This window comes from Chelonia mydas, chromosome 24 (genome assembly GCF_015237465.2).
Source record: "Chelonia mydas isolate rCheMyd1 chromosome 24, rCheMyd1.pri.v2, whole genome shotgun sequence".
Lineage (NCBI taxonomy): Eukaryota > Metazoa > Chordata > Testudines > Cheloniidae > Chelonia > Chelonia mydas.
Window position 1 is genome coordinate 8,483,322 of NC_051264.2, and position 130,222 is coordinate 8,613,543.

The window sequence follows — 130,222 nt, forward strand, 5'->3', positions numbered from 1 at the left end:
CAGGGCAGCAGACACAAAATAATTGAGATGAGGGCCCCGTTGTGCCAGGTGCTGCACAGACACAGAGTAAGAGACAATCCCTGCCTCAAAGAGCTCACAATTTAAATAGACAAAGGTGGCACAGGAAACTGAGGCACAGCAAGGGGAAGGTGACTTGTCCAAGGTCAGCTCAGTGGCAGAGCCCGGAACCAGAAGTCCTGAGCCCCAGGTCACTGCCGCATCTAATTTGCTGTATCTGCACTGCCCACCAGACCATGCCCATTTCATTGAAACACCCACTCTGTTAAACCAAACCCACGTTCCAATAATACAAGACCATCTGCCCACAGCACTGATCAGCTCAAGGCTCCCAGCTACATATCCCAACTCCCCCATGTCTAGAAAGTCACCAGAACAATAAAAGAGCACACAGGCTTCGGGAACCTCAACTGAAGTACCAGTATCCCACCCCCAAGGAGCAATGCTGCCCAAGAACTGGCTGTCACAGAGTGTGGGGGAGTCCAGGCCCTGCACCCCTCTTCCTGGGATTCACTGAGACCCTCAGCCAGCCAGTAAAACAGAAGGTTTATTGGACAACAGGAACACAGTCCAAAACAGGGGTTGTGGGTACAACCAGGACCCCTCAGTCAACTCCTTCTGGGGGAGCAGGGAGCTTAGACCCCAGCCCTGGGGTTCCCTGCGTTCCACCCCCCAGCCTCAAACTGAAACTAAACCCCCCCAGCAGGCTCCCTTCTCCAGCCTCTGAGCACATTCCTGGGCAGAGGTGTCACCTCCCCCTCCCCCTCCCCGCTCAGGTGACAGGCTCTCAGGTCTCCCATCCCCAGGGCACATTCCCAGGTCAACACTCCCCCCTCCCTGCTGCGTCACATCGTCACATTGGCTCTAGGCACAGAGTCTCAGGCAGAAAGCGACACCACCCCCTGCTGCTTGCAACAGCTCCCCAAAAAGCGATACCCTAACAAAACTCACGGTGATGCAGCATTTCTCCTGAGACTAAACACTTGCTCACAAAGAACTTGCAAGACTGTGTGTCACAGCACCACTTGGAGACCCCTTGCTGTAACACTTCAGCTCCAGCCCTGCAGAGCGCATGGCGTGACTACTAGCTGCTGGCGTGGCAATAGCTGGCTGTAGAATGCTCCCACCCAGAGACAGGTGCATTGGATTGCCTGGGGGGCAGGCAGGCTTTGGAAGTGCATGATGCAGGCAGTGCCAGGCTACTGCTGCCTTTGAGTCAGGATTGATGAAGGGCCCCTCCCGCCCCACACCAGCAGCCGCAGAGAGAGCAGCAGCTGGGGGGGCGGAGGGGTGACGGCTCTGAAAACACCCGGGGAGCCCACTCCTCTGGCAGCTGTTTGCTCACAAAGGAACCACGGGCCCTTTCAAATGCTGCGCGTGCTCGGGCCGTGGCGGGGTGGGGCGGGAGGGAGAAAGTGTGTGTTGATGGTTGGCATGCAACCACGGAGGCCAGGAAGCGAAGGCGGCAGTCTTCGGAGGGAGCATCTGATGAGCCCGAAATTAATTGGCAGAGCTGAGATTTGGCCCAGGACAGCTGGCTTCACTCCTGACTTCTGTGCAAAGCGCCCTGAGATCTAGATCAGGGTTATGTCTCATCAGAAAGACAATGCCGCCCTAGTGGCAGGGCATCTCCTGCACCACAGCACCCCCCCCAGTGGTATAGCGCCCCCCCCAGGGGCAGGGCATCTCCTGCAGCACAGCGCCCCCTAGCAGCGCACTGACATTTCCAACAACAACCTGGGCACTTCCTGAGCAGGCTGCAGGGGGCCCTGGCTGTGCCCAAGACCGAGTTGCCATACGATGCACAGGCGTTAAATGAGATGCCTTCGCACAGCACGTACGCCCCCAGATGTTGCCCACCCGCAATACCCGAGGATGCGCCTTCCAAACGTCACCTCAGTGCCAAGGGTGACCGAGCAAGGTACCAAGGGACTCCACTAGGTGGCAGCGCAGGGCAAAGTTTGCGCCACTCTCCCAAGTCTTGCCCGCAAGCGTGGATGCTGGTGGGGTCTCAGGTCGCTTGGTGATGGAGGAGGGGCCAGCAAACACGACAGGGGACCAGGTCCACGACCGGCGCACACGGTTACATGGGGCACAGCCCGGACCATCCACGACCACTGCAGGCCGTCGGATCCTTGCTTTGCGCCGGGCACGCCTGGCGTTAATGCGCCTTGCGGTGACGTTAACGGAGACATGGCAAACCTGCCGCCGCTGTGGGGGCTGTTGCTGGCGTCAGCCGAACACGCTTGTACCAGCCGCCACGAGAACAGGTGCCCCGTTTCCGCCGCTCACAAAATACGGCCTGGAGGAGCCTCGAAGCGGCCGAATGAACGAGATGCTCAGGATGAGACAGCTGAGCTTTTCCCAGCGCGTTTTGAATGCCGGCCATCCACCAGCGCCTGAGGACTGTGCTATGAGGAATCTTGTCCCACCATTCGACCCTGCAGGGATGGCACACGTGGGACCGATCCAGTGTCCTCGGGTGGTGACCCTACGCTGTCCATCTCGCACAGCCAACGAGCAGCCTTGCGTGAGCACGACGGCCCAGCAGACAGTGGGCTCAGTGTCTATTTTGGTGTGACAGCACCCCAGATTCGGCCAAGGCAGGTCTGCGAGAACGTTGTTGATTTTAATAATCAGCGAGACGCACGTAGCCCCCAGCACAGGTGGATACTTCAGGTTTCTTTAGGCTGATTGTAAAACCAAAGCGATGGACTGCCTGCGCAAAGTGTTCACCTATAAACCGGACGTCAACTGAGCGCGCAAACAGTGCGCAGCCGTGAGCAAAGAAAAGCTCCTTGATGGGTGAATCTGCCACTTTCAGGCGAGCACGGCAGCGTTGCAGGTTGAAAAACTCCCCCGCAGTGCGGAACTGGCTCTGGACTCCTCTGTCAATCATCTCATGAAACGTATCCTTAAGCACAGCCCAAAAAAAGGATGCAAAAAGCATGTGCAAGCCAGCGTACAACCATGTTTGGTGCCACTAGTGACCGGGAAGGGGTCCAATGTCATCCCACCATGGAAGGACCAAATGACAGAAATAAACTTCGCAGGGCATCCAAAGATAACAAAAACATTCCCAGAGCCCCTCACAACTTACTCAGACTAGAGCATCAGCTAAGTCGAAAAAACATACAAAGATCACGGTTTTGCTTCCGCCACTTTTCCTGCAGCTGGCGGGCCCGTGAGGGTCACGTCCATAGTGCCTCATCCAGCCCAGAATCCACAGACTCAGGAAGGATCGGTGTTAAGGCTAGTCAACATGACTGTGCAAGGGTTTTCCCAGCGACAGAGAGGAAGGAAAGGCCATGGTTTGCCAGATCACCCTCACGTTTATAGGTTGACAATGTTGGCATGTAAAACCTCACTCTTGCTCCCAGAGAATGCGGAGGTGCCCTGCAGTGTGGTGGCCACCCTGCTTATAGACCTTGGCAGGAATAATATCTGCTCCAGGTGCTGGGCCCGGTTTGATTGCTGTGATGGTCTCGGAGGCGGCGGGAACTCATGGACGTAGCCTGTAACGGACACGCAGGGCAGAGGGCTCGGACCTCAGCAGAACCGACCTCTTCCTCGGGACCTGCTCCGCTCCATCCATCTCCTGGTCACCTCTGTGCGAGGCTAGCCACCGCCCTTGCACACACACACGCCCGGGTAGCCCTAACCCTGCATAACCACCCTATGGAGATTTGAGAGCTTGGGCTTCCCTCTACAGAGCCCTGGCTGCGTCCCACGGCACCTGCTGTGGGCAGAGGAGAAGAGGCTGTTTCTTTAGCACTGATGCAACAGGGATCTGGGGGCTGCTGGCTGGCGCTGAGGGGCATCAGCAGAGCTGTGCGAGTGGGAGCCAGAGCTGGTTGAGCCTCCCAGGGTAGCAGGCGCTCCTTGTGGGGGAGGAGGAGGGGACATTCACCCCAGGTACAGTCCTGCACTGTTCAGGTTTTATTGAAATCCTGCAGGCGTCAAGTCATTGATCTAACAAGCTGTGTCCAAAGCTGAGTGCCACTCCTGTCCCAGCTCCTCTGCCGTGCCCCGGCCATAAGGGTTGGCTGCTGGCAACACCCCCACTCCCAGGAAGGCCAGACACACCTGGCCCCCCTACTCGAAAGGAGGCCTGGCCACGGTGCAGAGGTGGCAGCAGTCAAGTGGCGTCCCCCAGCACCCTAGATTGCTGTCCCGTTGGGGGAGGCGCCATCCCCCTCCATTGCCCACGGGCTCCTCTAGGTGTCACGCTATGATGGGCCTTGTGCTCTGGCGGCCGGTGGGGAGTGGTTCCTCCAGGCCAGAGAAGCCCAGGCAGCCACTGGCAGCTGGGGGGAGGGGGAGCGGGGTCTGCTCACCATCTCCCCCGGCTTCTTCATGCACAGGAGCCAGGCATGCCACAAGAGCATCCCAAGAACCTCCCACGGGTTGGAGCTCGGGGAGGCGGGGTTTGAGATTGAAGGGCGGGGTCTGTCTTCACTGGGAAGATGGGGCGGAGCTTGGGAAGGGGGAGGGGTTGAGACTGGAAGGTGGGGCCTTGTCTTCACTGGGGAAATGGGGCAGGGCCAGGGGGCAAAATGGGGGGCCCTGTCCTCGCCAGGGGCAGGTGTGAGAACGGCACGGACCATAGGGAGATGGGGCTTGACTGGGGGGGTGCGGGGGCAGTGGGGCCTCCAGTCCCCCAGCCAGCAGGATCTAGGCCCATGGCAGATGGGGCAGTTGTACAGGCCCTTGAGGCTGTTTCTCTGCTCGCTGCCCCACAGGCGCCTTGGACCAGATCAGAGCAAGTGCCACAGATGGGCAAGGATCCCCCCAGCCCAGCCACTTCCCCAGGCCTGCCCAGCCCCTCCCCCCTCATAGCCCCTCCCCCACAAGACAGACAAAGGGGGCAGGAGAGGTTTAACTAGTAGTTTCATCAATAAATCAATTTATTTAAAAGAATATGTTACAATTAATTACACTAAGTGACTTTACCAAACAATTTTAGAGTGATTAGCTCTATAGAACAAGGAATGAAACACTGTTAGCAATCGGTTTTTTGTTTTGTTTTCTTCTTCACATTTCTGAATCACAAAAATAAAAAATACAAGATACTGCCGTGAAAATACAATTAGAGTTCTCTCAAATAAATTAAAACGAGCGTGCCCGGGATTGAAACCTGGGTTATTTTACTGGCTCAAAAAAAAAAAAAAAAAAAAAAAAAAAAAGCGGGGGGGGGGGGGGGGACGATATAAAATTTCTGTAAATTTAGTAGCAGGCATCCGTTCAATCCCCCTCCCATCCCCCCAGGAGGGGGAACTCCCCCCCCACCTTACATCAAAAGCTCTGACTGGTGTATTATTGCTGTTATATCTGTTGCTTTCCTTCCACGGACGAACCTTTGTATAACACGCTTCAACCCAGGGTTGGGGTGGAAGAGGGATGACCAGGGAAAGGTATAAAATGCCGAGGAAGGGATCTATTGGGGGCACTGAGATGCGGATTCCCTCCCCCCGAAAGCTCAATGTAACAGCCTACTTATACATACACAATGGTCTGTGGCCTTGGCTATAGGGCAGTTGCTTTGTTACGACTGGCTAAGAGGTGCAAGGTAACAGGTCAGGGAACTTCTAAGCTAGAGCAGCTGGAATCTAAACCAGGAAGAGACGGACGGTGGCTGGAGACGGTCAAGGGATAAAGCAGACACGGCAGCTGGGTGCTTGCTAAGCTGAATTCTGAAGCTGTGGTAACACCTTCTATAAACCTGCATTTCAATACAGTTTCCTCTAGAAAGGGGATAGGATAGCGTCTCTCGCATGCAGACTGGGCTGGGGTGTGGGGACTCTCCAAAGGCTGGGAGCAGTAAGGTTCCAGAGAGTTTCCGCCTCTCTACCTGTCAGCAGGGGGGCGCACAAGGGATGAACAAGAGGAGAGGGCCTGGTGCTGCAGACCAGAAGGGAGAAGGATGTGTCAGGAGCAAGCAAGGGGCCTTCCTGCTAATGGGAAGCTGCTGTATTGTGTCCAAACGACCTGGCTGCTGAACTGGTTTAGTGCAATCTGATGGGCTAGCTGGAAGCAGAAGAGCCTCACGCTGAAGGACAACTACATCTTGAAAAAAGAAAAGGAGTACTTGTGGCACCTTAGAGACTAACCAATTTATTTGAGCATAAGCTTTCGTGAGCTACAGCTCACTTCATCAGATGAAGCTGTAGCTCACAGAAGCTTATGCTCAAATAAATTGGTTAGTCTCTAAGGTGCCACAAGTCCTCCTTTTCTTTTTGCGAATACAGACTAACACGGCTGTTACTCTGAAACTACATCTTGGATACCCTGCTTGGGTGCGAAACGTACCACCTGCCGCTCCCCCAAATATCCAGGCTCGCTCGGTAAGTGCGAGGGCTGTCGAGGCTTTATACAAATTTGTTTAGAAAAATAGAACTGTCTCCATGAGCTAGGCTGCCATCAGCTTTAATAATACATTTCACCTCCAAACCAGAGGCGCGCGTGTGTGTGTGTGTGTGTGTGTGTGTGTGTGTGTGTGTGTATTATAATCTGTAAACCACTTGGTTTTTACAAATGCATCACTCACGAACTTTGGTTTGCAGGGGGTGAAAAGCTTTTGCACAGATAAAAATATAATTTTCCCAGAGCCTTGGCCATCGAAGCCACTCAAATCAGGTTAAGAGCCCATACATCTGGCTTTGAGTTAGCTTCCCAGCCCTGAAGTAGAGCTCTGCGCAAGCTCGAAACCAACAGAAGCTGGTCCAATAAAATATATTCTCTCCCTCATCTGGTCTGTATAAATGTGGAGAAAACAGAGCAAAAAAGAAAAATCTGCAAGACAGCAAAGAAGCAATTACCTTGCTCTGGCCATTACTGCAAACCATCAGGATCAGAGGAGGAAGGGGGGCTGAGAAGTTTATTTCTTGTCTAATTAAGGCTTCCTCATCAGCTGCATCTTCTACCTATTTAATTCAGAGAGCATTTGAGGAAAGCAGTTATTATAGCAAGTGCAGCCTGACCTATTTAACTTGTGCTCGGGCTTATAGATCTGACATCAGAGCTGCCAAAGCCTATCAATTGATTTTTTTAAAAAATCTGAAAAGTAAAGAGTCTGGAAATGGAAGGGCTGGTGCTGCATTTATGCACTGGAGCTCTTTTTAAAAAGTGACCTGCGTTAAGATAGAGAGACAGCCTCATTGTTTATTTCTGATGGCACCAAAAGTAGGACAAATTATATCAGCCAAGGATTTAAAAAAAAAAGAAAAAAGGAAGAGAAATTGACAGAGATTACCCGTTTCTTTCAAAACTTAAACACATACAAAAAAACCCAGCATTTCAGGACCAGTCCTATGGGAATGGAAATTTCAGTTCTTCCCCCTCAGGCCCCCAAATCCAGCACTCTGACGTGAGCAAAGGTGCTTGCTTTCTAGTTCTCTAAACAGACAGAATGAGCAACATACCTAACAATGGTTAAATGTCACAGCACAGAAGTCAACTGGAGGAGGTTACTAGTTCTTAAGTCGACCTACTTCAGTCAGCAGTGAAATTTCATGTTTATGGCTCTCGCTCCATTTTTGTTTTTTACATGGGTCCTGCGGCAGAACTTACTGCTGCAAAGAGATTTCCAGCTTCTTTAGCTATGGAAAATCAAGAGTATTGGCACAAATCCTTCCCTAAATCCAGTGGACTGAGAGAAACCTGGCAACACAATGGCTGATTACAGAGCTACTGCCTGTGTGAAAAGGGTCATAAGAAATATGGGGATCTCCCCCCTCCCAACCCCTGGATTTTAGGGAATAAGCAGAGGCAAGTTAAACCTTCTCAAGGTGCACCCCAACACTGAGGGAAGGGAGACTTGGATCCTGAATAAATTACAGGCAGGGGAGGTGTTTGGGGAATGAAAGAGTTAAGCATTGGGGGGGCTCCCCTTTTGGGGAACCCGTGTAGTGAAAACTGCCCCCTCCTGCCCATGGAAACCAGCTCCTGTCCAACGACACAGCTAGCACATTTCACCCAATAACCCCAATAATTGGTCCCCCAGGCCCAAATGTAGCTCCAGATCTCTGGGGCTCCCTTATTTCCTTCCCAGCAGGAAAATATCTAGACATGCTCACAGCCACACTGGATGCCAAGGGAGCTAATACTAGGAGAATACAAGTTGCACAGAATCTGCATTCCTCACATAACACTGCAGAGCAAGTCTGACCTCCACCGTCCACTCCTGCTGGTCCGGAGGAATAGCCTAGCTTAGCATCCCTCAAAACAGCCTTTTCGGGTTCTCTCCTCAGCCTTAGCCAGGTACTTGGCGGCGTGCAGAGAAGTGTCAGCAAAGCAAAGCTGGCTGTGCATGCAGAGCTCTCTGGGTCCAAGCCTCCCCCCTAACACAGATCTCTGCTGGAACATGGAATCCTCCAGAGGCTCCCAAAAGCAGTGCTTATTCCTGTGACATACAAACCCGTTGAACTCCTCTGACTTGAGTCATGTGAGTAGCCGAGCCCAACGAACAGAGACCGGGGAGGGGCTCTTAACACTGCTGCTGAGATTGTTCCATCTGTTCTGATGAGAACAGAAGGAAAGGTATTGCTGATGAGACTGGGGCTCTGAGACAATCTCGTCTCTACATACACAAGGGAGACATTGCCAGTAGCTTATTCAGTCCTTTGGGTCATTTATGGGCAGAGGCTAATGCTGTGCACTTGGATAGTGCCTCCCAGTCAAGGGTCATAAAGTGCTTTACACAGAGGGGTACGAACACCTCATTCTACTGGTGGGGAAACTGAGGCACAGAGCGGGGAAGTGACTAGCCCGAGGTCACTCAGAAAGTCAGTGGCAGAATCAGAAATAGAACACGGGTCTCCTGACTCCCAGTGCCCTGCTCTAACCACCAGAAGAAGTTGCCTGCCTCACGCACCGAAGGGGACTTCTCCAAGAGCTCTGAAGGGCTCCTGTGCTGGAGAATTCACACTCCAGCAAGACAGCCCATCCGCCCACTACTGAACTGGCAGAGGGGCACACGATCCCTAGCGCCGTGGCGATCTGGCCGTCTGTGCAGGACGAAAATGCTTTCCTGCCATCAGAGTTTGATAGAGCCGCCTGGAAAGGTAACGGCAGGATCCAACAACAACAGCTGTTCAGTGTTCTGATTGGGCAGCGGGAGAGGTCTCCCTCGGGGTGGGGAAATATAGCAGTAGAAGGATTAACCAAGGGAAACGAGGAAGCTAGCTTATCGAAGAATGGCTGGATGGTCCATGGAATTTGATGAAGGGTGGGGATGGTCCTTTTGTGGGTAGCTTTTCTTATAGCCTTCCAATTCTGCTCCCAACACCAATGAGCGGCAGGAAGTTGGGTAGATAGACCCCAAACTCCACACCTCTCTCAGCCTAAACCGCAAACACTGCCCTACAGGAAGATGCTTTAGGAGAGAGTGACTTTGGAAAGGCACAAGCATTCTTAACCCAACAGCACTTGTCCCTCCCCAGCCACACCATTGGAACAGGTTTCAAACACACCCCCAAACTTTGGATTATCTGCCCATGGCCAGTGGTTTGGGCTGCCCTATATTGTAAGTGACTCTCTGCTGCATGGAGTAACAGGTGTTATAGTATACAAAAAGCTTCTTTTAAATAACAAAGAGAAGAATCTTGCGGCCCAAAAGAGCCACTAGCAGTCTGGGACTGCAGGGAAAACCTAATATTGCTCCCCAAACCCACCCTGTTTCTGACCAGCTTAGATCTAAAGTTGGTGTGAAAAATAATTCACTGCACGTTCCAACCAATATTTTGTGTTTTCATCACTACGTAGGTCCTACATCACATGCAATATGTCCCTGTACACAGGGCTGGAAAATAAGAACAGTCACACTGGGTCAGACCAATGGTCCATCTAGCCAGTACCCTGTCTCTGACAGCGGCCAGTGCCAGATGCTTCAGAGGGAATGAACAGGACAATTTTGAGTGATCCATCCCCTGTCATCCAGTCGCAGCTTCTGGCAGTTGGCAGTTTAGGGACACCCAGAGCATGGGGTTGCATCCCTGACCATCTTGGCTAATAGCCATCGATGGACCTATCCTCCAGGAACTTATCTAATTCTTTTTTGAACCCAGTTACACTTTTGGCCTTCACAACATCCCCTGGCAACGAGTTTTGCAGGCTGATTGCACATCATGTGAAGAAATACTTCCTTTTGTTTGTTTCAAACCTGCCGCCTATTAATTTCATTGGGTGACCCCTGGGTTGTGTTAAATTAAATGATTCAGGGATGTGAGGGAATTAAGCCTTGGGGCATCTAGAGGCCACAGAGCAGGAAAGGAGGTGGGAAGTAAGAGGGATATTTGCAAAAACTTTAAGTCCATATATTTAAATGATAATGCTTTCGCAGCTGCCCTGAATGTAGACTTCAGCTGCTTCTAAAAGCACTAACCCCCACAAAGTTTCTTATTTTAATAAGCATCTAGCTTTGAGTGAGCCAGGTGCATTTCAAATCCAGTTCTGACTGAGAAAACTTAGAAGCTGCTTTCCTCACGCCATCTACAGAGCACAAAAGCTGGTTTGCATAACCTGTTGGCCCAGATACTTAAGTTGCATCCAGCAACACCAAATTAAAGGAGGCGGGTTTCTGTGCACCAAGGCGTCCAATGGATTAACGTATTAAAGCCCCTTATACAGCCACCCAGCTTCCTTGGCTCAATTTGTTTTCTTTGCAGAAGGGACACGAAATTGGTTCAAGATCTAAAGCAGAGAGTTCCTACTGCAGCCTTTAATTCTTTGCACTCACTCAGACTAGTGTACCTAAGCTACCTAATTCACACCCAGAAATACAAAGTTTGTAAGCAAAAATTTAGAGGCCAGCAGAACACTGGATTCTAAGTGCAAGGCCAAGGTTTCTCCTAGGCTGATGCTGCTCCCGCTTCGACTTGTGACTGGAAGGATACGGTCTATCTTTAGAGAGCATTTCCTGGCCCGCAGTTTAAAGCAGCCTCCCGGCAGACCACACTGGGTTCATGCCGTGAAATGCAGTGTCAGATCCCACACGTGGCAAGCTGGGTACCACAAGCCTCAAGGGTCATCCTGCTTTATTAAAGAGATTGATTCTTAAAGGTAAGGGTTTATCAAGTTAGAGCAAGCAGGAAGCCCTGCCCATGTTTTAGCTTTGAGTCTTTCTTTGCAGTTTCTCAGATGCACAGGGAACAGACAACCCAGCTTAGGGGAAAGTTGCCAATTGTCCTAGACTTCTTTCTGAAGACGGTAAGCCAATTCCATTGCTCCCGTTTCCCTCTCCTCTTCCCCTCCTGTCTACACTGACTGTTCATTCAGTCCCACGCTCCTTAGCCTCTCGCCTTCAAGGTCCCCAGGCTCCCTCTGAGGTTCTTCCTGAATCAAAGGTGGGCCTGTTTGACCTCTCCCTTTGACCCACCCTGGAGCTGAATGTGCCGTGCTCCGGCCCTGCCTGCCCAGAAGGCAAGACAAGGAGCGGGGCCTCCAATGCCACTGAGTCCCACAACAGGGCAGAGCTCTGTACTGCTGCCATGCCAGCTGGGCCCCACACTCAGCAGATCAGGTCACTGGCAAGGGCACCGTTGCCATTAGCTGGAATGGGCGAGTAAAGAGTTACCACTATGATCCACAGGGACCCCAGCCTAGATCAACACGGGAAGAAGTTGCCAAAACACCCGTCGAGGCAATAAATCAGCCAGAGCGGCGACAAGATGACCTGACCGCTCACTAGCGAACTGACCTCAAATGTCCTCTAGCCTACGGCTGCCTCCTTGGGTCCTTCAACCTGCAGCTGGCTCCCCACATCCAGTCCTAGAACCACACACCTGGGGCCGGGGGGAGGTGAAACAGTAGGAATGCATAACACCTTGGTCTATACAGGGCCAGAGCCCCCTCCCCTTCAGAAAAGTCTTTGCACTGAGAAGCGCTTGGAGAAGCTGGAAAGCGGCACCACACTAAGCTCTGCTCAAGGGCAGACGGAGGGCACATGCAGGAAAGGACAGCAATTACCCAGGCTGTTGCTTGGCTGGCTAGAACAGTTCAAATTTTCACAGAGACAGGGTTGTTTAAAACCCGTCCCTGCTCGGGGACGCCACCCTGCACTGCCAGACCTCGTCTCCCCCACCCTGCCTGGGCCGACTGACTGCTAGTGAAATACGGGCGTCAGCAAGGCACCCAAACAACGCTGCTTCTGTCCTGGAAAGCTGCAAGGAGCAGCCAAAGCCCATCAGGAAGATACCAGATCTTTGGCTGCAACAGCTCTGGGCTCAGTCTCGCCCCGCCCCAAAGAGATCTGATCAAGGAGTGGGGAAAGCCACAGATGGAGCCTCACTTCCCCTCCAAGCTGGATGGAGCTAATTCGGCTTTGGGCTCTCCTTTTCGCACCTCTGCCTGAGGACCAGAGAGCCTGCCCAAGGACTATGCACCATCCCAGCTCCACTTAACCCTTCAAACTATGGCTGCAGTGGGCCTTACACTGAGAATAGGCCTTAATCTGGCTCTTCGGCACAGAGGTAAATTTTGCTCCTTCGGGGTTTGATCCAAAGTCCATTGAGGCCAATGGGAAGACTCCAACTCAAAATCCATCCTACCCACAGTGTTCACAGAGTCCCATCAATTACAGCATCACACCCTTCGTGAACATTTACACCCGTGAGTAGCCCCACTGATTTTAAAAACGCTACCCGAGGTAAGGATGCAGGATCAGACCGTCAGTGAACAAAATCCCCTCTCTCCTTGTCCCACTAGCTCTGAAACCAGCTGCTTTACACACTTCTTAAAAAGGTTCATTGCAAAAAATGAAAAGAAAAAAAAATTAAAAGCCTGTAAACGTGTCAAGGTCCTTTGAGAGGAGAGGTATTTCCCTGTAATGTAACTTTTTTTCTTTTTTTTTTTTCCATTAAAGTTAGTTTTTAAAAAAACACGATGGATTCGGAGGAAAGAGATGCGTGTAAAAACGCAAGCTTAGAAAAGGTACTGCTGCTGATATGAAATTTTAAAAGAAATATATTGATATATATGTATATACGTGGGGTATTCTGTATATATAACTTTTTTTTTTTTTTTTTTTTTTTACATACATACATATATATGTCTGAACAGTGCAAATGGATGGCATTTCTATTTCCAGTTGTAAAAAATATAATATAAGCACAGTCCATCTTCCAATGCAGGACCCAAGTGAAACGAAAAAAGAAAAACAGAATACCCTTGGGTGGATTTTGTCTGTTGTTGAAAAGTTTTCCCCTCTTGTTACTCTGATAAGCCTGCTGGTTTTTTCCTAGTTGCTTAATTCCATAACCATGAAATTCACAAATGGTATTGTTATTAATAATATTTAGTTTAAGGGCTTTTAATACAATAACAGAATTTTTTAAATCTTTTTTTAAGTGTTAATTTCGGGGGGGTTTACGTTCTTCCACGACAGGAGGGGCTAAGTGGCGGCGTCCCTCTGCTGTGATCTGGCCATCTGAAAGATATTCTGAAAGAGAAGAAAGGGAAATTAAAAATAAGATGTTACTTAGTGTAAGCCTCTGGGTTTGCTCTTGCAGCCTCACTAATCATCAACCCTCTCGGGGCAAGTTAGACAGAGGGCAGCCTCCTTTGCAGAGGGGGAAACTGAGGCACAGAGAGGGTGACTTGCCCCAATGTCACTTGAAGAGTCGACGGCAAACCAAAGAACAGACCGCTGAGTCTTAGTTCCAATTCCCAGTCCCCCACTCTAGACCCCTTCCCATTGCTGGGTCTCACCACTAAACTCAAGTCCCTCCCATGAGTGAAGGGCTACCAGGATTAGAAAACCTGCCATATAGCAAGAGACTCAAGGAGCACAGTCTGTGTAGCTTAATAAAAAAAGAACGCTAAGGGGTGACTTGATCACAGTCTGTAAGTACCTGCGTGGGGAACAAATATTTCCTAACGGGCTCTTCCATCTAGCAGAGAAAGGTCGAATATGATCCAATGGCTGGAAGCTGAAGCTAGACACATGCAGACTGGAAATAAGGTGCACGTTTTTAACAGGGAGAGTAACTAACTTTTGGAACAATTTCCCAAGGGTCATGGTGGATTCTCCGGCAGTGACCATGTTTAAATCAAGACTGGCTGTTTTTCTAACAACTCTGCACTAGGAATTTCTCTGGGGCAGTCTCTGGCCTGTGTTCTACAGGGCGTCAGACGAGATGATCACCGTGGTCCCTTCTGGCCTTGCAATCTATGACTATGAAACCTCCTGGGGCTAGTCACTTGAGGCTCCGCTAATGCTCCTCAGTGCTGACCTGCAGCTCCTCCACCTGCTACACTAGTCCTGCCCTCCCTCCTCGTTCACCTCATTCTTCATCTGCTGCCCCCTGGACCATTCCAGCTCTGCCAGCACCTCAAGCCCCACTCGCAACCTCCATTCCCCAGCCCTGTAATCCAATCCTGGGCACAGCCTGGCAGTGAAGCTAGGCCAAATGGAGGCTCTGCAATCGACTGTTCACTTGAGACCCAGACAGGACTGCTGAGGGAAACGACTGGCGCTCTAGCCCACCGCACGAGGCAGCCTCCTCCTCAGCTTCCCAAACCCTCCATCACCCTAGGTTTGTCTGTCTAAGAACACAGCAGCGCGGTGGTTGAGAGCAGGCAGATCTCCAAACACACACACTGATTCCTTGCCAGTGCTGGGTGCAGAACTGATTCAGGTACCCGGATCTCCAATCCCCAGCACCTTGGGATGCGCAGGCTGCAATTCTCTGCTCCCGCTGCACTCCCTGCAGCAGCCGCACAAGCTGGCTTGATGGATGACACCAATAACCATGAGTAATTGCCATCGCTGGCAGCAAGGGTTGGAGGACCAGCCTTGTGGCAGGCAGCAACAGCAAAGATAGACTCCCCCTGGGCGTGCAGCTGTAGATTAACTCCCCCCAGCAAGGATGAGGTTTCCATTCATGGCGGGGGCCTTTGCGGAAGCTGCAGTCGGTCTCATGGCAGTGTGTTATAAAGGGGAGGGGTTTATACTCCCATCTCTCTAGAGGTTTGTCAGCGAGTGGACATGGGAAGCCATGCTCTGGAGGGGAACCAGCATCTGGCCTGAAACAGGTGAACTCCCAAGAAAGGGAAGGAGGGGAATCCAGACAGGTTGCACACACTTTGCTCCTCTTTGAAGCAAATTCATCCAATTGTCGGGTGGTTTGTTGCACTGATTCTTTTGAACAAGGCATTTAAAAACCAAAGTTCCTGGTTGTGCCAAATGGTCATTAAAAATCTCACAAGAGGGTTTTGCCCAGGTGTCCTTTAGTCTCAACTCCTCCCTCCCAATCCCATAACCACTGTGCCCTGGTGCCCAGGCTGTCCACTCACAATCCCCACTCAGAGGTGGCTGCATTTCAATAGTGAATTGATTCCTCTGCGGATTGCTTTGGGAGCCGGCAGAGGGAACGGAAACACACGGCTTCCCTCAGTCAAGGCTGCTTCCCCCCTCTCCAGAGTTCCTCTAATTTAGTGCTTATCACCACAGCGTTTAAGTGCTGGTTACCCTTGTGACTGAATTAAACCACTGATCTACTCTTCCATATGGTCACAAGGGGGCATCTAACAGCCTGAACACCACATGACACTGCCAAGACAAACCCTGGCACCAAGTCTCAGAGCCCAGGTCGGCTGACTCAGGCTCATGGTGCTTGGGCTGTGGAGCTAAAAACAGCAGTAGAGAGGCTGGGGCTGGAGCCCGGGCTCTGGGACCCTCCCCCAGATTTCAGACCCCAGGCTCGAGCCAGAGCTGGAACGTCTACTCAGCTATTTTTAGCCCCATAGCCTGAGCCAATCAGCAGAGGCTCAGAGATGTTTATTGCAGTGGAGACGGACCCTAAGCCCTGAGTAATTGTGAATCGCAATCTCCTCTCTAGCCATATTACTGACCACATTTTACAGACAACAACTGACTACTCCAGCTGTCCAGTGGTCACCACGGCAAACCTGACATTTAATGCTGGCTGAGATTCACATTCCCACGTTCTTAGCACAGGGAATACGGCGCGTACCATTTGAGCTAACCACAGTGACATTAAATGGCAGCCACTGGCATTGCTTAAATGCTAAATAAAAAGGGGAAGCTGCCGTTTTTGTGTTGCTTTGGAGGTCTAAGTGACTTAATGCCTTAATTTAGGACCTACGAGCAATTAAGTGGAAGGCATCGTATACAAATGCAAGAACATCTGGAAGCTTAGCAAGGGGAATTATCTAGATCTGAGTTCTCCAGAGCCAGAAGGGGCATTGCGGGCAAAGACAAACGTCATAAGCAATTTTTACAGGCCAATAAATCAAGTATGGAAATTCCATGCTGCTCATTGTGTCCCCCCCTACCCCTGCACATATGGAATAGGCCACAGCAGTCTGCAGAGGCTTCACTTGGCAAGATTTCTGGCACAGAGATGCAGGTCAACAGCACAGACCTATGCAGAACCAGACGCTGCATCCAAATACAGCTGGAGGGGAGGGACAGAGTCAAGTGCATTCAGAGCTACTGCAAGTGGCCTTTACTTCAGCAGTAGAAATGGCAGGGCTCTCACTCGGAAGGAGGAGTGCAAGGCAACTAGACAGGAACTGGCGCTCACTGGAGAGCCTCAACTGAACTCATCCACCCTCCTGTAGAATGCGGACTAATGAATCCTCGAGTGCATTTAGGGCAGCAACGGTGAGATGAGGAGTCAAAGATTACCCTGCAGGAGGCTTTGGCACAGCGAAAAGGCTGGAGACCGCACCACAGCCAGAGGTTAAAGCAGAGCAGAAAATGGGTGAGGGGAGGGCCTCAGGACTCCGGCAGTAAACAAAAGGCCTAGGCTCTCGCAACACGATGAGATGAGTGTCGGGTTTGGCTGTGAGATGTGTGTCACGTACACTTGGACTGTATATTAAGGTGTGGGCAGCAGAATAAAACCCTGAAACTACGTCTACTCTACAGCGCCAGCATAGCCCCTAGCAGAGACACAGCACACGCCGACAAATGGATGGGATCACCTCCTCAAATGACATTAGCTACGTTGACAGGAGCACTTTTCTGTTGGTGTAGTTGTGTCTACACTGGGGGTTTGGTCAGCACAGCTACGTCGCATGGGGGTGTGGCTTTTCACATCCCAGACTGACCCAGCTCCGCCAGTCTAAATTTTAAGCATAGATTAGGCTTAAGATAGAAAACCCCAGTCAGGCAATGGAAACTTCTTGGGGGCATCTGAGGGCAAAATTTGAGGCTAAAATCTGTAGAATCAGTGAGAAACGCTTCAGCGTAACTGCTTAGCAGACAACAGCAGGGCGGCTTTACTTAAAAGATTCAGCTACACAAGATGTTTTCCCACCCCACTATTCAATTAACCCCTTGATTACTGAGATGGAAAAGAGATCAGGACCTGCCAATCAAGTGGTACCAGAACGCCCCTCCAGCACTACCATGGTAAAAGTTGGCATGCAGCTGCCGGGATTAGTCTTTGGTCCTTTAAAGAAACTGAAAAATGTGTGTTCCCTTTACTGCTCCTTTCTGACCCCCTTTCCTTCTCATCTGGGAGTAGAGACAGCTTCACAGGTAAAGTCTCATTCCAGGTCCTCCAAAGATTGCCAGTGTCCAGGACCCATCAGGACTAAATATTTCCAATGTAAGGAAACAAAGAACATTTCTTAAAGCGGCATGGCAGTCTCTCCCCAGCATACAGCAGCAGGAAATGTTTTGCTTTGCAAGGTTTCTTTAAGGACGAGCTGACACTATTATGAATGCTATTCTACACTAGCAGGAATTGGAATGGAGAAACAGGAAGTAAATAGTAAGTCCGCAGTACGGCAATCAGACTGGCTCAGAGAGCCCAGATGCTGTTTGCTTTCACCCCAGTTACCTTGCTGCACATATTGTCTTTACTGAAGTTCTTGTTATGCTTGTCTGTCGCTTCCTCCTCCACCTTTACAAGAAAAAAAAAATATAAAGGATATAAATAAAAACTGATGGGGTGGGAGGGGACTAAATCTATTTCTACGGTAGTGGTGCATTTAGGGTGAATTTAGGGATGGGATTTGGGAGGTTCCAATAAGCACCCCAGAGCACCAGGCAATGAATTTCAACTGCCTACTATTCTTTCTGTTAGGAACTGACGACCTACGCTCACCACACACGCTCAGACATGGCTGCTGCTAGCCCTGCTCAGACACAAGTGCAGAAAGAGATGCGAGATGTGAACGTTTGGACTTAGCCCCTGGAGCAGATCAATATTTCCCAAGCAGAAGACAGTAACATGAGGTCCCGACGGAACGCTGCCCAGTGCCAACCCAAAGAACATGGATGGAGTTAGAAGTCTGTATACACTGACCAAAGAGCCTCTTCTCCCCCTCGCTGCGTACCCATAGTGCCCAGCTGTTGCATGTGATTAAGAGCCAAAAATCCTGCCAGCCACCGCAGTGAATGCTGCCCCTGAGGAAATCCAGCAGTGCACGTGGCAAAGGCATGGTTATGTACAGATGAGAGCTATCCAGACTGCCAGAGCATATTCACATACCAGCCACAGATGTCTGAGGTATAGGAGCCCACACAAATATCAGCACGTCAGTCCTTACAGAAATACACATCTGCTCCAGGCAGCTTGTGTTCAGAGATGGCACCCAACAGTGTTCTAATAAGCAAAGCTAGTCACTTCTAAAGGCTGCCTGCTTCAGGATCAAGAGACGATAGAAGTGACAGATTTCAGAGTAACAGCCGTGTTAGTCTGTATTCGCAAAAAGAAGAGGAGTACTTGTGGCACCTTAGAGACTAACCAATTTATTTGAGCATGACCTTTCGTGAGCTACAGCTCACTTCAGTTGATCCTCAGAGGTAATGGGTTAAGCAGCGGAGCTTAGCAGCACAGAACAGACTAATGGCCCATTTAGTGCAGTATCCTGCCTCCAGCAGTTGCTTATATCCAAGGCTCCAAAAGGAAGACACCATCTCCCTTTATGTACTGGGATGACTGAGAATCACCAAGACAATAGAGCAGCACAAGTTTTCCAACAGGCACCTTGTGGCGATTCAAGACACTACACATGATGATGCCCAGCACATTGCTAATATCAGACTTCGGCATCCTAAGCAGAGGAGCTCTGCATCATCTCCTCTGAGCCAACTGCCTGGAGGGCAGGTTGCCAGCTACCTTCTTCTGCCATCTCCCTGCTACACTGCAGTTAGCTGTAGCAGGAAGCTGTACCATGGGGACACAGAGCCAGGCAGCAGTCACATGGGGATAGGGAGACTCTGACAGGTGGATGAGGGGTGGCCAAACATCTCCTCTAAGGACCAGGAGAGGATGGACAGGTGCATGCAGCAGAAATAGAAAACACTGAATACAAACAAGTGAACAAGCAACAGGTGGGGTGGGCTTATTTGCTAAGGTCTCCTTGGCTTGGAAAGAAACCCCAACACCAGCCAGAGTCCCACCTAAAAATTTAATAATTTACCAAGAGGACATCTTGACTGACAGATTCTGAGCATGGGATTCTTGGTATAATTAAAAAAAAAAGATACTTTGCACTTCTACAGAGCCTTCCCCTGCAGGATCTCAAAGCTCTTGATGAACAATTAAGCAGTCCTCATAACCCTCCTGGGAGAGGGAGGCTTTGCTCTCTCCTTTTAACAGATCAGGAGACTCAGGCTAGGGAGTAATTTGCCCAAGGTATGTCAGGCAGTGACTTGCAGAGGTGGGTGTTTGATTACCCCATGCCACACACGCCCAGTACCACCTCTTCAAAAGGAGTTACGCGACGCAAAGGACGAGACGATCAGGCCCCAGGAGTCCTGACACCCAGCTCCCTGTTCTAGTCACTCCCATCCAACACTCCCATCCAACAGCTGCAGATAAAACCCAGGAGCGACTCCCATGTGCCCGCTCCCAGAGCTGGGAATAGAACCCAGGAGTCCCTGCTATCAGCCCTCCACATTACACAACACTCCCCTCCTTGTTTGGGCGGTAAGCCGATATTGCGAACGAGTATGAAAGCTTGCCAGGAAAAGGTTACTGCCAACTCACAAATGTACTAAGCAATTTCTGTGCAGTTACAGGATCTTACCTCCTTCCTCCACTTGAGCTCACAGAACACCCGCTCGAAGCACTCGTGCATGTAGTTGAACTGAAAAGATAAAGCAGCCCTCTCTCAGGTTGACATAAAGCCAAGCACAGCAGCAATGGGGCTGTGCAGCTCCGAAATGACAGCTGCCCATCAGAGAGCGGGACGGGAGTCAGAAGCTGTACACCCAGCTTCCGTTTACAGCAGGGGAAGACAAAGGTACCAGCTCTAGCCAGCAAGAACTTACTGTATCTCTGGCTCCTCCTAGTGGCTGTCTGGTTACGCAGCGCAAGGAAAAGTTGAGTGTCAAATCTTCTCTCACACCAAGAGATCAGAGCAAAGAGAATTTTACACCAGTTTCTAAAAACTGGGCGAGTCCCTCTCCTTAGTGCATTTGCAGTTAACAAGGTCACTTACATATGGGGTGAAGATTTTAACCCATCGAGGTTTCTTCTCTCCTCGTGCGTATTCAAAACAGAATGCCATTCCCTCTTCGTCCGTGTCCCACCGCTGCATCTCGTCCCACTCAAATGCTATTACCTGGTTCTAAACAGAAGAAGAGATCAGGGTCCAGAGCGGGCTATGCTCCAGTTGGGAGGGTCTTGGCCAAGGGCGAGTCAGGAGGCAAGTTAGCTCCTGAAATGCTACAGGGCAGATCTGAACCGGGGCCGGGGGTGGGGCAGAGTGCAGGGGAAGAGATGAAAAAACAAGGGAGTCCCAGGAATGCTGCAGAATGGCACGCAGGGGAAGTGGGGATACAGAGTCCTAACGCTGCAGAGCTTGCTGTGGGAATCCAACATAGCAGCCATCCCTGTAATCACACAGCAGCAGCCGTCCCTGTAATCACACAGCAGTGCATTTACCACCCTGTTTTAAAAGCCACCTCATCCTGCTCTCAACTTTACTCTTAGAGCAGCTGCAGTATCCCAGGAATGGGGAACCAGTGTTCTGCCTCTTCCTACAGCAAAGTTGAACTTCCTCAGACCCAGGAAGCCCTGCCATGTCCTTGAGTTGCTTACCTCTAGCTGACCCTCCTCTGTGCAGGCATGGAGTTTAAAGTGCTTGACGCTGATGGCTGTAATCACATGACCCTTTCTACGGGAGTCACAGGAGCAGTGGGGGAAGATGATCTCATTGTAACCCTCACATGTCCGCAGCATGTTTAAATACTGGAGAAAAGCAAGAAAGTGATGTGTTGGCTCTTTTAACAAATGAAAGGCCTCCCATCACCCCAACCCTCTGCAATCCCCTCAGTGCCCCGCAGCCCCTTACTGCAATCCCGTACTCCAAATATGAACCTTAATTTCTCCCTCTAGCTTTATGATTTGAAGTGTTTTATGTAAGGTTTTGGGGACAAGAGCCATGTCTTCCAGTGAGTTTGAACAGCTCCTTGCACAAGAGGAATCCAATCATAACTGGGACCTGTAGACTCTATTGCAATAGGAACAGTTATTAATTAGCACAGGTGAAGTGTTCCAATTATATTACCTTGACATTGGCCCTTTAACTCTATTTATGAGGTTTGCAGTAGTTGAAAAGCCAGTGATGGAACAGCCCATAAAGGAAGGTAGGGGCTCAAAGCTTACTGGAGTGTCTCAGCAGTGAAGCAGGCAGGGGGAGGGGGATATTTAGTATTCACTGTGGTAAGCAAATACATGGATTAGGGAGTGATTAGAATGCCTCGCAGGTGACCTGGAGCTCCCCACAGAGGCATTTCAAGCTCCTAGAGCAAAGATCTGTCACAGCTTTCACCGTCAAAAAGGGTCAACAGGGCTCCCACTAGTACCAGCATGGGCGGCAGGCGGAGCCGCCTCTGGGAAGGCTAGCCGCCAACTCCGCCCCTTCCGCCTGCGCCCTCCCCACAGCCGGAGCTGCAAGCCCCTCCACCCCCCAGCTACAGGAGCCCCAAGCCTCCCCAGGCCTGGGCAGAGGAGCTCCGGGCTGGCCAAAGCCTCGAGCGCCCCCAGCCCCCTTCACCTGCCTGGAGGAGCCCCGGGCCAGCCCTCTGGGCTAGAGGAGCCCTGGGCCAGCCATGTACAAGCCCGGAGTGCTCCCGCGCCGCCTGGAGGAGCCCCAGCCGGGCTGGCCGAAGCCCCAAGTGGAGGAGCCCTGCAGGACTGGCCAAGGCCCAGAGTCCCTCCCTCCCCGCTCCACCTGCCCGGAAGAGCCCCGGGCCAGGTGCAGCCTGGAAACCCCTCCCACGAGCATAGGAGCCCCGGCCAGGGTGGCCAAACGTCGAGCCTCCCCGCACCTAGAGAAGCCCGGGGCTGGCCACAGCCCTGCCATGCCTCCCCTCCCCAGACCCAGCCCGCCCACCGGAAAAGCGTCTGTAGAAGATGCTTTTGATATGCTCCATGCAGGTTCCGGGGTGGCTGAGGAGGCACATACAGTACCACCTCCTCAGCCACCCCGGAACCTGCATGGGGCATAATAAAACAAAAACTTCGCCGCCAAACGCCACAACCGGGGGTCCGGTGCCCGCAGCAGCCCTGGGGGAGGCAGCGCCTCCCTGCCCTATTATACCTGCTGCCCACGAGTACAAGGCGCAGTAAGAGCTGGCAAAGACTAACCGGGGAGAGGATTTCAAATTGGGAGGTCATTGGCACCAGAGACCAGCAATCTACAGGCGGGAACAATGCTAGAGGCTGTGAGCATCCACCAAAGGTGGTCAGGGAAATAAAACCTGACAGGATGGAGCTCCCAGTCATAAAGGACAGCGGAAGGCCCCATGTTTATTCAGTCTCAGTGATCCCAGAGCAATTCAGTAAGTTATTCCACGTACAAGCCCAGTGATTCTTCTGACCTTGAAGCTACCTTTTCTGCCTCTGACAGCCCCAGCAGCAACAGGGAGGCTAGGACCAGAGCTCAGCTCACTGTGTGGTGATGTGCAAGGCAGGGTAACACCCAGCTTGCTCGTGCGCAGCCTCGTTGGCACAGTCCAGAAGCCAGAGGTGTGTAAATAAAGTTACACTAGTGCCATAAGCACTAGCTATGCAGAGTGCTTGGCAATGGGTTTTAGAACCTTCCCCTGAAACGTCTGGTACTGGCCACAAAGAGAGAGAGAGGAGATACGGGATGAGACGCACCACTGGTCAGACCATTCTTGTTCTTAGAACAGATCCGGATGGAAACAGCCCTTTGATGATCAAATACTAAACAGGCAGAAGAGCTGCCATAAAAGGACCCCAACTGAGTGATTTATAAAAAGTCGTTAAGTGCTGTAGATTTACCAGCTCAATGTTTTTTAAACAAGAATTGAGCCTTGCCCCAGCGGCACATACCACACAAGTAAGGGAGTTTGACTCAACGCAACGCACGATCTGGTATATGGACATTAGCTCCATACAAACTAACTCACCGAGTGTTTTGGGAGTCTCGCTTACCAGTCAGCACCATGATAACCTTACATTCCCTTGTGTATTCAACCAACGCAAGTCAAAATACACCCACAGTGCTCTTCCAAACACAGCTTCCCTTGGAAAGTGGTATTTTTATAGCTTCACTGCAGACTGGAAAGGCACAATCCAGGGCCAATGCACCTGGCTTCATTTGCCAGAGGAAACAGCCATTTCCAAGTAATGAGAAAATAAACATACCATAACCATCTTTTTCTGCTCAGACAGCTTCTGCAACTGGTAGGACTTTTCCTCGGCTTTGATGCAACCCTTCTTTACATCATCCACAGCCTAAATGAAAAAAGGGGGAAGGAAACTGAGCAAAGTTGAGTCTTCAACAGACTATTAAGGGATTTCTTCACTGGTCTGAAATGCAGTACTTTTACCTGGCACGTCTACAGGATAGTCGTGTGCTTTACAAATATGCATTCAGTGCACAGCACCCTTGGGCAGTAGGGGACACACTGGTTTTTACAGAGGAGTAAATGAAGGAAAACAGGTGAAGTGACTTGCCAAACAACACAATGAGTCAGTGAGAGCAGAGACAAGAACTCAGGGGTCCTAGCGTATCTAGTGGCTAAAGCAGGAGACGGAGTCTGAACGCCTGAGCTCTTCTGTTTGCTCTTTGAGGGCCTGAGCCAGTGATGAGTAGCAGCAGGATCCTGTACTCTGTTTATGAACCTGCCACGGAGTCGCTGGGCGACAGTGGGCAAATCACTCAACCATCAATTTCCATTTCTTACACAACTGTGATGTACATAGGACGGGGCCTTCCCCACCCCCAGCTCTTCATGGCGCTGAGGCATTCAATGTCTTGGAATTCAAAATCGCTACAGCAACACGAGCGGGAGCTGGTTTAAATGGCCTGTGGTAAAGTTAGTTCAGCATTCCAAGGCAAGGAATTCACATGCACCTACCTGGTGGAAGAAGTAGGTAACTGCGAGGTCATTGTCATTCAGAAGGGCTTCCTCTTCTGTAGTGAAGAGCCATTTCCTGATAGTCAGACAAGTCCCCGGCACCGCCGAAGTGTAGTTCTGTACGTAGAGCTTGTGTGGGAATTCATTGGGCGCCAGTTTACGCACTGCAAGATGTATGGGAAGAGTAGGCTGAGCTCTTTGGGGCAAGAACCATCCTTTTGATCCGTGTCTGTACAGCACCTAGCACAATGAGTTGCGGGCCCATGACTGGGGCGCCTAGGCGCTACCGCAACACACATGAATAGCTGTACCTCAAGGAAGTTACACTGCCTCGGCTAACACAATGCAAAGCCGAGTGAGTGAGCAGGTCCCCATGGAGCAGACGGGGTCAAGACCCCAGCTCTGCTTTTTCCAAGATCCTTCCCCCATCTGACTTTTGCCTTCACAATGTCAGAGCTTTACTAGGCTAGTCATTTGCAGGATCAGGTCAACACACAGGCACCCCAGAAATCAGTAATTTGTATGAAACCAGAATCCACTCGCTTGACCTGCTGTCTGGGGAACGCTGCTGTCCAGGGGCTGTACCTCAAGTGTGTGTGGAAAGCAGCTGTGTAATGCAGGACTTCAGCTGAAAGCAGCCACGCTTGGCGAAGAAAGACCACATTTGTCAGACCGTCACAGTTTGTTTTCACTCTTCGTGAAGAGTGCAGGGATGTATCCTGCTCAAGCCTTAGATTTTGGTTCTCTGGCCTGGGCATTGGGGCATTCAAACCACAGGAGAAAACAATGCAGGGAAGAGTCTTGCTTTGGCCTATGGGAGTGGATAACATGGAATCCAGTGGGGCTACAATTCTTATGATCTATCATCGAGCGCTTCAGAACAGTACAATACATTTTCTCGCATACACTGAAGCTGCTTTAAGATTCTACCAAGCAACAGGAGGATCTCACACTATCTGGGCAGTCTGCCACCAGAACCAGAACAAAGACTCGTAGAGCAGTCAGTGACAAAGGAGCTGCCTTCCAGCTATTCAATACCAGCTCGGGATGATTGGTACCATAGGCAGCATGCCTTTGTTGTGAGTTTACTGTATTGAAAAAAACACCTTGCTAAACAACGAGGGAGAAAAACACAGTGTGAGCCAGCATAACCCACCTGAGTGACTTTTCAGCCCACATTCAGGTAGGAACACTGGCCTTGCACTATCACAGATGGAGCTCAGTTGTTTGCAGAGAAACTAAATGGAGTGTGTACAGTATATACAGAACTGTGGATATTCAGAATGAGTTTTACCAGTGCACTCGCCATGAAGGTTAACTAGAGCGTTTAACTTTTCAATAGTTTGAAAAGCATGGCACTCATAAAAATAAGGAATAATTATTATTAATACCCAGCTCTTATATAGCACTGGTTAGAATCACGCAGTGTGAAAGCTTCCTGTGTGAAGCTCTGCCAATACACCCCAATTCTGAACTCCAGTATGCCTGACATTCCTATCTGGGCTCCCTACACAGCTCTGCCAATACATTTCAATCCTGTCCTGCAGCATGCTCTTCTAGGCAGCAGTTCTGCAGAAAAGGACCGAGGGGTTACAGTGGACGAGAAGCTGGATATGAGTCAACAGTATGCCCTCGTTGCCAAAAAGGCCAATGGCATTTTGAGATGTATACGTAGGGGCATTGCCAGCAGATCGAGGGACGGGATCGTTCCCCTCTATTCGACATTGGTGAGGCCTCACCTGGAGTACCGTGTCCAGTTTTGGGCCCCACACTACAAGAAGGATGTGGAAAAATTGGAAAGCGTCCAGCCGAGGGCAACAAAAATGATTAGGGGACTGGAACACATGACTTATGAGGAGAGGCTGAGGGAACTGGGATTGTTTAGTCTGCGGAAGAGAAGAATGAGGGGGGATTTGAAAGCTGCTTTCAACTACCTGAAAGGGGGTTCCAAAGAGATGGATCTAGACTGTTCTGTCAAGTTGCAGTGGGGGAGGTTTAGGTTGGATATTAGGAAAAACTTTTTCACTAGGAGGGTGGTGAAACACTGGAATACGTTATCTAGGGAGGTGGTGGAATCTCCTTCCTTAGAGGTTTTTAATGTCAGGCTTGACAAAGCCCTGGCTGGGATGATTTAGTTGGGGATTGGTCCTGCTTTGAGCAGGGGGTTGGACTAGATGACCTCCTGAGGTCCCTTCCAACCCTGATATTCTATGATTCTATGATTGCAGTCCCGGGCTCCCCACACACAGATCTGCCAATGCCCTGGGATCCTGCCCTGTCATCTCAGCGCCAGGTATCTCTGGTAAAGCAACTGTCAACTTGGTTGCATCAAGTGGTAATTTTGTGATTGAGGCTGCTGCACAGGACACAGGAATGAACCACAAAACGTTGATGATCCAGGATCAAGATCTGCATGCCAATCTAGTCTGCTGTGTCAGAGATATTTTAGAAGTGCTTTCTTTAAAAATCTAAAATGCTCCTGCAATCCAAGCCAGCGGGAACAGTTTGTACTATCTCAGCCTATATTGCACAATTAGCAACATAACACAAGGCACAAGGATTTAGGGCACGCCTGCAGCTATATAAGAAAGTTGTTAACATACAGATTGTGGGAACAGGGCTAGGAATCAGGACCCCTTGGCTCAAAGCCTAGCACATAAAACCGAATACATTCACATTTAAGTTACCGGACTTCCTTCTGCTTCAGCAAATTCAGTTTGAAACTGGGTGAAAAACAGAAGCACTACTGCTGATGATTTAAAAAACCACAGATAAAATCAGTATGCTTTACTTCTCTTTAGCTGGCAGGGTGGTTTCATCATCAAAACCTCCCCCAGACTCCCACAATCAAGGCTCAAATGCCATCAGAGTTCTCAGCCCTTCATCCTCCCAGGCACTATAAGAGCATCTTAAGCACACTGGAATCCTTAAAACTAAAACAGGTTTTCGTTTCTCACAGTTTAGTCTCCTTGAACTGTTTAAAAAAGGGAAAGTCAAGCATTAGCAGAAGCAAAAACTATCAAACTTCGAGGGCTCCTCATTATCAGAGTCTCCAAGGCCTGGCAGATTTCCCCTGGGGGCTCTGGATTTTGAGAGGAGGTCAGAGCTAAATGAGAACGCCAGCAGGCTCTGCTGCTGCAGAACTTTTGCGTGGTTGGGTTGGGAGGGTTGAGACTTACCAAAGGAGTGATTGATCACTTCAAACAAGGCAAAGTAGTTTGCTGTAGTGCTGTCCATTCCTACTTTAGCAGCCACAGCCTAAAGTGCAACCAAAAAGAAAAATCGGGTCAGCAAAATAGTGTTCAGCCCTCATCCGACCTTCTTCGAGGACAGGGCCGGCCTAGTTTCACATATGTTATTTACAAGTCACCGATCCCAGGTATTAGTCACCAAGGAAAGCTTTAACACTATTCCTGTTCAATCGCAGTTTTTATTTAACTAGGGCTCAGAGTCTCTCGCTCTTTCCTTCTGTAAACTGCTCCAGATTTCAAGCACTGCCACAGCTGACAATTAGGTCATCTTTTCTTCTGGCGCCTCAAGTTTCAGTTCCTAGTACACCAGCACAGACACCCTCCCCCGCTTCCCTTAGGAGTTTTTCCAGCAATACTTCAGTCCTATATGCTAACAGAGCCATGCTTAAGTAGGAGCTCGATACAAGCATGCAATTCAATAGACGGTGTCCTAAATGCATTAATATACAGAATCTGATCAGACAAGCACAGATTTTCACTGCATAAATCTAGAACCCATGAGATTTTACTGTCAGGCATGTCCTTTGGCTCTGTTACTTATAGCAACACTTGCATTTGTTCAGGTTTCTGAACCTGTATCCCCCATTAATTCTCTACGAGCTACCATCCTCAGTTACAGCAGCATTGGCTACATTTTGTTAACCTACTTTAAATGGATCCCTTGACGGGAGCACCACACTCTAGGCATACTCACGAAGCTGTAAACCAGTTAAGATCACTATGGTGTGGGATGTTGCAGTGACTTCGATGGGAGTTGAGAGGGGTCAGGACCTCCCCGGGGTCAGGCCTTAAACCTGCTAGTCCAACTCTACAAGGCAGCTAAATACTAACCCCACGCTCACGATTTCCCCAACGCAGACAGCTCCTATTAAGACTCAAGTCGCTGCCCTACTAGACAGCCACACAAGAATCGTATGTTGGGTTTGCAAGCTCTCATTGCCTGCAGACAGCTAACTCTCTGCAGCAGCAAGATAAAATTTGTCTAGTAATTAGAGAAATCCTGCTGCAGCTTTTAAGATATTATCAGTGAAAATTAACAGAGCGACGACTCTGCCCTTGCAGGAGAAAATGCCAAAGGAAACACCATTTCACCAAGATGTAAGGTTGGATTTCTCCAGCTCTCTCTTCCCTGTTGTGTTATTGCAGGAACACACCCACCACGGAAAACACCAATGGGAAAGGTCTCTCTGTGCATCTAGGGTCTTGCTTCAAGTTTGAACTACATTAATCTATTTCAGATATTTAGAAAGCTTCATGCAAATATGCACCTTACCTGATACACCTGGTCTGTAGTGCTGTTCTTTTTGACCCTGACTGTCACTGTTGTTGTGTCTGGTAGTGCTACTCTTAGTTCCACATCTGACACACCATTGTAATTCTGGAAAAGAGAAAATCCATCACAGTCCTTTCTTCCCATCATGCCACAGAGCATCCAACCAGGAATCACTAGATTTGTATCTCCTGCAGTACCTATATTACTACGGTCCTAAATAATGACAGGTTTCAGAGTAACAGCCGTGTTAGTCTGTATTCGTAAAAAGAAAAGGAGTACTTGTGGCACCTTAGAGACTAACCAGTTTATTTGAGCATGAGCTTTCGTGAGCTACAGCTCACTTCATCGGATGCATAGCATAGCATAGGTCTTCTGCAGTTTCCACGATATGCTATGCATCCGATGAAGTGAGCTGTAGCTCACGAAAGCTCATGCTCAAATAAACTGGTTAGTCTCTAAGGTGCCACAAGTACTCCTTTTCTTTTTACGGTCCTAAAGAGGAGCTATTTTACTCCAGAGAAGTGATCTAGAAGTGGCATGGCACATATGCACTCCATGAGTTCAAATTAAATTGGCTACGTTTACAAGAAGATTTATTTTTCTAACGGCCAGCCCTGCAAACTCACACTGGGATCTGAGAATTAAAACAGGCTCTTTCTGGTTCACCCATCGCTATCGGTATCTATTTTATCTGACCCCCATTATAATAGGATCTGAGTCCCACACAAATAGTAACGCATTATCCTCACAACACCCATGTGAGGCGGGGCAGGACTATTATCTCTCTTGTAGAGGGAGAACCGAGGCCCAGAGACATTAAGTAATTTGCCCAAGATCTCACACAGGAAGTCTGTTGTGGAGCAGGGAATTGAACCAGGGTCTCTTAAACCCTGGCCTAGTGCTCAAACCACGGGACCATCATCATCTCTTTCTAATGGTTCTGTAGCCCAATTTTGGCCGGTGTTCATAGATGTAAGTGACAAGAAAATTTGTTCCTACAAACAGAACTTGGTTAACCGTTCTGGTTGAGGCTGCGTGAGCCAGAACAGACTCCAGCTCCCATTCACTGGAGTCAAAGGTGTCAAGCATCACTATATATAAAAACACAGGAACCCATGAACAGGAAGGGGTCATTTTTACATAGTCAATTTTCAGAATATAACCACACTTCAAAATGAATCTTTTACAAGCCTCAGAAACTGATTTCTGATTGCAACAGAGGCAACTTTTGAAAAAAAGGAAGATGTGAATGCAGTTACTTCACAGGACAGGAACTTGAAAGAACCATTTCAGGTCACGATTGGAAAGGATTTTCCACTTGCCTGAATCAGTGCATTCTAAGTTTGCCAGTGAAGGAAGAAAAGCTCTTGGATACAGCAGCTCTACATACCACAAGAAGTTTTAGAGGAAAAGCAATAGCTGGTGGTAAAATAACTCCCAGTTGCTGCTTTGCAATCACAACTAAATCATTCCAAGATAAAATATTAACGTTTATAACACCTATTGCCTTGGCTTCCAAAGGCTGCACCATAAAACATGAGTAACATGCAAATGCAAAGCTACTCAAGCTACCAGAGGCTACACAGAAGCCAGCAGTGCTGCAAGATGCAACATTAACACAAGCAGCCAGCAACAAACCCCCATCAGTGGATCTTATATTGGGCCTGCCAAGGGGACATGGTACGAAAGGCAAGAGTCCACTACTTAAGAGAGTTTGGTTGCTTGTTTGTAGAAATCTGAACTCCAGGAACTGAAAAGAACGGCATCAGAGCTGTTCTTCATTGCAGCAATCCCCTGTATCAACAGCAGGCGGATATAACAGAGGCACATGGCAAACTCTGACAAGTCTTTTGCCCCCATTATGATGGTAGCTAGTGGCCAGTAACGCAGCTTTCTGCAGGAAGGTAACAGTTATGAAAGAGAAAACACAGCATCGGATTAGCACTCCGGCGTAGTCTCCAGCACGCTCACTTACCTCGTCCGATTCCGATAAGAACTCCTGCATGATGTCGCTCTCCCCAATAACTCGTATGGAACACACTACAGGACAAAGAGAATGCTGCGTTAGTGGATCACACCTGGAAATGGGCAGAAACCAAACCAGTGGGTTGGTTTGAACAGAGCCTGGGGGAAGGAAAGATAACTTTCAGTCACTGGTAGGTGGCCTGAGTGAAATGAAGTGGTACCTAAGCCCAGTCCACTAAGGGCAGGGTCCACAACGCTAACAGACACTGCTGATTTATTCCTTTCTTGAAAGACTTAACAGGGAGGCTGAGGACTCAATGGGCCATGGAAGGCAGGGCTGAGATATATTAACAATGTGCGAGAGAAGCTTGCTGTGCTAATACCCATGCTGTACCCACTCTACGCAGAGAATCCTCAGGCTGTCAAACTCGCACCTCGCATAAGCATTTGCACGCACACACTCGGTCCATCTCACCCAGCAATAGCCAATCCCTGCTGCTTCAAGGCAAGCCAAGCACAGGGCCATACCATGGGGTGAAAATTCCTCTCTGATCCCCATTTACAATGCATATGTGGGGCATGGTCTCTTACTAAGAACACTTACAAGGGCCACAGATAAAGCAGGGGATCTGGATGCAGCATTGCTACCCAGACAGCATAAGCAACTGAAGCCATAGAAGACTCCAGACTCTAAGCCACCAAAGCTTAAACAGAGACGCACTACCACCCTTTAAAAACATACAGCAGTGGCAAGGCCATGTTACTGCAGTCTGGCTGGGATTCCCTAAGAAAAAGATCTTAAGAACGATTCTCTCCACAATATCAAGTTTTCCTTATCTCCCTCTTATCCCCACTCTATCCATCATGTGTGTGTTTACTGGCAAACGATACAACACTATAAATAACGGCCCACCATGCATTAAACACTAACTATGTTTTGTTGTTGAAAGTGCTCAGCAAGCTAACCCCAGCGCCATTACGTCAAGTGAAGTTTGGTTTTTCTTGCAGCGTTTCACTTGGAAAATTGAGCCTGGTTTTAAATGAGCCTCTTTTCCTTGCTGGTAGGCTTTACCACCATCACCGTAAGACTACCTTTCACTTGCTTGGAAGCTGACAGCTTCAATGTAGCACTGGGCTTCTGGCTCAGCTGGCCCTTTACCTTTCTCTAGATACTCCTCGAGCCCTCGGCGCCTGGCATCCAACTGCTGCTCTGATAAAGAGAAAGGCCATTTCCCCGGCAAGCGTGGGAAGGTGAAATTGGCAAACTCCCGCTTCAGGTTCTGGTGGAGGATGGCAAACTCCCGGTACCGCTTCGAACACAGCTGCCTCCCTGCCATGTAAACATTGTAAACCTATCAGGATGCAGAGGGAAGAGAAGGACAGGAAAGTTGTCTAGTGCAATAAAAAGCTTCCCAAATGTAAATAGATGCAGTGCTGCCTTCCTGAGTCTGCAGACAGCCTGAAATTAGCTGAGAGTTGTGAACTGCCTCAGTCATCTCAATGAGGTGTTGACTTTGAAGCTTAATGATAGGTTAGAAAATTGCTAGTAATTTAAATAATTTACTATGTCATAACCGAACGTTTGGTCAGAGAAACACACCAACTAATAATTCCAGGTATCACTATTTGACACAGCAATAGACTGGGGTGGGGGCAGTGAAACAGCTGGCATAAGAAAAAGGGTTGCTGGAGTTCAAGCTGCCTTTCACCTACAAAAAACATGCAACCTAACCCTCTTTCCAAATGCCCCAACTGTGCACTATCCAGGTGCCACAGTGTCCAGCTTCCACCCTGACAACTTCTACAATGAAGAAAGTTTGAAGGTATCACAAACTGATCAAACAAGAAATACTGCACTGATTAGATCAATTGTTTCCATAGCCAATAACGCCACACACACACACACACACCACCATACATATGTGTACACACACACACACACACACAATATACACTTAAAGGGACAGCTGAATTTCCAGTCTGCTGCAGAATTCAGCATCAGAGGGCCACAGAAATCCAGGGCTTTTGCTGCAATGTTTAGGTTCAGAAAACACGAGGCCTTAGTTAAAACACAGACATTCCTCCAGAGCCGAAAGACAGCCTCTGATCAAGGATCAGGCTTAGACTCCATGGCTGAATAGAGCCTCTTACTGCTATCAGGCACTGCCAACTGTGCAAGAGACAACGGGGCAGGGGAGAGGGGTTCAAATCTTTTGGAAAAATCCTGTCATCCAACTAGCTTCCGTGCTGCGCAAACAGCTCTGATTTCATACCAAGGTCATTCAGGAAATGGAATTTGGCCTCTGTACCCTGATGGGAATTTGACATCGGAAAGGAAAGGAAAACTATCTAGAGCAAAGAGGGGGTTTGGGCAACTTTCAAAGATCTAACATATCTACAGATCATGCCTTCACCATTCAGCCAGGCTCCAACTTTAAGGTCTATTAGTCCTACATACTACATGTGGCAAGGTCTTTTACAAAGAATACTGTTAAGGGGTCCAGAAATGAGTGAGGGATTCAGAATCAGCGTTACCACCTGGACAGCATAATGCAGTGGTTCTCAACCAGGGGTCCAGGACCCCCAGCGGGCCACAAGCAGGTTTCAGGGGGTCCGCCAAGCAGGGCCAGTGTCAGTCTTGCTGGAGCCCAGGGAAGAAAGCCGAAGCCCTGCTGTGCGGGGCTGAAGCCCAGGGCCCCGAGCCCTGTCACCTGGGGCTGAAGCCGAAGCCTGAGCAACTTCGCTTTGCGGGGATCCCTGTTGCGTGGGGCCCCAGGCAATTGCCCTGCTTCCTATCCCCTAACACCGGCCCTGACTTTTATATGTAGAAATCGTTGTTGTGGCAAAGGTGGGCCGTGGACTTTTTATAGCATGCTGTGGGGTGGGGGGAAGAAAGGCTCAGAAAGAAAAAGGGTGAGAACCCCTGGCATAAAGAACTGAAGGCACGCACTAGGCTCTTATCCATTTTGCAGATGTCTTGGCATTGCTAATATGCCCACAGTGATAAAGAGGCCCCGAATGATGGGACACTGCCTTAACTAGCTTAATAGGAGGAAAGGAATGTGCTAAAGATATAAAACATGCTTACACCTTTTTGTCGACGTGTAAGAGAAATTTGCGCAACAGCAACCATCTCTCCAAAGTCACACATCAACCCTCCTTTGCATCTGCAACACTGAAAGCACTGGCAAGTCAGAGAAGTAGAGTATTTCAAAAGGCACCAAACTAGACACAAAAGAGAACCTTCCACAGCTCTTGGAAACCCAAAGAATTCTGAGCCCCACTTCGCTTCCAAGATCTGTACAGGGCGTGGTCTCGGAATCTGAATCAATTTGTTTTCAGCATTAGCTATATGAATAGCTGATCTGTGACCTTCCAAAAAAAGATATTTTTTCAAAGCACAACTCTTGCGTTGCTTAAAAGCGTATATTCATTCTTCTGGCATTGCATGACGTGATGCTGGAGAACGCCAGAGGAGGGGGGAAACAAGGAGGCGAGGCCAGTATCAGCTGACCTCTGTCCAGCTGAGAACATACACTGCATTTGTCTAGTCCTTTTAAGACTGCATTTCATCCCAGCCACATTACAGACTTCCTATAGCATTGATACAGCTGCTATAGCTTCCCTGCAAGATTTCTTCTCTTTACACTAAGACTCATGTTTCTATCACCCTTTCCCACGTGGTGCTACAGGATAGAACTGTGAAATGGGAAACTTGCACACTCCCTGTTCACACTATGTCTGGCCACAGCTCTGAATCCTTTATTTCCATGAGGATCAAATTTGCTCCATTTAAACGCACATGGTACATGTCCTAGGCTACAAGCCTCACACTAGATTCTGCTTCTTGGTGATGAACCAAGTTCTAGTCCTCGCCTCTCCACAAACACACATGCTTCTGTGCGTCTGCCCGGTTCCTGGAACAGTAACACTGTGTCAAGTTCTCCATGGGAAAATGCCTCCATTTTCTATGCTGTAAGGGGAAAAAGTAGCAAACTGGGAACCAATTCATCATTTGTCAGCTCCTTACGCTCCAAACTGTAACTGCAATGCACACAGACGGGACTGCTCTGGTTCAGCCAAGCTTTCAATCTGGGCAGAGCAATTCAAAAACCAAAAACCAAATTCAAAAATTCAAAAACCAGCTGAGTTCACTTTAAAAATCCCTTCACCAGTGCACAACTGCCTTGCATGCCCCTCCACCCTACCCAAAAAGCAGCACCACATCTGACCCTAACATCTCATCTCAAGGCCCTCGGCAACTGTAGGTCCAGTTCTCTGTGACTGAAACAGCAGCTCTCTAGCCACTAGGAGGTGAAGGGAAGGTTCTGGGTAAGGTGATAAGATATGGGCAAAACGGAGAAAGAAAACCACAATCTGGGCAGTGAATTGGCCAATGCAGTTTTTATACTATTTCTCCCCCACCCCAGGCAATGTATTAATAACCAACTTTTAAAGCACCCTAGCTGCCTGAGTGTTTAAGTATTGGGAACCAGTGTTGTGAGAATTTTCACTTTAACACTGATCTATGGGCCAATCCCAGGAGCTGATGACTGGTAACTGTCCCCTTGACAATAAGTGCCTATTTGAGAGGGGAAGAATACCACACTTGTGGTTGGCTTCTGTCTCTGACAGTCACTTATTGAAAACCAAAGGCCAGATGGAATTTCTTCTTTTTTGCTTTAAGACTCTTTGCTGATTTTTTTCATGGTTCAAACCCAACAGGTATGTTCTCAAAGCACCATTTAGCTACGCAAATCACCACTAAGGCTAATGGTGCTGGAGGGCTCTGGCCCCAACGGATGGAGTATAGGACACACCTCAACAAGTTTACTACAGAGGCATTTAGGGAACATAAAACGCAACCAAAGGAGCCAAGTAAAATGGCCTAGATGAGGCCTGGCCAATTAATATCACTGGAACATGCCCAGAATTCCACTTTGGGACCTGTAAGCCATTAAAATGAGATTCTCAGTGTAAATTTGCCCTAATCCAGTCAACAGTTTTAGGTCATTCTCTGTGTTGCTTCCCAGCCATTATTCTGCTTGTAATAGATGCCTCATTTTTAATTCTGGCAGGTTGAAGCCCTCTCAGCCATGCTCTAGGAGCATGTTACAGGAGCGGTGCCCAAGAACATTCATGTCTCCATTTGCTCTTGGTAAAATTACTATGACCACGGGTCTCTGCAACATGGCAGGTCCAACCTCTCACGCGTGATCTGACAGGGTGGCTCAAAAGTGAGAACGAGTTTGATCTCACATCATGAAAGCATCAGACTCACTCTCACAATTCAGGAGCAATTGGACGAGTATTCAAAAACAGCCTGGAACTGGAATGGCAGGTGGGACTGAGGACCAGGATTGAAGTCCATCAGCAGAGCTTGTAGGGATCCCAGAGCTGCAAAAACAGGGATGCTGCAGACCAAGATTGAGGTGATAGTTGTAGGGGTGAACAGGCAAAGCTTCTGGGTGTGTTACTAGAATTGCAGGGGTGCTGAGGAAAGGATTGAGGTGCATTGGCAAAGATGCACGGGCCCCAGAGTGGGAACAGCAGCAGATGCTGCAGATGTGCATTGGCAAAGCTCTATGGGCTCTGAAGTGCTAACAGGAGTGAAAATGTGTGTTAGTCACGTCTATAGACATGACTCAGACACATAAGGAGCTGAGTCTGGTAAGATGGTGCCATTTTTACACCGTCGCCGTTCTGACTACAAGCAATCTTTAACCGATTCTACTCCCTTCCCCAGCTTTTACTGCTCTGGGAGTCAGTGGTATGTTCTCAATTCGAAGCACAGCAAATGCCAGCAACACAAGCTACATGGAAATACGTGCAGCCTAGCTGCAAGCAACAGCCAGCACCAGTCTTTGGGAGGAAAGATGACTAACAGATTTCTCCCAATTGATTCAAACTAACAACAACAATCAGTAAGTAAACTTTAACTGCCACCAAGAGAAAAAATAAAAGTTTATTTGGTGATCTGCAGCAATTAGATTCTTTTTCAAAATTTAACACTGAAGGGGAAGTGCGTACTTTAATCATCCACAACTCAAATTAGGTTTTCCCCTCTCTACATCTCTGGGAGAAGGGAACCAGAAAGGAAACATGCAAAATAGCTAGTGCATTCCAGTCCAAGCTGCAGCCAGGCACCCATGATAAGCCAGAGTCAATAGCAAGCCTCAGAGGATGCATCTGCTTAGGCGGCAGTTTCAAGACAGACCATGTTATTTGAAAGAATGAGGGCCAGCTCCCACAGTGAATGCAGCCAGGCAGGGTCTTCCACCCGGGAAGAAAGTGGTACTTTCTACAGCTGATCCCTAACTAATGAGAACAGAAAGGGAAAGAAATACACAATCTTAACATTTGTTACAGCACAGAGGTTACACACTTAGCCTGCTTATCAGGAGTGTTGAACATGTAAACAGCTCCCACTGAATTAAGTGGGAGTGGCAGATGCTCAGCAACTGTGAAAATCAGGCCACCTTAAACACCTGTATGTGAAATCTTTGACCCCATCCCTGAACAGTAGTAAAGGATCACTCATACACACAGCACATTCTCAGGAAAGGCAGCAGAGTGAAACCAATACAATCACTCTGCTGCGTGGGAAGCTGTAGGGACACAAGCATGAGAGGAGAGTTTTTCTTAAATGATCATACTCCTTAGGTATTGATTACAGATGTTCCAGGCACTTAATATAAAACAGGATATAGATGCATATATGAGCTAACTGATGGTACTGAATAGAAAGTGTCAACCAAAGGCCATTTGTCAAGGTCTCCCTCTGGGACCCACTGCTCAGAACTACCGCACTTGTATGAACTGGTTAGAAACTGACAGATAACCCAGTTCAGAAAAAGAGTAAGCTTGGGGCCAGTGTAAGTAACATACCTTTGAAAATAACGAGCACCACGAATGAGCTGGTCCCAGTCCTGATCCCAACAGGAACATGTTGGCATCAGAAAAACACCATTATAACAGGCACTAATTGGCTTCCTTGCTGGCAGATTCCGCAGAGAAGCCAAGGGACTGAATAAACCATGGAGGCCACGGTCATCTCAGCCCCAGAAGAGGCTCCTCTGTTATGATGGGTCCTTCTCAGCCTCTCAAAATCACATACAGAGGAAAGCTCACACTACTGCTGCTCTATGAATCAGAGGCCTTCATACGTGGGACTGTTAATCACCTTTTACATGCACTAAAATTAAAGAAAATAATGGGAGTTGGAGTTCCAAGATATGGTCAGTATTACAGCCTCTTTGGGGTTCAGGGAGAGGGTCTGGCAACCAGAATCCAGGGACCAGATTAAAAATTAGGCCTCTCTGAAAACTCTGACAGCTTAGAACCTGATCAGCAGGAAAACAAACCAATCCTGGACTCCACAAGGCATGCTCAAGCCAATACTAACCACAAACTTCTCGCCGTTCTGCTCCACATGTTTGTATGTGGGGATGGAGATGGGAACAGCTTGCTTTTCGGTGTAGTCGTAGAACGACTGCCCCAAAGAGTCGTCGCTGGGGTCGAGGTTATCAGCCTCATGGGGCGGAACGGATAACACTGTCAGTATTAACTCCTTCTCTCCCGCTCGAATCAGGTCCACCACCTGCTTGTGCGTTGCCCCTTCTACATTCACGCCATTCCTGGGAAGGGAAAAAACAATAAGGCTATAAACAAGGCAGATGTCCCTAAGAAGCCGCAAAACCAAGCCAGGTTTCAGAGTAGCAGCCATGTTAGTCTGTATTCGCAAAAAGAAAAGGAGTACTTGTGGCACCTTAGAGACTAACCAATTTATTTGAGCATAAGCATGAGCATAAGCTTTTGTGAGCTACAGCGTCCGACGAAGTGAGCTGTAGCTCACGAAAGCTTATGCTCAAATAAATTAGTTAATCTCTAAGGTGCCACAAGTACTCTTTTTCTTAAAACCAAGCCAGGATCAGCCTAAAAAAGTGTGAAAACAACGTGGCTCTTCTTATTTACTCCCTTTACAACATTATTAGCTGAAGCTGCCTAATATCATGCAGTTTGACATCCCATATCCCTTCAGTGACTTCCACCAGTCATGAATTTGAGCCAATATCTATTTAGCTCCCAAATTGTAGGTTTTGCAAAAAATAAAGTAAATAAAAAGGGGGGTTAAGAACCCTCCTGATGAATGGAACTGGTTTCAGTTTTATGGCAGCGGAAATAGGATTTGCAATTTAACACTTCACTTGCAGTGCTGGGAAGCCAAACACTACCTTGAGGTATGCCAGTGCAAGAGAAGTGAATAGATCTGATCAGTAGAGATGGATGAAATTTTCTCAGCAAATAGTAAATTTGCCAAAAAGTCCATTTTTCAGGGCACCCAAAACTATTGGCAAATTCAGCTAACAGATTCAGCTGGAATTTTTTTTTTTTTTTTTTTTTTAAAAAGAAGTATCTTTCCAAAAATCAAAAGTTGTATTTCATTTAGAAATTTTTCTAATTTTTTTTTTCTAAAAAACAAAAGAAAAGGGGGAACCTCAACCCTCCCAAATGACCCAAAAAGCAAAAAATACCAAAAACATTTTGTTTTGGGTTGAAATAAATGTTTTAATTTTTTTCATTTCGGTGCAAAAAAAAATCAGTTACGGGTTGAACCGATCCAATTTTCCCTACACACACACTTTTCAGTTTGGCCCCTGGATAGAAAAATATCAGCTCTATTGACCAGTTTAGTTTCACTCTCCAACCTATGTGAAGTCCAAAAAGTAAAAGATTTATTGATAGTGAAACGCCCATTTGATTTTAAATCAATGATCAGTTTTTGATAATTTTTTTTTAATACTAATACGCCTGCTGTAATTTTCAAAATAGGCTTTACTATTTACTACAATTCTTCACCCTCCCAAAATGTGCATTGCTAGATAGGTCCCTGGAAGATGAACTTTGTCGCTTTCAATTTAAAGCACAAATCTAAGGAGGTCCAAGGTTAGGGAAGCAAAGCTTTATAATGAGTATTGTGCATTGTTCCAATCAGGCAGCAAACAGAAAGCAGCTTTAATAGATTTTAAGGCCTCAAGGGACTACTATGATCACCTTGTTGACCTTCTGCACAACACTGGCCAGAGAATTTAATCCAATAATTTCTGTATCTAGTCCCATAACTAACAGTTGAGTTAGAGCAAATATTTAAATTAGGAAATAAACCCAATGTAAAAAAACGGAAGGTTTGAAACTCGACACTAAGTGGTCTCTAAGAACTGCAAATGTTATTGCTCTCTCAACAACACACACTGGACAGTAAAGCTCTGCTAAGTTCTGTTCCAAGGATAGCCCAAGAGACAACAGACCACACCTGGTTACCAGTTTTTAAAGGCATTTGTTTTGTAGTCAAATAAAATCCAAACATAGCTGTTTTGCTTTTTCTTCCAGTTCTGGGGAGGGGGGGGAAAGCTGTTTTTCTCCCAGATAAGAATTAAATTTAGCAGCAAGCCTCCATAGATGGTGTCAACGGAATAGTCTCTGTCAGGGTTTGGTATCTGAAACATCCAGTTGTATAAACAAGAACAGTCCAAGCTGCATCCCCGCTAATCAGCCCAGATGCACTGGAACTGGGTTGCAGGCTCCAGACAGAGCACGTCTCATCTGAAGGGACCGGTCCCCCTTCTCTTCATTAACTGCACAGGCTGCTCAAAAACACATACTTGGAATGGCATGAACACAGAATTAGCTCAGGGATAGGGCAATGAGAAACTCCTTTAATCTTGGGGTCGCTGGTTCCAATCCAACTAAAGTCAGAGTGACCAAAACTAGGCCCCCCGATTTGTTTTCTTGCCACAAAGGAACTGCTCTGTCCTATCAAGCTAATTGTCCATCATGTCCCATATACTGTGCCTCTGGCCATGAACACCTGATGCTTCAGAGGAATGCAAAAGAAAAGCTGTGCGCACTTAGTTATGAAACGCTGCCCATGCGAGCGGAGGAAGAGAATTTTTTCTTAAACACCCCCCTCAGGCAATTCCATATCTCCCTCCTTGAGCGTGAGAATGGATTTTCATCATCTAATTGCGGAAAGCCACAACCACCACTCTCAGAATTATCCAAGCCTGCTTGAAATGCAGCCACCGTATTTAGCTTTCTGTCCTTCCAAATTCTCCCTAACACTGAAATAAAAAAAAAAAGGCAGCTCTTACTGCTTAATATCCAGTACCTTTTACTGAATTTTTACTTATAGGAACATCCCTGAAAAGATTGTCTAAACTTACAAATCCGATTCAAGGTTCTGAACCAAGCCGAAAAAACTGCTTAAGAGGGTACTCATAGAAATGGACAGGATCAAACTGTCACAGCCAGGTTCAAGTTACTCTCTGAACCAGGGTCTTAAGCGTGGTCATTAAAATTCTGTTCAAAGCTCTATGCAGCCAGGGTTTCCGTATCGTTTTAAAAGACGAAAGTGAACCTTCCCCACACACTGCCTTCAGGTTCTTCTGGGCTTAGAGGAGTTTGCAGAACAATGAAAGCTCAAACGCTTTGAGCACCTGAGGAAGGTGGCATTACTTTGTGTACAACGGTGCGGGTACTAGCCTGGGACATGGGCTCAATTCCCTGCTCTACCACAGATGTCCTGTGTGATCTCGGGCCAGGTACTTAGGGCTTGTACACACTACCACTGATGTCACTCAGGAGTGTGAATAAGCAATATGTTTCACTGACCTAAGTGCCAGTGCAGACAGGCCTCTCTCTCCCCCATCAACACAGCTACTGCCTCTTGCAGAGGTGGTTTTATTATGCCAACAGGAGAGCTCTCTCCCATCGGCATAGAGCATCTTCACCAGACGCATTACAGTGGTGCAGCTGCACCGCTGTAGTGCTTCTAGTGTAGACTAGCCCTTAGTCTCACTGTGACTCAGTTCCCCGACTGTAAAATGGGGATGAGAGCAGGGTTCTACCTCACAGAGGTGGCTGTGTGGATAAAAACATGAAAGCAGTGGTTCTCAATCGGCGACCCAATCAGCACACAGCTGCGGCTCATGTGACCTCCTCAGGGCCATACAGGTACAGTAACTCCTCACTTAATGTTGTCATTATGTTCCTGAAAAAATGCTACTTTAAGCGAAACAATATTAAGCGAATCCAATTCCCCATAAGAATTAATGTAAATAGGGAGGGAGTTAGGTTCGGGGGGGGGGGGATATATACACACACAGTATAAAAAGTTTTAAACAAACAATTGAATACTGAACACAGCAATGAAGACCGTGAAGCTTGGTTGAGATGGTGGAGTCAGAGGGTGGAATATTTCCCAGGGAATGCCTTACTGCTAAATGACGAACTAGCACTTGGCTAAGCCCCCAAGGGTTAACACATTGTTGTAAATGTTGTACAAGGCAACATGAATGGAGGGAGGAGACACAACGGACGCATGGCAGTGGCTGCAAACATTCCCTGCAGAAACTGAACGTGATGAACCACCCATGCTATCCCATTAAAGCACACCACTCCCTCCACTTTCCAAAGTACCGGGGGTGGGGAGGGTCCATGAGACAGGCACACACACCATGTGTGTGTCTGTGAGAGAGAGAGAGAGAGAGAGAGAGACAGACAGACATACGGAGAGAGAGAGACAGACAGACACGCACCATGTGTGAGTGAGAGAGACAGACACACATTGCCCCTTTAAGTATGCTGGCCACACTCTAAGTACACTGCCTTTTTAAGAAGATCAGCAAGCTGAGACAGCAGGTGCTGCCAGCAAGCTCCCTCTGTCCTGAGCCCTGTCATATCCCCTCCTGCTCCGTGGAGATGGGGTACAGAAGTGGGGGCATGGATACCCTGACATCAACACCCCTTCCCCCACCCCCCGCACAGCAAGGAGGAGGCGCCCAGGAGCAGCTCCAAGGCAGAGGGCAGGAACAGCACACAGCAGAAGGGGGAGGGACATCTGAACTGCCGGCAATTGATAGCCTGCTGGGCTGTGCACAGGGAACTTAAGGGAGGTAGTAGGAGGCTGCCGGCCCACCCTTGTTCCATGCCCCCACCAGCTCGCTCCAACAGGCTGCTTTTCCTGCAAGCAGTGGACAAAGCAGGTGGCTGCCAAACAATGTTATGAGGGAGTATTGTGCAACTTTAAATGAGCACATTCTCTAATGGATCAGCAAACAACATTAACCAGGACAGTGAGGAGTTACTGTAGGATACATATTGTGTGGATGCAGCCCACATAACACATTCAGAGCTGCATATGTGGCCCACAATAGTAAATAGTGTGAGAACCACTGCATTAAAGAATGGGAGGCACTGTGCTCCTAGCAATGAGGGCCGGGTAAGTACCTAAGATAGATAGCTATCTAAGACGTGTCCTACAGTCCCTCATCACGGATCACCTCCTGCCACAGGATTAGAGTGTGTATGGCTCCCTTTAAATTTGCATTCTGGATATTATAATGCAGCCATAACTGTCAACTGAACCAAGCTGTCCGTCACTGAAATTTAGTACCACATTAAAAATGAGAAAAGGAGTACTTGTGGCACCTTAGGGGCTAACAAATTTATTTGAGCATAAGCTTTTGGGAGGTACAGCTCACTTCATCAGATGCATTCAGTGGAAAATACAGTGGAGAGATTTATATACACAAAGAACATGAAACAATGGGTGTTACCACACACACTGTAACGAGAGTGATCAGGTAAGGTGAGCTATTGCCAGCAGGAGAGGAAAAAAACCTTTTGTAGTGATAATCAAGCCATTTCCAGCAGTTGACAAGAATGTGTGAGGAACAGTAGAGGGGGAATGTAATGACACATCCACTCCCAGTCTTTATTCAAGCCTAATTTAATGGTGTCCAGTTTGCAAATTAATTCCAATTCAGCAGTCTCTCGTTGGAGTCTGTTTTTGAAGTTTTTTTGTCGAAGAATTGCGACTTTTAGGTCTGTAATCGAATGACCAGAGAGACTGAAGTGTTCTCCGACTGGTTTTTGAGTATCATTCTTGACGTCTCTCATTTGTTCCATTCAACTGAAGTTCACGTGCTTCAAGTTTACCCTGCATGGGAATTGTACAGAATTACACTGGGTCTGTGAAACCCCAAGATACTTATTTCATGAGTAGGACCCCACCAAATTTACGGCCGTGAAAAATGCATCACAGACCACGAAATCTGGACTCCCCTGTGAAACCTGGTCTTTTGTGTACTTTTACCCTATACTATACAAATTTCACAGGGGAGACCAGCATTTCTCAAACTGGGGGTCCCAACTGGTTGTGAGGGGGTGGGGGGGATGTCACGGTATTGCACCTCTGTGCTGCCTTCAGAGCTGGGCAGCTGGAGAGCAGATGCTGGCCAGCCTCCCAGCTCTGAAGGCAGCGCTGCTGCCAGCAACAGCACAGCAGCAAAGGTGGCAACACGGCGGCCCCCCACACACAATAGCCCCCATGATCCCCTTTTGGGTTGGGGCTCCCACGGTTACAACTCTGAAATTTCAGGTTTAAATATCTGAAACCATAAAATTTATGATTTTTAAAATCCTATGACTGTGAAATTGACCAAAATCTACCATGAATTTGGTAGGGCCCTATTCATGAGACAGCAATCATAGAATATCAGGGTTGGAAGGGACCTCAGGAGGTCATCTAGTCCAACCCCCTCCTCAAAGCAGGACCAGTCCCCAACTAAATCATCCCAGCCAGGGCTTTGTCAAGCCTGACCTTAAAAATATCTAAGGAAGGAGATTCCACCACCTCCCTAGGTAACGCATTCCAGTGTTTCACCACCCTCCTTGTGAAAGTTTTTCCTAATATCCAACCTAAACCTCCCCCACTGCAACTTGAGACCATTACTCCTTGTTCTGTGATCAGCTACCGCTGAGAACAGTCTAGATCCATCCTCTTTAGAACCCCCTTTCAGGTAGTTGAAAGCAGCTATCAAATCCCCCCTCATTCTTCTCTTCCGTAGACTAAACAATCCCAGTTCCCTCAGCCTCTCCTCATAACTCCTGTGTTCCAGTCCCCTAATCATTTTTGATGCCCTCCGCTGGACGCTTTCCAATTTTTTCCACATCCTTCTTGTAGTGTGGGGCCCAAAACTGGACACAGTACTCCAGATGAGGCCTCACCAATGTCGAATAGAGGGGAACGATCACGTCCCTCAATCTGCTGGCAATGCCCCTACCTATACATCCCAAAATGCCATTGGCCTTCTTGGCAACAAGGGCACATTGTTGACTCATATCTAGCTTCTCGTCCACTGTAACCCCTAGGTCCTTTTCTGCAGAACTGCTGCCAAGCCATTCGGTCCCTAGTCTGTAGCGGTGCATGGGATTCTTCCGTATTACGTGCACTCTGCACTTGTCCTTGTTGAACCTCATCAGATTTCTTTTGGCCCAATCCTCTAATTTGTCTAGGTCCCTCTCTATCTTATCCCTACCCTCCAGCGTATCTACCTCTCCTCCCAGTTTAGTGTCATCTGCAAATCTTGCTATCCAAGAATTGTTTCCTGCAGTGTGAAGTTAGTGTTGTTAAACAGTGCAGCAATGGACAGCCCGAGAGACTGACGCCATCTGTTTGTCCATAGACCAGGTTCAGCACAAGGGGCCGCAGGTCATGTTTTCCTCACACTGTCTGCCGCCTCTGTGCTTCAATCCAGACCTGAAATGGGGAGCGGGAGTTGGGCGGAGGAGAGAATTCAGTTACTGTGGCCCATTCAGTCCCGGGTTTCCCGGAGAGACTGCCACGGATTGCCAGTTGTGATGGTGGTTTTGGTAATATGGACGACTATGCAATAGGAACTGGACTGAGATCCACCAGATTCATTTCACAAGGGCTACAAGATGGAAACAGTTTTTAGTCACTCACAACCTGAGCTGGATACGATCTAGGACCCTAGAAGAAAAAAACTCAATACTCATTCCCAGTCACCAGAGCCACCTTCGTCTCTCTCCTGACAGAGGTCATGCCAGCAAGAAACATAATCAACTGCCCTCCTCTCCTCACTCACAATTTCTAGAGCTTGCTTAACCATGCCTGCTTCCAGGCTGATCTGAAAATGGCTGCTTCCTTGTGCAACTGGATACATACAGCCCCAGTTCCCTTCTAGAGCCACACTTCCTCCCAGAGCTGGGAACGGAACCCAGGGGCCTCAACTCCAAGGCCTGTCGCTAACTACTGCAATGTATCATTTCATTTGCACAAAAGTAACTGTCTGTGAAGCCCCCCCCGCCACTCAGTCACTTAAAATATCAACCCAACAGGCTTCTTTATAAGCCCAGAGACGATTTCAGGGGCAGTCCTGCTGCTGCTCCACTGCACTAGGCCCCAGCTCGGCAGTACAAAGGCGCTGAAGGAAGCTGTGCAATATCACAGGGGCCAGAGGACTAGCACCTGCGCAATAAAGTCACCATAGCAACTCAGCCAGGAGTAATCACCTCCAAGCCAAAGAATGGGAACAGTACTTCATAACCAGGGATCCTAGTTTTCTGTGATATAAAAACCAAAATTCTCCGATTTCAAAAAAAAAAAAAAAAAAAAAAAAACCAGCATTTTGCCGTGATTACAATGAAACGCGGAACTTTAGTTTCCCTAGCCACAATATATACAGGTATCAGTTGAACACGACGTTTTACTGATGTACAGTAGAACCCTGTTTATCCGAGCCTCCATTATCCCGCTCTCTGTATTAACCGAACCACCAGCTGGCCAGGGCTGACAGCAGCGGGGCTACGGCTGACGACTAACGCCCCGGGCTGGCGGTTCTGTTAATACAGAGAAGCGGATAATGGAGCGCAGATAAACAGGGTTCTACTCTATATTTTTTCACAAAAAGTAAAAACTAAAGATTCTCTGTAAAAACGCAAATTCCACAATTTTCTGTGGCAAATGGATTTCTAGGATCCCTGATAATATGGCACGGACAAATCAGAAGCCTCCAGAAGGGCGAGATAAGCTAAGCCAAACTACATAATATTTACTCAGTGATAGAACTGTTTGGTTTTCCAGAATTTAAACACACTGGTTCCTAAGACAATTGGACACTAGAGGATTTTTTGGACATGAGTGCATTTTGTTTTGTTTTTACTTCCGCCCTTGTCTGGACGTTGTAAAAATGATACTAAGTTCCCCTTGTCCTTCCAGCAGACTCGCCCTGTCCCAGAGGAGAACTAGTCGGCTCCTATCCAATCTGAGATGTCTCACTGCAAGACGCAAAGTTGTACGGAGCCGCAAGGTGGAACCCTTAACGAGGAAGCATTGGTAGCATTCACTACCAATGAGCTGGAGAACCAAAATGATCTGCCATGACAAGGCTCGCCAGCCCCTGGGCAAGGCATCCTGCTAGAGGGAGCCATTTGCGGTACTTGGTTTTCCTAGTGTAAATGGGCCTTGGGGGACACTGACCTAGGCGCTGACTCCATGGCTGGAGCACCCACGGATCAACTCCTCCTCCTGCCCCCCCCGCATCCCTCCTGCCCACTGGGGCATCGAGAAGCTCCTCCCCCCTCCCTCCAAGTGCCTCCCACAATCAGCTGTTCAGCGGCATGCAGGAGGCACTGGGAGGGAAGAGGAGGGGTGGGGGCAGGAAGAGGTGGGGAAGGGAGTGGGAAGAGGCAGGACTGGGGCGGGAGTCGAGCAGCTCCCGGGAACTGGTGAAGTCAGTGCCTCTGGACATAGATATTTTTGATAAGGTAGGATTTCCCCACATCGCTATGCTTAAAAAGGGATATTTCCAAGGTTTACAGTATTTCTGGTTTTAAAAGTTTTTACATTTATAAATGTCTCTAGAAAACGTTTGAGGATTTCACTCTCCTAAACCATCTCAAGAGAAATGCTAAAACTATCCCAGAACAAGGACACTTAAACAGGGTGGATAAAAATCAGTGATTTTGGGGGAGGGGGATCAGTTTTTATTTAAATCAGATTTTTTGATTTGGTTATTTAAATTATAAATTTTTCATTAAAAACTGTTTAAAACGAAATCTGAATTGAATACAAAATATGTTGAGGACTAAGCTTGTTATAATCTCCTAAAACATTTAAATAAAAAAAATAAATATGCTGAATCCATGAGCCTCTATCAAAAACTCAGTTAAAGGCTGCTTTTCTATATAAAGAAAGAAACGGGGGGCGAGGGGAAATCTAACTTTTACGGTCAAGCTTTATAAATAGGGTACAATGGTAGTAAATAAGCAATACAGCATTCATTTTCTAACATACTAAATATGCACAATTAAGAAGCTGAAAATATTAAGCTACATAATTGCTTAAATAAATGCATATCATTATAGTGTACCCATCTAGCAAAAGATGTACCAAATCTAGTGTGAAGGCTCTGTTTAGCAGTAATCAACATGTTTCAAATGTGAGTGTACCTTTCTTTAGAAAATAACTCAGATACAAATGTGAAAGTTGATTAAAATTGAAGATTTTAAATGGCAGCTTTCCACATGGTGATTTAAAATCAATCCAGCCTGAGGGAAAAAGTTTGAAATCAACTTTGTCCTCCCCTAGTGGAGAGCAAAATGTCAACAAAAGACTAACTCTAAAAGCTGCCTTCTCACCCGTGTGCACCTTTCACCCAACAAGTCCCAACCATCCCACTATTGGAGGAGAATGTTCCAGGGACCAAAATATGTGTAGGTTTTAAAAGTGACCTCTTTCTAAGGAGCCGAACCAGCAGAACTGTTACTCTCACCACGATTTCATGCATCATCCACCTGTTAACAGAGGACTCTTCCCCAGCCCACTCCCTCACCTCTTTCTGTTCTTGACACCTGACTTGGAGCATGTATGATTCTGGCTCTATCCGAGATTCAGAATTCTTCCAAGTAGGTCTGTCTGTCAAGAAGTATTAAGAGTCCCATAAAATTCAGTGAATCACTAGCAAGCCATTCACACTCACTACCTGCCCCTTAACACCAGTCCTTCTCATTAAAATCTCTCCCCGCTAATAGATTTGCTTTTAAGTGCAGAGTCAGGAGTCCAGTCACACAACATTCTTTTATTACAATAATGGGAGCAGGTTGCTAACTGTGGGGTGGAAAGAGTAATACTCTTGACACTATAGATAACAAAGATCCCATGACAAGGACAGTAACCATATAGATCAGCAGCCTCCGCAGGAGAGGCCTCTGCTGGACATGAAGATGAATCACCCCGTAGCAATGTAACAGGCCTTTCCCCACAACTGCTGCATCAGCCTCTGAAACAGAAACTCAATCATTTGCACCTCTCTCCTCCTACACCCCTCACACTATTACCCAAGCTGGAGTCCTGACTTTCCCCTTCCAAAGGCCACTGTGAAGTTGAGAAACAACTGACTAAACATTCACTGAGCACCCTCCTTCACTAACTGATCTGTTCTACCAATAAAGATCTCAACAGTCTGCTGTGGACTGTACCAGTTCCTATCCTCAAACATCTAGCACTGTGAGGTAAGGACTTCAATTGTATGGCACAATTCACCTACTAGACAGCGCAATACAGGCTTACAGCAACAGATTTTAGTAGTAGCACCTAGAGGTGCCAATACTGGGGCCCCAGGATGCAGGGCGCTGCATGAGCAGTGACAGCCCTGCCTCTAAGAGCTGACGCAACCCAAACAGATGAGAGAAAGGAAGTAACTTTCAAAATTTCAAGTAGGTTGGGGGAAGAGGATGTAGCGAAAATTCAAGTCTTCACCTCTATTGAATCCTACAGATTCAACTTCATAACTGATCTCTGCCCTTCAAAGAATTTCAAACAATAAACAGCTCTAAAGAAGCACCATTGAGAAGTAAAAGCACAGATCCTTTTCAAAAACGTTATTTTGACCTGATGAAGGCCTAGTGGCAAGTGGTCCACCAGGAACTAGGCACTTCACAAAGGGTTGTGCAGGGTAAGCCAACCTGGATCTCGTAAGCAGATTGCCATCTCAGATGAATTTTTATTAGGGCTGTCAAGCAATTAAAAAAAATTATTCGTGATTAATCGCACTGTTAAATAATAATAGAACACCATTTATTTAAATATTTTTGGATGTTTTCTACATTTTCAAATATATTGATTTCATTTACAACACAGAATACAAAGTGTACAGTGCTCACTTTATATTTATTTTTGATTACAAGTATTTGCACTGTAAAAAACAGAAATAGTATTTTTTCATTTCACCTAATACAAGTACTGTAGTGAAATCTCTTTATCATGAAAGTTGAACTTACAAATGTAGAATTATGTACAAAAAAAATCCATTCAAAAATAAAACAATATACAACTTTAGAGCCTGCAAGTCCTCTCAGTCCTACTTCTTGTTAAGCAAATTGCTCAAACAAGTTTGTTTACATTTGCAGGAGATAATGCTGCCTGGTTCTTGTTTACAATGTCACCTGAAAGTGAGAACAGGTGTTCTCATGGCACTGTTGTAGCCAGAATCGCAAGATATTTACGTGCCAGATGCACTAAAGATTCCTGTGTCCCTTCCTGCTTCAACCACCATTCCAGGGCACATACATCCACGCTGATGACGGGTTCTGCTCAACAAGAATCCAAAGCAGTGTAGACTGACACATGTTCATTTTCATTATCTAAGTCAGATGCCACCACCAAAGGTTGATTTTCTTTTTTGATGGTTCGGGTTCCATAGTTTCCACATTGGAGTGTTGCTCTTTTAAGACTTCAGAAAGCATGCTCTACACCTTGTCCCTCTCAGATTTTGGAAGGCACTTCAGATTTGTAAACCTTGGGTCGAGTGCTGTAGCTATCTTTAGAAATCTCACATTGGTACCTTCTTTGCATTTTGTGAAATCTGCAGTGAAAAAGTGTTCTTAAAATGAACAATATGTGCTGGGTCATCATCCGATAACATGAAGTATATGTCAGAATGCGGGTAAAACAGAGTCCCAAGGAGTTCAGTCACAAATTTAATTAACGCATTATTTTTTTAACAAGCGTCATCAGCATGGAAGCGTGTCCTCTGGAATGATGGGCAAAACATGAAGGGGCTTACAAATGTTTAGCATATCTAGCACGTAAATACCTTGCAATGCCAGCCTCAAAAGTGCCATGCAAATGCCTGTTCTCACTTTCTGGTGACACTGTAAGTAAGAAGAGGACAGAATTATCTCCTGTAAACATAAACAAACTTAGTTTGTCTTAGCGATTGGCTGAACAAGAAATAGGACTGAGTGGACCTGCAGGCCATGAAGTTTTACATTATTTTGGTTTTGAGTACAGTTATGTAACAACAAAATCTACATTTGTAAGTTGCACTTTCATGACAAAGAGATTGCACTACAGTACTCGTATGAGGTGAACTGAGAAAGACTATTTCTTTTGTTGACCATTTTTACAATGCAAATATTTGTAATAAAAAATAATATACACTTTGATTTCAATTACAACACAGAATACAATATATATGAAAATGTAGAAAAACATCCAAAATATTTAATAAATTTCAGTTGGTATTCTATTGTTTAACAGTGCGATTAAAGCTGCGATTAATTTTTTTGGAGTTAATTGTGCGAGTTAACTGCAATTAATCGACAGCCCTAACTTTTATCCCTGGGTATTGTTATATTAGCAAGTCCTTCCTCACCATAGGAATTAGGGCTGGAAGAGACTTGTTCAACCATCCAGTCTGCCTCCAGCTCAATCCTAGGATAAAGATGATACATCCTATGAAGTGAGCTGTAGCTCACGAAAGCTTATGCTCAAATAAATTTGTTTGTCTCTAAGGTGCCACAAGTCCTCCTTTTCTTTTTGATGATACTTCTGCAATTTCATCTTTGACAACAAGGCATAAAATCCTGACATTCCTGGGGAAATGGAGAGAGAGTCTCTCTTATCGGCTTGACTATTTTCCCTGTGTAAAGCCTCACACCAGTAACACATACATGGCTCTACCCCAAAGAGCTTACCATCTAAACAGTAATGTTTCAGACAGTGGAACAGTCTCTAAGGCTATGTCTACACTACAGCCTATGTTGGCATAATTTATGTCGCTCAGCATGAACAAACCACCCCCCGAGTGACATAAGTTACACCGACATAAGCATTGGTGTGCACAGCGCTACCTCTGCAGGAGAGCTTCTCACGCCAACGTAGCTTCTGCCGTTCGCGGAGGTGGGTTTTTTATGCCGACTGGAGTGCTACAGCGGCATTGTACATGTAGACGTGGCCTTAGGCTATGTCTTCACTAGGAACACCACAGTACAACAGCTGCTCCACTGTAGCTCTTCAGTATAAAGCAGTGGTTCTTGACCCGTGGGCCGCTTGCGGCCCAATCAGCACACAGCTGCGGCCCACGTGACATCCTCAGGGCCATACAGGTGTATATATATTGTGTGGTCACGGCCCACATAACCCAGATAGAGCTGCCCACAATGGTAAACAAGTTGAGAACCACTGGTGTAGACACTCAATACAGCAATGGGAAGAGTGCTCCGACCACTGTAGTTAATCCACCTCCCCGAGAGGTAGTAGCTAGGTCAACAGAAGAATTCTTCCATCGCCCCAGCATTGTCTACACCCAGGATTAGGTTGGTTTAACTACAATGCTCAGGGGCGTAGATTTTTTTTTGAGCAACACAGCTCAGTCGACCTAACTTTTTAGTGTAGACCTGGCCTAAGTGGAAACCTCATGACTTGAGACGGTTAGAACGAGGCTGGAGAGAGCACTGGAGAACAAAAACAGAACATATCCCTGCCCTGGCAATTCAGTTAGAACCTAATCAGTATTTCCCATCTCTAATATGCTCCTAACAAAGGGAAACACTTGTATGCTGACCTTTCTCTTTTCCAGCTCAAAATCAAGTCCTAGTTTTAACATTCTTTGAGTACGATAAATACCCATTAAGTAGAGACAGCATAAGCAAACTGAAGTCCACTGACTTTACCACTGCTGATATCTTCCTCACACTGAGAAAAGAGCCTGGATCATTTAGTAACTGTTTTCACACAAGCTTGTCATGCCATTTTAAGGAAGTTCTAACAGCTCCATGTGTATTAACAGGCTCAACACTAGTGTACGATATAGTTCCCATTCTTCTGTTTAGGAAGCAATAAAAAGACTTTAAAGTAATGCTAGTGAGAAAGGTTTTGAAGTACACACAAAAACTCGTGCTAACATTTCCAAAGGCTTTAAAAAACAAATGTTGCTATAAAATGAGCAAGAATTAACTAGGCAAAGGAAGAATACCTTGTCTTACTAAAGGGGGCAAGTATTTTTGGCCACTTCAGAAATAAAGCTTGATATCAATTCTGGAAACTGAACAGCAATTACTTTCTTTCAGCTTATACAAGCAAACAAAGAATCGCACCAATAAGGACAGAATATCGTTTAGTCCAGGTCTACACTACAGAATTTGTCAGCATAGCTATATGAGTCAGGGTGTGAAATAAACCACACCCCCAGCCAACACAGTTATGCTGGCAAAATCCTCAGTGTAGACACAGTTATGCCAACAGAAATCTGCCTCTGTCAGCATAAATAATGTCATTTGGGGAAGTGGTATTATTATGCTGACAGAAGAACTCCTTCCATCAGCAGAAGCTGTGTCTACACTATGGCAGGATACCTATACCAGCATAACATTTGTAGTGTAGATAAAATCTTAGGGCAGGGCTACAGCAGAGCGTTTACAGCAGCGCATCCACCAATGCAGCTGCGCCACTCGAAGCTCTCTCATGTTGCCACTCTAAGCCAATGGGAAAGAGCTCTGCTGTCGCCTTAACGACTCCAGCCCCCGCAAGTGGCAGGAGCTATGTCGGCAGGAGAAGTTTAACTTATGTCACTCAGAGTGGTGATTTATTCACACCCCTGAGTGACATTAGTTATACTGACATGTAGACACAGCCTTTAGGCTCAGTGCCTTTCATATAGTATTCTCCTCACTTGGTCAGAAAGCGAAAATTGGGTTCTGAGAAGGACTCCAAAGAGAGTACAAACCGGAGAACAAGACTTCAATCATCTTGCCGATTGCTGCTGATCTTTCTGATAGCACTGTATCTCATCGCCACTTTCAGTTCCATCACAACTCTCCCAACAAATCTTGTAACACTTATGGCTCTTGCCACGTGTGACAAAGAGGGTATTTTCTGTAATATTTTTATGAATCCTTGGCACGCCTCAGTTTCCCTCTGTACATTGCATTGCTCCCCAGTGGGTGCAAAAGGGTTAACCCTGCTCCTGGGACAGTGCAGGAGGGGTGTGCATCACCTCACTGTCTGGGAGAATGAATGGAGTCGGAAAAGAACTGGCTCAAACCAATCCAAATCAACAGAGGGTCCAGCAAGACAAAGATGCCCTAACACAGTGATCCCTGAACATTTTACCTTGCATCCCCCCCTTACCCCATCCACGCCCCTTCCTGAGCTATGGTTGGCAGCCAGGGCTGCGGACGGGGCCAGAGCCATGGTTGGGGGCTGAAGCTAGGGCCAGAGCCGCAGCTGGGCACGAGGGCTGTGGCAGGGACAGTGGCCGGGGGAGCCGGGGCAGGGCTGGGTACAGCTCTCTCCCAGCTCGCCCGTGGGGGCTGACCAGGGCCCTGCCGCGACTCCTGAACATTCCTCTGTGCCACTGCCCCAAGGACTCAACACTAACAGCAGGAACCCCAAGAAAGACAAGGAGACGCCCTCAAGACTGAACATCTAACAGCCGGAAACAACTCCCACCCCCGACCCCGCAGGCTGGACCGGGGACTGAGCTGGAGAACAAGATGTCAGGTGACTGGAGGAAGGGCGACCCTTTTGGAGGGACTCGGGAGCCCGGAGCTGGGCAGATAAAGGGGGAACACAGGACGAGAGCCAGAGGTGGAGTCCATCTCAGCTTGGCTGGCTCATCAGGGCACTGGTTTAACTGGAGTGGACTATGGCATAACTTCTGCCTCTCTGTGCTACCCCAAGGACGTTCAGATTCTGTAGCCAAGTGACTCATCAATGGCTCCCTTGTTCTGAAAAAGGCTGCCTGTGTCACTGTAAATACTCCCGGTGAGCACAGTGCGGGCCCAGTACAAGCCTCCCGCTGGAGTTTGGCTTGGCTGGATTCACTCGAGGGAGCCACAGAGATAGACAGGGAATGCTGGGGTCAAAGACCCAGTCTTGGAGTCCACAGGCCTGACTCTGTAGATCTGTGTGGGTCCTTGGGACCCAGCACAGTAAAGGGGTCACTCCAAGGAGACCACTTACAGGCTGGGGCACAGCCCAGACCCCGTGACACCACACAAATACCCAAAGAGACACATCCCACCAGCTTCTTCATTTATTACTACCGTAAGGCATTACAGTGAGATAGCAAAGTACTAGAATATTGCTAGTTTCAACAAGACACAATTAGCGTTCAGCCTAGGGTTCAGGCTTTGTAAATAAACATTTCAATCCTAGTATGAAATATGTTTTTCCAAGAGCTTTTATGTTTTCAAAATAAACATTTCCTCCTTGCAGTGTCCGAAGCCCCAACACAGCACTGTCCTACTATACCAGAACCAGAGAGCGAAACTGACTCAACACAAGGGAAACTGACCAGCTTACATTTTCATTTTTTCAACCTGCAGGAAATGCAAAATGCTGAACAAGTGGTGAAAAGTAGCTATAAATTATTTCAGCTTCAGTAGTCTCAGGTGCTATCAGTCACACACATGGATTTTGTTTAAATATACTATGGAAATTTTATATCAGCTTAGATGGATACATGCAAGAGCTTTTCAATTGTATGCTTGATGAAAAGCCCATAACACAAGAACCCTTCATTAGAGTGGATTTATAAACACTACTAGAAAGACAAAAACAAACTGTCACAGCAATATACAAACAGTGAATTATGTTGAGGAAGAAAGTCAATCAGCTAGTGTTGAGAAGGATTTTGGTTTTGTATCCTTACAGGAAACAAAGAAGGTAAAACAATAAGACCTAATGCACTGTGCAAGTAGTTATGCATACAGACTTACAAGTGGAGGAGTCTTTCAAGCGATACAGGACTAACAGCAACCAATGAGCGGAAAATGGTGAATCAATTTGGTAAAACGCAAAACCATGCATCCCTCTTACTCGTTTTATACATTCAAAGGCCTGGAATTGAGCACTATCACTGTAAAGCACTAGTATGTTCTTCAGCTTCTCATCAGCTAAAATTACAGGAAGACTTTTTAAAAGTTTCCAAGACTGAATTGCAAAATTGCAAGGAGAAAGTGAGGTATATTCAGGGAACGTTAATTCAAGTACTTGATGAGCTATAATATAACACTCGCTACCAAAGTATTGAGCACTAAAGCTGAGCCCTGCAGGTCTCAGAAAAGTCACTCAGTTAAAGGGAGTTCGGCCTAGCTCAGCCTGCTGACCATTTCGTAAGGTGATTTTCTGGCAATTTGCCCTCTGGGCAAGCAGTAAAACACTGAAAAAGCAGCACACACAGCTGCCTCCTTGTTTTTCTAGAGACAGTGTCTGTACTTTTCCAAAGCAGAATCAGCTGTTTGTGCCTCAAGTCCATGCACAAAGTTAGACTTCAGAGCAAAGAGATGAGTTTAATCTCATTCGAACTAGGAGCTAGTCTTTTTATGTGACAGCACTGAGAAAACAGAAGCGTGCGCGCACCCACATATATAGGTCCAGCCAAGCCCAGAGGGTGTTGGTACAGTCCCCAATGTATTACTCAGGTCTTTAAATAACCTGCAGACATGGCTAATTTCTCACCTATTATGAATAATTTATTTGGCTGTTGACATCCCAGAGGCATAACTGGAAAAGTCAATTAGTAGAACACCCAAAATATTTTCTCTAGATGCTCATCTAGCCCCAAATTACCACAGTATCTGAGCACCTCCAACATTAACAGATTCATCCATACAACACACCATGAGGCAGGAAAGTATTATCCCCATATTATGGTCAGGGAACTGAGAAAGAGATTAAATTATTCTTAACGCTTGTGTGTCAGGGCATAAACCAAACTCCAAGGGAAATTTTTCAAAAAATGCGCACTTCAAGCTATTTTGCATATTTCTTTGACGTACTGTTGGAGACAGGACACCAGCACAGATGGACCACCTGTTGGATCTGGTAAGCCAGTTGCTAGCGTTCCTGTCTGTGGCAGAGCTATGAACTGAATTTAGCTTTGGCCAATGACTTAATCACCAGGCAATTCTTCTACACATGGCTCACTGATACTTAAAACTTGACTCCTTCTATAACTATTAGATCATCTCAAGCAAGCTTTGCTGTAACCAGTGATTTGCACACCTGTGAGAGACATTTTTTTAAAAAGATTAGTAATGACTGTCATTCAAGGTGATAATCAAGGAACTAAATTTGCTTTCTTTATCTGCCTTCAGTGCCCTCAACTCCCACAAACAGACAACATGCTAAGAAGATTAGAGAAGCACTTCACAGTCATTATGCTGGAATGTCAGCTTTCAAAACCAAGCATTTTGAGCTAGTAGTTACAAGGGGGAGATTCATATCAGGGTATCATGCAGTTAAGTGCTTTATAACAAGCATAGAAAACACAATTAGACACTGTTGAGAAACGTCAGACATGCATAATGCTTACCCACAGATTGCAAAGTAGTTTACAGATGTTAACCCTCACAGCCCCACAGAGATGCCATACAAAATATTTTTATTGTGATAGCACCTAGGAGCCAATTGCACTAGTTGCTCTACAAAGACAGAACAAAATGATGGTCCTGACTCCGAAAAGCTTACAACCTAAGAATGGATGACTACTACACCCCAGTATTTCTCTTTACTATGGAATTCCCTATGCCTTTAATGAGGAACACTGCAGAAAATTAATGACCCAGCGTGCTAGATATCCTGTTTTAAATGGCACCCACTGTATTTACATTTTATATCCATTTTACAGATAGATAAGGCAAGGCACAAAAAAGTTAAATGACGTGATCAAGAACATGTATGCCGTGCCGTTGTAGCTGTGTCAGTCCCCGGATATTAGAGACTGCCCAAGGTGGGTGAAGCAATAATTTTTTTTACTGGACCAACTTCTGTTTTATTGGACAGAAGTTGGTCCAATAAAAGATATTACGTCACCCACCTTGTCTCTCTTGATCGAGACCACACAGCAAGAAAGTGGAAGAGCTGGGAACAGGACCCAAGAGACCTCATCCCAGTTTCATGCTCTAAAAGAATGTTACTTTGCTTTGTTATAGCAAAATCGCACGGAATTTGCCTCAGCTTATGTGAGTTCCAAACAAGGCCCATCTCGGAAGCACACAGTTTTAGTGCTTTTGAAGATGCGAAACACTATATAAGCATTTGCAAACACGGATGCATTTAGGCACCTAAAAGAATGGCCTGATTTTCAGGGATGATCAGCACTCAACAATTCCTATTCAGTCTCAGGATCCCTATTTATTTGCCTAATCACAGGCCGTGGAGCTTGGGAAGGAGGGCAGGGGGGCCACCCGGACCATGGCTCAACCACTTTTTGGCTGGGCCAAACTGTGTGGCACTGCAACCCTGCACACCAAGTCACAATACCACTTTGTCAAATTTGGAAGGGGTGGGTATAGGGATCCATGGGCAGAGAAGTCAGGCTGATGCAGGGTGCAGATCTATTGTTCCTCACACACACACTTTAAATGGCATTCCAGAGCCCCTGTGCTTACGTATGAGTTAGCTTCGACACGCAAGTCTGAAAACAGTCCATCTCTACCAGTGCTATCTCTGCAGCATCAGAGGATCCTCTGCAGAACTTAACTTTAAGAGCCGGTTACACTATTCAGAGTCAACCAACTAGAAAGCACTGGATTAAGTGTGCCCCAAAATCAGCAAACGACAGCACACCTAGTACATATGTGTGCCTCCCGAGCTCCAGGGAACCCCACTCCCATCATTGCGCTTCTGTGGAGAGGAAGGGAAATCAATGCTATTTCTGGAGTCAGTTTTACTGTTTTCTCCTCCAACGTGCTGCAATACTAGAATTACTTCCAGGGGTTGGATCCAGCAATAACACAGCTAAGTGTGAAAGACACAGGATCCTCTGCTCCATGCTGACAAAATGCAATCAGGAACAATTAACTTTTTAGGGTGCCAATTTACGCACTTAAGTTAACAAAAGTAAGATCTGATATTTGCTTTCTCGCACTGGGGACCCTCCTATTTCCCTATTTCACCAGCGCTACAACAGAGACACTGGGAGAGATTAAAGTGTTTTGTCCAAAGAACACACACTATGTCAGTGGCAGAGCCAGACATGGGAATCCCAAGTCCCAGTTCTCTGCTCTGCCTACTATTCTATATTCCCTCCAATAGATGGGAATAGAACCCAGGAGTCCTGACTGAGTCCTCTGCTCTAGCAATTAGACAACATGGCCTTTCAAGAGCTGGAGCAGAGCTCACTAGAAGTCCCGATTCACAAGCCTCTGCTCTAACCACTAAACCACATATTGCCATGTGAAAGAAACTAGGGGTCAGATCCTGAACTGGTGTTAATTGTCCCCAAGTAACCTGGACAATGAGCAAATCCTTGGCTCCCAGGGTCAAACCCCAAAGCCAACCCATAGCCTCAAAACCTATTTCAATAATTTTAAACATTCAATTCTCTTTAGTGCTTTCCACAGGGAGCACAAGGTGGAGGATTTTAGACTCAGGGTCCTGTAACGCATACAAATATTCCTTCAGTCAATAAATACTGTTTTCCAAATACATCCTCTAGCTGCAGAATTCACCCAGTGAATTAATGTGTTCTCGGCGAAGGAAAGTCAAAACACAAATATTCGGGTCACACAGCAGAAAGCCCATTGTGGATACAAGGCTCCCCCGGCACAGGTTATGAATACTCACATAACCAAGGGTCTGTAAGAACATTTCCCATTCAGTGGGACAAAACATAAACCACTTCTCCCTCACACACTTAAATCCTCAAAGACTGGAAACCAAGGCATTTTTATTGCTATGAAACACTCATATTTAATAAGTATTTCAAGATAACTGACTCTGCAGACATATTGATCTTTACGTATTTTTAATTTATCTTACAGCAGAACACAATTAGGGAAAATATCACAAACAGCCAGAGGCACCGCAGAAACCACCTGAAGAATTACAATGTGCCAGGGGAAATTCAGTTCAAAATCTCAACAGGTCAAGGACAAGCTATAAAGGAGGCTCAATTAACACTGGAGACACGACCTAGCAGTTTACGGCCAAATTTTAAGTTGTGACCAAAAAAAAAAAAAAAAAAAATCAGACAATATAATAAAGATTTAAATGTTTTTATTCAGAGACTTTGTTGGAGGTTATATTTAAAATTTCCTCTGCAGGATTTAAATACTTCTCTGCATAGGACCAGTGCAAGTGACCAGAAACCAATGACAGTCCAGTACCACTGTCCAAGTGATGTGAAATGAGAATAAAATCAGCCCCACCTCCAGAAAGTGGCTCCCTCTGCACTCACTCCTCCATGTAGGGGCTGGGGGGGAGGGGATTGAAACCCTATTCTGGAAACATACAGGTGGGGAGAATATCCTAGGTTATCTCCAGAGAGAGCTTTCCCTTCTCCACAAGGAGTATGTGCTGGGGTGGGGAGAAGAGATCCTTCTCTCTGCCGAGGGTGCAATTCCCCTTATGCACCTAGACCTATGTTCCCTCCAGTCCCAGAGAGTGGGGGTGGGGGAGATCCTTTTCTCTGCCAAGGATGTAATTCCCCTTATACACCTTGACCTATATCCCCTCCAGTCCCAGAGGAGTAGGATCCCCCTGTGTGGACAGGGATCACCTCCCCTCTCCCCACAGAGAGACTTGATTCTCCCAGAGAGGGGTCTCTGTCCTGGTTGAGGCATATTCCCATTCCCAAGGGAAAGCATTAACCCTCTTCCCTACAGCATATGCTCAAGCGCTCCAGGATGCAGGTCCCCCTCCCCTGCTGGTCTCCCATAGAAGAGTTTCTCAGAAAGATCACCTCTCCCGTCTGCCATCAGGCAGTCCCCCCATGCTCCCGACTTGTACACTCCAGCCTATATGGCTAGAGATCTCAGGGCCCCAAATGCCCCCCAAGATGGCATCTTTCCCTTGCCAAGGCTCCACTCCTACAAGAAATAAGGGATTTTGAGGGAGGAGGTCATCTTCTACCAGGTCCCCCACAGTCCCAGCTCCAGTATGTAATCTCCCCACCCCCCACCCCAAAACATCTCTCTGAGCTCAGCTCCACTGGGGCTGGTTCTCCTTCAGGGGTTCCACCCGGGTCCTCCATGAGAGGTCCCCTCCCCCTCAGCTCTCCCTTCCCCCTTCAGGGACCCAGTCCATAGGTGCTGGGGGCACTGCTGCATGCCTCAGCTTGAAGTGGTTTCCATCAGACACAAGTTCAATGGTTCTCAGCACCACCACAATACAAACTGTTCCAGTCGTCCCCCCCGCCCCAAGTACTTGCATCCCCCATATGCGGTCACTCTGTGTGGTGGGGAGGGGTCCACCTCCTCCCCCCCTCCCCATCACTCTGGGCAGGGGGAGAGGTCCCCCTCCATCACTCTCTGCGGTGGGGAGGGATCCCCGTCCACCCCCCGAATCTCTCTAGGCAAGGGGCCCTTCGCCCCCCCATCACTCTGGGCAGGGGGAGGGGTCCCCCTCCATCCTTCCCCTCCATCCCTCTCTGCGGTGCGGAGGGGTCCCCCTCCACCCCCCGAATCACTCTAGGCAAGGGGAGGGTCCCCCCTCCATCCCTCTCTGCGGTGGGGAGGGGTCCCCCTCCTCCCCCCGGATCACTCTGGGCTAGGGGCCCTTCGCCCCCCCCATCACTCTGGGCAAGGGGAGGGGTCCCCCTCCATCCCTCTCTGCGGTGGGGAGGGGTCCCCCTTCTCCCCCCGGATCACTCTGGGCTAGGGGCCCTTCGCCCCCCCCATCACTCGGGGCAGGGGGAGGGGTCCCCCTCCATCCCTTCCCCCCGTCACTCTGGGCGGGAGGGGCGCCCCTCCCACTGCCCCGCCCCCCCAGGGTCACTCTGAGGGGTCCCCCTCCCGCCCCCTCTCTCTCTCCGCCCGGCCCCCCCGTACTCACACCTCCAGGATGCGGTCCCCCTTGCGCACCCCGGCGCGGTCGGCCGCCCCCCCGCCCAGCACGGCGCTGACATGCTGCAGCGGCGCGTACAGCTCCCCGTTGATGCTCCGCAGCTGGCCGCCCTCGCTCACTTGGCCCCGCACGTTGAAGCCGTAGCCGGACTCCGACTTGACGATGCGGACGACGCGGGGCCCCCCCGGCCCGGGCCCGCCCCCCCCGTTACGGTGCGGAGCCGGCGCCGAGCGCTGCAGCCCTTCGCCCTCCTCGTCCGCCATCTTGCCGAGCAGTTCGCGGCCGTCGCCGTCACGCGATCCCCTGACCGACCACCGTAGCCAGGCTGCCGAAGTGCTAAGGGAGATGTAGTTCAGGGCGCCTGATGGGGCGCATGGCACCACGGGAAATGTAGTTCAGGGTGCGTATGGGGCGCACGGCACCACGGGAAATGTAGTTCAGGGAGCCTAGGGGCGCACAGCGCCATGGGAAATGTAGTTCAGGGAGCTTAGGGGGCGCACGGCGCCATAGGAAATGTAGTTCAGGGTTTCTGAGGGGCGCAGAGCACTATCGGAAATGTAGTTCAGGAAGCCGGGGGGAGGGGTGCATGGCACCACGGGAAATGTAGTCTGGAGAATTTGAGGAGCACAGGATGCCATGGGAAATAGAGTCGGGGGGGGGGGAGCCTGGTGATGCATGGCACTGTGGGAAATGTAGTCCAGGAATACTGAGGGCACCAGGAGAAACGTAGTCAGTGGAGCCCAGCCTGGTGGGCCTTGTGGGAAATGTAGCCCCGGGATCCTGAGGGGTGCATAGCCCTGTGGGACATTTATTCTGGGGAACTGAGGGGCACACGGCCCCATGGAAAATGTAGTCTGGAGAGTTTGGGGACAGATGGCGCTATGGGAAACGGAGTCTGGGATGCCTGGGGAGCATGGCACCCTGGGAAATGTAGTCTGGGGTCACCTCAACCCCCCCAAGCCTCATGGGTGACACAGGTGCTGTCGCCCCCACAGCTCCATGGGAAAGGTAGTTCAGCCATCTCCCGGATGCAGAGGCTCATGGGAATTGTAGTTCCACAAGCCCTAGCACTGCCTCATGGGAGATGTAGTTCATAAGGAGAGCCCCAGCCACCGTGTGTGGGAAGAGGTGGGCGCTCTGGGTTGTAGTTTTGCCTGGGGCCTGTGAGCCCTGACCTGAGCCCTCCCTGGGGTGGGGCATCATCTCTGACCCCACCCTCTCACCACAGGTGGCAGCTGTCACTCATTGCCATAGCAACTGCGAAGGCACCGAGCCGCACTGAGATGTCATCGGACTGTGATGTCATCACGTTTACTCTCATGACAGCCCATTGCATTGGAATCCCATCATGTCAAAAAACCACCGTCACATCACATGAGGTGGCAACACATTATGATGTCATGGCCGCTGTGACAAAGTGCCACGGTGGCACATGTCTAGGCTGACAACACATTGTGGTGTGACATCACCCGCATCACTCTGCAATGCCGTTGCTTTTTGAAATGTCATCACGCCCCCACAGCCAGGCCGACATGGTGGGCGCACATCCAGCCTTCACCCTACACCATGTTGTGTCAGAAGTTACGTGTTACACCACGTTCCAGCTCCCACAAGTTCCATCACAGGCCATTATTATGATGTATCTGTATTGCAGTAGCACCTAGGAGCCCCAGTCACGGACCAGGACCCTAAGGTGCTAGGCGCTGTACAGACACACAACACAAAGATGATCCCTGTCCCAAAGAGCTTACAAACTACGTATGAGGCAACAGATCCTCCTAGCTGGCGTGGCACCGTAATCCTCCTAGGCTAGCCCTTTGGAAAGGCCCCCTCCACAGTGAAATGAGGCATATGAGAAAGCTTCCAAAATGTCTGCTGCTGCTTGGGCTCCATTTACTGGAACGTACCCCCTTCCAGCACGCCCATCATCCAGAAGGTGGAGGTGCTGTGCTGTTATAACATTGGCTGGGGAGAGTAGGAGACATTGCAACACTAGTCAATTCCTTTCACTCTGATATAGTCTCCCTCTACCAAGCAGGGCAGGGAACCCCACGCTTACCCCACCCCGACAAAAGCTGGTTGCAGCTGAGCCCAAAGCGTTTAGCTCAGAAGGTCTGTTCCAGCCGGAGAAGCAGCAAGTTCTCAACAAGACAGAGAGAGAGAAACCCAAGGATACAGAAAAGTGGGTGTTGGCAACTGCTGTATTTACTGTCAACACATATGCACTAATATGGCTGAATCTCACTAATGTTTGCAAATGATGCCAGCTGCACCAGCTGGGGGAGAGCTTCCGAGGCTGCACTGTGTGGTGCATCTAGCAGGGGTCGCATGAGATGTGCAGCTCTGAAACCAGGTAGCAATCCTGAACATGGCAAATAATCAGAAGCATCCTGGAGCTGCCCTGTTGACACTATGCTGCAAGCAACGACCACTTGGAAACTCTAAATAGCAGCAAGGCTAAACTCAAAATCTTCCTGCTCCAAAAGACCAGCCCCACTGCATGTGAGTGAACAGAGAATTTCCTGGTTTGTCATAGTCTCATCCCAACTCCGGCAGGGAACTGGGAGCCAGGACCCCTGGGTTCTGCTAACAGTCCAGGGAAGGAAAATGGTCTAGCAGTTAAGCGTAAGGGAACTGGGAGCTGAGACTCCTAGGTTGTATTCCTGGCACTGCCACAAATGTCCAAGCTTAGGTGAGTCTCCTCATCTCCCTGTGCCTCAGTCTCCCTGCTGGGGTACGTAAGGGTTAAGTAAAGACCTGGGAGCCACTATCATGGTAATAGGGAGTAAAGGCATAGGCAGGCACTGTCTTTTTGCCTGACAGATAAAGTTGCCACCCCTTTCCCTTCCCTTCTGCTTGTTAAGGAGAGATAAGTGTTGCAGCTGCATGAGAAATGTGCTATCTCCCCCCTTCCTCCTTCTTTCCCAGCTACTTAAACGAGCTCAGGGTCATGGCCCCTTCCTCCCTCCCATGTGAACTGCTGCTTAAAGGGAACTTGTGGCTACAGTTACTGCAAATTATTGCAAAAGTTACTACACATTGTGAAGAGAGAGTGGTCACTTTGGATGGGCTATTACCAGCAAGAGAGTGAGTTGGGGGTGGGGGGGGCAGAGGGTGAGAAAACCTGGATTTGTGCTGGAAATGGCCCAACTTGATGATCACTTTAGATAAGCTATTACCAGCAGGAGAGTGGGGTGGGAGGAGGTATTGTTTCATGGTGTCTGTGTATATAATGTCTTCTGCAGTTTCCACAGCATGCATCCCATGAAGCGAGCTGTAGCTCACGAAAGCTCATGCTCAAATAAATTGGTTAGTCTCTAAGGTGCCACAAGTACTCCTTTTCTTTTTGCGAATACAGACTAACATGGCTGTTACTCTGAAACCTGCAAAGAAATGCGTCTTCAAGATAAAAATGTCTGTATAATATGCTTAATGCTGTAAACAGGGGCAGGTATAATTATATTCAGTATATAGCTATTAATATTCATTATATGGGCATTCATATTATCAAATAAGGGTTTGGGGGGTGTTGTAGTAAATGTGGGTATTTACATATTAACAGATAAAAAGAGTGTGATGTGACTAATTCGGGGCTTACTCAACAATTGGGTAGAAGGGAACAAGTACCGCCATAAAGAAGCCCGTTTACTCAATCCGCACCTAGGTCCTCCTGCTCATTCTTTCTATCTCTAATACTCCCCAGCTGTATAAATGGGGCTAACCACTTTGGCCAGGATACTAGAGCAAGCCCCAGTTTTTACAGAAACCCCCACATCCTGCAGAGCAGACAAGGCCTTGGGTCTCTACGGTCTTGTCTGAATCATGCTGAAAGAGCAAGCAGGGTAGAACTTCGATGCATCTGCCTTGGGAGAATGAAGGGCCGAGTCAACCCTGAACCAGAAATCGAATCTCAGGCTCCAGGGCATCAGGGCTAGAAATTCAGACAATTTATTCTTGGTCATTAGGGTGACCAGATGTCCCAATTTTGGGGTCTTTTTCTTATATAGGCTCCTATTATCCCCCAGCCCGTCCTGATTTTTCACATTTGCTGTCTGGTCACCCTAACCTCTTTGTAACAGCGGGGGGAAGGGGGAGAACACAGGGAAGGGAGAGGAGCACAGAAAGTGACCCCTTCTGCAGCATCTCCAGCCCTCCCCTTCAAGTTCCCATCACATTCTTCCTATTCCCCATCTGGGACGATGCAGGGGCTGATGCCGGAGAATCCCTGCTACAAATGCCTTCCTGCCATAGAGTCCTTTCATTGCATTAACCTATTCCCAGACCCAGGTGACTTGGTCCCTTCTTTTCCCTGCTCTCCCTGACCTGTGGGCCAGTCCAGCTGGTTGGCCCCCAATTTTAGGGTCCTTGCAGAGAATGAGCTGGCGGGTGCAGGTTGAAGGGAAAGAAGAGATCCTGAGAAATTGCCAGCTGACCTCAGCCTCTGTCTGTGGAATCGGCCTTGCCAAATGCACTAGAGAGTCAGAAACTGCTTCCCTCACTTGGCTGTCAGCAGAATTCCTCCCCATCCTTCCCCCCATTTAGTCAGCTCTGTGCAGACACCCAGGCCAAATCCTAAGACTTGCTATAGGACCCCTCCGTCAACACCTCCAGGTTGCATTCTCCTTCCCCTCCCTAGTCATCTTATTTCCAGCCATTTCAGAGGCAAGCTGGGCTCTAGTCAAACTTTGGTCTCCGCTACAACTGGGAGACCGCCACCAGCTGTCATGTCTGATCAATCATCAAAGCGACAGCATCGGTGCTGCAGTTTGATTGCAAGACCTGTGATAGTTGGTGGGTTTTCTTAACGTCTCCGCTCCCGCAGCCAGGTGACTACATGAGAGTCTCAGCATTCTTAAAAAAAAATACATATTCTAGCTCCGGTGACTGTGGAGAAAACTAGAAGTTGTGGCCCCTCGAGGTGCCATAATCAGAAGGCGACTAAAGAGCTCCACCTTCCATTGTGCTCGTCTGAAAGCTCAGTAGTTGTGGGGAGCTCAACTTCTGATTTTTTAAACTCTTGAGGTTGGTCCCTTCGTCCCCTCAGGAACAAACCAAGAACCGCCAGCTTTATTTGATTGCCAGTTGGTCCTTCAACAAGCCCTGGCATGCTGGCTGTGAGGACAGAATCCAGTGATTTAGGGTACATCTACACTTAAAAATACAACGTAGCTGTGGCAGCCAGGATACGTTCACCCCGGGCGTACCTTGTATTGCAAGCACATGCAGGTGAGGTAATCCTATGGGGAGCTGCCTGTCCATGGGCTGCAAACTCCGAGGAGAAGACTTGCACCAACAGCACGGAGATGATGTCAAGGCACGGTGAGGCAGCCAGTGTCGGGGTGGGAAAGAGGTGGAAGTAAATGAAGGGGAGGACAAGGACCAGTCTGGACTCAAAGGGGAGCCAGGGGAGGTTGCCAGAGATGAGGGTGGCTACATCCCATGAGTCTGGCGAGCCAGGAGTAGGAAGGAAGAGGGAAACCGGGAGAGGCGGACAACACAATTTACACTCCCAGCCTGTGACACGATTTAACCCTCTCCCTCCCTGCCCCTCAAAAACCATCTGAAAACACTGTCCGCCCACACACAGCTGCCAGGAGCCATCCTGCATTTTCACCCTAGTGTAGACAGGCTCCTGGAAGGAAAGTGTGGGGTCAGGAGGAGAGCAGGGTGGTGGAAAGGGAATGGATAGCTCCAGGGGGTGAGCAATGGTGAGGAAATGGTCCACTATGCAGATCTCCTGTGGATCCTTCACTTCCCCTCTGGCCTCAGACTCACTCATTCCAGCTGCCTCATCATGTCACAGCAGCCACAATGGAGCTAACGTCCCTAGGAATTGTCACCCCAGTGGGCGGACAGGGGTCAGCCTCCTGCCATCTGAGAAACCAGGGCCTACAGGATGGTGAGGCAGAGCAGACAGCACCGCCCAGTCCTTCAGCCTAGGTGAGCGGAGAGCAAGACTCTTGGAAAGGGAGAGGAAAGGAGGCCCCGATTCCTGCAAGCTCTGTCCCATTCCTCAGCCCTGTGCCTTCGCCCCAGGGGCCCATGAGTGAATTGAGCCTGACAGCAAAAAGCCCCCATCACAAGTCCACCTCCTCCCTCTTGTACAGAGGAGGAAAGCTGGGGCAGAGGAAAGCAATTTGCATCAAGATCACAATCTGAAGCTGTGGCAGAGCCAGGGATTGAAACCCAGGAGTCCTGCCCAGGGCCTTAGGCCCATGGCAAACCCCAGCAGAAGGCAAAGGAAGGAGGTCTGAATGGAGCACCATGGAGACACTTGGATAAAGCTGGAACGGCTGAGGTTTAGGCAGGGACAGAAGATTTATCAGGAGGGAGAGGGAGGCTGAGAGATAGACCCCCCACGGAGCAAGGCCCAGCTCTGGCAGCAACATACGCCAAGAGCACAGCCTCTCAGCCTCCCCAGATACTGTCTCTGGGCACACCTAAAGCAAGCAGCATCCCTCCTAGCTGCCCAAGGACGCCATAGCAGGCTCAGGCAGCTGTGTGCAGTATTCACTCCTCTGCGGTTTAAGGTTAGTTACTCCATAGTTGCAGCCCAAAGAAAGGTGAATGAGGGGTTAAAGGTCAGGGAATTAAAAAAAAGAGACTTAAAACTGGGGGTTCTTAGAGAGCTCTGGACAGCGCAAAGGAGATAAGGAATTAGGCCCAAAGTCTCAGCCTTTGGGGTTTAATTCTCCAAGCACTTTCTGATGCAGACAGTATCATCCCTCACCTCCTCCGCTAAATCAAGCTGCCACGCTCCACCCCATTACTAGCAGCATCTGTGTGGTGGGATGAACAGATCCTTAGATGTAGATAATACAGCAGCTTCAGTGTGCTCTGGTAGCCTTCAAGCAGGCAAGTGAGACGGCTTAGAAGATGGCCAACAAAATCCCCTTCGCTGGAGAGATGTCAGCCTTCGAGAGAGCCACATCGAGGTGAACCACACCCCCGCCACTCACCCCAGTTGCACGTTCGTGACTCCAGCCTCCGGCTGCCTCAGATTAAAAAAAATCAAGAGAAAGAACTACAGACAATTAGATCCCTTGGTGACCACAGATCCCTTTAAGAGATTCTGCTGAACTGCCTGGCCTCTCAAGGAGTGGGGAGGGAGGGACCCGCAACCCTGGCACAGCAGGAGGGTTGGCTCCTCCGAGACAATGCACAGGGTACATCTAACACAGCAATTGTGTGCACGACTCCCAGCACAGGTAGACAGGCATTAGCTCTGCTCAAGCTGGTGCGCTAAAAACAGTAGGGGGTTACAAGGTTGAGAACCCCTGAGTTTGGCAAAGCACAGTACGTAGCACCCCCCTCCCCCCCATACACAGCGCCATTGCCTCTGAGCACATCACCAACATGGATGCCTCTCTCCTCACCACACCTGTGGGTAAGGGAGTATCATCATTTCAGAGCTGGGAAACTCAGGTGTTGCACTGGGAAGCTGTCAAGAGCTGCAAGTTGAATCCATGGGTCTGCCAAGCCTTAGTGCACAACCCTCCCCTACTGCATTTAGTCTCCTACCATGAGGCACGTCCGGACAGCTCCAGAACTCTCAGCAGCCCAAGGAAAGCGACACGCTACCGGATTCTCTGTCAGACAATCCGGATCTCACTTAATACAGAGATTAAGGATTCAACCACCATCATCCTGGTAAACCACGCAGTAGTTTATCACAATAGAAGTCCATGAAGTTGTTTCCCCAACCCTGCAAAATGAAATGCTCCACTGCCCTCAGCAGCTACAAGATTAAAGACGTTCTAGGTACTGTAGGTGGTGTATCAAACTTCCCATGGTTTTGTACTTAGGTCCACTGAAGCAGTTTTATTTCACAAGCAACAGCAGAACAGGATCAATAGCTGCGCCGGTGAGTGCATCTTCAAGGTAGCTTCAGTTAACAGTACATACTACCCAAGCAAATACAAGAAGAAAGGTGCAGGTGTCCCTGATCTGCTGAAATGAGTAAGAACTTGGACTATCACAATGGAGCAAACCCTTAAACAGAAACCATATAGACAAACATGGCTGAAATCAACAGGATGCTCTAAAAGTTACCCTCGAGAATCAGATCCTTTCTAGAAGATTTTTAAGCCAACATCTAGAAATCAAAGAACTGTATCATTGTTAGAGAACCGTATAAGTTGGCTCATAAGGGCTCTCCCTAAAACAAGCCTGATATTCAGTGACATTCCTGATGTTCAGTATTCGTTATCGGTCTTTTGCTGGAAGGGAGAAGAAAACTCACTTTTATTTCAGAAGAGGCTTTGATCAGGAAATCTGATAATCTGTGCAGAAAGCCAGCATCGCCCCATCCAGCTACGATGTGGTTAGATGTTGATAGATGTTTGGCTGCATGTGCGTTCCCTCTGTGTAATGCCCCAGCCCTGCGCAGACAGCTGGCACAGCGAGCGAACCGCCCAATGACCACAAGATCTGTTAAGGGACGAAGGCACCCAGCCAGGTTTATTGTTGACGAAGCACGGTACTAGTATCCCGCAGACTCTACTGGACTGCTAATACATGCATGGACCGTAACAATGGACCAGCTCAGTGAACAGTGGGACATTCTGCTCCTCCCTAAGCCAGACAAAGATATTCCCTCTGAGATACATCTTTTTACCCTAATACAAACAAGTTAGTACTGCCCCTCTGACATAGTTACTTCCCCCAAATGTGGCTAGTTATCACTCATCCTTGTACACATTGGTTCAATTAAAACATCTCTATTACGTACGGTCATCCTGACCGTATCTCCTAGGAGGGGTCAGTGTGTTCCTGTTATCCTAGGGAAATGTTTTCGTACCATCCTTAATATCGGGATGTGTTTGCATGAGTACTCTGACTAGCACTCCTTAGGAATGTGTATTTCTGCAATATTAGCTCTGTTCTTGCCAAATTATGTGAGCAGGTCCTGCCTCATACCACGCCTCTGATACAAGGGCTTATGTCTCAGGCTCTCTTCCTACTACAGCAGGATTATTTGGAGTCAATATCTGCTTCAGCCAGTGACTTGTACTAATTGTGTGATACCGAGTTTCCATTTTCCTACTCGCTGTTCTAGGCCAATACAGAAAGACTGTCTGCCTCCATCCCCACCAACTGTCGATATTCAAGCCAATAAGGGTGTAAGCACCTGACAGGCTTCCCTTCTTCCTTTACAGCTGAGCACTATATCTGCCTGGGACATGCCATACTGTGCTGGGCCCTTCCATACCTATGCATGCTTTCCTTCATGGCACTGTATCGGTGTTCCCTGGGACGAGAGCCCTTGGAAATCTGAAGAGTTGGTCGGGGGGGAAAAAAAATATTTCTGACACAGGGCAGCCAGTGCTCCCCCAACAGCCTCCCCCTCCACCCCCGTACGAGGCTGAGTGGCTCTCCTCTGGGAAGAACTGGATGTAGGCTAGTCAAGAGTTATGCAGTCCATGGCTATTGGTCTAAAACCTTTAAACATGCATCAGTGCAGGCTGCAGCACATGACTGAATAGCTCAGGGACGTGGAGCCATTCGCTTCCAGGATGCTGGTGTTAATAGTGTCTGAAAACTGTTCCCACTGGCTGCTGATCAGTGACCCGCATCAAATGTTGACATCCAGCCTGAGTCCAAATTCCCATAATTAATGTATAAAGACACAAATTCCACATACATCCCAGCACATATGCACTATTTACATAAATTTATTCAATCCACTACAGATTATTTGGACGGCTATGTAAGGCATATGGTTTTCTGCACTAAAGAGGTTATTTGATAGGTACCTTTCACAGGACTGGCTCTGCCTTTGTCTACACTAGTTTATAGAGATACAGGTGTCATATGCTGACATCTTTCCTCTGCCAGAGATGTAGAAAAAAAAAAGAGAAGACTGCTTCTTTTCAAATCACATACAAGTTATATAATAACTTTCAAGCCCGGAAGAAAAACCAGATGGTATCTTCCACTGAAATTAGAAAAACAAGCACGCACTAAATATGCTACATAAAACTATGGCATTAGCACTTGTGCCCGTTTCCAAGCTAATCTGAAGACACTAATAATTTACTGAAATAAATACAAGTAGGAACTGGATAACCTCTTCATTTATACCTACACAGATCTGTGTAAGGTTCATCTCTATGCTCCAGAGGAACGGACTATTGAAAAGCCTTGTGTTGGATGCGTCCCAATGAACAGCCACACGCGGCACTCGCTGTGAACACAGAAGGGAAGAGCCAGACCTTAAGAGGACATCAGTTGGAGTCAGCTGGCTTGGTGCGGATTGGGAGAGAAACATGGGAATCTTTGTGATTTCAAGAGGATGATTTTGGGTGCTGATCTTTTTTAAAAAAGATTAAAAACTTAAGTCCACCATGGTTAGTTGCAATTTAAAAAAGCAGGATTCCACTGAGGCATAAAGAAGGCCTATAGTATCGTAAGTTGCTCACAGAGCAATACCAGGCTTAAGCAAAGGAAGAAATAGTAAAAAGAACTGTATCAGGGAAAGTCAGCCTAACTCTTGGGCTGAGTGCAAGTGGGTCTGTCTGTTATATACACACATGGGTTGGATGTTCCCCAGACACCACGTCAGATACCATGCTCAACAAATTTGCTTCCGATGGACTCTGGAAGCCCCTAGGGACAGCAGTATGGAAAGGTCAGTTCAGTAGGCCTTGCTGCTCTGCCAGTCCCCTCCAGGAGACAGCTTAGCCCTTAAAGCACTACAGTTCTCTGGAGGCATTGCCCTCCATTTGTCCAGCGAGCACAGGGGGTGGCAGTAGCAAATGGTGAGTTTCTTCAGTTCAGAATCCGTGCCCAGGAGAGCTCATGTTTCCAGCACTCTGATGAGAGGGAGGGGCTTGGGTCCAAGGGGCTTCGCCGACCTTTTACTACAAAGCAAAAAAAGGAAAGCACTGAGGCACGGAATCAACTATATGCATTGGAGCTATAACTCAAATTATAATGCATGCCTATCAAATCTGGGTTCTTTACGTGCCCCCCCCGGATCTATCTGGGTTATTATATGCCTCCCCGCATCAATCTCTGATCATCTTCCAAATATCTATGCACTAAAGTTGACAAGTCTTGTACCCCCTTTACAGACAGGGAAACCGAGGCAGAAGGATACAATTGCTTTGCCCCTTGCCAGTGCCTTCCATCAGGGGTCTTGGTGCTTAACAGTGAATCAAGCTTCACAAGCACTCCCACAAAAAGGTATCTCCCCATTTTACAAATGGGAACATTGAGGCAGAGTGAAAAAAATGACTTGGTTCAAGGCAAACACTGAGGCAGTGACAGGATTAGAACCCAAACCTCCTGCCTCCCAGGCCAGTGCTTAGCTCACACGTCCCTGTAGAAGCAGCAGCTTGGAGTTGACCACCACAAAACCTGGCCTCGGTCTTCCTCCACAGGTCAATGCGGCTCCCTGCTTACCTGCTCACATACTCAGATTTTGAGCGAGTTCTGGTGCTATGGCTGCCAGGGTTGGTTTGCTTCTCGATCAGGTGCTCAATACGATCGTGCATCTCCAGATTCTGAAACACAGACCAGACCAAGAGTTTCAGGTCAGTCTGGAGAGAAAGGCCAAAGCGGTGGCGTGGAGTTGATTAAGCCACCACCCAGTGAACAGAGTGCTAGGTCAGCAATTCCCATGCGTTATCGGTTTGCCATCTTCCTAAAAAATAGTTGTGAATAGTGCTGGGGGAACATCAAGATCACCAGTGGTACGTGAAATGTGCACCACAATTTGGGAACCCCTGTGCTACATTAACCCATTGCATCGGAAGAGTACATGACACAATGCTAGATAAACAATAGACAAGTTTTACTCCTTGCACTAAGGGCCTGAGGTCAACCCATCTTTGAGCAGACTGCACGTTAATTAGGGGCCCAAAGAGGAGTCGGGGCAGATTAATTTCTTGGGGCTTTCGTCTAATTCACCTTCCTATGTGCAAACTGCAGCCAACATTGTGCTTTGACACTTATGATCCAAACAGAGCTCATGCCCCTGTGCCGCCCCCCAATCAAGGTTTCATTAGCTTGGCCGTTCTACAAGAACATATGGGATTAAATAGGACTTTAACTTGGATTTTAGATTAAAGCGAAGTATCAAATAGACAGCTGGCTGCAGTCGCACCATTTCAGTTTTCTGCCTTCAGGTTCAGGAAAAGGGGTGACATGCACTCACTGCCCCATCCCCCCCCTGCCGATTAGCAAAATGCCAAGGCACCATGAACGGAAGAGAATGGTTAAAAGCTGCCAGCACAGGCTCAATTTTAGCCAAAAAAGGAGATGCATTTGCATTCCAGTATCACGGACCCTGAAGCACCGCTTTGCAATTTGCAATGTTCCTATCTGGCCCATACATGCCACCAAAATAAAAGCTTCATGGCTACGGAAGCACGTTTTATGAGATCATGGACTAGACGAGTTGTGTCTGCTGCAGTAACCCAGCTTCACTAAGAGAGAGACAATATAGTGTAAGAAAGTGGCTCAGCGGAAACCATCTAAACCTACAGACTTCAACCCAAGCATGACCTGTCCTTGCTTGTGCAGCGGGCACACTGCATGCTAAGGCTTTGCTAGCTTCTCTATCACCCCGACTGGGTGGCCTTCAGTGCTTTCGAAGAAAAAGCATAGTTCATTCCATACATTCCAGTTAGTTGTTCCAAACTTCAAAGTGACTTGCAAAATAATCACACGTGACATTTCACTGGCATTTAAAGTTTGAGAGGTTAGCTCGTATCAGTTAAACGGGAAAGCTCTGATCAGTTAAAGTAGGCTTTATCACCCCTCAACGTGCACTTTGAAAAAACAACTCCTAGAAAGGCAGCTCAGCCAATCTAAGGAAACTAACAAACATACCTCAGCTTCCAAGTAGGCAACTCTCTCTTTGAGCTCCTGAATAATCACATCCTTCGCATGAATCACTGTTTTGGAATTCTGAAGCTGTAAAGGAAAAAGTTAATCAAGATGACTAAAGAAATCTCAGACATGCCTACACTAGACAAGGTATCTGGAAAGCATAATAAACGAAGAGCCTTTTGAGGCTAACACCAAAAAATAACATTCCGTACAGGTTTTCTGTAACTTTGGATCAGGGAAAAGGAACTCTACGTTCTGGGCAAGAGTTCAGAACTTGTGGACAGTCTAGAATTAACTATTTCACTCCCAGAGATTCATTGATGGGCCCCACTGCAGACAATGGGCCATTGCTGGTATACAGGAGAGCAACTCATTTTATTCCCAAGTAACTAGTCTTGCTGGGCACTATGGTCCGATTCCCATCGTTGCAACCATTCCTTCAGAAGATCAGACCTTTCACACCTGGGTCCCTCGGGGACCGTCATCACTTTGGAGGGCACCGGGGTGGAAAGTGCATTGTGATATTTTCAAACAACTCCCTCTAGCAGATGATCAGAGCCAGGCTAAAAGGCTCCGTGTGGCATTCGGCTCATGCTAACTCAGCCAGGAGAGACTTGGCACACTTTGCAATGCCTTGGTCCCGTTTCCTCCTCACACCCAAAAGGAAACATTGCCTTCTTCCCTTAAAGAGGGTCTAAAAATAGCTTTACGCCCCTCAGCGCAGATTCTGCAAACTCAGCATCTTTTGTATTATTTGCATTCCTGTAGCTCCAGGAGCCCTAATCATGGACCAGAGCCGCACTGTGCTCAGCACTGAACACACACAGGTGGGGGGAAGACACTGCCTGCCAGCACCAATGTGTTTCCTAGCCCCAGCAAGGCGCACCCACCTGCTCAATCATCTGCCGGACTTTGCGCTGCTGACTCTTCAGCATGTCATCGAGATGGTGTATCTTCTCCCGCAAGGTGGCAACTTCTTTCTCCAGTTTGGCCGACCTAGGAAAGAGACATACGAGTCAGTCAGAAAGAGCCATTTAGCCTCCCCCGATTAGCAGAGGAATACGAGACTGAACGTTTCACCACAGACATCTCACCACCTCCCCAGAGCGGTGTTTATTCTGCCATGGACGGTCAGTTGTGGGTAGTGTCTTCTTACACATGCATGAACCCCAGCCACTTGGCAGAAAAGGAGCAGTAATAGGTAGAGAAAGTAAGGGAGATGGGGTTTTATCAGATGATGAATCATGGAGCTAGACAGCTGCTCTGGACTGCAGATGCACCAACAGTAGCGAAGACTGAGTGGAGCAGAGAAGACAAGGTCTCAGTTTACCACTTGGATCCCGGAGCAAACAGGAAGCTAGTGGAGGTATCTGAGAATGGACTGATGTGGTCAGGTTTTGGATATGGGAGATCTTTTTTCTAACAAGGCCACATGAGGACAGTGCTCAAATTATAGGGAAGGTTTTTGGGGCACAGCAGGCTGCAGTAGGAACAGGCGGATTACTCATCTTCTTGAAAAAACCCTGACATTCGACAAGCAGCTACACCCGCCCTTCACAAGAATGCAAAGTCATGCCCCAGCGAGCTGACAGCCTCCTAGGCTCTCTCCCAAATTGGTGACTGCCTAGAAGGAGTCTCAGCATCCCTGCCCAAGGTTGAGCCTCACCTATCCTGTTCGGCGAGCTTGTCATTTTGCAGGCTTCTCAGTTTCTCCAGCTCTGCTTCACCTTCTTTCATCTTCAGCAGCAAACTCTGATGTTCCTGCAACAGATCAGAGGACAAGTTACAACAGATGCTCTGGCCTCTATTTCAGGGCAGAGGCAAAGCATCAGGCTATGTGGATCTGTAGCACTGGGCAGTCCTAGGAGGCAGCCTTGGTTATCAGCAGAGATGGTGACCCTAAAGTCTGTACCTCATGGAAATTTAATGTTTGTGAAAGGAGACAAGAAGAAAGAAATTCTCCATTCCCTTTACAGGACGGGGCAGCAGCAGTGCAAGTCTCCCCCACACTGAGCTCTACCACCATGCTTCACCCCTGCCCTAGACAAAGCCCCCAGTAGGAGAGCTCAGTCTCCAGGGCTTGCTGACACCTTAGCCCCTCTCCTGAGGATGCCAATACAGGTGCCAGCTGTGCAGGTAGTTATTACATGGACACCCATCCCCTGGAACATGTTACCCAGAAGCCACCAAGAAATGGCAAGCGGCAGACAGCTGGCACGCTTTCTGCTGTAGGGGAGACACTTGTGCTACAGCAGCATTGCTCTGGAACTGATCAACATCCCGCACCTTACACGTTGCAAGCACTAAACCCATCACCCTTTGCAGCGAGCATCTGACAGAGTGATCCAGCCACTAGACCATTAAGCAGGTCCCATGCTGATCTCTAAGCAGTACCTTCTCCATCCCTGACATGAGCCTCTGCACTTCCTCCAGCTTCACTTCCTTCTCCATCATGCCCTCCTCAGCCTTCTTCAGAGCTGCACTGGTTTGCTCTATTTCTTTCTGGTATTGAGAGGTTGTCATCTGCAACAGGACACAAAAGAAAGATGTTTCTGATCCTCAAACAGTCAACAAAGACGATGAGAAGGCCCCACTCAGTGACTGCATTTTAAAGACATGATGGCATTTTTAGTCTCAGCAGGTGTATTTTGCTGAAGGAAGCCAAACAGCCCAAAGTGCTGGAGAGAAGGAACCATTACAACGCTTTGTCTTCAAAGCACTTCAGGCTAACTGATGCATAAATCCTAGGGCAATGAAGACAAAAGTGCATCATAAATGCCAGAAAACTCATCATTCAGGCATGCGAGTTACGGACGTTTTCCATCTTGTTTCAGATGAACACGCTCAGGGTATGTCTACACTTGAACCACTACAACAGCACAGCTGTTCTGCAGTAGGGCTTCTGTGTAGACACCATCTACAACCAGAGCGGTTCTTCTGTCAGCACAGACACTCCACCTCCCGGAGAGGTGGCAGCTAGGGCAACGGTAGAGTTCTTCTGTCAACCTACCTCGGTCTACATTGGTTGGCTTAACTACATCACGCAGGGGTATGAATTTTTCACACCCTCAAAGAGGTAGTTTTGTCAATGTAAGATCCCAGCGTAGACCAGCCCTCAGCTTGCATGAGATCCAGTTCTGTTGCTGACTCCTGGGCTAGGGGAACTAGAACTCAGGAGTTCCTGGCTCCCAGACTTGTGGGCTGACCATTAGGTGCTTCTGTTGCTCTGTAGAGAAGGATTCTCTCTTCTCACACCCACCAACCTCCCAGGCTTGTCCAGAAGGTATAGCCGCCAAACCAACTGATTAGCATCTATACAACATCCATTTAAACAGGAAAATTATTTGTCAGATAACTAGTACAGCAGATCTCTGGAATCATGCACAGATTTCCAATCCCTGGGGTATGTGTCAGGAGTGCCCCAAACTCAATACATTTCTGCAACTCCCACCACCCCCAAACTCTCTACAGGAAGCAGCAGAGCCCTAGTCTGCACTTAAAATTTAGATCGACCTAGGTATTCCACCTGTGCTTCCCCACCAGTTAGTTACTTTAGCTCTTAGTCACCCAAACGCACATCCCTGCTTTGGAGAGGAGGGGAACAAGCAGATCTCTGCGGGGCCTCCCTCTAGGAGCACACATGCAGGGTAATAGCATTGCCTTTTCCAGCCATTTTAGGGCTAAAGGGATTTCTCTTAGACAACAATTCACTCAAGATCCAAGAAAGGAAATGGAGCCTGGAACCATTGACACAATGGAACTAAAACCTGAGGTATCCCCAAACATGGACTCCCCTCCGCCCCAGGAGCTCATTACATTTAATGGAGTCTCCATATACGCTATGCCAACATGACAAAGCCACAGTTTTTCCCTAAAAAAAAAGGGGACCATTAATCCCCAGTGCTGAGGAAAGAAGCAAGAGAGAGATCCTGCTGCGTCCGCACCACCTAGCACACAGGAGCTGTCATTTGAAATTACTTGCACTGCAAAACCTGCTTATATCTCTAAAGCAGCGTGTAAATTGTCACAGCTGAGTGAGTATGAATTCAGCTGCCACCTCAGAAACCCAAGTTTCCATTTAATAAGTTACTTGATATGAAAACATGGTGGGGTCCCAGCTGCCCAGTTTGTGCCACATCCCTTCACCACCAAGACATCTTGTGATCTTGATGTAACAAGCTAAACATCTCTCAGAGGAAGGATTGTGTTGTGGAGAAGGCATTGGACAATTCAGCAGATCTGGCCGGGCTCAATGCTTGGCTCTGCTTCAGACTCCCTATGTGACTCTGTTCAAGACACTCCGTCTCTGTACCCCACCTTTCCCCATCCATAAAATGGAGATAATACTTCCCTCATTCACAGTTTGTTCTAAGGCCAGAAGGGACTAGTGTGATCATCTAGTCTGACCTCTTGCATAACACAAGCATCCTACCACCAGAACAAGGACTTGAACCCTGTGCCCTCAGATTAAAAATCTGATGCTTCACCACCCGAGCTATCTAGGCAATTCACTGCTGTACGCAAGATACTCCTATGCTTGTCATGAGCACTAGGATGTCCTACACGTAATTAACAGGATAAATAGAAATTGGAGGAGACTAAGGAAAATGGCCAAAATGTCACTTGTCTTAGCAAGTGCTTTGCCACCACCCACTAAAGTTATTATGATTTTACCTTTTAACTAACATTACCTGGAAACAGTCATTGTATAAATCAAAACCAGTTTGTGAAAATTTCAATGCAATGTGTTTACTTACAGTTTACAGATTGTACATATTTAGTTAAGACTAATGGCAACCCCCGTGCTCAACTTGACCTTTCAACCTCACATGGGGAAGAGGCTGGTTGTGCTGGCTGGTGTGAACTAGCCAGAATTTTTTTTTAATCAATCATTGTTAAAAGCTACTTAAGTCCATTTACTCTCTGGGTTTCAAAACTGCCTGAACAGCAGCTCTTCAGAAGTGTCCCCCAACCACGCAGGCCAGCACAACCCCAAACTGGTTTCAATTATGATGTATTTTTTGTATTGTGCTTTCAGCCAGGAGCCCAAGTCAGGGATCAGGGCCTTATTGTGCTAGGTGCTGTACAAACCCAAAACAAGTTTGGGTGTTGCTATCAGGAAAGAGCACTGTAGCTCTGATTGTCTGGGGAAAAAAAATGGGAATTGATAGTTGACAGATTCATGATTTATAACAGGGGTCGGCAACCTTTCAGAAGTGGTGTGCCAAGTCTTCATTTATTCACTCTAATTTAAGGTTTTGCGTGCCACTAATACATTTTAACGTTTTTAGAAGGTCTCTTTCCATAAGTCTAACATATAACTAAACTATTATTGTATGTAAAGTAAGATTTTTTTAAATGTTTAAGAAACTTCATTTAAAATTAAATTAAAATGCAGAGCCCCCCGGACCAGTGGCCAGGACCGGGCAGTGGGAGTGCCACTGAAAATCAGCTCACATGCCGCCTTCGGCATGTGTGCTATAGGTTGCCTACCCCTGATTTATAACCTTTAATCCATATCACATCCTCCCATTCTGCTTTCCAACACAGCTTGTATCAGCTCCAGAAGGACGGGGCTGGACAGTTTCAGAGAGCTCTGAAAGCTACGTAGCAGCATGCACTTGAAGCTAGCCCTTCATTCAGACAAAGGTCAAGCTCTTTCAGCAGTTCAACACTGCTGTGTATTCACCTCAAACGCGGTCTTGTCGGACTGATGCCGCTTCTCAGCCTCCTGCAGTTTCGTGAACAATCTCTTTGCTGTCTCACGAATTTTTTCTATGTCTTCTCCTGAATCATCATCCTCCTGCAAACACAGCACGGAAGCTTTATTGGTCTCAAGCTGGACACTACCAGAACAGACACATTCTTTTTCTCTGCATGTGGAGGAGCCAATACTTTTGACCAATAGGTTACAAAAGTAACTACATAAAAGGCTGCAGAAGTTGCGGTAAAGTTTGATTTAGGCAAGTAAGAGAACAAGTTCTCAAATTCTACACTGAGTCAGGTGCCTCGGGGCCCATAAAATAAAAAAATTTCATGTGACTTTCTTAGGTCTCCTTTCAGCCCCCCACATGGTGTTTCTAGGATGCTGTCATGAGCCACCCTTAGGTATCTCAAAACCATCAAGTGAACCAAGTCATGACAGCTTAAACACTGACCGATTACTGAATCCTGCCCTCCTCAGTTATGGCTTTTAAACTATTGGCAAAAGGGCTGCAGCATTGCATGGTGCCGCTCTGTAGCATGGAATGCCCTTACTGCAGAGACAGGATGAGATGCTGTATATTGCTCAATTTTCTGCAAACTGCACTCACTTTCAGATAAGATGGATTCCTTAATTATCCCTGCATCCAAAAGGCTTGTGTGAAAAGGAGCCTTGTGCTTGCAGAGATTTAAAAAGAAGGTGAGCTCGTTACTAGAGCAGCTGGTTTAAATGCATGTGAAAATCAGACCTGACTTCTAACCAAACCCAGATACGGCCAGAACAGCACCAGTGAGCTTTGGAATGCAAGGAAGATCTTAGAGCAGTTATAGGTTTGAAGTGACCCCTGAAGTGAAGATTTAAAAAGAAATCAAATCTAACTGCTCAAAATACAGTTTCCCTTTTTTGGTTCCATACCTGATCCTCCAAGGAGTTCCTATGCAAGCCATCAGCGTATCGCCATATTCCATTCTGGTTTTCGAACATTACCTATTAAAAAAATTTAAAAATCAAGAACTGTGATCCTCCCTCAAAACTAGGCTTAGATGTTACAGACAGAACACTTCCATCAGCTTTAAATCTTTGTATTGCTGTAACAGCTTTAAAAAAAAGGAATGTATTCTTTGTAATAAGTTTACAAAGAAAAAGTGCACTAGTGCATTTGAACAGCCAATGCATTTAGCTTGCTGAATCCTTCTCGTTTGCTTCTGCATATTTCTCAGTTCTTCCTCCAAAGAAGGTCTTCGAACAGGCTTTTAATCACCCAAGGGGATTTTATTTCTAGGCCACATTTTGATGTTATTTTTAATCCAAACGTGGCACATCTTTCCTCAGGAAAGGAAGTGCCACTGCAAGTTGACTGAAGAAATGTTCCTGTTACCTTTGCACATTGCAGGTTAGTCTTAGCTCCTTGTCTGCTCTCAAGTTTATTACTTATATCTTCCCGCAGCATCTTCAAAGAACTTCTAGCCTGGTAAATGCAAGTCAATTTAGCTTTGTCTGTGTGGACAACAGTGTCAATTATTCTTTTCAATATACATCAAATGCACATGTAATAGGTCCCCAAAACAGGGTGTAAATTCATTACATGCCAGTGTTTGAGGCCAAACAAGCAAGCAGAGGTCTTTGTCTTTTACCAACGTGCCACAAAAGTCCCTGATTTTACTGGATATTCGCCAGCAAGCAGCACTGACTACAAGTGTCTTACTGTCCTTGTTAAAGCGTAAAGGACAGAAGAGGGACGTCCCAATATGTATGCTGATTTTTCATTATTGTTTAATTTTCTTTGCAAGAGTACTTTGAAAACTACAACAAATAGAAGTACCGAACAGATTCTTGTTATTCCATACATCTGAGCCCATGTGTCTTCAGCCATATGGGAGTTTACTGACAAGTACAGTCTTGACTTGCACCTGTGATACAGAATTAGTCACTAGAGAAAATGAATCCGGTAATTTTTACAGGGTCACTCCTCCAGCAATAGCGACACCAAGGCTGAAATGCTGATATTTCAGCATGTACTTTCTGCATCTATAAGCACTTTTCATACAAGGATCATCAGACACTTTTCTAGCTTTAAAGCTCTCAACCTCCTCTGTGAGGTATGTAGTGACTCACTTTAGAGGAGAAATCTGAGACACAGAAGAGCCAAGATCATACAGCAGGTCTGACTATGCTACGTGGCACATTCTCTCTCAATGACGCCAGCCACAGATCCAAGGTTCTTATAAAGCACAAGAGCTGCTTCAACTGGTTTGAGGTAAAAGGCCTCTTCTGTACAGTTTCGGTATGGGTGTAACAACAACGTCTGTTAGGGATGCATTTATTTATTGATCTACTTATATCAGGACAACCCCTAGTGCAAACACAGTTCTGTGCTTATTTCTCCTATAGCCGTTTTCATCAGCAGATCTCAAAATGCTTCAGTCTTTTAATGTATTTATCTTCAACTCCCCTATTAGGTAGGGCAGCATTATCAGCCCCATTTAACAGATGGGGAACTGAGGCACCGATTGGCAAAAGGATTAAGATCACACAGGAAGTCCATGAAAGAGTAGGGAATTAAATGCAGGTGCTCCCACATCTTAGGCAAGTACCCTTAGATCCTTCCTCATTCTGCTGGTATAGCTTATTCCCCTTCCCATACAGATAAAGTTAAAGCACTACACCATGCGTGTTGAATAAGGCCTAAGTCACACCATTACCATGACTGGCACTTACACCAAGTATACATCCAACTGGAAGTGAGGGACACCCTGACCAATACACACCCAATGAGAACTCACTGTAACAAGTGAAGAGTGGTTAATAAAATGGAAATCCCAGAGACTTAGTACATGCATATAAAGATTAAAGCATCTTGATGGCTTAGAGATAAATTTCAGTGGCTCTAACACAGCGGTGTCCAAACTTTTCCTCTCGCGCCCACCCTTACCAGTAATGGAATGTGCCGCCCCCCTCCACACACACGAGCCAGGAGTGGAGCCATGACTGAGAGCGGGGGCATGGCCATGGATGGAGCCGCAGTCAGGGTGGAGCTGGGGGGGAGCAGGGCTGGCGGTGGCACTTCCTCCCTACGCCCCCAAGGGGGCTGGCCTGGGCTCTGCCACACCTCCCGGACATCCCTCCATGCCCCCTAGGGGGGGCACACCCCAAAAATTGGGGCCCACTGCCCTAACAGCAGGAATTGTTAAAGGCTTTGTGCTTTTCAACTAGTTTTCAATTAGTCCGACCAGGTCTGTAGTGCGATTACTGCAGTGAGGAGACAGAATGAACTATTTTTATTTTTTAGGGGAAATGCATTTTGACTCAGAAGCTGGAGGCCAGGATTCAGAAGGATAATATAGAATGGAGGCATACAAACTGTCCTAGTCACTCAGATGTTGGGCTCTCTAACCCAGTATCCCATCTCCCACAGAGGAAGGTGCAAGAAGCCCCCACAATAGAAAATTATGGACACATTTAAGTTTATTTAAAAGCCAAGCCAGAGACAGACCAGCCTAGACCCCACTATTGCAAAATATGGAAATGGTTTAAATAGCAACCATCTATTTCCCACCCCCAACCCCACAAAGGTCCAGTCCCATCACTGCTGCCAACTGGACAGGGAAACGTTAACCCTTGAAGTGTCAGACATCAGATTTCCTTAGGCAGGTGAAGCCTTGCCTACAAAACTGCCTTTTAAGACGCAGCTCTGGTGCCACGCCTCGGTGTGGCTGGGGAAAGCCTAGGCAAAAATCATGCAGTTCTCACACTGATGACTTGCACTTTTCCCAATGCAGCACTGCAAAATGCCTCGGCACTGTGGCAGTGTCAGGCCATGTCTACACTTACAAACTTACAGCGGCACAGCCGTGCCGCTGTAAGAGCTCCTGTGCAGCCATGTTATGTCGACAGGAGAGATCTCTCTGGTCAACGTAATAAAACCAACTCAGCAAGCAGCGTAGCTGTGTTGGCAGGAGAGCGTCTCTCCCCCCCCACACACAGAGCCCTGTGCACACGAGCTCTTATGCTGGCAAAATTTATGTCGCCCAGGTGTGTGGGGCTTTTTTCACACCCCTGGGCAACAAAAGTTTTGCTGACATAAGTACTAGTGAAGACATGGCCTTAGTCTTTGGAAAAACAGCTACACAGGTTTCTACTCTGGCATGGGGGGAATGGGCAGATTTCTGTATGCAAAGAGAACACCTCTGCCATGACACAGATTCTTCAAACATTGCCACTGGAAGTTGAGGGCACCAAAGCTTTGAGACAAGCCTCCAACAGGCAGCTGTGAGAATTCAGACTTTGGTTGGGTAAGTCAACAACATATTGTACGTTAATTCTGAAACCAAAAAGCTACCTCTTGAATGTAACGAACTTCGCTTTTCAGCTGACTGACATTCTGTTCATGCTTCACCTTGTCCTCAGCTCTTGCTTTCAAGTAAACCTGCATCAGAAAGAAATACCCCAATGAAACAGCTGTTCAGTTGCAGCAGATACAACCAGAATGGTTACAGTCACAGAGTCAGGTACAATGAGGCATTGAGCTCTCAAAGCCTTCTAAGATCTTCCAGATTCCTTTTCTACCTCTAGTCCTCCTTTCATCAGGACATTGTAGCTGGGATTTGGACACCCAATTCCCATTAATTTTAACTGGCTTTGAAAACTTCAGCCTCTAGCTTGACCTTTTCAATAAAAGTAGTTAATGATGGTTACTGCCATCAGTTTTTCCTCCTCTTTCTAACTAATTTTTATTCACTGCCTGGTTTTACAGCATTTGTTTATTTCTCTAAGCTCTCCCTTAGGATTCCCAGGGTGTGGAGACTAAACATTCCTCAGATGCCATTTTTGTTTCGAGTTTTTAAGAGTTCCAGTTTAAACAAGTTAATTCCATTAAACCTGGGAAAGTTACTCAGCAACTCTGCTGAAGTTAATTTACTGAAAGAATGCAAGGTTTCTATATTTCAAAATGGCCGCTCCTGAAAGAAAACCCACTCTGCAAGCATTGCCACAGGCTCTCCTCCCCAAGTAAGGATACCACTAACCACACTTGCTAAGATTTCTTGTTTGCACAGCCCAAATCAAAATTTTTAGTTTACATCTAAAATTAAACAAGATTAATTTAGTCTTAATGCATATTAGGTACCTCTAAATTAACTGTGCAAATTAATTATTCAGATCAGCTGGGAACCATGATTAACACTAACCTTGATGATCTCCTCGTGACCATCGCTGGATTTGATGCATTCTGAAGCCAGTGAATGGCCATTACTTGATCTGTTGGCCACCATAGCAAAGGCCCTTCCAACAGGCTGCAAGAGACAATGTAGCAAGACATTTAGATATTGAGATGATTTGTTTGCATAGCTTGTCTGGACCTGGCACAGACAGCTTTCTAGTCAGATCAGCATCAAGCACTTTATTAGGGGAATGCTGTGTAAAATGCAGTCTGGACCCTGTGGGACAGGGACTGTTTTTTAGTTCTGTGTTTATACAGCCCCTGCACAATGGGACCCTTCTACATGACAGGGGCCCCTAGGAGCTACAGTAATTAAAGGATGCTCCTTTAAGCGATTTCCAATGAGAAAATGCTTATGCAGCTCAGGAAATGAAGTTCTCTCTAGCATATCAAGCATAGCACAGTTTGACTACGATCCTTTACAAAGTTCTCTCCCCTCCAAAAAGTTATTGTGAACAACAGCTTTTACATATAAGCCGGAACAGAAGAAATTTCTACTCGTTTTAAAATCACTGGTTTTTAACAGCACTTAGCGTGGAGTCCGCTGATAAAATTCAAAACATGGTACATAAAAGTAGCAGTTCCTACATACAGCAGTATGTTCATGCCTGGAACACACACCTTTTGTTTCACCTGATCATGTCTCTCGCCTGGAAGGTCATTCTGCAACGTCAGCCGTAGCACTTTCACACTGTCCTGTAAAGAGGACGACAGACTAATTAAAAATGGTTTATGTTGCTCCATGGTTAGGTTTTAAAATGTTCTTTTGTATCCACATCAAACATTTGACACAGTTAAATACAAATCTCAAATACCCATTTACATTTTTTCCAAAGATCAGAGAATTGTCTGCACAGACACGAGGGAAGTCCTGCCTCTTCATCTCTTTGATTTTGACTACAGTTGATGTAGTAAAGTAGTTAGGATTAAAAAGGGGAAGACTTGAAGTGAAAAGGAGATTGGATAGCACCTCATCCAAGCCTCAGATAGACCCGAGGAAGCACTGGTGTGGTGGGAAAGCCGTCAGAGGACCTGGCAATGATTATACTAGCCCCCAGGCCGGAAGACCTACCCCTGGCCATATGTGATACAGGCTGATCATTCAGGGGTTGCCATAGATCCAAAGCTGCTACTGGAAGTATCCAAGTCACTGTTCTGCAGTAGTACCTTCCCTCAGATGGGAAAAATCCAGTGACACATTTATCCCTTCCTTTAGTTCTTTGAGACTAGCTAACTTCATTGCACTCTGCCTGGAAGTGGAGAACACCCAGAAACTGAAGATGGTGCAGAATGCATTTGTCCATTTAAGCCATACTTCATGCCAACTGTGCACACCCCCAGGGCTCCGCGAGCTATTATTTCCAAGTGGCACGTAAAGGGATTGGCTTTAATCTATGACACAGGTCTGGGACCTGGCCACTGTAGAGACCACTCTGCTATCCCATAGCTGTGATCAGTATAGTCAGAGCACTCATTTTAAAAGGACGCTGGTTGCAGCTGAGGCACTCTCCGAAGGCCTCAGAGAGGCTGGAAGAATGTGTGCGCCAAACTGAGAACACCATCTTGCTTTGTGAGGGCCATTTCATATCAGGATCCCCACAACCCAGGAAAGGGGTGTAGATGCAGGATTTGCTCATGGGAGTGCGCCCAAGAGACCCAGAGCTCAGAACAGTGACCAGATGACACTACCCAGAGCCAGGGGGCTTAGAAACACGTGGGATCCAGCAGTTGGGTCTGCTCAAAACCAACTGGGTATGCTGCAAAGCCCATCTCTTCTCTGGAGTTTAGGGAGAGGTGGCTGGGGGATCTAGAGTACACAAACAGCCCCTTGTTGATTGCTGGTGGGGAGTGGGTAGTTATCTATTAGATCTGACAACTGGGGTTAGACCAGAAGATCAATCATTTCGAAAATCTAGATCAACAGATGAGCACTTAATAAATCAATTTGCACAGTTAAGGTTGCTCAGCTCTCCTTCAATATTTTCCTCATGCACTAGGAATCAAACAATTAAAGTCAACAGCAACACTTCTGTTTCTCTTCCTATCCCAGTATAAAATTTAGCAACTCTTAATTTACTATTCTCCTTCCACAAACACCCAAGCCTTCATAGGCTACCATGCAGCCTTAAAGACACAAGGAAATAAGTTAAAAGTAGAATTCACTCTTTTAAGGTATGGTTTTCTTTTTGTTTTCTTAAAAATAGAACTTTTAACACAGGTCTCCTGAAAACAAATGTCAGAGATGGTCTCAGTATTCTTGGTCCTGCGCAGGGGACTGGACTAGATGACCTCTCGAGGTCCCTTCCAGCCTGCCATTTCTATAATTTTATGGCTCCAGGTCAGAAACCCAATATTGATATTTGTGTAAATAGAGCTGCTGTAATTGGACAAACCCACTGCCACGAAGACAGGTAAATTGCTGGATATCAAAAGCTATGATATGGTTAATGAGATGCCCTCAGATTGGCACAGTACAAGTCAGTTCTGAAATACAATCTTTACTCAAATTCCAAAACAGGAAGTTATACAAAGCTCCTTAACAGATATATTGTAATTTACACCTGAAATACCGTATAGAATTTCCATGTATATTCTTTACAAAGGGTTCTGAAATAAGCCATTCAGTAGGGTCCAATTTCAAAAGCCATCTCTATTTCCAAAATATCTGAGTATGTTCCTCACACAAATTTTAACTATGCTATTTTGTAAGTTTTGTTTTTTCCTGATGTTAAGCATTAACATATTTCCATTCTTTTCTCCTGTTAAACCCAATTCTCTGATACAACCTTAAGCTATGGTTTCATTACCACTGCATCAAATATTTAGTAATGTCAACACATGTATTTGTTTGGAACTTATATTCCAGCAGATGTTTACATAAACATGATTAAGTAATTATCTGAAAAGCCAATTATACAACGAGACAAAAAACGGTGGCAGTTAACTTTAATACAGAGTTCAGAGTAGCAGCCGTTTTAGCCTGTATTCACAAAAAGAAAAGGAGTACTTGTGGTACCTTAGAGACTAACAAAAGCTTATGCTCAAATAAATTTGTTAGCCTCTAAGGTGCCACAAGTACTCCTTTTCTTTTTATAATACAGAGGTGTGCTTTCAAAACAGTTCAAGTTTTAGTATGATTTAAGGTCAATGGCGGTCAGAGTTTTACAATGGTGAAAGCAATTCTGTAGAAATATATAATCAGTTTTATGGAGTATTTCACCAGAAGCTTCCTCATGCATATGTGTGTGAAGCAAATGAGGTAGTTGCATTGTAAAGCAATTGGGCTAATAGCAATACAGTCCACGTCACAATAAGACAATCTCATCTGGAACCACTTTCTTATCACAGAGAAACAAGTATATCAGAAAACTGGACAATCTATAACCTTCATGCTGACTAATTTAATGATTTAGTATATCACATGAACTAGCATTTGAATCTACAACACTCTGCAATTAGCTACCTAGAGAACAGGCAGGCTTCAAAAAGTGCAGCTAAACCCACTTGCAATAAGACATATGTCTAAGAATTCAGGTATTATGGAATGCACCCCAGATTGCCTGTGCAAGCATGTAGGATGCAATTTTCAAAAGCACCTAAACGACCTAAGAGTACAAATCCCACTGACTTTCATTGGGACTTATGCTCCTCAATCTTCAGAGGACTTTGAAAGTCCCCCCCTTAATACATTGACTTCTACTTATTACAGTTGATCTGTTTCTTTTAATTCATATGCAATCACTTGACATATCTGACAGAGCACGAAGTTCTTTAATATTCGACACTGGTGAGGCCTCATTTGAAGTACTGTGTCCAGTTTTGGGCCCCACACTACAAGAAGGATGTGGAAAAATTAGAAAGCGTCCAGCTGAGGGCAACAAAAATGATTAGGGGACTGGAACACATGACTTATGAGGAGAGGCTGAGGGAACTGGGATTGTTTAGTCTGCAGAAGAGAAGAATGAGGGGGGATTTGATAGCTGCTTTCAACTACCTGAAAGAGGGTTCCAAAGAGGAGGGATCTAGACTGTTCTCAGTGGTAGCAGATGACAGAACGAGGAGTAATGGTCTCAAGTTGCAGTGGGGGAGGTTTAGGTTGGATATTAGGAAAAACTTTTTCACTAGGAGGGTGGTGAAGTGCTGGAATGGGTTACCTAGGGAGGTGGTGGAATCTCTTTCTTTTTAAGATTTTTAAGGTCAGGCTTGACAAAGCCGTGGCTGGGATGATTTAGTTGGGGATTGGTCCTGCTTTGAGCAGGGGGTTGGACTAGGTGACCTCCTGAGGTCCCTTCCAACCCTGATATTCTATGATATAAAGTTTATAAACCCATTACACTTATCAGTAAAAGTAGGTTAATCTTTAATTCATATGCAACAGTATTTGTCTCATTTAATAGGTTTTACAGTTCAACATGGCAGAAACAGGCTATCCCATTCAGATCCTGTAAGTAAGAAAAAGTTTCTTGAAACAACATACTCATTTCCCTGTCTCATTTGGAGCCTTGTTTACAAGTGCAAGATTCTTGTCCATAGAAACAACAGAGTGAAAGGCACCTGGATGGGTTTTAAGGTGTCGCACAGTGTAAAGAGTCATCTATACTGCATGCCTAACAGTTTGGATTCCTTAAACAATCTTTTAACAGCCTCTCTCTGCAGCTGGCAAGTGTTAAAAAAAAACCAGACTTGCTAATGCTACAAATTATGCATGTGCGCTACAATGCATGGCTGCTATGTCTGCACACCAAGAAAACTGCGTCAGCGCTATATAAATTTGCTGCAAAAAAGGACAAGGAGTGAATATTCCTACGACTTGCAGTCCATGGGCTATTCATTATCTACAGAGCTACATTCACCAGTCTTTAGTAATCCTCCTGGCTACCTGAAACTCGTTCCAGAATTTTTGGGTTGCCAGAAATTTTCTAATCAGCTAACCTCACAAGCACCTCACAGGACCCTACGCAACTCTTCCACATCTGCCTTTGTGGGCTACCTCTCACGTAAATTCAACAGTAATTAAATTTGCAGACAAAATCAAAAATCAGAGGGACTAGGACTAGAGATGGATTGAACCAAACCGCAGAGCAACCAGGTGCTACTGGAGCAACTGAGGCCATGAGCAACAAAGGGGACCGAGTCAGTCCTAATAAATGTGAAGCTGAACATCCAAGAAACGAACAGCACAGATACAGAACGGGAGAGATCTAATCAACCAGACCTACTCATTGCACTGGAGCCTGGTTATTTCCATCATTCCTTTAATAGCATCCTCTTACTTTTCCCAACATAAACAGGTGCCTCTAGTTGCCATAGGGAAGATACAAAATTAAGATGGAGATGCTTGAAGAGAGACTAAGAATTGTCATCTTCAGTAGCGGGGCACAAGATGGAAGTTTGGGAGCCACTACCCTAGACCAAAGCTACCACAAACACACAAAAACTTGTATGCTGCTTTTGGGGATGGCAGGGCCTAAAGAAAATCATGTAGACATAGGAAAGAGACAAGAACTCGCTGAATTTTTCCCCACAGCCTTCCCATTTACTGCTTGTATTCTACAATAGTGACATGATTACAGCAAATAAGCATCTGCTCCAGAATAGCTGGTGGGGGAGCAAAGAAAAAAAAATCTCTATGGAAAAATGTTGAGACTGACCGCAAGCTGTGATGTAACCAGGGAGAGCAGGTACCGTCTCAAAAACATCATTCCTGGAGTGGGGCTGGCACTTTAGCCAATCATCCCAGCTATAAGATTCCATGCATGCTTTAAAGTCTTGTCACACTAATCTTTCCCAAGTCAATCATTTGAGAAGTTTGGAGCAGACACATCACTGATAGTATGCAAGTTTAACAAAGAAGCTAGATAGACCAGCTCCAAGCATATCCATGCTTGCCCAAAGTTCGCATAAGCATGGATCCTTCATAGCTTGGGTCAACCTCTAAATAAAAGTGCCTCACATTCTTAAGAAGAGCTTCCTAAACATAATTCAAATAAATGTCCTGAAAACTTTTAGACTAGAGTGTGATCTCATCACTCATTCTTTCTCTGATCTTACAGAAAAGCAAAGACCTCTCCAAGTACACACAGCAGAATGTTTTAATTTCCATTGCTATTTGTACTAAATGAGGATTAATCTATGAAACTGCACAAATTTACTCGATCGCTAACATTCATTTTGCATTAAGTTTCTGGTAGATTTCCTTGTGCTTAAAATCAAGGCGTCATGAGCATAAAGAAACCCTTTCTGATTAACTTAATTTTCTGGGAGAATTAAATCCATTAAAAAAAGGAGTTGGAAGAGAATGCTAAGATGAACTCTCGTAGCATGGCCAAACCTCGCTGCTGTAGTACACGTAAATTCAGGCACCTATTTATCTTGTAAGAATCCTAAGTGAAAAGGAGACCACGCACAGAAGTCTGCACTAATCTCTCCCCTACACAGACAGTCAAATTCAACTCCTCCGGAGATGCATTTGGCCCACGTAATTCCACTGATTGCAATGAAGTTAAAGCAGGAATGAATCCCACTTGTCTTCCTTCCAGCTACATTTAAAACCATGACTATGCTGGTTTCCCCCTCCTGCTCTTTTAGAAAAAAAATTAATAACCACTAACAATTAGAAATTAAGGAAATATATATTACTGCCCCCAGTTATTTTCTTCAAGAGGCAGAAGGTGTTCTTTGTAGCATGACAGGTGTGTCTGTGAGTTAGTAAGTGCTACGTACTACCTATTAAAAAACACATATTTGGAACAAACCTCACATGGCAACACCTTAGTAAATATCATATTAACCTTGAGCTATTTGCTGCATAAAGATTATGCAACTTGCTCAATTTTCTTTGCTTCCAACACACCTTGAATTGCACATGTTTAAAGCATTTACTACAGGGGTCATGAATTAAGGAAGAGCCAAAGGAAACCTGACAATTTTTGAACCATTTTCTACTTGCGCTTCTGTGAAGATCTATCTACAGCTAAGGGAGATTTATGTGGTTTTTTTTTTTTTAATAAAATAAAATAAAAAATGGCTTTTCTGATGTCAAGAGTTTATTCTGAGCGGGGAGTGGTATCTGATTTAACACTGACATTCTCAGATTTTTTTCAATGCGTAAGATTGAAAATAATCCAAACGTAGATATTTCCGCCACAGTATAAGGTAACTGATGTTGAAGGAAATGAAATAGGGTCAGTAGCTGAATTAGGATTCACATATTTTGAAAAGTCCAATTTTAGATCTCATTTGTGATCGTGGCACATTCTTTGCTGTGAAACCCATCAAGAATGAAAATAAGCAGGAACACAAGGGATGCAGATTAGTTAAATAATTAAAGGAAGAGACACTGAGCATTGCTCAGCAAAGTATGTTTCAGCTATCTATTCTCAAGAGCATCCAGAAGCGAGAAAATTAGTCTAGGAAAAAGAGAAGGTTAGTGGAGTACTAAAGACCTGGCTTAAAAACAGAAGATTATGTTGACCTGACTAAAGAAGTGACTGGAGAGCTACATAAGAAGAGGATTCAGAGTAGCAGCTGTGTTAGTCTGTATTCGCAAAAAGAAAAAGACTACTAGTGGCACCTTAGAGACTAACCAATTTATTTGAGCATGAGCTTTCATGAGCTACAGCTCACTTCATCGGATGCATTCAGTGGAAAATACAGTGAGGAGATTTATATACACACAGAACATGAAAAAATGGGTGTTATCATACACATTGTAAGGAGAGTGATCACTTAAGATGAGCTATTACCAGCGGAAAAGAAGAGGATTATCTTTTTTGAGACCAGGGAAGAATGCCTGAGACTGAAAGCCAGGAACCCAATACCAGCATTGAATCACTTGGTCACAAGTCACTTCATCTGTGTCAGTTTGTCGAATGGGAACAGGACTGACCAGAACGGTATTGTGAAGAGTAATTAGGCAATGTTTGCCAAGTGTTGAAGACACAAGGTGTGCTAGTGTTGCTTATTACTACAGTACCACACATAACATGTATGCAATACATGCTTAACACCGCAACTGTTCCATATATGGTAGGGAAGGGCTGCAGGGAGTTAGGATTCTCTCATTAGAAGATTCAAAGATGAGTCACCTTTGATACATACAAAGGCCCGTGGACTGATACTGGCAAGGATAATGAGAAACCGAAGATGAAACAATTAAACTTCTGTTGAACAACTGCAAGGGAGAAATCCAGTGTACATTTATGGCAGCCATGTTTTTCCAGGCTGGATTTCCCCCCAAGACATTAAAAATCTAGCTTCTTTTTCTTGTCTAATATTTATATAGTAGAAAGAAAATTGGATCAATTGACTGACACACAGGACTGACTGCAGGACCCAAATGGATAATTTGATGTGCCTGGAACTGTAGCTCGAAAACTTGGGGTTCTGGAAAACCCAATTTATCAGATCCAGTATTTCTCTGCTTCATCATTAACCCAAAGAACAAACAATCTATGTCAAGAACTGTAAGCCACACCAAAATCTGGCATTCCTATCAATGAGATCTGCTGAAAGCAATTTAGAAGGACTTTGAACAAAACAAAAACACACATGAAACAGAACTACTTGTAAAGTGACACAACTAAAACCAGTCCCTCTTCAGCTTTGCAAAACCTTGAAAGCATGTCTCTCTCACCAATCGAAGCTGGTCCAATAAAAGATATTAGCTCATTCACCTGGTCTTTCTAACAACCAAAACACATTTACTACCAGCAACTGCCAATGCCTAGATTACTCAAATCTCATTATTAAAATCTCCAATGTAATTATCATCTTGACTACAGGCACATTAAGCTCCACATAAAGCACACAATTCCATTAGCACAATCTGGATATAGTTATTTGACATCTGTATTATATCAAAACCATTTGCTGCCTGCATGACTTTTCCCACAAATGTAGTAAACATTACATGAGCCATGTCCGTGGGCATCACATCAAGCAGTGCTATATAAATTGTGTATTTATACATATTTTAAATAGATAAATAGATAAAGGTGTAGCAGGCAATGATTCTTGTGGTGTTACTGTCTACATTTCTCTCTAGGTCCTCATCATAGATCTAGAGCACCTAAAATTTTTTCAAACAAAAAATATAAAACAGAGTACAACACGAGTGAGGGTGGCTAAAGGTTTCTGATTAGCCTGGACAATATTCTGATCTATAAACTCTCCTGACAGCATATAACACTTGAAGCACACACTTGTGCCACAGGGAAAAATTGCTACTCTGAAAGAAAATAAGCCTACAGTATGTTAATACAAGATTACACAACAAACACTTTAAGGATAACGTATTTTGATAAGCATTCAACAAGGCTTCTAGTATTTTTACAAGCCAAAATAAATTAGTAGAAGGGGAGGGGGAAAAACCTTATGACAGAACTGCAATTGTAAGAGACTGAAACAAAGCCCTGTCTGTTCTGCATTATGGTCTGATAACCTTCCCTGTTTTCAAGCAGCTCAGGAGCCACCTGCTGTCTATGGCAGCTTTCAACAACCAAGGAAAGTTTCAGAAAGGCTTTCTGGTTACTGGAGTCTCAATAACCCTCTCTTAACCTCAGGTCCCTCCTGCTTCTCCTTTGCAAAGGGCTGCCTCCCCCCACCCCCCGGAGCTGGAACCAGAGGTGCCACAGATCCTTCACCCCCTGCGTGCCACCCCTGCACCCTAACCCAAGCCACTTCCATCGCGAGATGGTGGACAGCCCTGGGGACAAGAGCCCGGAAGTCACAGGGGAACCCACAGCCATGTCAGGAATCGAGGGGCCACAAGGAGCTAGATCCAGCTTTGAGACCCCCCAACACACACACAGGGGAGAGGGTGCCCCCCACTAGGGGTACAGATCAGTCCTGAACTAGGGAACTGAGGGGGACCCCCTGGAGCCAGGAGGGGGTAAGACCAGCTCGCAGAGCCCCCCGCCAGGAATTGAGGGGTCCCCCACAGAGCCCCAGGGGGTGAGAGCAGTTGAGGGAGCCCCCCGGGATTATGGGGGTCCCCCCTGGACCAATGAGGAGATGTGACCAGGGGGAGGAGCCCCCAGGGACTGAGTGGGGTCCCCCATAAAGCCACAAGGGGGGAGACCAGGTCACGGAGCCCCCCAGGAACTGAGGGGGGCCCTGCAGCACCACAGAGACCTCGGCCCAGCCCTGCACCCTCAGCCTGGGGGGAGGCCACTGAGCCCCGCGGCCAGCCCTGGTCACCCCCATGCGGGGGGCTGGGGGCGCCTGGCCCGTTGGGGGGATGCCCTGCCCCCCACAGGCCCGGGAGCGGCGGGGGGGGGGGGAGACTTACCGGATTGTCGCCGCCCGGCCGCACCTCGGCCAGCGTGCACACGCTCCGCACCTCGCTCATGCCGCCAGTCCGGCTCCGACCCGACTAGGCGGCGGGGGGGGCCCGCCCGCGCGAGAAATACCGGCCAGGCCCCCCGGCCACGCCCCTCCGCGCCTGCAGGCCCCGCCCCTTGCTGCCGGGCGCTGGCCTCCCGCTGGGCCGGCGCCGCGCTCCACGCCTCGCGCGCCGCCTGCTCGTGAGCCCGGGGCTCGCGCTGGTCGGGGGAGGTGCTGCCGCGCGCGCGGCGCCCCAAGGAGCAGGGAGGATGAAAGCAGGCAGGTCAGGGTCTTGCGTGTAAATTAGTGCACCGCGATCGGGGGAGTCTTGCATGAAAATGAATGCAAAGTAGGGCGGGGTCTTGCGTGTTAATTAATGCAAAGTAGGGCAGGGTCTTGCGTGTTAATGAATACAAAAGCAAGACAGGGTCTTGCATGTAAATGAAGTCATGGTGGGTCGGGGTCTCGCATATAAATTAATATGCGGCAGGGCGGAGTCGTGCATGTTAATGCAAAGCAATGCAACGTCTTGCATGTACATTAATGCAAAGCAAGGTGGGGTCTTGCATGTAAATAAACTCACGGCCGGTCAGGGTCTTCCTCCGTTGTAAACTAATGTACAACGGGGTGGGAATCTTGCATATGCAAAGAACCGCACCGTGGGGCGGGGGTCTTGTATATAAATTAATGCCCCACAGGTAGGATCTGTAAATTAGTGTGGAGGGGGGCGGGCTCTTTTGTTCAAATCACGTACTATGGAGCCACGTATATCAAGTACATTGTAGCCACCTCAATGTATGGGCGGGCCAGCATTATGTTTGCACTCTATACCAGTTTATGGTTCTGTTATCAGTTGTTTGCTCCCATCTATTTGCATTGGCAAATTAAGGTATGGGCTTTTAAGCATTATTCCCCCACCTCCCAAAATTGCATGGGGGATAATATATGGAAATTAATCCAGGTCATTTAATTGTCTAATTATTGAACTCTTCTAAATGTTTATGTAATTATTCGCATTGGAGGATATTACATGGAAAAAATGCATGACTATTATTTATGTTTTCTAAGATAGTTATCCATATGATAACTAATTCACATGTATACATGACATGGTTTTTAATATTTACAGTTATTTGATGCAAGGGGGATGCTGCATTTATAGTTTACAATTGCTTTCCACTTACTTTAATTGGAATGCAAAAAAAAAAATTCACAATTTGAGATGTTTTCAATTTGTCAAGAAATTATATGAAAATCAATGCAGGATTTTTAATTGTGGTTTCCAGCCATTTGTACTGGAAGGTATATTACATGCAAATTAATTCACAATTTTTATTATTTTTGAATTAAATATATGGATTTACATGCAATGCATAACTTAATTTCATTGCTATTATTTGCATAATCGAGGCTGCATGTATTGTTTCTACATTAATTCTGCAATCATTTGTATCCAGAACCTTACATGTTGGTGGTCCATGAACTTGAAGAATCTTGCATTTGTTTGCAGTGGGGCAATATATACATAACATGACTTTGAATTGTTTTCTAGTCATTTGCTTTGGGGGGATATTTAAGTAGTTTAAGGTGCTGCAGCCCCTAACAAGAAGGAAGGGGGTGAAGATTGTGTCCTGCAGGAGAAGTATGTCAAAGAGAAGTTTAATGACATAGCTGGTTAAAGAAGATCTAGAAGTCAGCTATATTTTCTTCTGGGTGGTACATTCCATTGGAGTTGCTGCCTAATTAGCCTATTCACAGAGATTATTCTGGAGTTTTGCTTAAGTGTCTTCAGAGAAGGCTAACCATCATTTTTGATCTCCTGCCATGTATTAACATCATGCTTCTCTAGCACCTTTTCAGCCAAGGATATTGGTTAATTAAGCCTCACAGCACTCCCTTGAGGTGGTGTCATTGCCATTTTACAGAAGGGAAACTGAGGTATGCAGGTTTCAGAGTAACAGCCGTGTTAGTCTGTATTCGCAAAAAGAAAGGAGTACTTGTGGCACCTTAGAGACTAACCAATTTATTTGAGCATAAGCTTTTCGATGAAGTGAGCTGTAGCTCACGAAAGCTTATGCTCAAATAAATTGGTTAGTCTCTAAGGTGCCGCAAGTACTCCTTTTCTTTTTGAGGTATGCAGGTCGTGACTGATTAAATACCCCATGTCACCCAGCAAGGTTATGGCAGGGTCAAGAACAGAATCGATAATGCCTCTGTTTTAATTTTTAGGGTCACATTCCCCATCCAGCATCAGCAAAAGAACCTAGGTGTCCAGCCTTCTAGGCCCCTGCTCTCACAACCAGACCATGCTCCCCCCAAGAACCCAAGAGAAGTAGAACCCAGGAGTCCTGACACCCGCTCCTTTGTTTTAGCCACTGGGCCAGACTTACACTGAGACGCAGCAACAGAACCCAGGAGTGCTGACACATACACTGTTGCTCTAACACTCAACCACATTCCCTCTCCTGATTTCTCTGCAGTTACTCCCGAGGGCCTAGAGTTCTCCCTAAAGCCAGGTTTGCTGCAAAGGAGAATGAGTTAATTGTTGCACTGGATCTGTCCCGTTCACCCTGCTTTGTTGTGGCGCTTTTCTTTGCAGGTGCTGGATGAGTAACCAGCCATCTCTCTCTCCTCTGTTTGTGGTTCAGCAGGCAAGGACTTGGAAAGAGATCTAGCATGCTGAGGGATTGTTTGGGGTGCGGCAAGGAAGTTTCCAGGAGCCGCTGTGAGAAGCAGACTGTCCCTTTCTCAGAGCTGAGCAGAAGAAAGAAGGTGCTTGGGGTTTTATGTTCGTGCCAGCTCACTTCTCAGCGTGTGAGAACAGAACCGGGGAAGAGAGGGCCACAGCTTGTCCACGTGAGAGAGCCTCACAAAGCAACGGGAGGAGCGGGGCGAATGCTCCACGGCCCTGTTTGCTTTTTGATAACAAAGCCTGTGGCCCCCACGTGCAGAGACGCTCACCCCTCCATGCTGTGTCTTTCTGAGCGTGGGCATGTGAATTCTTCCATCCGTCTAGATAGCTGGCCCCTGTGACCATCATACCTGAGCAGGTCAAAGTCTTCCATGTATGATCCTCACAAATCCCTTGGGGGTGGGGCCATGCTGTTGTCCCCCTTGTACAGCTGTGGATCTGAGACCACAGAAAGACTTCAGGGGACATTATCGCGAATTCCGAAGTGCCTTAGAGTCTGTCTACGCTGCAAACCCCCACTCCTGCAGCAGTGAGTCTCATAGCCTGGGTCAGCTGGCGCGGGCTCGCAGGGCTAAAAACAGCAGCGCAGATGTATGGGCTCGGAGCCGGGCCTCCAGCCTGAGCGGGAACATCTCCATTGCTCTTTAGACCCGTAGCACAAGCCCTGGGTGCCTGAGTCGGCTGCCGTGGGCTCTGAGATTCCGCTAGGGGGTTGTTTTTGTTTTGCAGTGCAGACGTCCCCTTAGAAGCGTTAAAAGTCCCATTTACAAAAGGGACGGAGGCACTTCGGGGCAGATTTTGAAAGGAGCGTAGGTGCACAGGGTGATTTACAAAAGCTACATGCCTTTGGGACTCCCACTAGCACCTAGATGCGTCTTAGTCACCTTTCAAAATCTGGTCCTTGGTGACTTGTCCACAGCCCCATAAGGGACCTATAGCACAGCAGGGACTTGAACGTAGGTCTGCCCCATCCCAGGCAAGCACCCTAACCACTGGACCATCCTTCCTCTCAGCCTACTGCTGCCTTGTTGTGGTGTTGGCCTGCCAGCCCCAGAGACTGGTACCCTCCATCCCCACAGAGATGGAATAGCCTGGCAAGCCAAGCTTCCCCATTACTGTCCTGCCAGTGAAGCTTAGCGTTGACCCCTGGCAGGGCTCTCCACTAGGGGCATCCGTTGCCTACGGCCTCTCTGCTGAACCTGGCTATTGAGCTGCGGGATCTGGAGCGAGACCCGGTGACCAAACCCAATTCACACCAGCCTCCCGGTAGGGATCAGAGGAGAAGGATTCCCAGGCACCTGTCCAGAGGCAGAATCCCAGTCCTCTGAGCCAGCCAGCTACACAGAAGACCAAGCAATAGGTCCCTCACCATCTCTTCCTGCAAAGAACCATTGACCCTTCAGCCTCAGCATGAGCTCAGTGCCCCGCTCCACGCTGCCTGTGGCTGGGAAAAGTTTAAATCGCATTCCCTCCCTTCCCCCGGAGACACCATCACAGGATAGAGCCTACCTGGCAAAAAATCCCCTCTTTCTCTTCACCCCCGGCGTCAGGGCAAGGCGCCTCTTGGCCCCCCTCCGCTTCAGGGATCAGTGCCAGCTGGGTCTGCAACCTCCAGAAGGCCATTTCTTCCCTTCTACAAGAAGCATCTGCAGCAAAGCCACCTCCTCGCATCCCAACTTGCAGGGAGCCAGTCTGTCCTCCTCCTCTGCCAAAAGGGCGTGCCGTTTCCCCTCCTCCAATTGCTGCATTCCACAGGGATGAGCTCAGGGGGACCTGATCCTGCAGCTGGCGGAAGAGAGGCACTGAGCCGGAGCAAATGCCTGTCTTGCCCTGTGTTCACACCAAGCAAGTTGCCCCTTAGAGGGGGGTAGATTCGAGAAGGGAGCCTGGCTCTAACCATGGAGGCAGCAAACCTGAGAGGCTGATCTCTCTTGAGGCTGTAGAATGACCTTCTCCAGAAACCCAGGCCCATCCCAAACCTCCCCACCTTCCGCTCCAAGGCCGAAGCGCGCTTCTTTGATCTGTCTTCTCTAACATAAATACAGAACAACGTGCGTGTCTTAAAATAAAACAACCCCCCCTACAACTTTACCAAACAAGACACTCCACTGTCCACACTTCTCCCCTTGGGGAGAGGATGAGAGACCAAATGACACATAACCGATGTGACGTCACGGTGCTTCATGCATGACGGACAGGCCCAGTCGAAGTTAGGGGGTTCAATACCTTTGAGAATCTGGGCCTCAGTCCAGTGATAAGCGCAGCGTAAGAAAGAAGAACTGACCCAATTCTTCATCTCCTTCCCCCCCACCTTTGCACTGACTCCACAGAAACACGGGACTCCTTATTTCTCATGTTCACATAGTGTCTGCTGCATCCGGGCAGAACCGCCCGTGCCCCCAAGAGAGACCTGGTTCTCAGGAGATGTCTAGCCTAGCTGGGGAGACCCAAGATGTTCCAACTAGCAGCTACATATTTTGGTGTGTCTGTGTTTGGGGGAAATTGTCCATTAGGAGCTGCAGCTGAGGAATTCTGACTAACACCACAGTGGGTCACAGAAACCAGCTGAGAATTCTCCTGTCATGTTTGCAGATTGCATAAAGAACCACTGGAGACAAAAACTATGTGCAGGGCATTTGCTCAAGTAGAGGTTGTGAGGCATACTGATCAGAGCAAGGGGACTGAGAGTCAGGGCTCCTGGGGCCTATTCCCAGGGGTGGGGTGTATGGGTTACAGCAGGAGCGTGGGAGTCAGGACTCCCAGGGTTCTACTCCCAGGTCTTGCATTTCCTCATTAAGGGCCAGTTTTTCAAAGGCTCAGCACCCATAATTGGAGCCGGATTTTCAAAAGAGCTGGGAGCTCAGCACCGAGCTGCTCCCTTTGCAGCACCCAAGGTGCGGAGGTCTTTTGAAACTCCAGCTCCCAGTGTGGCTGCTGGCATCTTTGGGGAAAATGGCTCTATGGGGAAAATCCCTCCCCGTGCCTCAGTTTCCCCATCAGTAAAATGGGGATAATTCACAGGTGGGGGCCCAGTATGTTTGAGACCCACCCCCCACTGCATGAGGTCACTTTGAAGCAGACTCACCTTTTCCGAGAAGCCCAGGGCTGGCTCTACGGGGTGTTGGCTCAGTGCTCCTCTGATGGCACGCGCCACTCAGCGTTTCCATAGCTCCCTGCGAACACAAGCATTGCTAGGGAACGAGGTGGAGACGTTCCGCAGGGACCGAGCAGGGTAGGGGCGTGAGAGCAGGGAGCTGAGCCAGGCTGTAAAACATGAACTTTGCCCCGTGTTAGCTGGGTAAACAGCGGCCACAGAGGCCCAGTGGGCCGCGCCCATTCTGCCCTACGTCACAGGCCCAACATAGCATCTGGGGAGCCACCCACCCATCCGAGTGCAACTGCTGGTGGTTTTTTGACCACAACGGGATGTTCCAAGCCAGTGTAAACACGCGCAGCTCCTGGCACAGCCTCTGGGACAAAGGGTCTGACTGGTAAAGCAGTGCCACATGCACCCACCGGGCGGTGGGCGAGTACGCCAGATAAGTCATTTACCTGCCAGAAGAGGGTTGTGGCAGGGAAAGCAACCAACGGGGGAGGTGGGCCATAAGCTAAGGCACAACTCCCCCACTCCTTCTGGCATCCCCCGTTAAACCCTTCCTAGTCGCCAGCACCTCCATTCAGGGTCCCAGGGCCAGATTCTGATCTCAGCCGCATTGGCGTAAAGCCAGAGGAATTCCACTGATGCAATCTCTCTGGGTGCCACTGTTACCAGAGTGGATGAGCCCCTCAAAATCCTTCAACACCTGTCCGAGACAGGGGCATGTCACACCCATTGTACGCATGGGGAACTGAGGCCCACAGGGATTAAGTGACTTGCCCAAAGTCCATGGCCCGAGTGACCCTCTCCCCTCCTCTGGCCTGGCTCCGTGTCCTGTGCTGAGGTCACCCAAGGAGTCTATGGCAGAAGAGGGCATCCCCGTATCACAAGTCAGCGCCCTAACCACTTTTCCTTCCTCCCTCCTCTGGATTGAGACCAGTACAAATGCCAAACTCCTCCTGACCTTGTAAGGGTAGGAGGCCTGGGCTGCTCATTCAGCTGCAGCCGTGATGCCCTCCGATGCCCATTTTGCTAGCAACTGGCCTGTCCCAGGCTCACATCTGTGGTCTCTCTTTTTTGGTATTGTTCTTGGGTCTTCAGCCCAGCCCCCACATTAAGCTTTGATCCTTCACTTGCCCCTGGGACCCAGACTTTGCTAACACAGATAAGGTCCAAGGTCCAACCAGCAACTCTTAAAGGGAAACCTCCACTCACGGGTCTTTCCAAGTTCCTCTGAATTCATATTAACGCAAAACAAACGTACGTACAGTCGTAAATGTCAGGGCGTCTCCAGGTGGGTGTGTCCTAGAGACAAGCCAAACTCCACCTCTCCCTGCAAAAATTGTTATACCAATAAATTAAAAACCAGCAGGATCTTATTAAAGGGAAAAAGGCAAAATACCACATTTATTGTGAATACAGAAAGAATCATAGTAAGCAGTTAGTTATAGCTATAACATTCCATTCAATCTCATATTTATTCACACATTCATTCATACAAACACACACACACAGGTTCTGCAAGGTTGTTATCATAGTTACCAGCCTTAGAGTTGCTCATGCCAAGCCACTGGCCAGGTGGCCTGGACATGAGGAGGGAGCAGGGCCTTGTCAGATGCTCATCTGATGCTCCTGGAAGTTGGTTTGCAGAATCAGACCCCAAAGTTCTCACTTTTTAGAGTCTATTTTTATAGGAATTTCTTCCTATGCCAGTCTATGGGAATTGCTTCATCATGCTGTTGCTGAATCAATCAGCAGATAGCACATTCCTGACGGCTCTCTGCTGCTAGATGTTATCTTGTTCTTTGGTTCTCCCATTCTTGAGGCTGTTGGGTGGATTCCAGTCTGCCCTCCGGGGGTCCTCTGGTTATTTCCACTTGATGCCTTCTTCAGCCGATGGACACTGGATTCTTAGGCTGGCACCTCCCTGATCATTCAGTTATTATCCACACCAAGCATCCATCCACATACATCCTCTATCTCTATTTTAATCACAATTGTTAATACAACAAAAGGGCGGGGAGTCTCTGAGTGCTGTTTCTGTTGTTAGAGTATTGCTTTGGGTCTCTCTCTCTGTGAATTGCTTTGAGAACAGACTCTGTCTTAGAATGTACTAACACAATTAGCAGCTTGCAAGTTTCACACACAGAGGGAGAGAAACAGTACCAAAAACCAAGAGACCTCTTAATTAGTAATACCCTGGAATTTAAACTATGGGGAATCAAACTCATTTGTGATTTTAATACAGAACTTCTTTAATATGATCCAACATAATAATAATCTCCGCCCCCCTCCTTTCCCACTCCACCTCCCACCCCATAGTTAAAACCAGGCTCGCCAACCCCCTTCCTGCTCTGCAGTAAATCAGGCCCTGATGACGGGTTTGCATCACACAGGATCTGCCCCATTACATTAATTGCTACATCGGTTGCAGTCTGGCTCAGGTGATTCAGCTCTGATGTCCATGACCCAGCCATAGACATCTCAGTCCACAGCTCATTAGCCAATAAACACCTACATTGTTTAAAGATGGATGAATCCTTCAGAAGTCCTAGAGAACCAAACTGAAATCTCCATGGAGATAGTGAAGGCCTGCTGGTCAGAGCAGGGGCCTAGGAGCCATGACTCCCAGCTCAGGGGCAGGTGAACACAGTATATCTATCTTGGTACTTATATGGTCACCATAGTACCTGAGAGTCTCATAATCGTTACAGCGTTTTGTCTTCACAGCCCCCCTGCGTGAGGGATGTGAGGATGGGGCTGTGAGGCACAGACATGTTAAATGACTGGCCCAAGGTCACAGAGGACACCTGTGGCAGAGCAGGCCTTGAAGCCAGGTCTCCTGCAGCTGGCTAATGGTTCAGGACGCCTGGGTTCTATTCCCACTGCTGCAACAGACTCACTCTCTGAACTTGGGAAGTCACTTCCCCCAGCTCTGTGGTTCCATTTGTAAAGTGGGGATTATGATGGTGGGTGGGGATTGGTTTGAAGAATGATCGTAAAGTGCGTTGAGATCCTTTGTTGACAGGAAAGAGCAAAGAGCTAATGCTGTCTGAGCTGCTGGAAGCCCGGACTTTGCAAGGTCGCTTTTAAATCTTTCGGCTTCAATCCTCAGGTTGCTTAGTGCTAGAAAGTAGCAGCTGTTTGCAGAAGCAGTGTTATCATCAGAGAAGTAACCTCATGTGATGAAGTGACCTTGGACTGCCTGCCCAGCATTCGGTGGTTCAGAATGAGTGTGTTTCTGAGATCCCTGTAGCACTCGAATGGAGCAGCCTTATCCAAAGGTTCCTTTATTTATAACTTTATAGAGGTCTATAAAATCAAGAGCGGTGTGGAGAAAGTGAATAGGGAAGTGTTATTTACCCTTTTCACATAACACACGAACCAGAGGTCATCTGATGAAATTAATAGGCAGCAGGTTTAAAACAAACCTAAGGAAGTACTTCACACAAGGCACAGTCCATGGACACCCAGAGCATGGGGCTGCATCCCTGACCTCCTTGGCTAATAGCCATTGATGGACCTATCCTCTAGGAACGCATCTAATTCTTTTTTGAACCCCATTATCCTTTTGGCTTTCACAACATCCCACTAGGTGCCTGTCTGCACTTCCAACTGCGTAAATCCCTTTAAAAATCCAGCTCTAGACACATAGATCTGGAGTAATTCCACTGAAATCACAGGTCCAGATTGTCCTCTCCCACTGACTCGGCCCTGGTCACTCCATTTCACGTCAGCTGAGTTGCTCCAACATAAGCAAGAGCAGAATCTGTCCTCCAGAGTTGGCCATGTTCATGGAGTAGGGAATGGAACCCAGGAGTCTGGACTCCCACCGTCTTCTGAACTCACCTCTCTATAGTCACACTTGGCAATTTTAACCTCTGGACTTGGATAACATTGGGTTTCCTCTTCTCTTTGTGAGCTATTTTCATCTCATTGTTCCCTGCTAGGCAAATCTTTCTCTAGTGGGTGTCACCAAAGGAGTTGTTCTTCCCGATAACTTGGGCCTAACTAAAGTAGGTTACATCCAACACCCTGCACTTGGGGTATAATGGAGAAGGCATTTCTATGTTTATCTCTGAATGGTGAAATATGCCCTAGGTAGGCCTGCGTGAGGTCACCTCTCTGTGTGATGAATACACATGTCTGAGGGCAAGGTCTGCAATTATACTGGCCAAAATAGCCCCTACTCAAGTATTTGTTTGTATTTTCCATGCTATGAATCACCCCAATTGTGGTTTATAGTAAATATATCCAGTTGCTATTGTAGCTGTCCTAGGCCTTTCATAATTGAGGGCAGATGCCTCACAGCAGTCATATGGACTAAACAGAGCATGTGTTTATTAGAACACATGTTCACGGCTAGTTCTTCAGTGGGTGTAAATCCATACTGCTCAACTGAAGTCAATGAAGTGATGCTGACTTATACCAGCAGAGGATCTGGTTCATTTGCTCCAGTGGAGCAGGGCTCATTCACACCAGCTGGGGATCTAGCCCCATTGACTCCAATGGAGCTCTGGCCAATTCACACCACCTGGAGTCTGGCCCCATGTGGTTCCAGCTGTAGAAAATTGTTATGGTGTTATTTATTGGACGACAAAGACATTGTCTCATTGTTAGAAACCAGAATTAAGCAACCTGGGCTGCCAGCCATATGGTAACACCAAAATGGGGCAGCAAAGGTGACGGGTCCTGTGGTTAAGGCCGACTGGACTGGAACTCTGGAGAGATGGATTCAAGTCCGGACTCTGCCACAGACTCCGCCACAGACTCCCTGTATGATCTTAATCAAATTGTTTAATCTCCCTGGGCCTCAATTCCCCCACCTGTAAAAAGGGGATAATAATCTTTCTGGTCTGTTCAGACTGAGCTCTTCGGGCAGGGACTCTCTCACTGTGTGTCTGTGCAGCACCTGATGCGATGGGGACCTGATCCCGGCTGGGGTTTCTAGGTGCTACAGTGAAATAAATAAATTTCTGTATGCACCTTCTGCGTGAGGATCTCAAAGCACTTCAGAAACATTCATTGACTAATCCTCAGAGCTCTGATCTGAAGTGACATCCAAAAGTATCTAGGAACATAAGAACATTACATAAGAATGACTGTGTTGGGTCAGACCAATGGGCCATCTAGCCTCGTTGTCTTTCAGCAGTGGCCAGTGCCAGATGCTTCAGGGTGAATGAACAAAACAAGCCAATTATCAAATGACCCATCCCCTGTTGTCCACTCCCAGTTTCTGGCAGTCATAGAATCATAGGGCTAGAAGGGACCACAAGGGTCATCTAGTCTAACCCTCTGCCAAGATGCAGGATTTGTTGGGAATAAACCATCCAAGACAGATGGCCATCCAGCCTCTTGAAAAACCTCCAACAAAAGAGTTTTGACACCTCCCTAGGCGGTTCCCTAGTCTGTTCCATTGTCCTACTGTGCTTACAGTTAGGAAGCTGTTCCAGAGATTTAATATAAATCAGAGTATAGTCAGAGGTTATGGGACACCCAGAGGATGGGGTTGCATTTACCTGACCGTCTTGGTAAATAACCACTGATGAACCTATCCTCCAGGAACTTATCTAATTTTTTTGAACCCAGTTATACTTTTGGGCTTCACAACATCCCCTGGCATGGAGTTCCACGGGTTGACTATGCATTGTGTGAAGAAGTACTCCCTTATGTTAGTTTTAAACTGCTGCCTATTAATTTCATTGGGTGACCCCTGGCTCTTGTGTTATGTGAAGGAGTAAACAACACTTCCCTATTCACTTTCTCTCACCCCTCATGATTTTATGGACCTCTATCATATCCCCCCTTAGTCATCTCTTTTCCAGCATGAGCTATCCTGGGCTTTTTAATCTCTCCTCATACAGAAGCTGTTCCATACCCTTACTGATTTTTGTTGCCCTTCTCTATACCTTTCCCAATTCAAATATATCTTTTTTTTTTTTTGAGATGGGGCAACCAGAACTGAACGCAGTATTCAAGATGTGGGCGTACCATGGATTTATAGAGAGGCAACATGATATTTTCTGTCTTGTTATCGATCCCTTTCTTAATGATTCCCAACATTCTGTTCACTTTTTGGACTGTTGCTGCACACTGACCGGATGTTTTCAGAGAACTATCCACAAGGACTCCAAGATCTCTTTCTTCTGTGGTAAACAGCTAATTCAGACCCCATCATTGTGTGTGTAGAGTTGGGATGATGTTTTCCAATGGGCCTTACTTCTCACTTATCAACACTGAATTTCATCTGTCATTTTGTTGCTCAGTTGCCCCAGTTTTGTGAGATTCCCCTTGTAGCTCTTGGCAATCAGCTTTGGGCTTAACTATTTTGAGTAGTTTTGTATCATCTGCACATTTTGCCATCTCACTCCTAAATGATCTGGAAAAGGGAATGAAGTAAGTTGAATAGCACACAGGTCCCAGTACAGATCCTTAGAAGGCCCACTATTTACCTCTTTCCACTGTGAAAACTGACCATTTACTCCTACCTTTTAACCACTTACTGATCCATGAGAGGACAGAGTTTGATTGCTTACTTTGCTTTAAGAGCCTTTGTTGAGGTACTTTGTTAAAGGTTTTCTGAAAGTCCAAGTACACTATATCAACTGGATCCCCCTTGTCCACATGCTTATTGACACCCTCAAAGAATTCTAATAGATTGGTGAGGCATGATTTCCCTTTACAAAAGCCATGTTAACTCTTCCCCACCATACCTTCTCAATATGGCTGATAATTCTGTTCTCTACTACAGTTTCAGCCAGTTTGCCTGGTACTGAACTTACGTTTACCAACCTGTAATTGCCAGGATCACGTCTGAAAGCTTTTTTAAAAATCGGTGACACATTAACTACCCTCCAGTCATCTGGTACAGAGAGTGATTTAAGCAATAGGTTACATACCACAGTTGGGAGTTCTGCAATTTCATATCTGAGTTTTCAAAACTCTTGGATGAATACCATCTGGTCCTGGTGACTTACTACTGTTTAATTTATCAATTTATTCCAAAACTTCCTCTATTTACACCTCAATCTGGGACAACAGTTCCTCAGATTTATCACCTAAAAAGACTGGTTCAGATGTGGGAATCTCCCTCATATCCTCTGAAGTGATGACCGATGAAAGGATTTGTTTACCTTCTCTGCAACAGCCTTGTCTTCCTTGAGTGCTCCCATGGCCCCAGTAATTGTTATCAGGCTTCCTGCTTCTGATGTACTTTAAAAAAAAAAAATCAAAAAAAAAATCGCTGTTTAGTTTTTTTTGTCTTTAGCTAGTTGCTCTTCAGATTCTTTTTTTGGCCTGCCTAATTATACTTTTACACTTGACGTGCCAGAAATTACAGTCCTGTCTATTTTCCTTAGTAGGCTCTGACTTCCAGTTTTTAAAGGATGCCTTTTTGCCTCCGTCTACCTCTTATACTCAGTTCATGGTGCATTTTTTGGTCCTCTTACTCTTTTATCTATTTATTTATTTCAAGCATATATTTAGTTTGAACCTCTTTTATGGTCTTTTTAAATAGTTTCCATGTGGCTTGCAAGCATTTCACTCTTGTGACTGTTCCTCTTAATTTCCATTTAACTTAGCTTCCTCGTTTTTGTGCAGTTCCCCTTTTTGAAGTTAAATGCTACTGTGGTGGGCTTCTTAGTATTTTCCCCCCTACAAGGATGTTAAATTTAATTACATTGTGGTTGCTATCACCACCTTTTGTCACCATCATCAGTCACCTTTTGCACCAGAACCTACATGCCATTTAGGACTAAATCAAGAATTGCCTCTCCTTTTATGGGTTCCAGAACTAACTGCTCCAAGAAGCAGTCATTTATAGTCTCTAGAAACTTGATCTCCGCATCCCTTCCTGCGATGACATGTACCCAGTCAATATGGGGATAGTTGAAATCCCCCATTATTATTGGGTTGTCTGTTTTTGTAGCCTGTCTAATCTCCGTGAGCATTTCACAGTCACTGGCACCATCCTGGTCAGGAGGTCAGTAGTATATTCCTACTGCTATTCTTTTATTATTCAAGCACAGAATTTCTATCCAGAGAGATTCTGTGGTACAGTTTGATTCATTTAAGATTTTTACTATATTTGACTCTTTTTTTTCCCCCCACATCTAATGCTACACCCCACCAGCACGACCCACTCTGTCATTCCTATATATTTTATACCCTGGTATTATGATGTCCCATTGATTATCATAATTCCACCAAGTTTCTGTGCTGCCTGTTATATCAATATCCTCATTTAACACAAGGCACTCAAGTTCACCCAACTTAGTATTTAGACTTCTAGCATTTGTATGCAAACACTTATCAAATTTGTCAATATTTAGTTGTCTAAATTGAATGTGGTTTAGTTGAATTGGGCTCTTTTTTTGTTTGACTGTTTCTCTTCAGTTCCTACACGTACGTTGTCGATTTCTATCCTATCCTCTTTACTAGGATATAGAGAATCCCCTTGGATAAATCCTCCCTTAAGGGATGTCTCTGTCTGAGCCACGTTCTCCTCTCACCTGTCAGCTTTCCCCAGCCCTTAGTTTAAAAACTCCTCTATGATCTTTTTAATTTGACATGCCAGCCATCTGGTTCCATTGTGGTTTAGGTGGAGCCTTCTTGGATAGGCTCCTTCCCCAAAAGGTCTCCCAGTTCCTAATAAACCTGAATCCCTCCTCTGTACATCATCATCTCATCCACGCATTGAGACCCTGCAGTTCTGCCTGTCTAATTGGCCCTACATGTGGAACTGGAAGCATTTCAGAGAATGCTACCCTGGAGGTCTTGGACTTTAATCTCTTCCCTAGCAGCCTGAATTTGGCTTCCAGTATGGGTGGTGGGTGAAGCTTCCCCTGGGAGAGGCTAGCTCCCTGTCCTGCCTCTTCTGCCTGGGGTCCCGCCTCTTCCACCTGAAGCCCCGCCCACACTCCACCCCTTCTCCGCCCCAGGCCCCACCCCCTACTCTGCCCCAGGCCCCACCCCTGCTCAGCCTCCCTGCCGCCTCGTTCCTTCTCTCCTCCCCTGCAAGGCCCCCACCGCCCACTGCTCTCCCGTCCCTCCTCTCCTCCACCCCACTCCCCCACCGCCCACTGCTCCCCCCGTCCCTCCTCTCCTCCACCCCACTCCCCCACCGCTCACTGCTCCCCCCGTCCCTCCTCTCCTCCACCCCACTCCCCCACCGCCCACTGCTCCCCCCGTCCCTCCTCTCCTCCACCCCACTCCCCCACGAGGCCCCCACCACCCGCAGGGACAGAGCGACGGGGGGCCTCGTGCGGGAGGGGAAGTGGAGGAGAGGAGGGATGCAGGGAGCAGCGTGGACCTCCGGAGGGGGGTGGTGGAGATGCGGGACTCAGCCATGCTGTGGCCGGGCAGCGAAGGCCTTGGGGAAGAGGCAGAGCAGGGACGGGAAAAGGCAGGGCCACCACGGCGGGCCCAGGCATCTGGCTGCATATCTGCGGCGGCTGCGCCAGGGGAGGCTTATACCTGCCGCCTATAGCTTCCAGGACCTCTCTTCCACCTTTCCCAATGTCACTGGTACTTCCCTTTCACTGGCTCCTCCCCACCACGACACGTAGGTCTGTTTAGATGTCTCAAACCCAGCTGAATAGTCAAATCCCCCATTACTATTACCTGTCTCTTCCTAATCACTGGGGTCCCCTCCCCTGGAGGGTTATCCTCAGGGCGAGAGGATACCATGACATCATCATGGCAGCCTGTGGCCGAGCCAGGAATAGAACCCAGGAGTCCTGACACTTGTATGCTCTGATCACTAGACCCTGGGCGACTGCCGATGGCATTTATTCACATGCAGATAGCCATGGCCTCAGCACAGGGCGGTTCCTGCCACCATTAATAGTCCGAAGATCAGGTTACGTTTATCTGCGCTGTTTTTGCCAAAGTGCAGCCCTCAAAGGGCTCCCAACGCTCCACCTAGCCAAACACAGACAATCAAAGAAGAGGGGCTGAAAGCGTATTGAGGGTGGAGAGAAATCACGCCCCTCCCGGAGCTTCCAACTGACCAGGGCTATGAGAGGCTAAGAGAATAACACAGCTATCACCGCCCCTTTCATCTGAGCATCTCAAAGCAGGTCACACACAACATCACAGCCCCCTAGGGAAATGTAAGCAAATATTATTACCTATTTATCCTGGGTGGGAAACAGCATCACATTGTTGGCTCATGTTCAATTTGTGATTCACTGTGACTCCCGGAGCCTTTTCAGCAGGATGATTGCCTGGCCAGTGATGCCCCGTTTTGCAGTGGTGCCTTTGATTTTTTTCTTCCTAAGTAAAGTGCATGGCACTTTTCTCCGTTGAATTTCATCTTGCTGATTTCAGACCAGCTCCGCCAGTGCCAGTCCCAAGCCCGGATCAGAAAGGAGGAGGGTTGGTCGAGGGGGCAGCTTCCTGTCTCCGTAAAAAAAAAATAATAATAAATAATAAATAAAATAATAATAATAATAATAAGTTCTAGCACCAGAAACTACTCACATAAACCAAAAATCACGGCCTGAGGAGGATGGAAAGCATTCACATGCACATATGAAAGTGGATGATCAAATCCATCGGGAAGTCATCCATTCGATGGTCCAAATTCTCACGGCCAAAAAGAGTACATTCATAGCTACCTGGAACGTATGAACTACGAATGAAGAAGTCAGAAAACTTACCGGACAAGGTACCATCTCACAAATAATCTACAAAAGGAGACATCAACGGCTGGGACATGTGCTGAGAATGGAAAAAGAACGCTTACCAAATACCGCCCTTGAATGGAAGCCAGAAAACGCAAGAAAAAAAAAAGAGGAAGAGCACGAATAACATGGAAATGAACAGTTCTGAACGACATCAAGCACCTCAACATGAAATGGGAAGATTTGGAGTGAAGGGCAGTTGACAGGCAAGGAAGGCAAATGTCGGTAGCCCAATGTGCAGCAAAGCACGGGTGGACTAAGGTCTAAGGATTCCAGACCAGTTCTCTAATTTGTCAAGGTCATTTTGAATTCTAAGCCTGGCCTCTACAGTGCTTGCAACCCCTCCAAGCCTGGTGTCATTCACAAATTTTGTGAGCATCGTCTTCTCTCCATTATCCATGTCATTAATGACAATATGGAGAGTACCAGACCCAGGACTGACCCCTGCAGGGCCTCACTAGCTCCACTCTCCCAGTTTGACAGTGGGCCGTTGCTAACTACTCTCTGAGCACTGTCTGTCAACCAGTTGTGCGCCCATCTTGTCGTAATTTCACCTAGAGCACGTCCCTGGCTTGAATATCCCATGGGACGGTGTCAAAAGCCTGACTAAAATCAAGATATATCACGTCTATTGCTTCTCCACATCTGCTAAGCCAGTGGGTTGTTGGCTGGGCATGATTTGTTCTTGACCAATCCATGCTGGCTTGGAAATCTGTTACCCTGTGGGTGCTTACAAATGGATTATTTAATAACTTGTTCCAATAGCTTTCCAGCTATCAAAGTTAACCTGCCTGGTCTATAATTACCTGCATCATCTTTGTTACCATTTTTAGAACCCAGGAATCCTGAGTCTTAGCCCGTTGCGCTAATCTACCAGCCTACACTCCACTGTCAGAGCCCCTCCCCGTGCCTCAGTTTCCCTGTCCATCCGGTGTCGATGATGATACCTTCACCTCCGTAAAGCTCTGTGTATTATTGGTAATAAAGCCATCAGGCCAATAGTTAGCAGGACTCTGAAGGAACTGAATGCTAACTGAGGGGAAAAATTCAGCTGACTGGCCCTGGCTTTTGCTCAGTGGTAGACTACATTGGGCTAAGCCCAGCACATACATTTGGGCAAGTGCAGTAGCCTGGCCAAAGCGGCCTCAAACCAGTTCTGCTGGCCAGTCACCGCCTTCCAGCCCCGGCTGCTGTTAATAACTCAGGTGCAGGCTGGCAGGATGCAGCGCCAGGTTTTTAGTGTTTCCTAGCAGCCTGGAATGTGGTGACGACAGCCTCCAGGAGACAGTGGTGTTAGAGGGCGGGTTAATTTCCCTGAACCATTGCTCCTCCCAGGTGAGAGGAACTTGAGACATATCCTAAAAAGGAAGCACCATCTGGCTGTCACACGAGAGGCCCCAGCCCCGTTGGCACCAGTGGTTGGCTTCCTAAGCTGGTTTCTTGATGAGGGCAGGACATGCAGAGAAGAAAGGGAAAGTGTCGTGTCTCCGAATTGGGTAGTATCCCTTTAAACTGTTTGTGAGCCCTTTAATGGCGCTCACTGGGTTCTAGGCTTCCAAAGCCACCAGAATCTGCCAGAGCAGCAGCATGGCTGGGCCCTGTGTGTTACATACACGGGTGTTTGGACTCCACCCTGTCAGGCCTTCATATTACACATACTGTGTAAAGAGCAAAAGACACTACAGAAATCCCAGGGCATTAGAAGCATCCCAGCCCCAAGACGAGGATGGGACGCCCCCAGTACCAAGTGGCCGCTATTCTGTTGTCACTTACGCCAGTGTAAATCAGAAGAGACCTCACCAAAGCCAGGTGCACTCGCCAAAGGGCAGCTGTACACCAGCATTGTGGGCAAGTGGCGAGAGCACTAGATTGGGATTTGGGAGATGTGGATTCTATTCCTGGCTCTGCTGGTGACCTTGGGCCAGTCTTTACTTTCTGCCTCAGTTTCCCCCCATCTGTAAAATGAGCATAATGATACTGCCCTCCTTCGTAAAGTGCTTAGGGATCTGGGGATGATGAGAGCCAGTTAATGCTGCGCTAGGAGTTCTCCACTAGGAGTTCTCCACTGGGAGCTGCCATACAAACTACCTCCAGGATCCCTGCACCCACCTACTGCGCAAAACCGGGCTAGATTGGCAGCTACTTAGCAATCCTTCCTGGCTGTAGTTTTCCACGTGCAGTGAATTTGATAGGTCTCAGCCTAGCTCTTAACAGAGAGATGTCCCCATTCCTAGATCCCTTTACAGGCATAGCGAATGCCCTGAGCTGGCCCTCAGGATACCTGGGTTCAATTCCTGGCTCTGCCACAAACTCCCTGTAGGAGACACTGTTTCTCTGGGCCTCTCTTCCCAACAGTAAAACGGGAGCCATGGTCCTTCCTTTGTCTGTCTCAGTCGCAAGCTCCTTGTGGGAGGGGCTGTGTCTGTGCAGCGCCTGGCACAATGGGTCCCTGATCTCCACTGGTGTCTCTAAGGGCTATTGTAATACACATCATCAAACAGATTTAGTACCGTAGTGCCTGAGGGCCACCCAGCAGTGAGGCCCCATTGTGTTGGGCAGTGGTACAGTGCAGTAGACAGTCCCTGCCCAGCTACTAATAATACGGGCTGCATTCCCTATTTCGCCCTAGAGAAAGGGTCTGGAGGACACGGCTGCATGGAGGGAGATGCTAGCTATGCTGTGACATTCTGTGGCTCACCTGGGCCCCCAGCCCCTTTCGCTAGCACGGCAAAATACCGAGGGGGTCTGAAAGCCACGGGCTGCTTAGGACAGAATAACTCCACCATCTGGGCCCAGGACCGGCAGATGCGTTGCCACCCTGAGATGACGTGGGTAAGTTCCCAGGACCCAGCTGCTGTAAATGGTGCTGTTCCATTGCCCAGTGGGGCCTACAGCACCCGATAGCAGCTGACACCCCAATGGGATTGCCTCCTGCAGGGCTGGGCAGGAGAAGCACCAGATGGGAGGAATTCTGCTCCCCTTTGATTCGACACCCAGGTGGAGGGGTGAGCTCAGCTGCAGAACACGAGATGCCCCCCAGGAGACGGGCAGGCTCTTCAGCTCCAGGGACTCTGGAAGGAGAGCAAAGTGGGAGGTGGAAGGATGTTGGGCGGAGATCCCCCACCTGTTCCCCCACCGAGCACCCAATGCCCCTCGCTGCCCTGCTGCCGCTGCAGACAGGAGAGAACTGGGGGAAGCAGCCCCCAGCATGGGGCAGAGGGAGAGAGAGCAGGAGCACTTCAGCTGAGAAATGGGGGTGTCTCCAGCAGAGCCGAGCCCTGCTCCCTCTGCAGCCAGCCTGGGCTTTGGCCCCGAGCGCTGGGGTTCACGGGGCCAGATTTGGAGCAGGAGGCATGAGGCTGGCAGCTGACGCCCTGCAGCATCCTTCATCAGCACCTGCCTGTCCCTGCAACTGCATTGCACTAGCCTGACACCACCATCGCCAGACACCAGGGAGCGGGCAGGCCCCAGCTACCATCTGAGCCAGGGAGGCACTGCCCCACGGATTGCACATGGATTGCAGCCGGGCTGCCAGCACCAGGCATGGCGTGGCTGCGTGCATGGGAAAGGATTCTCTGCCGGTGCATTTGGGGTGCTCCCGGCGCCATGTGGCCCAGATGCACCTTGTAGACATGGCACCTCCCTTCGTTTGATTTGGTGATGACAGAGGAACAATTACAACACTTAGCTCAGGTGCAAAACAAAGGCCTAGCCCAGCTTCCCCACTCCCTGCAAGCCAGGGAACCGGTTCTGCCCTCATTACTCCATCCGGACCTGATGGGAGGGGCCTCGTGCTTCTCACAGCAGAGACTCTGGTGCCAAAGTGTTGCAGCAAACCTGAAACGAGCTAGGAGCCAAGCTCACAGGGCGGCAGGCCACAGGGATTCAACTGGGGAAGGCCGGCAGGGACTGGAACTGGTTCCCCCATGCAGGAGCCTGGCCTAGCCCGGGCATGTATTTGTATAAGGCTCCTCTGGCAAAATACGGCTCATCTCAGTGTGGGGAACATTTGCGTTTTGAGCAATTCAGGATTCCTCACGGGCTGAGTCCAATAAGTAAACCCACGCCCTTCTCCAGCACGGGATCCCCAACGGCCCGGCCGACATTAAATCCTCACAAGCCTCCTTGGGAGGTATCCCCATTTTGCAGATTGGTAAACTGAGGCACAGAACAGGGAAAGTGACTTGCTAATGCAAGCACATAATATCACAGCTGGGGTTTGAACCCAGGAATCCTGGCACCCATTCCCTGCTCCAACCACCAGCTCCCTCTCCCCTCTCAGGGTCGGGAAGAGAACCCAGGAATCCAGACACCTAGCCCCCTGGTTTTACCTCTTGATCTCACTTTGCTCCCAGAGGTAGGAACAGAACCCAAGAGTCCCGGGCCCAAGTGCCTTGTTCTAACCTCTTTCACAGCTAGCAAGAGAACCCAAGAGTCCTGACTCCCGGTCCCCAGTTCTAACCACTAGACCTCACTCCACTCCCAGAACAGAGACTAGAACCCAGAGTCCTGACCCCCAGCCCCTCCTCTCAAACCTGTTTTATTTTATTGTGACTATTTTACATTTCTCCTGTCTGCCTGAGTCAACACTGCCGAGGACACTAAGCATACGATTGAGACCCAGTCCCCTGGCTCTAGCACTTACCTACTTGGGCGAGTCCACGTGCCCAGCCGTAACAAGGGAATCTTGATATAACCTCAGGGTTGTATTCTGCTGCCCATCATTGTAGCATCTAGGCACCTTCCACATAAACTCAAAACTAAAGTCCTTGGAGGAGTTCTTGGGATCTCAGGCTCTTCTCTCTTTTTCGGGTGAAAACTCTGTTTGGGAGTTAAGCTGCTCAAAACACAAAATTCCTGTCCCGGGGCGGAAATTCCACCTGTTTGACTTTTTGTTTCATCCTGAATCAGGGACGTGGCAGCACCTGTTCCCTGCACTGCCTGGTGGCAGAGACCACCATGGCTCCATCTCTGTAGTCCTCTTGGGGCATGTCTGCACAGCAAATTACTGCGGGGCAAGCCAGGGTGGGAATCCACAGTGCAGCAGCTTGTCCCATGTGGACGCTGCTACAGAGCATTGACAGGCCCAGCGTGCGGCTTGTTGGGCAGTAACTTGCCTCATAGACTGGCCTCAACTCCAAAGAGCATCAAACCAAAGGGAATTGCAGGCTGCAGCCCACTCCCTCGCAGAGCAGTGACCCTCCAGACGTTCTCCATGGAGGCCTGGCTCCTCCCTGAGCCACTGACCATCAGCTCTTGTTCCCTGGAGATCTTCCCACAGGTCCATATTCCCAGTCTACCTCCAGCCTGCTTCTTCCCCGTTTCCCTTTTCCTTCTGGACCAGTCACAAGAGGCAACCTGCCTTCTTCATCAACTGAGCTCTCTCAACACCCAACTCTTCCCCAGCTGGGTCTGATAGCTGAACCAAGCCCCCTGATTGCCAGCCACACCAGATCAGCTGACTTCGGGCAGCTGATCCATCACTGGTGAGGCCAAGCCCTTATCCAAAGCCCATCAGCCTGGGACACAAGGAAGAATAGAAATCTCTGGCTTCTTTGCAAAATGAAATATTCCAATTTTGTTTTGACCTTATTGAAACGTTTCATTTTGAGAAGGTCAGAACAGTCCCTTTCTGACCTTTTCCATTTTGACATCCTATTAATATAGAAGTTGAAATGTTCCTATTTTTATAATATAACAAATAAAATATATAGGAGTAGAAATGATAAAGTTGAAACCAAATGTCTCTGTAAAGGTGAAATGAAACATTTCTGCCCCATGGAAGAAAACATTTCAGTAATTCCGCATAGAAAATTTCAATTAAATCAATGGAAAATTTTGCTGAAATCAAAGATTTTGTACAAAATATTTCAATTTTGTCAAATCAGCATTTTCCAATGGAAAAACATTCTGCTAGAACAAATATCAACCGGCTGTGCTTGCGGGGAGAGATTTTGTTTTGGATTTTTCAGATTGTATTGAGTTCCTTGGTTGTTTTGGCAGGCTGGTTGCATTCAGGGGTAGGAGGACGAGTCTGTGTTGGGGTTTAGCGCAGTGGTTCTCAACCTATTTACCATTGTGGGCCGCGTATGGAGCTTGCTAGGTGTTATATGGGCCTCACCCACACAATGTATCTAGTACCTATGTACTAGGCCCTGAGGAGGTCACATGGGCTGCAGCTGTGTGCAGATTGGGCCGCAAGTGGCCCACGGGCTGAGAACCACAGGAAAGGGATACATAGGGGTGTCAGTGTCACGAGTGTCGGTCTTACAGTGGAAAGACCTTTTCGAAGAGGAGGGTTGTGTAGCATTTCATAAAACTGGTCCGACTTCAGAGCTGTCTGATCTCTTCTGGGAGCTGGTTCCACCTGTGGAGCCCCTCGACAGAGCCTTATCCCCAGCTCTCACATGCTGTCCTGAGCTCCGTGATCTGCGGTGTCCCAGAGCAGCGCAGTGGTCGCGGCAGCTCATAGATTGACATTCAGTCTCTGACGTAGGACCACGGCCTTCAGTCAGCATGGGAAGCTGGGTGGGAGCCAGTGGTAAGGCTGGAGCATGGAGATTCACAGCCCCCCTTCCTCGAGCGCTGTGAAATGGACGGATGAAGAGTCTGAGGAGGTCTGAGGAGTTCCCCCTTTGCCTGCTAGTCAGCGCTGCCCAGCACATCTCCTGCCCGTAGCCCGGCGAGCAGCATTCCCGTCAGCCGCCAGCCCTGCCTATGGGCCCTGCAGAAGGGGAGGTATAATTCTGGCAACTCCACTGGGGCAGAGATGTCTCCCAGGATGGGCGTTATTAATGCTCCCACCCCAGCTGCAATGAAGGCATCTCTGTGGATAAACAGAATCCTTTCCCCAGCATCCCTTCCCAGCTCTCCATTACTAGGCAAGTAACGACAATTAGTCCAAAGACCCAGCACCAGGACCCCTTTGTAAACAAGAGGCAGATGGGATGGAGGAGGAACAACTGGGGAACAACATCGTTATTAACTGACTTCACAGTAGGCTGAATTCTCACTGGACTTGCTGCATGACCCTGGGGAGAGTCACAGTCCCGCTCTGTGCCTCAGTTTCCCCAGCTCTAAAATGCCATAACGGACAGGGGTTTTTGGATCCGAAGCCCAGCTGCAGCTCCCACCCCAGCCCCAGGTGGGGGTTCTCTGGGGTCACTCTACCAATTCAACAAGGCTTTAGCAGCTGGAGAAGCCAGACACATACTGCCCTGGGTTGTCTGTCAGAGGTGGGTATGCTCCATCCCCTGGATTGGGGGTGTGATCCCAGGAGCTATTTCTGACCTGGAGAGGGGAGAAGGGGGAACAGCATAGTGCCACTCTCTCTATTCACAGGATCAAGCAAGGTTTTTTCTTCATGGCTCCCACTGGTTTGAGAAAAAAGAAAAGGAGGACTTGTGGCACCTTAGAGAACTAATTTCAGAGTAACAGCCGTGTTAGTCTGTATTCGCAAAAAGAAAAGAAGTACTTGTGGCATCTTAGAGACTAACCAATTTATTTGAGCATAAGCTTTCGTGAGCTACAGAGGAGTGCGGGAGAGATTCCCTTGAAATGAGCTGTAGCTCACGAAAGCTTATGCTCAAATAAATTGGTTAGTCTCTAAGGTGCCACAAGTACTCCTTTTCTTCTTAGAGACTAACCAATTTATTTGAGCATAAGCTTTCGTGAGCTACAGCTCACTTCAAGGGAATCTCTCCCGCGCTCCTCTGGATTTGGGGCACTGGTGCAGGAAGCAGCTCTGTCTTGCATGCTGCTGTGTCACGCCGGGTGCACGTTCACACCTCTCCGATTCACACCCCTCAGACACACACCGCCCTGGCTGCGTGAGGCCTTCTCTGCCAGCAGGGAGGCCGCTGGGGAAGGGAGGAGAGGAGGAAAGGCTGCAGCCTGGGGGAAGGGATCTCTGATCCCTCCCACTCAGTCTGGCCTCCGGCACCCCCCAGAGCTTCTCCCTGCACCCCAAATACCCATTACACATACAGGGAGCGGGAGCCTGATGAATGAAAATGCCCCTATGCCCTGCAATTAACCTGCCTTGCTGATTAACCAGAATGATAGGGTAGCTAGGGAAACCACATCCAAACAGAGCAGGAAACTTTCCATAAAAGACAGAGGAGCCAGCCACTAGCAGGGACTGCTGCTCTCAGCCGCTCCCACTCGCCTCTCCCACCACAGAGGCCCTCGCTGCATCAGGCCCTGAGAAGGCAAACAGGCTCCCTCATTCCCCTGCCCCCCGTCCATGTCTAGCTCTTAGGTGGTTCACAGCCTCTTGCACACAGGCCCGTCAGTGGCAGGAAGAAGCGATGGGTTGCAAGGAAAGACAAATTCCTCTGTGCCATCCCCAGCAGCGCTGCTCTGCCCTGCCACCCACATCCTCTTCCACCCCCAGGCACTGCATCATGGACAAGGGAGACATGCTGAGACAAAGTGGGGTTTTCCTCCTCATTATGTAATACGTGAGCCTATGTGAGTTACTGGTTTGCATGAATACGGTGCGTGCCTCAGTTTCCCTGTGTATCACACCAGTGCCTAAGTGGTGGGAATATGGGTGTGTGACTTCTGCTGAGACCCTCAGGGGCTGCCTGCCCATAAGCGATGGCCAATGCCCTTCGTAACCTGAGAACTCGGAGGGGTGTGTGACCAGGTGACACTTTGCCCAGGAAGCAGGACTAAGATGGGAGGAGGAGCAATGGGCATGTCAGAGGCCAGGCAGCAGGGTCCAGTTCAGCCTGCTGTGCGGGACTCAAGGAGGGGGGAGTCCAGGGTGTCTGGCCTGGGGTTCCCCCAAGAGGGAGTTGGTTGAAAGTCACTGATTTCTGTGCTAGCAAGTTCTGTTCCACGCTGTGTTCCTGTCGACTAAATAAACCTTCTCTTTTACACACTGGCTGAGAGACACTGCTGTCTGCGGAGTTGGGGTGCAGGGGCCTCTGGCTTCCCCAGGAGCCCCGCCCAGGAGGACTCACTGCAGGAAGCACACGGTGTGGAAGGGGATGCTGAATGCTCCAACGTCAGACCCAGGAAGGCCAAAGCTGTGTAAACGTCTTGCCCTGGCAAGAGTGTCAGAGAGAGGAGGCTCCCCCAGAGCCCTGACTGGCTTCATACAGAGCAGTTCCAAAGCATCGGCCTGGTCAGCCCATGACACATGCACACAAGCAGGGGGTGCAGCAGAGAGAGGCTGGTGTGTGCCCTGCCGGGAATATACAGCTCCTAGCACTGGGCACAGGGACAGCTGTGTTAAATCAGGCAGAGTCCGATTCTGCCCTTGGTGATAACAGGGAGTAAATCCCATCTACTCTGTTCAAGTCACAGGAGTGGTTCCCAGGACGCTACGCCAGAGTAAACCTGAAGAGGGTGAACACCTCTTCCCTGGTGCCAGGGGATGGTGCGAAAACACCAGGCCTGATCCTCTTCTCGCTCCCAGCCATGTAAACCTGTTCACTTCAGTGAAGCCACTCCGGAGTCACCCCAGTGTGAGAGGCCAGAATCGGACCCAGTGCTTCTGCTTTAGCTTGTGATTCGTGGCCCTCTCTAGCCTCGCCGGGGAGGGGGCAGCCCGGCACGGGTATGACCACAGCGGGATGACTATGTTTTGGCTCCACATTGCGTCAAGCTCCCACTGACACCACCCAGGGCTTCCCTTATTTTGCTGCCAGAAGACGGGGGGCTGAACTAACGTGTGTTCCTGGCAAGCAGGGCATCTCTGACCCATCCCCACCAGGCTGCTCCAGCAATAGCAGGTGCGGGGCAGGGGAGGTAGGGACACCCTGGCAGCCCAAGGATGACACCCAACCTTGTAATGACCACACCACAGGGGTGATTTTGATCCTATCTGGTTAAACTCGGTGCCCAAAGTTGGGTATAGAACCCACCTACCAACAGCCTGTCCCTTCCCCAACTGCCCTCCTTCCAAAAACACATCGGGGTCGAGACACTTGAGTCTGTAATGGCCGGAAGAGCTGCACCAGTTTAACGAACGGTCTCAATTTAAGCTGACGTAGGGCTTAGGTCCTGCTTTAATGCTACCATTACCTAACGCGGTACATTACCTAACGCGGATCCCAGCTCACCAGGTATAAAGGGCTGGCAGGGGGAGAGTTCATTCCCCTACGGGGATGTTTTTTCAGGATAAGCCAAAGCATGAATTTAAACCAACCTAGTTACACCAGTATCCGCCTCTGTGGAGCCACACTTCTTCCGGCATAACAGGGCCTTTTCTTGGGTTAGCTCCTGGCCTTTGGGAAGGGGGATAAGATAAAAAGGCACTCTCAGTCTGGAATCAATGTCCAACCCCCGGGTTATACTGGTTGTCACGGCTCCACTGATCTGGGCTAGGCCCCAGCTTCCGAACAGTCCCTTAGAGAAACGCCGTCCATGAGCCAGACCCCCAAGGGGGCCCACTCCTCTTTAAGGGTAAGCCATGCTGCCTCCATGTCTTGGAGACTGAGCTTCTGGCCTCCAGCATAGCTGCCTCCCACCATGAGCTCTGCCCAGCGAGTCCAACGGAGACAGACTGGTGGTAGGGCCTTGTCCACTCTTCAGGGACCAAAGCACCCAGCACGTATTGCAGTAACACCAGACAGCCTTCACAAAACAGAGCAGGGTTTGTTACTCAACTGGGGTAGCTCCTAGGATGTGTCCATTCTAGTTTTAGAAATCTCAGCTGATGGGGAGCCTACCCCCACCCTGTCAAAACCAGAGAATAGCTGGTACAATGGGAAGGGCACTTACCTTTGACTAGTATTCAATTCCCAGCTCTGCCAGGCTTCCTGTGACTTGCCCAAGTTCACACTCTTTGTGCTTCAGTTTCCCCATCCATACAATGGGGACAATAGCCCTGCCCTGCCTCCCAGCAGGGCTGAGGATAAACACATTTAAGATTGTGAGGTGCTCAGATATTGGGGCAGGAGGGGCCAGATAAGTATCTTGACCAGCTATTTGCCTACGTTAAAAACCCCAAAGTGCATTTTATTCCTAAAGACAAAGTTCAGTTTAAAAACAAAGGCCAGGTTGTTTCAGGAACGACTCATGACTTTGGGGGCCCAGCCTGAGATCCTTAAAGGAGCCTGATTTTCAGGAACTGCTGAGAAATTCCCTTCCCTCCCCCAACCTCTGAATATCTGGTCCCTTTGAAGTCCCCCAGGTCAGTCTCAGGATAGATAATCATACTAAGGATATCTATGATTCTGTTATTATTCAATCCCTAATGTGCTAGGAGCTGTAAAAATGCCTAGTAAGAGACAATCCCTGCCCCCAAAGAGTTTGCAGTGTAAATGATTACTCTAGATAATTCATCTGCCTGTGCCTCATTTTCCCCATCTGTAAAATGGGGATAATGAAACCAACCTCCTTTTAAAGTACTTCAAGATCTACTGGGGGGAAGTGTTATAGACAAACTAGGGATTATTATTAGATTCTTCACCAGGCTAGAGCAAGGGTTTACATACAGCCACCTCCATAGACTACAGTACCTAGTACAAAAAGAAAAGGAGGACTAGTGGCACCTTAGAGACTAACCAATTTATTTGAGCATGAGCTTTCATGAGCTACAGCTCACTTCATCGGATGCATTCAGTGGAAAATACAGTGAGGAGATTTATATACACACAGAACATGAAAAAATGGGTGTTATCATACACACTGTAAGGAGAGTGATCACTTAAGATGAGCTATTACCAGCAGGAGAGCGGGAGGGGAGAAAACCTTTTGTAGTGATAATCAAGGGGGGCCATTTCCAGCAGTTAACAGGAACGTCCAAGGAGCAGTGGGGGGTGGGGGAAATAAACATGGGGAAATAGTTTTACTTTGTGTAATGACACAACCACTCCCAGTCTCCCAAGCCTAAGTTAATTGTATCCAGTTTGCAAATTAATTCCAATTCAGCAGTCTCTCCTTGGACTCTGTTTCCGAAGTCTTTTTGTTCTAATATTGCGACCTTTAAGTCTGAAATCGAGTGACCAGAGAGATTGAAGTGTTCTCCGACTGGTTTTTGAATGTTATAATTCTTGACGTCTGATTTGTGTCCAATTATTCTTTTACGTAGAGACTGTCCGGTTTGGCCGATGTACATGGCAGAGGGGCATTGCTGGCACATGATGGCATACATCACATTGGTAGATGTGCAGGTGAACGAGCCTCTGATAGTGTGGCTGATGTTATTAGGCCCTGTGATGGTGTCCCCTGAATAGATATGTGGACACAGTTGACAACGGGCTTTGTTGCAAGGCTAGGTTCCTGGGTTAGTGGTTCTATTGTGTGGTGTGTGGTTGCTGGTGAGTATTTGCTTCAGGTTGGGGGGCTGTCTGTAGGCAAGGACTGGCCTGTCTCCCAAGATCTGTGAGAGTGATGGGTCGTCCTTCAGGATAGGTTGTAGATCCTTGATGATGCGCTGGAGAGGTTTTAGTTGGGGGCTGAAGGTGATGGCTAGTGGCGTTCCGTTATTATCTTTGTTGGGCCTGTCCTGTAGTAGGTGACTGAAGTGAGCTGTAGCTCATGAAAGCTTATGCTCAAATAAATTGGTTAGTCTCTAAGGTGCCACAAGTCCTCCTTTTCTTCTGGCTCTGTCAATTTGTTTCTTCACTTCAGCAGGTGGGTATTGTAGTTGTAAGAACGCTTACAGTTTATCATTGCACATAAAGAAATAGGGCCAGCTTCTGCAATCAGTCTCCTTTGAAGACATGCACAACGTTTCCCACCACCCAGTTGCTGCTGAGGTTATGATTAAAAAGAGTTTTACTGGATTGGCCAGGTCATAAATAATCTCACGCACACACTGCCTCTGCAAAGCAGCTGAGCAAGATTGCAAAAAGACACCTTACCTGCTGCGGCTAGGCTTTTCAGCATAGCAAATAGCCTTGTAAATCAGTTGGAGTAAATCAACAGCTGGAAATTGGAATTCTGCCCCTGCTTGTAAAAGACTCTCGCATAGAAGGCAGGGTGAGTTCATTGCATTTAATACTGTATTTCAACCAGGAGCTTTTGCATTGGTAGATGATTACACTTTGACATTTAAAGATGATGGCAGCATTTAGATCTTTAAAGCAACTAACGCCTTCCTGGAAAACCATTTGGCCTAATGGCTTTTTTTTTTTGATTGAGCGGATAGTTCCTCTGGCCCCATCATTCTAATGGAGCTGAAATTAACCCACTAATTACATTTACATTTACTTCCTAGGATCAATGGATAACAACTAGGTGTGGTAAGAATGATTGTGCCTTGCATTACCAATGCAGCTGTGTCAGGGGAACTAGTTACAACCCTGTTCCAGTTTGAAACCCAGATGGTATCTTATCCATATAAGATTGGCTGCAACCAACTCCCAACTCTAATTGTTATGCATGAGTTAAGGGATTTTTTTTTCAAGGTTCTACAAAAATACCCACTTTGAAACAACCCTTCTCAACGCAGAGCAGTGACTTGAAAGCATTTGTAAACCAGAAGCAGTTCCACAAGTTTATATATACACAACGGGGTCTTGGTCCATGACTAGGGCCCCTATGTGGTATGGTAATACAAATACATACTAATGATACAGATGGTCAAAAGAGAGACAGAGAGAGTTTTGTCTAAGGCTGGGAGCCAGGGACGACATTTTCAAACTCAAGTGCCTGAAATTTCATGGATTTGAAGGCCAAAGGGGGCTCATGATGACCGTCAGGTCTGAACTCCTGTGTAACTCAGGCCAGAGAATCTCATCCAGCAATCTAGACTTCGGGTTGAGTCATTCTTGATTGAAAGACTTGAAGTGATGGAGAATCCACTACCATCCCTCCCCCTCATTAAGTTGTTCCAATGGTTAACACATAAGAACAGCCATACTGGGTCAGATCAAAGGTCCATCTAGCCCAGTACCCTGTCTTCCAACAATGGCCAGTGCCAGGTGCCCCAGAGGGAATGAACAGAACAGGTAATCATCAAGTGATCCATCCCCTGTTGCTCGTTCCCAGCTCCTGGCAAACAGAGACTAGTGACACCATCCTTGCCCATCCTGGCTAATAGCCATTGATGGACCTCTCCTCCATGAATTTATCTAGCTCTTTTTTGAACCCTGTTACAGTCTTGGCCTTCACAACATCCTCTGGCAAAGAGTTCCACAGACTGACTGGGTGTTGTGTGAAATATACTTCCTTTTGCTTTAAATCTGCTACCCATTAATTCATTTGGTGACTTCTAGTTCTTGTGTTATGAGAAGGCGTAAATAACACTTCCTTATTTACTTTCTCCACACTAGTCATGATTTTGTAGACCTCTATCATATCCCTCCTTAGTCATTGCTTTTCCAAGATGAAAAGTCCCAATCTTATTAATCTCTCCTCACACGGAAGCCGTTCCATACCCCTAGTAATTTTTGTTGCCCCTTTTTGAACCTTTCCAATTCCAATATATCTTTTTTGAGATGTGGCAACCACATCAGCATGTAGTATTCCAGATATGGGCGTACCATGGATTTATTTAGAGGCAACATGATTTTTTTTGTCTTATTATCTAGCCCTTCCTTAATGATGCCCAAGATTCTGTTCACTTTTTTGACTGCCGCTGCACATTGAGAGGATGTTTTCAGAGATCTATCCACAAGGACTCCAAGATCTCTTTCTTGAGTGGTAACAGCTAATTTAGACCTCATCATTTTATATGGTTGGGATTATGTTTTCCAATATGCATTACTTTGCATTTATCAACATTGAATTTCATCTGCCATTCTGTTGCCCAGTCACCCAGTTTTGAGAGATCCTTTTGTAGCTCTTCGCAGTCTGCCTGGACCTTAATTATCTTGAGAAGTTTTGTATCATCTACAAATTTTGCCACCTCACTTCTTATCCCTTTTTCCAGATCATTTATGAATATGTTGAATAGGACTGGACCCAGTTCGGACCCCTGGGGACGCCACTATTTATCTCTCTTCATTCTGAAAATTGACCATTTATTCCTACCCTTTGTTTCCTATATTTTAACCAGTTACCAATCCATGAAAGGACCTTCCCTCTTATCCCATGACAGCTTACTTTGCTTAAGAGCCTTTGGTGAGGGACCTTGTCAAAAGCTTTCTGAAAAAGTACACTGGATCCACTGGATCCCCTTGGTCCACATGCTTGTTGACCCTCTCAAAGAATTCTAGTAGATTGGTGAGGCATGATTTCCCTTCCCCAATAAATTAGGTTCATCTATGTGTCTGACAATTCTGTTCTTTACTATAGTTTCAGCCAGTTTGCTGGTACTGAAGTGAGGCTTACTGGCTTGTAATTGCTGGGATCACCTCTGGAGTCCTTTTTAAAAATTGGTGTCACATTAGCTATCCTCCAGTCATTTGGTACAGAAGCTGATTTAAATGATAGGTGACAGACTACAGTTAGTAGTTCTGCACTTTCACAGTTGAGTTCCTTCAGAACTCTTGGGTGAATACTATCTGGTCCTGGTAACTCCTTACTGTTTAATTTATCAATTTGTTCCAAAACCTCCTCTAATGACCTCTCAATCTGGGACAGTTCCTCAGATTTGTCACCTAAAAAGAATGGCTCAGGTTTAGGAACCTCTCTCACATCCTCAGCCATGAAGAGCAATGCAAAAGAATTCATTTAGTTTCTCCACAATGGCCTTATCGTCCTTGAATGCTCCTTGAGCATCTCGATTGTCCAGTAGCCCCTCTGGTTGTTTAGCAGGCTTTCTGCTTCTAGTGTACTTAATTTTTTTGCTATTACTTTTTGAGTCTTTGGCTAGCTGCTCTCCAAATTCTTTTTTGGCCTTCCTAATTGTATTTGACACTTCATTTGCCAGAGTTTATGCTCCTGTTTTCCTCATATTTTCCTAGCATTTAACTTCCACTTTTTAAAGGACACCTTTTTGCCTCTCACTGCTTCTTTTACTTTGTTGTTTAGCCACAGTGGCACTGTTTTGGTTCTCTTACTATGATTTTTAATTTGGGGTATATATTGAAGTTGAGCCTCTCTTATGGGGTCTTTAAAAAGTTTCCATGCGGCTTGCAGGAATTTCTCTTTTGGCACTGTACCCTTTAATTTCTGTTTAACTAACTTCCTCATTTTTGTGTAGTCCGCCTTTCTGAAATTAAGTGCTACAGTGTTGGGCTGCTGTGGTGTTTTCCCCGCCACAGGGATGTTAAATTTAATTATACTATGGTCACTATTACCAAGCAGTCCCGCTATATTCACCTCTTGGACCAGATCCTGTGCTCTACTTAGGACTAAATCAAGAATTGCCGCTCCTCGTGTGGGTTCCAGGACTAGATGCTCCAAGAAGCAGTCATTTAAAGATGTCAAGAAACTTTATGTCTGCATCCCGTCCTGAGGTGACACGTACCCAGTCAATATGGGGAGAGTTGAAATCCCCTGTTATTATTGAGTTTTGCTCGTCCCACATTCGTTTTCTTTCCTCTACACTAGTCCATTAGCTGCAGGATAGTAGCACCTTAAGGCCCACTCATACTGTGTTCAGGGCATGTACAGAGCGAGGGCCGGTCCCTACCCTGAAGAGCTTGCAATCCAATTAGACAAGAAGGATCTGCAGCCTCATTTTCTAGTTGGGGAGCAGCGGCCTGGAGAGATTCAAGTGATTTGATCAGGGACACATGGGGAGCTTGTGGCAGAGACAGGCATTGAGCCCTGGTGCCTGGAGTTGCAAGTCAGCACTTTAAAAACCAAGGTCCGCACCACATCCCTCTTGTTCATGCAGAGCAGGTGAGGGGGTGAATGGCTATCAGCCAGGAGAGCCAGGGCCTGATCTGCTGTAGGTGGAGTGTGTTTGATTAAATCCCATGACTAGAGATAAACACCGAGAACAGCTCAGGGAGGGGGAAGCACCTGCCTTATGCAAATCCGCGGCTAGGCGGGAGCCTTTCCAAGGCACCCAATGTAGGGCTGCTGCTATCTACCTCTGTCCTAGTCATAGGTGCTGACTCCGTGGGTGCTCCGGGGCTGGAGCACCAATGGGGAAAAATTGGTGGGGTGCTCTGCTCCCACCGGCAGCTGCCTGCCCCACCCCAGCTCACCGGCGCCTCCTCCCAGCGTTTGCCGCTGTGAAACAGCTGTTTTGCAGCATAAGACGCTGTGGGAGGGAGCGGGGAGGAGCAGGAATTCGGCACGCTTAGGGGAGGAGGCAGGGAAGAGGTGGGGCTGGGGCAGGATTTGGGGAAGGGATCCAATAGGGGCAGGGAGGGGGCAGAGTTGGGGCAGGGACTTTGGGGAAGGGGTTGGAATGGGGGCAGGGGCAGAGTTGGGGAGGAGCCGGGGGGTGGGGGGGTATCGAGCACCCCACTGGTGCCAGGAGAAGTTGGCGCCTATGATCCTAGTTCCAGTCAATGCTGACCCTTTACTGGGAATCGATGTGTAAACGCCCAGCTAACCCTCTGCTGCTGCTCCCGTACCTGGTGATGCTGCGAACAGGGATCTGATGAAGGGAAGGAGAGTGGGTTGCAGCTCAGATAGACCTGACGCGTGATGTGAATCACTGTAGCAGCTGGAAGCCCCCTCCACTGTGCTGGGTGCTACACATAAACCTAGTGAGCGACAGGCCCTGCAGAGCATACAGTCTAAATAGACCAGCCAGACGCAAGGTGGGAGGAGAAGGGATGTGCCAAGGGTCACAAGGCAAATCAGTGGCAGAGCTAGGAACATAGAATCCAGGGTTCCTGAGCCCCCATCCGTTGCCCCCACAAGCTGTCAAGGAAGCTCCATTAAACCAATCACAAAAGCCAGGATGGGCAGTAGCTTTCAGAAGGCCCCTTTGAGAAAATACACGTCCACATGAAAAAAGGGTTTCCCACTGAACCCAGAGCACTGGCTATTTGTGCCTCATTTTCAGCCATCTCCATCCACCAATTCAACATTGCAGTTTGCACTGACCACCCTGATCCTGCGTCCCACACAAGGGATGTCAAAGTTTA

At 47.6% G+C, this 130,222-nt stretch overlaps 2 protein-coding genes across 8 annotated transcripts; both read right to left on the reverse strand.

The window, feature by feature from the left end:
• Positions 1-4,901: 4,901 nt before the first annotated feature.
• On the reverse strand, positions 4,902-62,184 carry SNX27 (sorting nexin 27). Of its 3 annotated transcripts, none has more exons than XM_037882644.2 (13): positions 61,755-62,122; positions 38,229-38,460; positions 31,983-32,175; positions 30,834-30,898; positions 28,859-28,963; positions 27,514-27,592; positions 24,335-24,498; positions 23,619-23,708; positions 21,042-21,191; positions 20,440-20,568; positions 20,026-20,085; positions 17,829-17,891; positions 4,902-13,453 (listed from the first exon to the last, which is right to left on the reverse strand). In XM_037882644.2, exons 1-13 carry the CDS (start codon positions 62,027-62,029, stop codon positions 13,406-13,408), a joined length of 1,653 nt encoding a protein of 550 aa, XP_037738572.1. In that variant the 5' UTR covers positions 62,030-62,122; the 3' UTR covers positions 4,902-13,405. The 3 variants fall into 3 exon arrangements, with proteins under 3 accessions (XP_037738572.1, XP_037738574.1, XP_037738573.1); XM_037882646.2 differs by lacking the exon at positions 61,755-62,122 and adding an exon at positions 45,221-45,258; XM_037882645.2 differs by lacking the exon at positions 17,829-17,891 and having other exon boundaries at positions 61,755-62,184.
• Positions 62,185-71,424: 9,240 nt separating this feature from the next.
• TUFT1 (tuftelin 1) lies at positions 71,425-100,476 on the reverse strand. 5 transcript variants are annotated; one of them, XM_043535121.1, is made up of 13 exons: positions 100,053-100,476; positions 86,147-86,221; positions 85,494-85,598; positions 84,647-84,733; positions 81,686-81,775; positions 81,223-81,294; positions 80,293-80,406; positions 76,998-77,126; positions 76,270-76,364; positions 75,494-75,599; positions 74,604-74,687; positions 73,173-73,273; positions 71,425-72,628 (listed from the first exon to the last, which is right to left on the reverse strand). In XM_043535121.1, exons 1-13 carry the CDS (start codon positions 100,212-100,214, stop codon positions 72,565-72,567), a joined length of 1,284 nt encoding a protein of 427 aa, XP_043391056.1. In that variant the 5' UTR covers positions 100,215-100,476; the 3' UTR covers positions 71,425-72,564. The 5 variants fall into 5 exon arrangements, with proteins under 5 accessions (XP_043391056.1, XP_043391057.1, XP_037738711.1 ...); XM_043535122.1 differs by lacking the exon at positions 100,053-100,476 and adding an exon at positions 95,817-95,971 and having other exon boundaries at positions 84,686-84,733; XM_037882783.2 differs by lacking the exon at positions 100,053-100,476 and adding an exon at positions 95,817-95,971.
• Between the last annotated feature and the right edge of the window lie 29,746 nt (positions 100,477-130,222).

Excerpts from the sequence above, each read along its gene's own strand:
- SNX27 (XM_037882644.2), bottom strand. The coding sequence starts at position 62,029 with ATGGCGGACGAGGAGGGCGAAGGGCTGCAGCGCTCGGCGCCGGCTCCG. Across the intron at positions 32,176-38,228 it reads AGAACGGCGAGAAGTTTGTG|GTTTACAATGTTTACATGGC; the intron begins GTTAGTATTGGC and ends GCATCCTGATAG. Across the intron at positions 20,569-21,041 it reads CAGAGGAGGGTCAGCTAGAG|AACCAGGTAATAGCATTTGA; the intron begins GTAAGCAACTCA and ends TCTTCTGTTTAG.
- TUFT1 (XM_043535121.1), bottom strand. The coding sequence starts at position 100,214 with ATGCGAGGAGGTGGCTTTGCTGCAGATGCTTCTTGTAGAAGGGAAGAA. Across the intron at positions 73,274-74,603 it reads TTGCCTACTTGGAAGCTGAG|AATCTGGAGATGCACGATCG; the intron begins GTATGTTTGTTA and ends TCTGTGTTTCAG. Across the intron at positions 72,629-73,172 it reads AAATCTGAGTATGTGAGCAG|TAAAAGGTCGGCGAAGCCCC; the intron begins GTAAGCAGGGAG and ends TTTGCTTTGTAG.